General features: G+C 43.1%; 1 protein-coding gene and 1 non-coding gene across 3 annotated transcripts; both read left to right on the top strand.

Annotated features, from left to right (window-relative positions):
• The first annotated feature begins 58,206 nt into the window (after window positions 1-58,206).
• On the top strand, window positions 58,207-141,835 carry ERCC6 (ERCC excision repair 6, chromatin remodeling factor). Of its 2 annotated transcripts, XM_048857140.2 has the most exons (20): window positions 58,207-59,066; window positions 70,665-70,785; window positions 73,171-73,279; window positions 76,083-76,827; window positions 89,882-90,010; window positions 95,753-95,911; window positions 105,345-105,480; window positions 117,846-118,016; window positions 118,592-118,768; window positions 120,332-120,448; window positions 122,863-122,958; window positions 125,641-125,859; window positions 128,872-128,982; window positions 131,467-131,586; window positions 132,936-133,030; window positions 135,605-135,750; window positions 135,847-136,566; window positions 137,161-137,362; window positions 138,654-138,732; window positions 139,226-141,835. In XM_048857140.2, exons 1-20 carry the CDS (start codon window positions 58,222-58,224, stop codon window positions 139,655-139,657), a joined length of 4,929 nt encoding a protein of 1,642 aa, XP_048713097.2. In that variant the 5' UTR covers window positions 58,207-58,221; the 3' UTR covers window positions 139,658-141,835. The 2 variants fall into 2 exon arrangements, with proteins under 2 accessions (XP_048713097.2, XP_074986838.1); XM_075130737.1 differs by lacking the exons at window positions 70,665-70,785; window positions 73,171-73,279; window positions 76,083-76,827.
• On the top strand, window positions 116,084-116,187 carry LOC125640710 (U6 spliceosomal RNA). Its single transcript, XR_007357862.1, has one exon. It is a non-coding gene; the product is annotated as a U6 spliceosomal RNA (small nuclear RNA).
• Window positions 141,836-144,179: the final 2,344 nt, after the last annotated feature.

Below are 144,179 nucleotides of genomic sequence, written 5' to 3'. Positions count from 1 at the left end.
TTATTAGCGCATAAGCTTTCGTGAGCTACCATGTCAAGGTTCCTTTCCCACTCTGAACTCTAGGGTACAGATGTGGGGACCTGCATGAAAGACCCCTTAAGTTTATTCTTACCAGCTTAGGTCAAAAACTTCCTCAAGGTACAAACTTTGCTTTGTCCTTGAACCCTATGCTGCCACCACCAAGTGTGTTAAAGAACAGGGAAAGAGCCCACTTGGAGACGTCTTCCCCCCAAAATATCCCCCCAAGCCCTATACCCCCTTTCCTGGGGAAGGCTTGATAAAAATCCTCACCAATTTGCATTGGTGAACACAGACCCAAATCCTTGGATCTTAAGAACAATGAAAAAGCAATCAGGATCTTTTCTATGTTGTGTCTCTGAATGCATTTGGAGCCTGTGAGTGTTCAAGTATAATTATTAATCACATTTGTTATGGGAGTGCCTATTGCACTACACAAACACAGAATAGTAGACAGTCCCTGCCTTAAAGACCTTACCATCTAAATAGATGAGACATACACAGGGTAAGGGGAAATGTGTGTAATGTACAAGCAGAGTGTTAGAAACCTGCAACTATGGCAGTTATTATTTGTAACTATTCAAAATCATTCCCTTCTGCTTGTTGTTGTTGTTGTTAACTTTCTTCAGCAGTTTTAGTGCTGGTAAAAAAGTACCAGATTGGTGGCTTTGGACAGCAAAGTCTTCTGTTCATTCACAGAACAGATAGAGCACAGATTACTTGGCCCTGATCCTGCAGATTGGGCCCCAGGGGTGGCTGCTGCATCCACATGCAGATCTGTAGAAGTCAATGGGGACACAAGGTCCACCCACAGACACTAACTTGCAAATCAGGCCTTCCTGTGTTTTCTGTCGAGCACCCAGAATGCTTCTGGCTGCAATTAAATAATAATAAATAGTCATTAATAACAGCAGCTCAAACTCCACCCCTGCCCCACCCCCTCCCAACCCAATTCCAACCCCTTCCCCAAAGTCCCCGCCCCAATTCCGTCCTCTCCCTACCCCATTCCGACTCCTTCCCCAAATCCCCGCCCCAGCCCCGCCTCTTCCCCGCCTCCTTCCCTGAGCACGCCACGTTCCCACTCCTACCTCTCCCTCCTGGAGCTTGCTACGCCGCCAAACAGCTGGGAGGTAGGTGGAGGAACGGGGACATGGCGCGCTCAGGGGAGGAGGTGGAGGTGAGGTGGGGTCGGGAGGTGGGGAGGGTAGCTTGTCTGCCAGTGGGTGCAAAGCAGCCACTAAATTTTCCCCATGGGTGCTCCCTGGAGCACCCACGAAGTCAGCGCTTATGCCCATGACCATGGGTCCCCACCCTCTGCTCCTTCCCTTCTCCTCAAGGCCCCGCCCCCTGGCCTGGCTGGAAGCCAGGCTGTGGTAAGAGCTTCCCAGAGAGCTCAGGCCACTGTGTGGAGCTCCTGATCCACCTTCCCTGGGGGGACAGGGACACAGGCTGGGGGCTGCTCTTGGCCCTCCCGGCCCCCCACCCAGGTCAGGTGGATGGTTTGGGGCTCCCCACAGCTGCCTGGGCCTTCCTAGGCAGCTCATAGAACAGCCTAGGGTGACCCCCATACATCCAGTTTGGGCCAGGACAGTCCCCTTTTTAAGCCCTGCCCAGGACATCCTGACTTTTTTGGCAAAACTGAGCATTTGTCCCATTTGCTCTTGCCAACTGATCTTCCCTTTCGGGGGCCCAGCATTGCAAAGGAAGTTGCTTATGTGCAAAATAATCTATGTATCTGGCTGTTTAAGTCACGCCCATTGGGCAGCAGAGCTAAGAGATACAGATGGATATTGTCTGAAAGTTGACATTTTGACGGAAAGTGTGTGGGGGGGAAATTTCCGCTAAGTTTTACACTTACTTTCCCTCCTCCCCCCACATTTCAAACAGCTCTAACGGCAAAGAAGACAAGAGGGCTTCCCGGGGGCTTGATCCTGGCTAAGGCAACACTCCTTTTGAGATCTGCTGTACAGGTTCAGGGCTTACAAGAGGAAGGATGTAGCTGCAAACATTTTAAGGGCTGGATGCTACACATGATATTCCCACTCAAGAGTCAAGCTGTGATGGGATGTACTTGCCCTGCACTGAAGGTGAAGGGGCTAAGCCAGCACTCTTGGCAGCAGAAGCCACGCCCCCTCACCACTGCTGGGCATGCTCCAGGTGGAGCAGTAGTATAAAAGGGAGTACCTCAGCTCAGTCTGGGATAACTGCTGGAGAAGAAGGATGTACACTGCAGGTTCCAGCTTGGGAGCAGGTGAAACCCCAGACTGCAGGAGCCAGAGGCGACGAGACACAGGCAGATGCCCAGATACCTGCAGATGCCCAAGGGAGATCAGGAACACAAGGAGCATCACAGGCTGAGGAACCCGGAGACCCCGAAGATGCCCAGACAACAGCCACAGGCAACACAGTAGAAAGTAGCCCGGGGGGGACTAGCCGTCATCCCAACTGAGACAGAGGGTAGTCAGGTGGTCTCAAGCATGGGTCTGCCATACTTTTACCCCGCCCCCGATGGGTGATGGGGTGTACTTGCCCCATGAAACAAGGTCAAAGACGTGGCCAGAAACAAGCCCATCCCTCTGAGGACTGTGTGTCCAATGGGTGCAAAACATAATCACTTTGGTAGCATTTCACACCCACTGTGCACTGGTGTAAATGATGATACACAATAGAGGAAATGCAGACTCAGGTCATCAGGCTCCCGGAGTGATGGAAGTCAGGGATGGTAATGGCCCACTAGGCCATTTAACCCATCCCAGAGGGTCAACGGAGGATGATCAAGTCTCTAGGGAAACCCTTCCACAGCTGAAGAGATGTCACCATAGAGAAAGGTTTATATTCAGCTCTTTCCTTCTTTCTTCATCTCTGGCCCACTGCTCATTTCTGTTGTGCTCTCCTTTTAATCTGAGGAATCATTTATTATTTGGCAGAGGGGGAAATGGCACATGGGGATTACTCTGCAAGACATAACAGCAGAACATGAATCAACTGGTAAAGTTTAGAGACCTTTGTAATCAGTCACCAGGAGTCCAGGACTTTATAAATTCCCCACTAATTGTTAAATTGCCATTAATCACGCTGCACACCCTGATAGCTCACGGCAACAGGCTTCTTCCCCAGCCCAGGGAAAAGATTTTGCATTAAGTGATAGTGTCAGTGGCTTTCCTGAGTAATTTCCTGCATTCTTACATCACCAGGAACCTGTAAGACGGCTGCATTACAGTTCAAGCAGCATAATCAGCATCAGATGTGAAACCCAGGCAGGTTCATGGGCTTAAAATGGAGACTATGTCATTTTGAAGATACTCCTCTAATGTCAGCTAATCAGCTCCAATAAAGAGGCTGTGCTCAGTTCATCAGGCTCAGAAGGGTCCTTACCTTGCAAAATCACAGGTAACAGATTGACTTGTGTGACACCAGACAGGTCTAGGCTGTAGGAAAGGGGGACCCTCACATGCTTAGAAAGTTTGGCTTTAGAATGCATCCCATCAAAGCTGCTGGAATGCTTAATGAAAGCTTTGCCGGGTTCTCTTCTACCTGCAGTATCCTCCTCCCAAACATTCATCCCCACTGAGTCCCATCACCAATGCCAGCCATCTGGTCCCAGAACTATTTTTTTCAGTCCTCTTCAAAATCAGTTCCCCCAGCCAGTCCCTCTGCAATGGTAGGACAGATTTACAGTGGGCAAGGAGGGTTGCTCCACATTAAACCAGTGAACCCAATGGATAGCAAAGCTATCGGGTGCATTTCTGAGCAGACCCTGTGCAGAAGAGGCAGGAAGGCCACAGCAATGCTGCTCTTTTAAGAAGTTCAGGCGTGCAGAAGTGAGGCAGGTGAGAATCTGTTTCTTTGGCTAAAGGAATGGACACGATCCAGTATCAGTCTTATTGTCCTCTCCCCAGAGCAGTCATCATTTTTAGGTGGCTTTTTGTTAGTTTCCCTTTTGAGGTCTGATGTACATAGTTATTTTTCAGAACAGATGGAGAAATTAAAGTCTGTCTGTCTGTCTGCCTGATGTTTCACTTTTGAACATGGCAAGAGAAAATGTTCTACTGCTCCCCTGCCTCTGGGGCAAACAAGGACGAACTTTGGAACAGCAAGAGTTTGCAAGCTCCCAGCGTTGTGCTTTTCTGGGCCCCCCTCTTCAGTGAATCTATCACAGCCCCCCGATCATTAAGTGCCACTTGAAGGGTTGGAGTTATTAGCCTCTGTGCAAATTGTGTGCTCACAAATGAAAACCACTTGTGTGGGGGAGGGCTTGTACAGCTGCAGGGTGTGACATCATTTCTGTTCACGGCGACTAGCGTTTGCCACCTGCAAACTGAGACTCTACGATTAAAGCAGGGGAGCTGCAGGTCCCATCTGAGAATCAGCTGCAGACTGGGGCTGGTTCCTTGGCTCCTTAGCTGTGAGGTCTGCCCTGCCTAGAGTGCTTGGAAGAGGAGAATCCACGAATGGGCGCTACAATGGAGTCTTTGTCTGGAGAGGGAATGGAGCTACGGGTTGGATCCAAAATTCTGAATCACCCACCTTCCTCCATCTGGGGAACAGCCCTCTCACGTTATTCAAACAGCTCGGGGCAGCACTTCACCTGTTTTATGCAGATGAAACTACACTGAAAGCAATGGAGCTACATAGGTGTAAAACTTGTACAGCAGCAGAGAATCAGAGCCTTCTTCAGCAGAGGGAAACAGCATGAAATGTGTAACTCCAACTTCTAAGTGATTCCCACACTGGGTTTCAGGTTTTTTTATTCCAAAGCCAGAAGGGAGCACTGCAATGATCTGGTCTGACCTCTTGTATAACACAGGCCAGAGAACGTCCCTGGATTAATTGCTGTTTGAACCAGAGTTTTGCACCAGGTTTTTTGTGGCATGGTCGAGGTGGTTTATTTTATCAGAATCTTTCTGCTCCACCCTAATTAAAAGCACTTCGTGCCTGGTCCAAAGTGCTATTACATCACAATAGAAAGATTCCCGTTTACTACAATGAGCTTTGGGTGAGACCTGTGGTGAAAGCACATTGCTGGTTTGACTCCAGCCGCACAAACAGTTTGGAGACTGTTACTTCCAGAAATTTTTTACTTCCTTGGAAAATTTCCTAAAAGAATCTTTTATTGGTTTTCCCCTCTTAGTGCATCTCACAGATGTCTGCTTTGATATAGAGCTAACCATTTTTTAACCTTCCTAATACAGTAACGTACCCTTGAATAAACACAGTAAACTGCTATCCGGGGGAGAGCTTGCTAAAAAATTAGCTTGCTGAAGAGAGTAAATCAGTGTTTCCTTTCCTCCTGGTTACGATACAATCCAGAAGTGCAGGATGGGATTGCTTTGCTGGGGGATCCCATCATCATTCATGGAGTCCAGGTGCTTTCTGAGCACCAGGGGGCATTGAATCATCAGCGCAGAACTCTGCAGGATCCGAGCCTTTCCGTGCACAGATAAATGGAAGATCCAGGCTGTTGGCCCCTTTCCCCATCAAACACCCACTTAATGAAACGGTTAGGACCAAGTCCGGCTCGGGCAAGAGAAATCATGGCCAGTGAAGTTTATGCATAGATGGATTTTGGCTTCATCCGAAGTTACTGCCTTTACTTGGATGCAAATTCATTTTGCATTCAGAAAATATTTTCGACAAGGCCATTTCCTTTCTCCCCTCCGGGGTTATTTTTTTTTTTTGCACATTCCTTCGGGAAACATTGTAACGAGCTGCTGGGTGTGCACATATGTGTGTGTGCATGCTACTGTCCTTTATTAGATGGAATCAGCCCTGCTCAACTACGAACAGCTGCTGGAAATTCTCCTTCGGCCTACGTAGCAAGGACTAGGCTTTCGGAGCAAGAGACGAGGAGTTCTGTCCCCCGCTGTTTCTGTGAAGTATCAATTGGCTTACTGCAGAGCAGAGTGACAGCTGTGAGGTTCCTAGGCTGCCACAGTTATGACTGAACATATTCAAAAGGTAATAAAGGGTATTGCTTGTTAGGCAAAGCTGGGCCTAAACTGCACCTACCCTCTCAATCAAAAGCATAGTTGGTTTAAAATGTAGCAGAAATGTTATACAGTTCAACCATGGAAGTATCACATGAGACCAAATAAAGGTGAACCAGGAAGGGAACATATTCCAGATGATTAAGGCAGAATGCCACAGGATTATCCTTCCACTCCATGAGCACGCTGGTACTGATGTTTAGCACTGTCTGCCCCCTGGTGTTCAAGCAATGCACAGCAAAGGAAATCAACAACTTGCAAGAATGACTGAGTTGGGAATAGCCCCTAGGTATCCTGAGTACCAGTTCAGTGCCTTATCCATTAGACAGGGCTGCCCCTCATACTATAGGCAGAGTTGATAGCAGTGCACCCCATGTACCTAACAGGGAGATATGTGTGTGTCATCTGCAAACTTTATCAGTGACGGTTTTCTCTTTTCTTTCAGGTCATCAATAAAATAGTTAAATAGTGTAGGGCCAAGAAGGAATCCCCATTGGATCCCACTCACTCGATGACAATTCCCCATTTACAATCACATTTTGAGACCTGTCCATGAGACTTTTTTTTAATGTGTGCCATGTTAATTTTATATTGTTCACGGTTTTTTAAATCAAAATGTCAAGCGGTACCAAGTCAAACACCTTACAGAAGTCTAAATATATTGCATCAGTGTAAGAGACTTTGGTGGGGCAGTATGGCCTAGTCATTGCAGCTGGTCAGATATAATGGAATCGAGGGAAGGCCAGGAGGCAGGGATTTCCCTAGACACATACCCCCCCCCCCCGGGGGTGTGTGTGTGTGTACATCCCTCTGAATTTCCCCAACCTCCCTTCCCTGTTACAAAACAGTGTTGCCAATGTCGTTGGTTGGAAATTTGAATTGAAATCGAGAAATTAATACACACTTTAAAAGCATACACAGTATATGAGAAAATACTTGTACCTGAGAAAGCATAATGGGTTTGAAAAGTATGAATAAAGACTAGCTTCCTCATACAGCTGTATTTATGACAATGTCGGCCCATTTGTTTCGGCTATATTGGCCTACCTAATAATTTTAAATTATTATTCGTAAGCAAGGTGTGAATGAGCTCTCCCCTGCCAGCAGCTCATGATGAACCAGTGGTGGGTGGAAAGGCTTCAGGACCAGACAGTATTTACATGAACACACCTACTCTGCCTAGGTATTCAGCAGATGGAGCTGTGCTGCCCAAGTGATCAATTTTGGCTGGTGTTGAGTTACAAATTACTTTAGTACTGAATGCGGGGGTCATGAAATGTTGTTATCCTTATTGTATGAGTAAAGGGCAGCAGAACTGTGCTTAGCCTGACTGAATGAGAGGGTCTCCCTCAGTGCTTAATTTGTGCCAGGGCTTTCCAGGGCTGAGCCCCAGCACCTCTAGGCTTGGCAGCTCATAGCCCTGAGACCTCTGGGCTTGTCACATCAGTTATGAAACTAACAAACCTGCTTGAGCCCCGACACCTCTTTCATTACAAATTAAGCCCTGGTCACCCTCAACTGAACTGCAGTCCCTAAGCAGGAGGTTTGGATGCCAGATCCTAGTGAAGAGAGAGCGGGTGGGGCACAGGTGTTTTGCTTGGTGGTGTGGGCTCTGCCTAAGAGTCACAGGCACTATCTGACCTGCCCCTCTCGCCTGTTTAGAAATAGAGCTGATTAGGCTCCAAAGAGAGTCTTTTGGTTTAAGTGACCACTAGAGCTGAAATCACTGTTAATCAGATCTAAGTGCCTGCTGTGGGACCGTTTCTGTAGACAAGACAGCCCAGCCTGCACTCACTGTGAGGTTCCCCTGCTGAGAGCTGAAATCACTGATTGCTGGGCTCAAGAGACCAACTCGCAGAGGTCACAGTGGCAGGTGGCAGCAGAAGGTGACAGTGCAGGGCCATTGGGGACGGAGTGGTAGAGTGAACAGTGGCATAACAAACAGCAGCCGGAACATTTGGTTGTCGGATTATGTTTTAGTGACTTCACTCCAGAATGCTAGATTTGTGACTGGGAAACTTATATAAATACACGTTTCCTAATAGGCCAAGTTTTTTTAAATACATTATTTGCCAAGGTCATTATCTCACATCATTGCTATCTCGAGAGGTCATTATCTTGGGGAGTTTCTGTACTAAACTTTTTTATTATTATAATTAATTTGTATGTAAGAACAGCCATATTGGGTCAGACCAATGGTCCATTGACCCCAGTATCCTGTCTTCCGACAGTAGCTATTCCAGGTGCTTCAGATGGAATGAACAGAACAGGGAATCATCGAGTGATCCATCCCCTGTCATCCAGCCCAGCTTCTGGTGAACAGAGGCTAGGGACACTCAGAGCATGGGGTTGCATCTCTGCCCATCCTGGCTAATAGCCATTGAAGGACCTAACCTCCATGAACTTACCTAGTTCTTTTTTGAACCCTGTTATAATTTTGGCCTTCACAACATCCCTGGCAAAAAGTTCCATAGGTTGACTGTGCATTGTATGAAGAAATACTTCCTTTTCTTTGTTTTAAACTTGCTGCCTATTAATTTCATGGGATGACTTCTGGTTCTTGTATTAAGTGAAGGAGTAAATAACACTTCCTTATTCATTTTCGCCACAGTCAAGATTTGATAAGCCTTTATCATATTCCCCCTTAGTCATCTCTTTTCCAAGCTGAAAAGTCCCAGTCTTTTTAATCTCGCCTCATATGGAATCTGTTCCATTCCTCTAATCATTTGTGTTGCCTTTCTATGCACCTTTTCCAATTTCAATATAGCTTTTTTGAGATGGGATGACCAGAACTGCACACAGTATTCAAGATGTGGGCATATCATGGATTTATATCGGGGTGGGCAAACTTTTTGGCCTGACGGCCACATCTGGGTGTGGAAATTGTATGGCAGCCATGAATGCTCACGAAATTGGGGGTTGGGGCGCGGGAGGGGTTGAGGGCTCTGGCTGGGTGTGGGCTTTGTGATGGGTCTAGAAATGAGGACCTCGCTGGTAGCCTCCTGGTGGTGATTAGAAATGTCAGCTGCCTCAGGCACCACACCCCCAGATTCTAGTCCAACATATCATTACAATCAACCCTATTATCTTTATCAACCAAACTTTTTTTAAAAAAATCAGATTGCAAATTAGTTTGACAGGATCTATTTTCCATAAACCCGTATTGATTTGCATTAATTACTGTATATATTCGTTCATAAGCCAAATATTTTTAGTAAAAAGGGAAGCACCAGAGAAGGGGGTCGGCTTATGAGTGGTTTCAGAGGAACAGCCGTGTTAGTCTGTATTCGCAAAAAGAAAAGGAGTACTTGTGGCACCTTAGAGACTAACCAATTTATTTGAGCATGAGCTTTCGTGAGCCACAGCTCACTTCATCAGATGTTTACTGTGGAAACTGCAGCAGACTTTATATACACACAGTGGGTATACAGCGGGAGAGGTGGGACACAGCCCCTCCCCGCAACAGAGGGAGCGAGGAGAGGCAGCTCAGCCAGCAGAGCCAGAAGGGAAGAGGTGGGGCCAGAGTCTCTCTGCTTCTGGCCACGCTGCTCTCCCCCCAGCCTCTGAAGCAGCTGCAGCTCCAGGGTTGGCAGGCTGCAGCCGCGCCTCTTGGCCCCACGCACCAGAGCAGGCTGTGGCCGTGCCGCCTGGCCCAGCCTGCTGGAACAAGCTACGGCCGTGCCACCCGGTCTTGCCTGCCAGAGCAGGCTGCAGCCGCGCTGCCTAACCTGCTGGAGCAGCTCCGGCCAGGCCAGAGACATCCTCCCCTGGCCCTCCCCAGATAAGATGGGAAGGGATGGGATGGGGAGAGTGTGGGAGTCCCAGGCTAGGGGTGGGGTCATGTGAGAGATGGTCACAGGGGTTACTCCCCTGACCCCCAGCTTCTCTCCCACCCAAAATTTCCCCACCAGTTGCTGTCCCGGCCCGTCAGGGTAAGCAGCTGGCGGGCCGGGACACTTTGTTTACTTAAATTTACCTCCGTGCCTGTGGACGCTCGAGGTAAACAAACCATCTCAGCCACCAGTGGCTTATCCTGATGGCCCGGGAGCCAAAGTTTGCCAACCCCTGAATTATAGGGTCGGCTTATGAATGGGTCATAAAAATTTTCCATTTTTACTTATCCATCTTGGGGGCAGGGGTCGGCTTATAAATGAACCGGCTTATGATTGAGTATATATGGTACATTACCCTCTTTTAATTCTTTATTAATTGAGTCTCATATCAGCTTCTCCATTATCATGCCCAGGATTAATGTCAGGCCTATAACTACCTGGGTCATCCAGTTTATCCTTTGTAAAAATTGGCACAACAGTAGCTTTCTTCCTATCTTCTGGAACTTCTCCAAGGCTCCAAGACTTATTGAAAATTAACACTAATGGTCCAGCAAACTTCTCAGTCAGCTTTTTTAAAACTCTTGGATGAAAGTTCTCTGGACCTGCTGATTTAAAAATGTCGAACTTTAGTAGCTGCTTTAATATCTTGCTGAGATACTAGTGGAATGGAAAAAGCATTATCAGATGATATGACCACATCTTCTAATTTTCCCCAAATACAGCACAGAAATATTTATTGAACACTTCTGCCTCTTCTGCATTATTATTATTATTATTATTAATAATTCTACCTTTTCCATCTAGCAATGGACCAATACCATTGTCAGAATTCTTTTGGTTCAATATAACATAAAAATTCCTTATTGTCCTACTAGCCATAGATTTCTCCTTGTGTCCCTTTGCATCCCCTGTCATTTTTTTTACAATTCCTAACTTCTGATTTATATTCATTGGACACTCAGGAAATGAGGAACACACAATTAGTGACCCCCTGTGTATAGTTTGCTTTAAGTGACTTGCCCAGCTTCACATAGGGACTCTGTGGCAGAGGCAGGGATAAAATCCAGTTCTTCAGAGGAGCAATCAATTACCTTAACCATAAGACCATCCTTTCTCTCTCTGCTATCCCCTGCTTCGTTCACTGCACTCCTCCCAACTTCTGCCACGAATGAGGCAGGGGTCTCGCGGACAATAGCCTCCCTCGCTACACAAGCCTGATCCATCCCCAGAGCAGCTCCAGCCTGGAAAATGAATGGGGCGGGAGATCGGGGGAAATAAAAGTATATGACCATGTCATTGGAGACTGCATTATAATGCAAGCACACAAGGGACCTGAATTAAAGTTGAACGGGCAACCTTAATTCTGGCATTTCATAACATTTGAGTGCTTGAGTTTGTAATCTTAATAATGTTCTTTTAACGTCGTTTGGTGTGTGTAATTGAAGTATATATCCCCAGAACAGGCACCAACGACTCTCTCAGTGAACCCAGAGCATCTAACCCTGAGACAAAGAGCAAACAGATGGTACCCAATGGGAATGTAAGCCTCCCCACACCACCACTGTGTATCACCTTTGATCTGGAAGGACCCCAAGTCCAGTCTCAGTGCAGGACTTCTGAGCTGAGTGGCAACAAAGGGGCCACTCAGTGCCAGGTGTGGGGTGTTTTTTTTAATGTGGATGCCAGTCTAGTGAATAGAAGGCTAAGACACCAGACAGCTGGCAGATGGTAACTTTTGGTCCAGGCTGACCTGGCTGGATACAAACCTCCACCTTAGAACTGAATGACTAAATAGTAACCTCCCGGGCTACCCAGGCTCCTGAGGAACTGAAATACTGAGGCATTTTCTGCATCCTTGTGGTGGTTTTTTTGTTTGTTTTTTTCTTTCTAGAAGGATGTTTACACATGTGCTGCCTGCCAGAGCTGGTGATTTAGTGCAGATTCAGAGGCTTCTGTTGAACCAAACATGGCATGAACTTGAGTGGCAGATTGCAACAGCATGGTGGTTTTGAATGTGAATAATGACTCATTGAGTAGATGCAAAGTGCATCAATTAATCTTACTTAAAAGGGGTCTGGCTCACCTGCCCCAAATGTTTGTCTACAATATTTATTTCTGTTACACCAGGAATAATAGCAATGTCAAGCATCTGGGGCGTCACATGCTGTATGTGCAAACTCCATCCCATTCTCCTCTCCCCTAACGTTACTTCTCTTCCAATCACAACTGAAAGCTGGCATGTTACGACAGATCGGACAATGTTTTTCCTAAGTGTTTGGTTGAATGAGAAAAATCCGTGCTGGTTTATTTATCCTTGGATCAGAGGGAATGGTTATTTCAAACTGTTTCAAATTGCTCTAGTCCCCTCTGTACACTGTAGAGAAAAGAAATAAACACCGTGAGCATGGATCTGATCTAATGCTGGTTTTACAACAGTCTAACTGTACAATACTTGACTTAGAACCAGGCCCTTTCTAAACCAAAGAGTATTATTAGTGGGGCTGGTTGAAATATTCTGAAGGAAACATTTTCCTGTTGGAAAATGGGGTATTATTGAAACTGACACTTTCTGTGGGGAATGATTGATTTCAGCAGATGTTTCCAGCAGGAAAATTCAAATGGAAATGTTTCATTTTGGGTCAGCATTAATCTCTGCATCCAACTGGGCTGCTGCAGTGTCTCATAGGAGTTGTAAATACATCTCCCACATGATCCATTCTCTCCTATAGGTCCTGCTCCCCAGCCAGACTACATCTCCCATAATGCACCGTGGTCTCTCCCTGTGGCCAAGGTGTGTCATCTGAGAGAAAAAAACAAAATGTCACAATATTAAATTTCCTATAGGACAGTAATTCCTTTTTTTGACCAGCTGTAAGTATCAGCCCGTTTGTATCTCTTTCCCTAGCTTCCTGGTGTTAGCGCAATGTTTGATGTTATGGTGAATAACCCCCGAAGATTTATAAAGCACAGACTGAAACAAAGCAAATAACCTTTGGGCTTAAACAGCTCAGAGTTCTAAAGGCAGAACCCAGAAGGGAAATGAAACAACTGCATCAAATCGGCCATTCAGATTATTAATGTGAGTCTTTAAAAGGGTCTATTCTGTATAAATTTTGCCCCACGTTGACCCTTCTTGATGCCAGGATGGGGAGCCGCAGACCCGACATACAAGGCAAGTCAATGCAGATGAAGGGGCTACTGGACACAGTGGCCTCAGTGGCTGCCTGGAGGAGTGGGGCACCCCCAGGCTGTGGCTCTCATGCCATTCCAACAGGCTGGAAAGTAACCATAGAGATGCACCTCAACCCTAGCATGCATCCCTCTGTTGGGGAATGGAATCTGTCTCCATAGCCCAGCGGGTTGTTCTGGGCTTGAGAATTATTTTCACCCTCTCTCTGTGTAATCCGTAACCATGTTTTGGAACTGAAATTAGTCCCCGTACGAAATGTGTCAATGATTCTGTGCATGTTCATTAAGCTTTGCAGCCCCCTGGGTTGTAGGTCAGTATCGGTCACAGTGAGGGGTTTTATCCAAGACAGTAGATGAGTCAAGAACCGTGCATGTGTACAAGGAACCCAGGAGCCCTACCTCCCCTATCCTCTGCTGTAATCACTAAGGGCCATTTCAGGTCCATTAGCCACACCCTGTGTGCAGAGAAGGTTCACTGGGCAGCTGTATCCCAGCCCCCAGGTCCTCCCTGGTATGCAGAGAGAGCTCCCACACTTAGAACTAGCTGACATTTTTCACACTAATTTTTTTTTGTCCAAAAAAGGGCCTTTTCCCCCCAAACAAGAAAATTACACATGCACGTACATATAGTTTTGGGGCAGTTCTCAATGGAAACAAACATGTTTTTGCTTTTCATTTCCCCCTGCCCCTTTTTCAGTAGCAACATAGAAACAAGGAGGGCGGGGGAGGAAAAAACCAACATGAACAACATTTCAAAAACTTTCTATTTTTTTAATTGAGATTTTTTTTTCCCTCCAAAAACATTGGTGACGTGTGAATTTTATTGTTGTTTTTCCAACCCCCCCGCCACACACACACACACACACACCCCTTCATAGGAGGCAGCATGTTCCCACCATGCAGCCTACCAGCAGAGCACAGGCTGATCTGCTCACTTCGTGCAGCACACTGTCCACCTTGGGTCACCATGTTCCACACAGGGAACTCTGAGGGAGCCACTGCTCTTCTCCCCTTTACAGAAGGGATGGTAATTCTACTTGGTTCTTATCCAGGTTGCGCTGGGGGGTGGGAAGCTCCTCACTCCTTCCTTCCTAAGTCCTGATCCTACCAATGACTTCAATCGAGCCCTTACCATGCACCCGTGTGTGGGCTCAGCAGAACCTGGCCCTGTGCTATTATGAATGGTTCCAACTTCATGTCATTCCTAGGGCTTCTCTTGACAGATTTGCGTTTCCTTTCTTACGTGATTAGAATGCACTCACTCCTTTAACACTGAGTGAGCCATGGCTGGTTTTTGTTTGAATAAGGATTTTGTTCTGGCTAAAACAAGCCAAATGGCAATGATCAGATTACCCTGGATTTGTAGGATTTGATCTGGACTGTAATCTGACGCTAAATGGCTTAGAGAGCTGGAGGAAAGGAAGCCCTGTTCAGCCACTGGTGTTTTAATAAAGCTGCTACAATCTATAACTCATCCAAGTAATTGGTGGATAAATTCCCCTACCTTAGCCAAGAAACCCAAGCCAATCCCACCTGAATACTAAAATCATGAAGATAAAACAATGTTTGGAGCCTGCTTGTGGCAATAAATGTCTGCCATGTGTTTATATAGTCTCCACACTAGCAAAGCCCACAGAGACCAAAAATTGCTGGCACAAACAGCTGTAGGGCTAGCATGAGGTACACAGCAGGTAGCTACTGCATCGCCCTCCATGGAGAGAGGAAGCCAAAGAACATATGAGGTCCTCAACACGGCAGTGTTTAAAGAGAATCAGGCCAACTCCTGACTTACACGGGTATAACTCCCCTGAAATCAATAGTTACACCACTATACAATGAGGTCAAGAGGTCAGACTCAGAAAGAGGCTATAAGTGGTTACACTCACCACCGTAGCACTGCTTGGCAGGAGGCTGGGGTGTTGAAGAGGTCTTCCCGTCTAGCACTCCATGTTGGTCACCTCTTTGGCCCTGCGATGGGCTGATTCCATCATGACTCAGCTCTCTGGCTAAGTTCTGTCTAGTCCGGACCCCTTCTGGGGTGACAAAAGTACAAAACGTCCCAACACAAGCGATGTCTCCTCTTGAGCTATTCCTCAGCCCATCCTTTAGGTTCAATATCCAGCCCCATCCTGAGCTCAGTATTCCTTATGTTGGGCTTGTATGCCCCTTCTTCAGGGCTGCTTGGGGAACCCAGGCCCACCTTCTGCTCTGGATTCTGACCCAGGAATGCTGCATTGAGCGGCTAGGTCTGCTCCTTCAGACATGCTGCTCTTTCCCTGGGCCACGTCCTACCTCCCAGCCCTGTGTGCTTCTTCCCTGCCACCTGTGCTTAACTCAGCCTCTCATCTGGTTCCTAGGTCTCTGGCTTCTCCTTAGGTCCTCCCAGCTCCTTTCTCTGCTGGAACATTAACCCCTCAAGATTGCCTCTCTGTGCCTTGTCCCCTTTCCAGTGATTGATTTGTCTGTGTGGCCGTCTTTAGCATACCTTCCCCAGGTCTTTCGCAGAGAGAGAGGGAGCTCCCTACCTCCTCTCTCCTGGGTCCTCTTCTAATTGAGCTCTCCACTCTGTTCCTGTGTCTTCTTTGATCTTTCCCCCACGACTCTCCCCAGGTTTTCCTGGGGCACAGCGGGATGAGTAAAGTCACAAAGAGCAGCAGTGAATGCTCAAGAAGTGGCAGGAGAGATGTAGGGCCGTGAAAAGGCCTTGTGGTTCCATCAGCACAACTGGAGCTGTGGTTTCCTCTTGGTAAGGACCTAATATCTAGGAAAGAGCTTGCTGTTATTACTAGTGGTGGCCCCCAACCAAACGGCCAGCTCTCAGCACCTCCCAGCATTTGGACTTGCTCAGTTCTGGATTCAAGCATGGCTGGTGTCTGTCTCCGTCATGGGCTGGGCTGTGACCCTAGATCTGATAAGCCATAAACATCAGGGAAATCGGGATGTGGGTCCCAACTTCACATCTCGGTCCCCTCACCAATTGTTGATAAATTGAACTAATAAGGTGTCCACAGGGTTAAGAGGCTGGTTTGCTACCAGCAAAGCTCGGGCTGTTCCTCAGATTGATACAGCGACTGCCCACTGCTCCTTGGTGTGGAACAGGGAATATGGACCAGGCATAAGGGTGGACAAGTCGCTTTGGGCAACATTCAGCACCATGCTGCTCCCGTGAACTTTCATGTTCTAGAACCATACTTGCTTCCTAATACATGTATCCAGTTATCGTGGTATCAGGCACGAGAGTCCATTGGAGATATATTGGTAAACAGATAAAATGCCTGATAAAGGTAACAATCAACACAATCCATCTGATTTATGGTGAATGTGCTGTTATGACTCATTACAAGTCAGTCACCTGTTTTACTGTAACTATAGACCTCGCGAGAGCATTCTCCCTTCCCTTCTGTGTCTGTGATTTGCAATTTGCAATTGCTGCTATACTACAGCCAGACTTCAGGCTCTGTCAAAGCTACCTATCTAGTCATGGGGCCCATCACCTTCGCATGGATTAAAAAAACCAGGAATGGAGCCATATACCACAATAGGCAGAGACACTATGACTTTTTTCAATATCTAACCATAGATCAAGAAAAAACTGAGCCAGCCCGTGTCTGTCTGGGAACCCCAGGATGGCTGCTGAAAGGCTCTGTTGCAACGGGTTAAGACGACACCGTTCAACAATCATCTTAGCTTTTGTCCTCACATGCTCTTCAAAATCATGCCGATCTTTATAGCCAGCTGCATACACTGACTGCCTTTGCACTCTGTGAACGTGGATTTGATGCGCTCGCTCTCTCTCTAATACAAATGGTGTTGAGAAAAAAAAGAAGAAAACCACTCAAGGAGCCCTGATCACTTCCTCATCAGGCTACAGCTCTGGCCTCTGTACATCTGGTTTGCACTTGCTTTCACTTTGATTCACTTCATGTTAAGCCTGCTGGTTATTAACTGGAACAAATTGCACTCATGTTCCTTTCAGCTCCGTAATCGGGGGGAGATTTCATACCCATAAAGACACATTAGATCGGCGCAATAACACTTTTAGGGGATGAGGAAGTAGTCAGAGACTCCTGCCAGCTTTAACACTTTGGATACTGACGCAGTATGTGGAGAGTTTCCCTGAGCTAAAGGGGGAAGTTGTGCCATGTGCCTAAGATACAGTCGCTCAGCTCCAGAAACTATCACTGTCCTCAGCAAACAGCTTACAGGGGAGCTTTCTATCACAGCTCCCTTGCTTTGCATTACACACGTCCCTTTGATGGGGATTAAAAAAGCAAAGGACGGACGTGAAAACTCACAGCGCCCTTGATTAAAAGTAAAACAAGAAACAGAAGGGAAATGAGTCTGGAAATGTAACATTTGCAGCTATAATATAATGTAATTATCATTAATTAATAATATGCCCCCTACCATGATGTAGCACCTGCCATGTAAGGAGCTCCAAGTGCTTTACGGACATAAGAAAATTAATGCCCGCAATGCTCTGGTGAGATAGACAGGTGCCTACATTCTGTGGTGACGGACGTCTGCCTAAGACCAGAGGTGAGCAAACTACGGCCTGCGGGGGGCCCACGGGACCCTCCTGCCCGGCCCCTGAGCTCCTGGCCCGGGAGGCTAGCCCCTGGCCCCTCCCCCGCTGTCCTCCCTTCCTCACAGCTCGCCGTGCCGCCAGCGCAACGCTCTGGGCAACAGGGCAGCGCAGTTGCAGAGCCGCGGCCTGACCTGGTGCTCTGGGCAGCGCGGGAAGGTGGAAGGGGGGGTTGGATAGAGGGCAGGGGAGCTGGGGGTGGTGGGCAGGGAATGGGGGTGTGGATAGGGGGAGGGGTGACCAGAGGGCAGGGAACAGGGGGTTGGATGGGGCAGGGGTCCCGGGGAGGTGCAGTCAGGAATGAGAGGGGGGGTTGGATGGGGCGGCAGGGGTCAGTCAGGGGCAGGGGTTCTGGGGGCGGTCAGGGGACAGGGATCCAGGGGTGGTGGATGGGGTAGGAGTCCCGGAGGGGCTGTCAGGGGATGGGGGGGTTGGATGGGGCAGGAGTCCTGGGGGAGCCATCAAGGGGCAAGAAGCGGGGGGAGGGAGGGCATCGGATAGGAGGCAGGGGCCAGGCCATGCCTGGCTGTTTGGGGAGACACAGCCTCCCCTAACCGGCCCGCCATACAATTTTGGAAACCCGATGTGGCCCTCAGGCCAAAAAGTTTGCCCGCCCCTGGCCTAAGACAGATAGATACTAATTAATTTATATATTTGGAAACTGAGGCACACTTTCAGGCCCTTCCCCTGCACTGCTAAAGCCAATCAGAACTTTGCAATTGACATCAAGGAGCATAGGATCAAGCCTAAAGTGGCCAGTTGAGGATCCTCCTTCTTCAGGGGAAGCCCCCAATGGCGGGGGGAGGGATAGCTCAGTGGTTTGAGCATTGGCCTGCTAAACCCAGGGTTGTGAGTTCAATCCTTGAGGGGACCATTTAGGGATCTGGGGCAAAAATTGGGGATTGGTCCTGCTTTGAGCAGGGGGTTGGACTAGATGACCTCCTGAGGTCCCTTCCAACCCTGATATTCTATGATTCTATATGGCCAACATAGCTTGTTCTAATCTCCCTCGGCACACCGGGCATGTTAGGGGTGTGGCCGGGGCCAGTAGGGCACGGATAGGGTGGGTAAAAGAGGTATGGCCAAGGAGCAGTACTGCTCTGGCAATTCCCAGCTACTAGGACAGCCTCATGGTACCCTGTACAACCAGGTCCAACTTAAGCAGTCCTTTTCATTTGTAAAGTTTAAATGATATTGTGTCAGACACCCAGAAAATGAGGTACCTAAGCTACCAGAGAGGGTCTAATATTTTATCAGGCATCCTGTGGCTCTGGGGTGCTTTATAACTACATATCTATTATTGCTATAACATACTCCAACCCAATTATTTATTAATTACATTGGTTTAAATAATTTTCAATGTGGTGTAACACCGTCAGATCACATGGCACTTTCAAACCTAGCTTACGCACCCAGCCAGGGTGAAATCAGCCCTTATAGAAGTAAATGGGAATTTAGCCATTGACTTCCATGGGGCCAGGATTTCACCTAGAGTCTACAAGCAGGAGCAGATAACAATACTATCTTCCCTTCACCTAGGGCCTGAGCCAAATCCCACGGAAGTCATGGATTGTCTTGCATCCCAAAGCCCTACATTTTGGGGATCCCTTCACCCACCACAGAAATTCAACCACATGTGGGACAAAATGCCACCGCTGTTAAATAATGCCCAGCAACATTACCCATGCACTTTAGGACAGGAAGTGAAGAGGAATCTCATATTCAGTTGAATCTGCAGGGGGGATATTCAGCAGGCAGGCTTCAGTTACCCAGGCTGAACGTAGGATAGCACAGTAGAACACCCCTTCTTTTGTGAAAAGTGCCATGAGCTCTTTAGTGACAACAGGTGGGCAAGACCTGGGTTTTAAAAAGTGACACCTCCAGTGGCACAGCTAGCATGTTGCTGGGCGCTGGTTCACTGCTGCCCCCTACTGAGTCACTGGAATAAATTTGACAAACGTTAGGCAGCTGGTGTGCAGAAACCACTACCTATCATGGTAACCAGTATTGTCTAATTGTTTTCTTGTACTCCTCCTGTCAGTCTGTCCGTAGCCACCTGTTGTCGCTTGTCTTCTTCTTAGTTTGTAATCTCTTTGGAGCTGGGACCGTCTTTGTGTCCCAGGTATGTACAACACCTGGCACAATGAGGTCTAGATCCATGATAGGGATTCCTAGGCACTATGGCAATACAAATTAATATCTTTATTTATTATGAATCACTTACAGCAGCATCTGGGTTTCCTTTCAAGGGCTATTGTCTATGACCAGTGTCATTGCTGCAAAGATCTCTGACAGTATCAATCAAAAGTAGTATGCATAAGAGCGTAATTACAAATTTCTTCAAATGCTGCCTAAGCACGAGATTTCAATGGATTTCAATTGTATGGAAAGTCTGAAGAGTCTTGTCATTGCATTATGTGACAAAAAGACAGTTGCTGAATTTCCGAAAGGACCCATCATTCAATTAAGTTTAAATACTTTTTCATTTCACAGTATTTGCAAATTCTCCGAAAATTCATTCTATGCCCAAAGAGTCAGTGCTATATGTTTGGAGAGGATACACTGTATTTTTCTCACATAAAGCAGGGATCCAGCCTTTCTGATAAATGCTAAATGAAACTCTGCCTTAAATAAGGAGCCACAACCAGCACGTCCACAATAAAATTGCAGGCCAATATACCTTCAGGAGAGCCATTAGACAAAGTGACCTCAGATACAAAAGCCATGATGGTGAACTTTTTTTGTTGCTTTGATTTACTGTGTGACTGGGTTAATTTGGTACTACTCAATTGTTTAATGCTGCCGGTAAGATGAGTGGGTGTGTTATTCGTACATAATGTTTTAATGCTGCTGGGTTGTCGTTACTGTGTTGTTGTAACAGTAACTCATTGGCAAGGCAGGAGTTGTGGGTTTGTTTGTGTGTATATATATATATATATATGATAAAATATGAACTGCCCAGCCATTTAGGTCTGCCCTTCTTTGAATAACTTCTTTAGCAGTGCACATAATCTCAATGGAGAAGTTAGACAACTTTTTAGGGTTGCCAACCCTCCAGGATTGGCCTGGAGTCTCCAGGAATTAAAATTAAAGATTAATATTTAATTAAAGATTATGTCATGTGATTAAATCTCCAGGAATACATCCAACCAAAATTGGCAACTCTGTTTACCAAGTGCCAAGCAATGACTTGCTTGAAAGGTAGCTAAGAAATTAACAAACTCTGATGTAAAAGCAGTTAGAGGATGCCACCTAGTGGCCAAGAGACAAGATGGGTGAAGTGATGCCTTTTATTGAATCAGCTTCTGTTGGTGAGAGACAGAATCTTTTGAGCCACACAGAGCTCTTCTCCAGGTCTGAGAAAAGAACTCACATTTTGTTGTGACAGTGGATGGTGGAACAGATTGTTTAGCATAAGTAGCTGGTCCCTTATAATATATGCTATTGAAGGTAGAGTGGCCTGTTAACACCTTTGCAGTCATATGACAAAAAGAGGGGCTCAAATAAATTGGTTAGTCTCTAAGGTGCCACAAGTACTCCTTTTCTTTTTGCGAATACAGACTAACACGGCTGTTCCTCTGAAACATGTTACAGAATGTTGTAATAAGCCATAAATCCAGTGTCTACCTGGCATTTTGCTGCAATGCTGCAAGTTCCTTTCCCAGACCTGGAGAAGAGCTCTGTGTAGTTTGAAAGCTTGTCTCTCTCACCAACGGAAGTTGGTCCAATAAAAGATATTACCTCCCCCACCTTGTCTCTCTAATATCCTGCGACCGACACGGCTACAACTAGACTGCATACAACCTGGTGGCTAAGGCGGTTCGTATGTTTCCACCAGCCCATTTTGTATGTACACTGGCATGTGTATAACCCAGCCTGCCACCTGTGTGTCCCTGACTCCCAGTCCCATTGCTTCATTCTGCCAGTTCACCTATTTATCTAGATCCACATTGTGCCTGACCCTCATGCAAGACTGCAAGGGGTGGGAGGGCACACAGGAGCTTTCCTCAGTTTACACCCTTTGTGCAGGGACCAGCCCCCATCTGATGCACTTCAGAAGAGCTGGCTAGCTACCCAGGAGACAGCAGGCTTTCCAGTCCTAAGGGGTGCAGCGTCACCTTTTCTGTGCACTCGGGGGAGCTTCTTTGACTTAATGGTGCGATCTGACTCTGCAGCTTCTGAATCTGTGTTCAGCAGGCCCTGGGTTCCCCAGCCCCTAAATTAGACAAAGGTCAAGAAGTTAAGCCTGGGACTCACATGGCCCAAATTCAATCCTGTACTCTGCCACAGTCACCCTGTGTGACCTAGGGTAAGGCCACTCCGTGCCTCAGTTTCCCCATGTGCTGGGGATAACAGCACCTCAGGGACAGCGTGAGGAGCTCGGGCACTATGGTGATGGAGGCCAGAGAAGTACTCCAGACAGATGAACCTGCCCAGCACAGGAGGCGCATCTGGACTCTGGAGTGGAAAATTTCAGAGCCAAACATTTCCAAATTTGGATACCTAAAGTTAGGCCCCTTCCACAAACCTAAATTCAGGTGGCTAATTTTAGGCACCCATGTCTGACAGCAGTGGCCTCTATCTCCTATTTCTAATGAAGCTACACCCAAATCCCTCAGGAGCTCTTGTACTGGACCTGGCTGAAAACTTTGACAATTTCAAGTTTTGGGGGGGAATTTTCAAGTATAATCTCACTCCCCCCGCGCCACCCCCCCCCCCCGCTCTAACTTTTGTTTCACAAACCCTCCATGGAAGAAACAACTGAAACTGAGAGGCTGAAACTTAGAGAGGCTGGCCCGGGGTGTACCCAGTGGAGCCGGGAGTCTCGATGGACACACACTGAAACACCAACTTGCTGCCTGCAATAATTCCTCGGGATTAAGATAAAGGTGGAGAGGTGCCTGTTCTGTTTTCTCAGGAAACAAGTCCATGAGGAACTGAAATGAAAACTAGGGTGGGTTATAAGAGAGACAGGATGGTCCTGGGACAAAGGCAGGGGTGTAGGATGCAGGAGAGAGGAGTTCAGTTTCCAGCTCTGATGTGATGTCCTGGTTAGCCTGGGTCAAATCACTTAGTCTCTGTAATTCAGTTCCCCACCTGTAAACAGGGATAACAATTCCCTTCTCAGAGGAGCACTTCCCTGGGGTACCCTATGGGGTTAGTTCAGTGAGTCATCCTCAGAGTCTTCTCCATCTGTAATACACTGACCTACTGCATGAGATCACTGCCATCTAGTGGCTGGTTCCAGCCCCTATGGAGCCTGCTACTTAATGCCAGTCACACTTTTAGCTCCACTGGTCCAAGCCTGTGCTGACTGCTTGGGAACTGGAACGTCAGAATTTCCCCCCCCCAAAACAGAAATTCTGGAGAAAAAAAGTCAATCCAAACCATAAAGCTCAAAAATTCTCATGAGCTGTTCCAAAACATTTCAACTGGGCATTGTCAAAATGCTTCATTTTGTTTAGACTGTGAAATCTAATATACCTACCACTAAGTCTAAACAAAGTGAATCAAAGTGGTTTATGCAGTGGTGTTGTAGCTGTGCTAGAGTCACAGGTTATTAGAGAGATAAGGCGGGTGAGGTAATCTCTTTTATTGGATCACCTTCTGTTGGGGGGAGAGAGACATTTTCAAGCTACACAGAGCTCTTCTCTGGGTCTGGGAAACATACTCAGAGGGCCCCAGACCTGAAGAAGAGCTCTGTGTAGCTCGACAGCTTGTCTCTCTCTCACCAACACAAGCTGGGCCAATAAAAGACATTAGCTCACCCATCTTGTCTCTCAAAATGTTTTGACATCATTGCAACCAAACACTGACTTTTGCCTGTTGTAAACTGTGTTGAAATGTGCACGACCCCACAAAACATTGCAATTGTAGGGCAGCTGCATTTTTCGACAGAAAAGCGTTCTTTCGAAAACTGTTTGTCCAGATCTGCCTTCTGGCATAGGTTCAATCCCTGCTGATGACCCACGGTGGGGACTGATAGAAAGAGGAGGCCCCTATTGGAATTTGAAATCCTGATGCTTGGGATGAACATCCCTGTACAGGGTGAGTGTGTTGTTTTCCCCCCTTCTAGTGGTTGTTCACCATAGAGGATAACAGCCTCTTACTGCTGGCTGCTATTGGAATTATTCTGCTCGCTAAGCTCACATGGAAAAGATGTGAGCAGTGGTGATGGTAGAGGTCCTGGGTTCTAGCCCAGCTCATGACCCATGGCAAGGTGAAATTACAGAGTAGTAATTAATGTAGGGCTGTTTGTCAGTGCTGGTTGATCAGGGAGGCTATGTACTCCTCTACCCCAGTGCATGGGATCGTGTTTCCCCCTATAGCTGTTCACAGTAACTATAGACCCTGCTACTCAACTCATAGCTAAAGGAATTCTCCTTTCATTCAGGAAGAAGAGGTCTGTGCTGAAGGTCCAGAGTTGGATCCATGCTGAGCCACTGCAGTGGAGAGGTCATTACACATATGCAAATCCCAGGAAAACAATCTGGCCCATATTTCTGGCCTGGTTATTTCTCTCTATGGCACAATGTGGCATTTGATATAAGCAGAAACTGACTAGAGCACAGGGGAAAGAGAGCTCTCTAAAGCTGGGTGTGCCTTGTGAAAAATAAGCAATGACCAACTCTAACATCACAGGGGGCTGGATAAACCTTTTCAATTCAAATGAACCCAAAACTTAAAACAAAATTCAGTGAAAACTCCCAGAGATCACATTGGCTTATGTTAAAACTGGCCAAGACTGTACTGCAAATTCACATAGTGAGAAGTAAAGTTGGACCAGAAATCTGGATCCAAAGAACTTTTGGAGTTTGGATGGAGCCAGATACCTAATCAATGCATTGTGACTGGTCCCTCTTTCCCTATAGGGGGCCAAAGCTAAATCCTGACCAGACCTAAACACCGCTGAACTTTGGGAGAAACCCAGATCTGGATGCTGATCAGAACTTGCCAGCTTGGACCCAGCTCTAACTTTGATTGCGACCACTTCCAAGTTTTATTTCAGAGACCCAGATTCTCCAGAATGGTCTGTCCATTTTAGCAAGCCTCCTGACAAACCTGATCTGTGACAGAAGGTGAAACCAAGTGGATTTCCCACAACTCTCCTCCTGATCTCTGCTCACACTTCCCCAGAATGCAGCAAGAAATATGGCAGGTTGAGGACTTAAACGAGTGCCGGTTAAGCTGCTGCCAGGGCTCAATAAATCATTGTCAGGCAGCTTTGCTTCAAGTCTCTGCTGTGGAGAAGAAATGGTGAGACAAAATTAAATCAAAGGAGAAGGGAGCTGACAAATAATCCAATGCAATTAGGAGAAAGATAAATCAGCCTGTTGTTTAATTCAGAAGAGGGGTAGGGAGGAATCTCAGGCAGACAGGGGCCTCAGACAGGGTCTGTGTGCTAAGTGGGGTCCTTGTGGGACATAACTGACAAAAAGGTCCCCAGGTCACAGAATCCTGAGCACAAATTGGAAAACAATAGAGCTGGGGCACTGTGAGTGACAGAGAGGTGACGGTGCTGAGAACTAGGGGAGCCTGGATGGTAGGAAAGAGCCTGACTCAGGGAAGCAGGAGAGATCAGTTAGCAAACATGGCAAGAGGCTGGGTGAAGTGTAATTGTTCCCAAGAAGGGCAACTGGTTTCCAAGTGTTATGACAGCTGCACAGCTGAGGATGTTTGTGCTATGAGACAACGGATGGCTGTGTGGAAAAGGGAGTGAGGGAGAGGAGCGAATCCTAAACCTTACTTGTACAGATGCAGCGGGCAAACAGTTAGGTACCATGGCACTTTCTCTGCACTGGGGCCCAAGAAGCAGATAATGCATCTTTGAGGACAGTGCCCCGTCCCCTTAAAGGAGGAGACCATGGTGGTAACCCTCAACGTGGCCCAGCAAAAGAGGGGGATGACGGGGTGTTGGGGTTCAGCCGGTAGGTTCATTCACAGCATGGATCCATGCGATAGGCATTGCAGAGCTTGTGGGCCCAGATTAGAGAATATTAATTTTAATTTTTAAAGACATGTTAGTTTTCTTCATGGTGTCACTGGCAGGCAGAGTTAAGGTGGTTTGGGTACTTCAACTGTTGTGATACATGAAGGCGGGGGGAATAGCTCCCTTTGATGGACACCAAGAGTAAAGCAAGCAGAGAACAGACACCAAGAGGGATTTTATAGCTAACTGATTGGCTGGGTGTCCATCAAAGGGAGCTATCCCCTTCATGTATCACAGTTGTACATTTCCATTCAACAGCACATTGGGATGTCTTAAGTGTAACCTTAAATCTGAATTTGCAGGTGTGTAGTGTTGTTTGTGTGAGAATTACAACATTCTTGTAATGACTTTAACCCTTACATTACTGATTCAAATATTAAGGTTGAGAGTGCTTAACCTAATCTTTTGCTAGGACTACGGGGGGGATAAGGGGGGCGCAGAAAACCTACTATTTAAAGTTGCCCATAACTATCCATTATAAACACTTATGAGTTCCCACTAAAAGATGCCAAAGCCCCTACTATCACTGCCCTCTGTGGCTGCGTGCTTGCCTGGGCATCAGTGTTTGACAAGCTCCCAGGGCACTGCTGCCTCATCTGCCCTGCGCAACCAGAAACCCAGCCTGCCATGCTGGCCCACAACACCAACCCTCAGAACTCTTCTGTAGCCTGCTACTGCAACGATTTCTATCTGCACTTGGGTGCCACCTACTGGTCAGCGATAGATGTTGCATAGATCATTTTCCCCCATGTTTCAGAGTAACAGCCGTGTTAGTCTGTATCCGCAAAAAGAAAAGGATCACTTGTGGCACCTTAGAGACTAACCAATTTATCTGAGCATAAGCTTTCGTGAGCTACAGCTCACTTCTCAAGAAAGCTTATGCTCAAATAAATTGGTTAGTTTCTAAGGTGCCACAAGTACTCCTTTTCTTTTTCCCCCCCATGTGTGCATTATAGTATTGGAGTATGTGTGTATCTATTTATTTGTTACCAGACATCAGCCGTAGATACAGGGTGGAGGCTTTTGATGGTTACTATGTGATGTAGGACTGTAACAGGGTCCACAACCCACCCCTCTTCCTGGGGCCTGCTTGCTGCCCCCAATAAGGCTTAGAGAGGCTTCAGGGTTGTGCAGCACCCATGTCTTTATTTACCTACAGTTATCCCACCACCAGTGTCTATCTATATACAAGCCTTGCAGGATTAGTCACCTCCTTTACAGGCAGCGTCAACCTTCAGCTAGGAGGCCTCCAGTTCCCTGCCCTACCTTCTGGCTCCCTCCCAGCCTTTATAGCCCTTGGCTTGTCAGGCCAGCAGGTGTTGCCAGTCCTCAAACCAGCATCAGGCCTTTTCCATCAGCCCCAATCTGTTTCCCCTGATTGGAGCTGACTGGACAGGGACTAATTAGGTGCTTTTGCACCAGAACCCTGCTACAAGGACAAAGTAGGCTTTTCCATTCTATATCATTCTGCCTCATGCTTGGTCACATTCTGTCTGTGTTGGTTCATTTCCTAGTACACATTGGGGTGCCAGGTACGCTGCTTAGACTATCAGGGCTGGGGCAGATGAGGATTGGACCTTGGCAGGAAGGATTATTGCTCTTAGCCCTGGGAGAGCATGACACCTGTCAGACTCCTCACTAGTTTAGAAGGACAGCATTTTACACACACACACCGATTGCAGCCTCAAACACCAGCCTCCTTGCTTCACTGTTTAATCATCCATAAGAACAGACATACTGGGTCAGACCAATGGTCCATCTAGTCCAGGATCCTGTCTTCTGAGAGCAGCTATGCCAGGTGCTTTAGAGGGAATGAACAGAATAGGGGAATCACCAAGTAATCCATCTTCTGTCATCCAGTCTCAGCTTCTGGCAGTCAGAGTCTAAGGACACTCAGAGCATGGGGTTGCATCCCTGACCATCTAGGCTAAAAGCCATTGATGAACTTATCTAGTTCTTTTTTGAACCCCAGGATAGTCTTGGCCTTTATAACACTGGATCACCCTTGTCTACATGTTTGTTGACCCCCCTCAAAGAATTCTAATAGATTGGTGAGGCATGATTTCCCTTTACAAAAGCCATGTTGACTTTGCCAACAAATCGTGTTCATCTATGTGTCTGATAATTCTGTTTCCTAGTTTCAAGCAGTTTGCCTGGTACTGAAGTTAGGCTTACCAGCCTGTCACTGCTAGGATCGCCTCTGGAACATTTAAAAACTGGCATCACATTAGCTATCCTCCAGTCATCTGGTAAAGAAGCTCATTTAAATGGCATACCACAGTTAGTAGTTCCACAATTTCATGTCTGAGTTCCTTCAGAACTCTTGGGTGAATACAATCTGGTCCTGGAGACTTATTCCTGTTTAATTTATCAGTTTGTTCCACAACCTGCTCTGTTGACACCTCCTCAATCCAGAACAGTTCCTCAGATTTGTCACCTAAAAAGAAGGGCTCAGGTGTGGGAACCTTCCTCACATCCTCTGCAGTGAAGGATGCAAAGAATTCATTTAGCTTCTCAGCAATGCCCTTATCTTCCTCAAGTGCTCCTTTAGCACCTCAGTCATCCGATGGCCCCACTGATTGTTTAGCAGGCTTCCTGCTTCTGATGTACAGTAAAACCCCACTTATCCAGTCTAATCGGGACAGGGACCAGATCAGTTCATCAAAACTCCAGATAAAGTGGAGAATGGGAAAATGGAATGCTGCAGTGCCATCTAGTGGCCACAGGAGATATCTCCCGCTCCTGGCCCTGGAGTCCTGGTTGTTCGGTAAAAGTGGAGAGACGGTTAAGGGAGGGTTGAATAAACGGGGTTCTACTGTACATAAAAAAAAATACTGCTATTAGTTTTTGTGTCTTTTGCTAGCTGTTCTTCAAATTCTTTTTTGGCCTGCCTGATTATACTTTTACACTTGACTTGCCAGAATTTATGTTCCTTTCTATTTTCCTCCATAGGATTGCCATTTGTTTTCAAAAGATGCCTTTCTGCCTCTAACCCCTTCTTTTGCTTTGTTGTTTAGGCCTGATGGCACTTTTTTTTTTTTTTTTTGGCCCTTACTGTGTTTTTTTAATTTGAGAGCATGCATTTAATTTGAGCCTCTATTATGGCATTTTTTAAAAGTTTCCATGCAGCTTGCAGGCATTTCACTTTTGTCACTGTACCTTTTAATTGCTGTTTAACTATCTTCCTCATTTTTGTGTAGCTCCCCTTTCTACAATTAAATGCTGCTGTGGGGGGCTTCTTTGGTGCCCACCCCCCCAAAAAAAAGTTAGATTTAATTATATTATGGTCACTATTACCAACCGGTTCACCTATATTCACCTCTTGGACTAGAATCCGTGCTCCTCTTAGGACTAAATCAAGAATTGCCTCTTCCCTTGTGGGTTCCAGGACTAGCTGCTCCAAGCAGCCGTCATTAATGGTGTCTAGAAACTTTATCTCTGCTTCCCCTCCTGAGGTGATGTGTTCCAAGACAGTATGGGGATAGATGAAATCCACCATTATTATTGAGTTTTCTATTTTTATAGCCTCTGTAATCTCCCTGAACATTTCACAGTTACAGCCACCATCTTGGTCAGTAGTGTATTCCTTCTGCTATTTTCTTATTATTCAAGCATGGAATTTCTAGCCATAGAGATTCTATGGTACAGTTTCATTCATTTAAGATTTTTACTGTATTTGACTCTATCTGAAAGAAAGCATATAATGCCACTCCCCCACCAGGACAACCTAGGCAATGAGCTGGGTTTTAACACCATTGCTGCACCTGGTTTGGAAGAGCAAAACCCCTGTTCTACCCGAGCATCTTTCACAGTGCTATGTTAGTGTAACCTACTGGTCAATGGTGAGAGAGGCCCCAAGTCTGATACAGGTCACAGCTACAGAGCCAGGCTCTTTAGCTCAAGCTGTAGCGACTCTTGCTTTTCACTGTGGAGGCCCTCGGTTCAAGTCCTACTGTGCAAAATGGCAGCTGTCACCCAAATGCTAAAGCTCAGAGAGGTCTTGAAGGCCCAGGCCTGTACTGGAGGCAGTGCAGAACCACACCTCCACAAAAGAAGCTCTGAGTAGGGTTGTCCTTAAGGCTCAATAGTTCCAAGTCACATGGGGGAAAGTGTATAAATTGCAGCATTCCTTAAACCCTGCTTTCTCTTCCCTGATTCAGAGGGGCCTGGGGGAGAATGGCCCCTGTGTACTCTGAAAGCAGGGACTGGGTTGTGGATGGAAAGCTCCTTGTTTCTGCCCTCCCCCACAAAAAAACCCCACCTGAACAAGAGCCAGGTAGTACTGTTCCTCACACACGCCCCTGTCTTGAAGGCATATACCTTTAAGACACTCAAGTAGGATAATAGGTACAGAAAGAGAGAAATATGGCCATATTGCACCACACACACACACACACAGAGTAAAGTTATAGAAATGCTCCACAAATATAGAGTGAAGGCATTTTATAACTAACTGCAGTAACTGCAAACAGCAGATCCCGGCAGCACTAGAATGGGAGAGGATGGGTATTTTCTTATACGGGGAATACACAGAAGGATGTGAGACATTGGAGAAGGAGGTGATGCATTACATCTAGTGCAGGATGGAAACCAAGTGAAGCTAAAACTGGGTTGGCCAGACGACTGCCCTGGTTAGGCTCAAGGGTATCAGCCCCAGACTAATAAGTGCAGCAGGTTGAGATTTTTCGAACAGAAAATATTTCTATTGAAAAAGCAATTTTGTCCAAAAAAAGTGTTTCACAAAGACAGCTTGATTTCAGCTAAATTTTTTCCCAGTGGAAAAACCTGAAACTGGGGTTGGGGGGGGGGGCACACGACACAACAAAAACAGCAAAAAACGTCTGTTTTGTTCCATTTTTAATTGCAGTGGGTGGGTTTCTTTGGGTTTTGAAAACTCATTACATTTTGGTCAGCTTCCCCCTTTCCTCCTTCTGCTCCTCCCACCCCATTTTTCCAGTGGGGAGGAAGGAGGGGACATAAGGGGAAAATCTGCCACATACTCCAAGGTGTGTTGAGGGTTATAAAAAAAAGGGAAGGTAGTGTCACCTCCCCTAAAGGTGATAGCTCAGAAAGGAGACACGTGGGGCCAGGTGGCTCCTCCCCTGGAAGAACTAAGAAGGAAAGTGATGCATCATTCCCCTGGCATCAACATTGCTATCTTGGGAGTGCCTCTGCTTGAAGGACTGGGAGCAAAGTAGGGAATGGTGCTGCAGATCTGTAAAGCCTTTTTCACATGCAGCTCCTGCAACGCCCCTCTGTGATGGACTGCAGCACTCCTTCCTTCTGCATGGAAGGGGGGAACTTTGTGCACATACACAAAGCCCTCCTCACATAGACCTCCAGGAGACAATCCAGTCCATAGCTCTGTTTCAGTCCATCTCTGTGCTTTAAGGCATTTCATCATCTGGAGTACAGCGCAATTCGTCTCACACGTTGTCAGGCAAAATCACAAGGCCCTTCACTTTATTTATTTAAGTATTTATTTATTTGTACTCCTACTACGTTAATTGTGAGCTTGCCCCAGTAAGGACTAAGTGAATCTCAGTATTTGGCCCTTCCACAACAGGGCGTGTGCACAGCTAGGGTGAAATAGCGACCGCATTGAAGTCAGTAGGGGTTCCGTCGTCAATTTTGGTGGGGCCAGGATTTCACTCTTGGACTTCTCAGTAAAAGAAAGAAAGAAAAAAAAGGAGCCCTCCCCTCACCCCCATATATACCCCCTCTCTTTCTGACACTGGCAGTTTCAAAGACTAATGTGTGCTTTGCATGAAAGTGGAGGAAGCAGAACTTCTCCTTTTCCTGTGATAGCAAAATTTGACATGCAACAACCTTGTCTATTTCAGGTTTTATGATGTCAAAGATGACTCATGAGATAGACTCTGGTGTTACTGATTAATCTTACTTGTGCACATGTCATTATTTCTCCCTTACGACTTGCCAAGAGCATTTTATTTTTGCTACACTAGGAACAAAATCTTCAGCAGGTCTCATGAGCATTACAAATTGCAAACTCTGTCTCTTTGGCCCCCTGCATTAATTTTCTTCAAATGACACCAAGGGGCCAATATGTTAAGTTTACACTATTGCTTTGACAAAATTTTAGCTTTTATTTATAACCATTTGTGTAAAAAGCAGCAATCTGGGCTTAAATAGACCTGTTGTGGAGGGAATTGCTCTGCCATGCTTGTTCCAAAATTGCTTTCGCTTTCTATACTTGCTGAGGTTTGTGTTTTTGCTGCTGTGTGAATTGTGTCTGTGATGCCTACCTTTTTTCTTACATGTTGGGTTAGGGGGCGGCAGACTATAATGCTATATTTATGCTGATGCCGTTCTCTTTTCCCCCCATCCAAGAGAATTTCTTTATAGACACAATTAGTTATTGATCCTATTTGTGATCAGGCTTGCTTCACTTATGCGTTACTCCAATCTTTTACTGGTGCAAATGGCATAAAATTGGAGTAACAGTGGTGAATCAGGCCCATTGTTTAAACAAAGTCTGCAATGTTCAAGTGGTACATAAATATCTCCATTGTGTCACATGGGCCCAGTCTCTTGTCATCATAAGAGAATGTACATCATGGGTTTGGGTCTTATAGTCACATACAAGCCTTAACTGTATTTAGGGGACCACTGAGACAAGGTGTGGAATGCTCAGAGCCAGGACATTATCTGGACATGAGAAAATAAAGGGAGAAGCAGCATGTTATACCAAGTTAATCAAAATTAGAGAAGGCAAAGCCCTATTTGCTCATTTTATACTGATCATCTTGGATGATGGATAAGATTACTCCCTAGAGCAGTGGTTCTCAACCTGCGGCTCACAGGCCGCTTGCGGCCCAATCAGCGCAGAGCTGCGGCCCATGTGACATCCTCAGGGCCATATAGTATTGGATGTGGCCCACATAACACATTGTGGGCCACATATGAAGCCCACAGTGGTAAATAGGTCAAGAACCACTGCCCTAGAATGTATTCTCCAATGCTTGGGTCTCGTATAATTGTACACGACCCAACAAAGGAGAGTCTGCATTTCCCTTGGCCGATAACAATATATAATTCTTGTGGTCAAGAAGTTTCTTGACCTTCAGTCTAAATTTTTTGTTTTACTTAATGTTGTCCTCATAGTCCTGGTAAAGAACTGGGGTCACCACAACATTTCTCCTCAAATAAGTCAGTACACCATCCCCTTCCCTATCTTTGCCTGTGAATTCAGGGGACCCTCGGGTCACCCGGAAATCTAATGTGTGATTCCAAGTGTATGCACAGGATTACTCTGGCCAAGCAAAGAAAAAAATCCTGAAGAAGTTGTGCATGGATCTCTTATAGACTAAGTGTATGTGCATTAAAAAATCCTGGCAGCAGTGAGGTGCTGTGCTATAAGCAGTCATTGGGGATGGGAGAGACATGTGCCAGACAACTGAAGGAAATGTTAGAGATATATTTTAAATATACCATTGATTTTCCTACCAATGGGATAGAACATGGAATCCCCACAATCTGCCTCTGAGGAAAGCACAACAGCCCCTTCTGCACATCCTGTTCTAATAGAATAGACAGTGGCTCTGACCTGTTACCAAGTTAACGCTACACCTCTGGGTTGGTCATTGGTATCAGGGACAGAACGCTGGACCTCTGCATCTTAGATGCACATCCCTCTGCTAGTTGAGGTAGAACACCCAGCTCTGTATCAGGCTCCTCTATGTGGCCCAGCCACCAGCAGCAGGGGAAAAGCACCACACAGTGGTAATCAGAGTATCTCTGAATTGTGTAACCTATGTTTGTATAGTCCCAGATAGTCTCTTGCTTCCTTTTAAAGAACATAGCTAAATGGAGCAGACTAACTTATCTGCATGAGGAATTGTAAGGGTATATTTTTAAATGTCTTCATAGGCTTTTCTATGGCACTCATTACTGTAGGATCCAAGGAGCTCATAAAAATTAATAATGTGCCCCAAACATCCCTGTGGAATGGGAAAGAGCATTATACCAGTACTTCGGGGAAACTGGGGCATCAAAGAACTCACCCAAGGTCATTCAGTGAAGCACAGACCTGAACAGAACACAGATTTCCTGAGTTTGTCTAGAGTGCTTGACCCACAAGACCATCCTGCCTGTATCTTTATATAGAAGCTTATATTTAATCGCCTACACTAGCCTTAGCTCCATTTTTGAGCTAAGAAGGGCGCTTAGGGCAATCCATATTCCCTTTGGGCCACAACTCTGCTCCCAACGAAACAAAACTAATGGCCATAATTTAATCCCATTACTCCAGGCTATAAGCATTGGACTACTCCCTGAGAGCCTGCTCAGTCCCTGGATTTGCAGTTGTTGGTTATTTGGAAATCCCATGCACACAGTTATGAATACATGCAGAAGAAGGAGTGGACTGAGGCCCTGATGATCTTACACTGTAGATGGTAGCATCACCGTGCTCTTAAACTCTTTTGGAGAAATGTCTGTGTTGTTCCAACTTACTGCGGTCCCCCAGAACTCTCCCTACCATGTAGCAAAGATGGACTGTGAATGACTCCATGGTGCTCCCTCTGGCCCATCCAGGCATCAGTCACCCAGCAGCTGGTTTCTGACGGCAAGTCATCATCTCTTGTGAAGTCTGAGGTACAGTGCTTTAGCCATCAGCCAAGAGATCCTTCAGTCCTACCCCTTCCAGGGTGCGATGGTCCAAAAGACACCAGGAACAGAACACCACAACTCACATGGTTGTCTGCTTAACCTTCAGTGGGACCTTGCCCTTCTGTTCAGGGCTTGTCTCTACGTAGTCCATATTTCAGCCAGCCCCACAGGGTCTGGTTGTCCCTTCTAGCAGGAGACTCGTCTGACTGACAAGCCGGCTCTGTCTCTGAGCTGCAGACAGGCTTCTCTCACATCAGGAGAAGCAGTGTTCCGCTTTCCTTCCTGGGATTCCCTGCACTGGGCTAGGTCTCCTTTAAACTTCCATCTCCATGTCTGTGACTGGTAGCAGGGCAGGGACAGTTGGGGCCACAGGCTCTCATTAACCCTCCAGTTGCCAATGTGAGATCTGTCCACCCTATCACATAGACATGCTCCAAGCCACTTCAACTCCTTCTCCCTATAGTCCAGACCAGTCACACCAGAATGGAAAACCCACCTTCTCTATCCATAATTAGGTGGCTCCTAGAATTTGAGAAACTTTTACCAGCCTCTGAAGTGTTATCTCCACTTAGCTACGCACTCTTTGTATATGGACCAGTTTCTAAACAAATTTAGGGCCTAGTCTTGCTCCAGTGAAGTCCATGGAAGGTTTCTCATGGACTTCAATGAGAGCAGGCCAAGCCCAACATGACTGATTCACAGGAGTACCATTAAAGCCAAGTGATGCTTTGTCAGGCTGAACTTGAAATCAAGGGATCTATTATCACATGGGATTCACTCTGAAGAGAAGGTTTAGTCTAAGGGACCAATTTTGCTCCTATCTAGATGTGTAAATTTAAACTAATTTCAGTGACTACACTGGAGTTACTTCAGATTTTCACTGACGTAACTGGGAGCAGAGTGAGGCCCAAGGTTTATTGAAACTGAGTACTGAACCCTTTAATTAAAACCAGCTCATGAAGCCATGAATCAGAATAGGCTTTCCCATTTGTACTTGATTAGTTAATTATGAATGTATCAAAGTCCAAGAAGTCACATAAATTGGGATAATTTACATGAGAAATAACCCTAACTAATTAGTTCTAATTGATAGTTATTTTTCCTGGATAACTAAAGCCTCTCTGTTATAGAGCAAGCCAGAAATTCTAGGCCGCTTTGGTAAACTGCCTATAGGTTCTTATCAATTATATCTCACAGAACAGCCCACAACTTCCCATATGTAAATTCACAGCCCTTCAAACAGGCTCAAAACTAGGGCTGGTAGGGAAATGTTTAAAAAAATAATAATTTTTTTTCTTCAATATTTGGAGGGGTTGCAACAAAACCCGCAAAAATGTAATATGAAAATGGAAACAAGATGTTGAAATTTCCTCAAAAAGGCCATTTTCTCATGGAGACATTTTGATAGAAATTTTGTAGGCAGTTCTATTCAAAATGCCAAAGCATTATGCATTTGATGAAAGTTTTAGGCCCATGTCTGACTTTTAACTATTATTTTGCACAGCACTATGTGGTTTCTGTATTGTTGTAGCCATTTATTTTACTAGAATAAAGTATTTTTAGGTTTGAAAAACCTGGACTAGTGCTGTGCAATTTATTCTCAACATTTAAAATGCTCAACAGTGAAGAATTTTCACCTTTCCTTGTAGATTCTAAACTGGTCCCATCTTAGTGATTTTGTGTTGGGGGAAAATGTAACCTCTTTTTCCCTAATAGAATGGGGCCTCTTGATAAGTGTATTCTTTTTCTTGCCACAGACGTGTGACTATCTGCAAAAGGAAATTGTGGGAATATTCACCAAAAAAAATTGCAATTTTATCCCACCAGATGGCAAGAATCAATATGATGGGGGCTAATTTAACAATATGATGGGGGCTAATTTAGCTACAACTAATCAGGAAAAAGATTTTGGAGTCATTGTGGATAGCTCTCTGAAGACGCCCACGCAGTGTGCAGTGGCAGTCAAAAAAGCAAACAGGATGTTAGGAATCATTAAAAAAGGGATAGAGAATAAGATGAAGAATATCTTATTGCCCTTATATAAATCCATGGTACGCCCACATCTTGAATACTGCGTACAGATGTGGTCCCCTCATCTCAAACAAGATATACTGGCATTAGAAAAGGAATGATTAGGGGTTTGGAACGGGTCCCATATGAGGAGAGATTAAAGAGGCTAGGACTTTTCAGCTTGGAAAAGAGGAGACTAAGGGGGGGATATGATAGAGGTATATAAAATCATGAGTGGTGCGAAGAAAGTGAACAAGGAAAAGTTATTTACTTGTTCCCATAATATAAGAACTAGGGTCCACCAAATGAAATTAATGGGCAGCAGGTTTAAAACAAATAAAAGGAAGTTCTTCTTCACACAGCGCACAGTCAACCTGTGGAACTCCTTGCCTGAGGAGGTTGTGAAGGCTAGGACTATAACAGGGTTTAAAAGAGAACTAGATACATTCATGGAGGTTAAGTCCATTAATGGCTATTAGCCAGGATGGGTAAGGAATGGTGTCCCTAGCCTCTGTTTGTCAGAAGGTGGAGCTGGATGGCAGGAGAGAGATCACTTGATCATTACCTGTTAGGTTCACTCCCTCTGGGGCACCTGGCATCTGGACAGGACACCGGGCTCGATGGACCTTTGGTCTGACCCAGTATGGCCGCTCTTATGTTCTTATTAGCATCTCTTGAGAAAAGTTCTGTTCCTAGCAAAGTCCACTCATCCTTTCATATAGATTTTTAAGACCATTTAAAGGACCATTATGTTTAGGCTCCAAAGGATTCAATTATCGGTAAATGTCGATTTCACCATACATACAAGCCAACCAAAAAAAAAAAAGAGAGAGATTTCCACTGATAATTGAAGTTTACAGATAGGCAAAGAAAAAATGCTGGCTGAGAACTTAGAGTCAAAATCCAGAGATTTACACTTTTTAATTAGGCTTGTTACAAATGGACAAGCCAATGAATAGTAAAAACAAGTATGGTTTGTTAATGTAAGTATATTACCACATGTGAGGCTGACAATTTGCATTTAAAAAGCCATAAAGCTTTAACTTTGAAGCTCAATGTCTACTGTCATTAAATAATTGTCTGACACCCCCAACATAATTCCCCGCAACTGTGAACATTTACATTGATACAAATCTTTTTTTTAAAAAAATCAGTGTCCATCAAAATTATAAGAAACAGAAATAGAATTCTGCCAAACCAAGTCACCTTTCCAATACATTGAGGGCCAAGCAGTTTACTCTGTGGGTATGCTGGAGATCTTAGGGAGCTAGCCAACCAATCCAAAATCGACAGAACTTTTTAGGGTAAGTCAGTTCACTCAGGCGGATTTAGAAGTTACAGAGAGAGAGCAATTTACAAAGCAAAATAGGCATTTACCTTGCAGAGAACCCTCAGCTCCGCTCCCTCAGCCTGGTCAAATCTTCACCAAAAACAGCCTGAATTTAGACCACGGCCTCTAGTGGAAGCTTACTGGAGGCATTAAACCTTATAGACCATCTGACATGTAGGGTCAGGTTCATCCCTGGTGCAACTGTCTTTATGTAGTTTCAGAGTGGTAGCCATGGTAGTCTGTATCTTGATGTGGGCGGCCTCAGCCCATAGATCAGCTTGGCTTATTGTGCCATGGAGGGGTTACTTCAGGGCACGATTAGGTCATCAGTGAAGTCAGCAGCCAGGACACTTACTGTGCCCCAGATCCTGTTTCATCCTTCACTGTCAGAGATCGATTAACACAGGGGCTTTAGGGGCTGCAGCCAGGGCCTAGGGCTAAGGGGGACCCTGCAAAAAAAATACATAATTTTATACAATTCAGTGGTCACCAACCCATTGATCGCAATCGACTGGTCTATCCTGGAGCCTCTGCCAGTCAATTGGGATCTCCAGGCTTCTAAAATCTAATAGCCCCAGGCCCACAGGAGAGATAATCTGGCCCTGTTCACTGGGCTCAGAGCAGCAGAGGGAGCAGGAAAAAGTCCAGAGATGAGTGGGAGCAGGAGAGGAGCCACAGAAAGGACCGCATAGGGGCAAGGGGAGCAAGGAATCCAGGTTACACCAGAAAGAGAAGAGCTAGGAAAGTGGCCATAGAGAAATAAAGCGGAGGACAGTCACCTCTTATTTATAAAGCTGCTATATCAGGCCCATCCTATAATCTGAGATTGTCTGTCTGGTTGCTTTAGGTGACCTGACCTTCCTACCTCATGCATCTCAGGTCATCAAAGCAAAATAATGCTGCCACGATCAACTTCCAGACTCATGATTCAACCATGCACCACCCCGCAACCTCAGCCAAAACATCAGGTTCAGATAAGGGTCAGGCTGTGGTTTCAAGTCCAAACCAGGGCTGAAGTTTAGTTCTGATTCAACAGCACTGAAATATAACAAGCCATGCTTGCAAGACTGCAGCCACATCTGCACCACAATCAGAAAACAGGCCCCTTCTTGATTTGGATCCAACCAAAACCAAAATGTAAAAGGGTGTGGCACTGAGGGTCTGATTTTAACTCCTGTTTAATTAAAATAAAAATAAGTTTGTGTCTTTACTCTGAACATAAGAGTGGGCATACTGGGTGAGACCAAAGGTCCACCTAGCCCAGTATCCGGTCCTCCAACAGTGGCCAATGCCAGGTGCCCCAGAGGGAATGTACAGAACAGGTAATCATCAAGTGATCCATCCCTTGTTGCCCATTCCCAGCTTCTGGCAAACAGAGACTAGGGACACCATCCCTGCCCGTCCTGGCTAATAGCCATTGATGGACCTATCCTTCATGAATTTATCTAGTTCTTTTTAGAACCCTGCTATAGTCTTGGCCTTCACAACATCCTCCAGCACAGAGTTCCACAGGTTCACTGTGTGTTGTGTGAAGAAATACTTCCTTCTCTTTTAAACCTGCTGCCTATTAATTTCATTTGCTGACCCCTAGTTCTTGTGTTATGAGAAGGAATAAATAACACTTCCTGATTTACTTTCTCTACACCAGTCATGATTTTATAGACCTCTATCAGATCATACTCTGGTTCACAAAAACCCCAATTTAAAAAAAAAATAAATAAAAATCCACTCCCAAACTGCAGAAGTTCAGCTGAGGGCCTCTGTTTTTGCAGCTCTGGCACTTCTGCTAAGACGTCTCCTACTTTGTGACATTTTAATTATTCAGAGCACCAGGGCTCTGCAAGTGGAACATGCTGTGTATTCTCCATTCACTCATTCATTAGTTTTAATTAAACCCTTTAATTTTATTTATGCTGTCACGGACTGATTAACAATTTGCCAGCACGAACCAGGAAGTCTTAAACAGCACCTTGAGAAATCTTCCTTGCTTTAAACAGAGAGGGATGTGCTGTAATAACCGCAGATATGCAGGAATACAGCTCAAAATGCTGAAGGAACCGCACCAGCAGCTTCCCCAATGCAATTTTCTTTTAACAACACATGTTTCAAAAGCCTTAGATGAGAGTCAGGCATGATGAGGCATCCCAGGGACGCAACAGAATTAAACTGCAGACAGACACCGGGAAAGTTCTTTCATGAGAAGGAGAATATGACTGAGTGGGAACAGTCTGATGCATAAGGGACAGCAGGGAAAGTCCCATGTTAGCCAAGGTACCTTGGGACATTTCCAGTCTTGCCAAAAGGACTGGGCACTGTCTATAGCACATTAGGGGCTAAGTCAGATAGGAGTCTCAGTGACTCTGAACAGTAATTTAGACATTAGATCTTTCTTCCTAATTTCTTGTAATACCTTCCAGATTTCTGTGCAAGTTTGCATAATTTACACTTTAGTCATAGTGTCTCTCCAGGTTTTTATCAGGCCCCAGTACAGCAGTTTCAGAACAGTTAGGCTCCTCACTCTGGCGACAGCTTTCCCACTCAGCTCACTCCGATACACCCCTTGTGGCACACAGGGAGCCCCCTTCCCCCAGGGAACCTCCAACTCACTTCTTAAACTATTTTATGGCCCTTTTGCGCCTCCCAGGAATAGCCTATTTACAGCAATGGCACACTAGTTTCATGTGTGTGATTGGGGGAAAGAAGAAGTTGTTAAACCACTGACCTGTCACCTCTTTGACCCTAGGTTCTACTCAGACAGAGGTCACAAAGAAAATCAGTTTAAGGTGTCAGTCAGTCATGAACTAAGACATCCCAAGTCTATTGTTCAGCAGAGCTTTCAGAATCTGCTCACAGAAGAACTCAGCGGCGAGCTATTTACAGGGAGTGAATTACCTCCAGTCCCACTCAAAAAGATCTCCCAGGAGAGGACAGCTGGGACAAAGCAGAGCAGCTCAGACTGAATCTTCCTGTCTCATCATTAAGGTTCAGTTTCTGTCCATCCAGGTGCAGTTTGAAACACAAATGAGGCCTCCAAAACATGCTCCAGTAAAAACAAAGGCTTTAAAGAGAAAATAGTGTTTCCTTCTCTTCCAAGACAGGACCATTTAAAACTGGAATCTATTTCAGCGGCTTTTGATTTCTTTTGGACAATCGCAGCCTCTGGTGTTAAAGCAGACAGGTGGCAGATATCCAGCTAACAGAGCCAGGCCTATCTTTTTGGAAGTGAGAAGCTTTGGGTATGTCTACTCTGCAATTAAAAACTCACAGCTGGCACATGCCAGCTGATTCATGGCTCGGGCTAAGAGGTGATTTAATTGCAGCATCGATGTTCTGGCTCAGACTGAAGCCTCGGCTCTAAGATCCTGTGAAATGGGAGGGTCCCGAATCCCAGAGGTCAGGCTGCAGCCTGAGCCCAAATATCTACACTGCGATGAAACAGCCCCCAAGCTTGAGTCAGCTGGCATGGGCCAGCCACAGGTTTTTAACTGCAGTGTAGACATACGCATTGATTCCTTGATTTACATTGTTCCTTTCCTAGCAAGCGGGAATTCATGTTATATAGACTAGAACTTCTGGGCTTTACACTATGCGGTTGATCTAAGTCAGACTCACATGTGGTCCCCTGGTTCTGTGGGTATCAAACCACAAGCAACATTTTACTTTACTTTTTCATTGCTGAGCATTAAACCAAATATGAGGCCCAACCTTGCAAGCCACTGTGAGCCCCCAAGCAGCTCTCAGGAGGCACTCGGCACCTGGTAGGATAGAAAAGCACATGGCAAAATGGAGTCAACTTCCTCCCTTCTGTACAGAATGGTCCATTTCCAAAGCAATGGAAAGAAATGTAACAAACTATCTTGATTGTGACTAATCTTCTGAGACAGGAGTTTCAGTTTCCTGGATTTGTGAGCTGTTTTCCATTATCACATTCTGTAGAATCTTAATGTAAAATCTCAAAATTAAAATTAATAATTAGAGGTTGTACACACCAAAGAGGCTGAAGGATTTTAGGATGGTATAAGGATTAAGGCTCCAATTCAGAAAGTCATCCCTCTTCAAGACAATGCTTAAGCAGGTGTTGAGCTTTGAAATCAGTAGGACCTAAGCATGTAGCTTCAAGAACATGCTTAAGTACTTTCCTGCTTATAAGTTACATGCTCAATTGCTTTCCTGAATTGTACTCATCGGAAGGAGCAACAGGATGAAAATGAGTGGGATGCTTAAGTAATTTACTTTAAAAAAAACCAAAAAAACTATGAAGCCAAGTGGTGGAAGATTAAACAACCTTTTTGTGCTTCCATCCCCATGTCCAGAAAATCCCTAAGGTTTGTGAGGAGGGGAGACGTTGGCTGACGGGTAGGTGGTACTCCTGCCGCCTCTCCTCACCCAGTTCAGCTGGTTCCTTCTCTTGCTGCTGGACTGAGGGCAGGTCTACAGTAGAAGCAATACAGGTCTACAGTAGGCTGCACTGTTGCAGCTGCACCACTGTACCGCGTCTGGTGAAGACGCTCTATGCCCACAGGAGAGCACTCTTCCATCAGCTGAAGCTATGTTGGCAGGAGAGCATGTCGGGCGGTGTGGCCAGCGCTTAGGTCATGGAATCTTGCCTCACTCAATGGGCTGTCTTTCACATCCATGAGTGACCTAAATTAGATCGACTTAAGTGGTAGTGTAGACCTGCCCTGAGATGCCTGATTTTCTGCCCTGAGATGCCTGAGATGCCCTGAGATTTCCATGCCTGAGATGCTTTGTTTCTCTAGTTTCCAAGTAGCACACTTTGAGTAACAGACAACTGTATATGCAAGGATCATTTGAATGCAGCCACTCTGGAGGGGAACAAAGTAACTCACTGCAACACTACAGCTTAAGTAAAAAATTATCCTATTTCAAATTTGAAGTGCAGAAAGAATTTAGGTGGGCACAGTTTCTTGTAGCTGGAATTTGACAATGCCTGTTCTCACCTCTCTGGTCATCAGTTTGAACTCTACTGCCCTGCCCCCAGGTGTCCAACCATGAACCCCACCCCTTAAATTCCTTGGGAATTTTGAAAGTCCCCTTCCTGTTTGCTCAGTGATGCATGCAATGGTCTTAGGGCATCTTTCCAGGTGGCCATGCCTGCTCCACGCACCAGGTGATCCCTCGGTTGGAGCAATGCCAAGCTGCTGGACCTCATCAGCATTTGGGGAGAGGCAGCTGTCCAGTTCCAGCTGCGCTCCAGCCATAGGAATTATGATACCTATGGACAGATTTCATGATGCATGACAGAATGGGGCCATGACCAGGACACACTGCAGTGCAGGGTCAAAGTGAAGGATCTGCGGAATGCCTACCACAAGTTTGCGGGAGGCAAACTGCCAGTCTGGTGCTGCGCCCATGGGCTGCCGGTTCTACGAAGAGCTGGACGTGATACTCGGTGGTGACCCCATCTCCACTGCGAAGGCCACTGTGGATACTTCTGTGGCTTATGTGCCAGTCGAGAGTGGACCAAGCCAGGAGGAGGAAATCTTGGATGAGGATGTAGAGGGGGACCCAGAGGCAGAGGATGACTCGGAGGTCAGAGATGCATACAGCCAGGAGCTCTTCTTTACCCCTTTATCCAGTCACAGCGGTCAGAACTTGGCAAAGCACATACAGGAGAGGAGGCCCCTGGTAAGTGGCTTTAATTTTGGGAATCACTGAAGCGAGTTGTTGGGGACAGGAGGGTTGCAGGAAGCAGGCTTGTGTCTGTATGATGCGCGTACCACCACATACCTAGTCTGAGCGGCGGAAGAGGGTGTTGATTGACTCTCTCACTTCACGGGAATCTGCCTCAGAGATCTCCACAAAACTCTCATGGAGATACTGGACAATCCGCTGCCGCAGGTTCAGTAATGATTGTAAGGCCCCGCACTAGCTATTAGCACTGCAAACCGAGCAGCTGCGTGCCTGCCCTCCTCTGCAGCCGCTATCGCAAAACCCTTTCCCATGTGCCCCCCAGACACCACCAACACACTCTTATCAACCTCCTAGCTCCAGTCTGTACCCACTGCATTCCACTCCTGCCCCATCACAGTCCAGCGCTGTGGACTCCCAGTACCCACTGCACTCAACACCCGTCCCTCTGCAGTTTAGTCCTGCTGAAGTACAGTATCCACTGCATTGTACTCCAAAGGACAAGGTTGCATATGCTACCTGGACATACACAAACCTTTAACAGTCCCGGGACCCCACCTCCTCCTGGGACCCTCCATTCCCCCATCCCCCACAGTGCTAATGTGGTTTTTTGTTTGTCTCTCTCCTCTGGTGGTTGTTTTTTAATAAAAGAATTGTTTTGGTTTGAAAGCAATCTTTATTTTATTAATTGAAAGCAAACAGAGCCCTGCAAAGCAACAGGCAATTTTCTTAAACCTTCATAGTACATCGTCTGCAAATCACAATCACCTCCTAGCATAACAAGCTCTGCACTCCCGAGCATAGCAACAAATATTAGTTTCAGCTTCAAATTGCTGCCTCAAGGATCCCTGATCCTTATAGCCCCGCACTGTGCCCCTTTAATAGCCCTGGTCTCTGGCTGTTCTAGTCCAGCCTCCAGGTGCTGAGCCTCAGCAGTCCAGCTCTGAGTGAAGCTTTCACCCTTCCCTTCACAAATATTATGACGCGTACAGCATGCGGCTATAAGCATAGGAATATTGTCATCGGCCAGGTCCAGCCTTCCATATAGGCAGCACCAGCGGGCCTTAAAACAGCCAAAAGCACACTCAACAGTCATTCTGCACTTGCTCAGCCTGTTGTTGAACCACTCCTTGCTACTGTCAAGGATCCCCGTCTATGGCTTCATAAGCCACGGCATTAAGGAATTGGCAGGGTCTCCCAGGATCACAATGGGCATTTTGACTTCCCCTACAGTAATCTTCTGGTCTGGGAAGAAAGTCCCTGCTTGCAGCTTCCTGAATAGGCCAGTGTTCCAAAAGATGTGTGTGTCATGCACCTTTCAGGACCAGTCTGCGTTAGTGTCCATGAAATACCCACAGTGATCCACAAGCGCCTGGAGAACCATAAAGAAATACCCCTTCTGATTAATGTACTTGTTGGCTAGGTAGTCTGGTGTCAGAATTGGAACATGTGTGCCATCTATTGCCCCTCCGCAGTTAGGGAAACCCATTTGTGCAAAGCCATCCACAATGTCACACACATTGCCAGAATCACGGTCTTTCGGAGCCGGATATGATTAATAACCTTGGATGCTTCCATCAACACGAGTCCAAAGGTCGACTTTCCCACTCTGAACAGGTCAGCGGCCAATCGGTAGCAGTCTGGAGTAGCCAGCTTCAACAGTGCAATCGCCACACGCTTCTCCAATGACAGGGCAGCTCTCATTCTCGTGTCCTTGTGCCACAGGGCTGAGGCGAGCTCATCACACAGTCCCATGAATGTGGCTTTCCTCATCTGAAAGTTCTGCAGCCACTGCTCGTCATCTCAGACATGCATGATGATGTGATCCCACTACTCAGTGTTTGTTTCCCAAGCCCAAAAGCAGCATTCCACTGTGGACAGCACCTACTCCTCTTACCTTTGTAATTTAAGGAATAACTCCACTGCCACTTGTGATGTGTTAGTGAGAGTGAGCAGCATATTGGTCAACAGTGCGGGATCCATTCCTGCAGACCTAAGAGGCAGAGCGCTCAGCATACAAACTGTTGAAAGATGGCACCAAATGCGGACAGAAGCACAGGGATTGCTGGGATGCGAAGCAATGCATCGCAGGGCATTGGGACAGGACCCAGGATGCCCTGAAACGCCCTCCGCCTTTCAACAACTCTTAGGGACAGAAGAGGAAGAGATGCTCTGTGGGATAGCTGCCCAGAGTGCACCGCTCCAAATACCAATGCAAATGCCGCAAGCGTGAACATGCTATTGCACAGTCAGCTGACAGTGTGAACACACAACAGCAGCTTCCCTTCAGAGCTCTCTGAGCGGTGATGTAACTGCCGGCGATGTAACTCTACCAGTGTAGACATACCCTCACTTGCATGCAGGATTCAATTCAAATGTGGAACTTTCCAGAAAATCTGGGATACTTAAAGCTCAGTACACAGTAACATGGCCTAGAAGCTCATTCACTGGACTATGATTCAAGACACTGGACTCTATTCCTGGTTCTGCCACTGGCCTGCCAAGTGACCCTGAGTAAGTCACTGCACCTCTGTGCCTCAGTTTCCCCATCTGAAATGTGGGGATAATGATGCTTCATAAAGAGTTTTGAGATCTACTGATGGAGTGTCATAAGCCCTGGGATGTTTTCTGTTAGCATTGTGACAGATTTAAGTTCATTCAGGATATTGTCATTCAATAAAAGTTAACCATAACTCAATAAGGTTTGTACCTTTGCGGTACATTGTATTAGAATGCAAATCTTTATGCATTATCCTGACATTGCATAGAACATCTTTAGCAGTAAGACAAGATTAATGCAACCTCAGGAATGCCAGAGGAACAATGTGTGTGAAGTGGATTTTGTAGGAAATACATTGCAGTGACGGGAACACAAGTTCTCCCCTCCCAAGCCAACCTTTTGAAGATTCTGTCCTGAAGGTATCATAAATATAAAGGGAAGGGTAAACCCCTTTAAAATCCCTCCTAGCCAGAGGAAAAAATCCTCTCACCTGTAAAGGGTTAAGAAGCTAAAGGTAACCTCGCTGGCACCTGACCAAAATGACCAATGAGGAGACAAGATACTTTCAAAAGCTGGGTGGAGGGGGAGAAACAAAGGGTCTCTGTCTGTCTGTCTGTTGCTTTTGCTGGGGATAGACCAGGAATGGAGTCTTAGAACTTTAGTAAGTAATCTAGCTAGGTATGTGTTAGATTATGATTTCTTTAAATGGCTGAGAAAAGAACTGTGCTGAATAGAATGACTATTCCTGTCTGTGTGTCTTTTTTGTAACTTAAGGTTTTGCCTAGAGGGATTCTCTATGTTTTGAATCTAATTACCCTGTAAGGTATCTACCATCCTGATTTTACAGAGGGGATTTCTTTACTTCTATTAAAAGTCTTCTTGTAAGAGAACTGAATGCTTTTTCATTGTTCTCAGATCGAAGGGTTTGGGTCTGTGGTCACCCATGCAAATTGGTGTCCCTTATTCGTCTTTCCGTGGAATTGAGTGACCGATCCTGGCTTGGCACCGCTGGAATCGAGAGATGCAAGGAGGGTAAGAAGCACCCACACCTGATCTCCTATCTTTAGTGTACACATATTTTGAAATAGAGCTCTATACTTTGTTTTCTTTCTTTGGGATTGTGGCTTCAGTTTTGTAACTTGTTTGTGTGTGTAACATCTCTACATTTAAATAAGTAGGCACTAGCAATTTTGTAACCACATGATTAGAATCTAGCTTAATAAATTTTGGTAACCATTTGTGCATAAGCCTGACTTGTTTTCTCTGGTTTACTGTAAAGCAGCCAACACCATTAAAGAACCTCAGCTGTTTTGGCTCTAAAGCCTGGCCATTAGGTGAGAGTACTAAGAGCCTAGCGTTGAGTTGTGCCGCCTCCACGGGGCAAACTCTGGGGCACCTGTCAGTCAATCCTGGCTGCCCGCTGCGAAGGAGCTCTGAGCTCTAGCAGTTAAAGTCACGGGTGGTTAGGACCTTGGGGCATCCGTCAGCCTAGCCCGGGCTGCCCGCCGCGAAGGGACAGTGCATCCTAGCGGTTAAAGTCACGGATGGTATAAACGGGCATAGCTGGCACCTCACCAAACATCCTTGGCTGTCGGCTAACACAGACGTGTCCAAACTACGTTTCCCGGTAAACCCAGTTAGAGTTTGGTGGTGGCAGTGGAGATCCATGGACAAGGGATAAAATTAATTTGTACCTTGGGGAAGTTTTAACCTAAGCTGGTGAAAGTAAGGTTAGGAGGTTTTCATGCAGGTCCCCACATCTGTACCTTAGAGTTCAGAGTGGGGTAGGAACCTTGACAGGGTGTGACCCATTCTATACTAATAATCTGCTGCTGGAAACTCCAGATCAAAGAGGCCTCATCTGTATGAAGAGGATGGGCTAAATTTGTCATTGGTGTGCTTGTTCTGAGTAGAAGCCGTGATGAAAAGGGATCATCTGGATAATGCTTAATCCTGCCTGTGTGCGCAGGACTGGACTAGATGATCTATCGAGGTCCAATCCAGTCCTACATTTTATGATTCTATGAACTTGTAACCACAAAGAAACACCTAGCGTGGGGTGATTAAAGACTGCTCTTGCCAGAGCCCATCCAGAGTGGGGATGAACTCTGGTAAGCTTATTAGCATGCACGTAGGGGTTTTTATTTGTTTATAACATGTTTTCTCTGTAATGTTTTTTACCTTAAGAATAAAATAGGCTTGCTTGGACAGAACTGCGTGGTAACTCACATCTGTAGCTGTCACTCCGATCAGTCTCTGAAGAGAGCACAAACACAGTGAAGGCAGGGAACTGTTCATCCTGGACATACCCCGGACAGTGGGGAATAAGACGCAAGTCTCCACCCAAGAGAGGCAATGGCTGGGGAGCTGGAAGCCAAGAGTGGGTGCTCCTGCTGAACCACTGAGGGGAAATACACATGCAGTTGCCCTGAACTGTGACAAACGTACAGTCCTGTAGATATATAGGATATGTAATATAGCCAAGTTAATGTGGGGAAAATCTTAGCTTCTCAAATTTGCTCACATCTAAATCCTTGGTCTTCCACGCTTAATGTTGCATTAGCACTAGATTTTTGCTTTTAATTTCTAAGCTGTATTGTGGCAGGGAAAACAATTTTCTATTCCTCAGCAATATCTGGAGTAAGACGTGCTGTTGCCTACCAGCTATACAAATTGTCACATAATTAGCATCTCTCTCAGATTGATTACCCTGGCATGGCTCTGAGAGCTACTTGCCACTCGACTTCCTGGTACAGAGAAATAAAGAAGCTTTATTTCTGTGGATAGAATTCCCATTTCTGCCAATGGTGCCAACATTTATGCCCTCTTGAGAAGTAATGCATCAGCCTAAACAATTTTTCTATTTTCATCATAACTCTCTAGTTCTGGTATTTTGTTTTAAAAGTATCACTGTGACTCCGGGGGTAGCACTCCCACTGCTGGGCCAGGAGCCTGCCAGGACTATAATAAGCTCAGACCTACTTCTGATACTGCAAGGATGATGAAAGCTGGAGATGCTATACTTCCTTAGACTAAAATTCCTTCTGCCCAGCTCTGGTAGGCCTTCCAGGCTGAAGATCCTTAAAGGGACTGTTGGGTACTCAGCACTTCTCAAAAGTTAGGGCACTTATTTAGATGTCTAAATATGGATTTAAGACCCTAACTTTAGGATCCTGTTTTTTTAAAGCTAGAGAAAAGGCTAGAGGAAAAGACACAGATTTTTAAGAATGAGGGTAGTTAACCACTGGAACGATTCACCAAGGGAAGTGGTGGGTTCTCCGTCACTTGAGATCTTTAAGTCAAAATGAGAGCTCTTTCTAAAGAGAGAGGCTCTAGCTCAACCACAAGGTATGGGCTCGATGCAAGAACTCAGAAATTCTCTAGCCTGTGCTATGCAGGAGGTCAGACTAGATGATCTAATGGTTCCTTCTGGCTTTAAATAATGAATAAATGAAAATCTTTGCCCAAGCTCTTTGGGACACGGAGTGTCTTTAGATATTTAGTAAAGTGCTGCATCCACTGAGAGTGCTATATAAATAATAACTGTTCCTTAGGCAGAGGATTGTTACTATCTCAAAGCCACCTCAACATGTGTGGGGAGTCCCTGGGTTGCTCATTTCAGAAGTGTAGTAGAACGGGGGCCATTTTCTTAGGGCATGATTCCATAGTATTCATGGGTGGGACCCCTTTGGAATCAGTGGAAACTCAGGTGCAGAATAACTGCAGGACTCAATACATAGAGACAGATTCCTAGTAATAGACCAGGAGTACTTGTGGCACCTTAGAGACTAACCAATTTATTTGAGCATGAGCTTTCGTGAGCTACAGCTCACTTCATCAGATGCATGCTGTAACTCACGAAAGCTCATGCTCAAATAAATTGGTTAGTCTCTAAGGTGCCACAAGTACTCCTTTTCTTTTTGCGAATACAGACTAACACGGCTGTTCCTCTGAAACTAGTAATAGACCAAGTCCTAAGGTCCTCATTTGGCCTTTACTCTGTCAAAATTCTTACTAAAGTCAATGGGGATTGGGTCTCAGTAAAAACCAAGCAAGGAATTCAGGATTTGGCTTAATGTAAATAGAACAGCGCAACCAGGCCACAGCTAATAATTCTCACCCACTTCCAGAATACCAACAGCCAATGGCACACATGCCTGAAACAAGTCACGTTGCTAGAGGTAAGATCCCAGGAGTGGGAAATACCTCTTTTTTGCCCCTCACACCTTATCCTCAGTCTCAGGGCTTGGTTACACTTGCGAGTTAGAGCGCAATAAAGGAGCCCCGGGCACACTAGCTCACTCCCCGTCCACACTGGCAAGGCACGTAGAGCGCTCTGACTCCACAGCTAGAGCGCTCCTGGTACTCCACCTCAGCGAGTGGAATAACGTTTGCTGCGCCTTAGCTACAATGCCCAGGCGTCAGTGTGAACGAGGTGTTGCATTACTATGCTCTGATCAGCCTCCGGAAATGTCCCATAATCCCCTTAAATCAAGTGGCCACTCTTGTTGTTTTTGAATCGCTGTAGGAATGCAGATATGCCCTTTCAGAGCTCTGTTTCTGACAGCCGGCTGCTTATCTGCTCCGAGACAAAGCAACCATTACTGTGGAGTGCTGTGTGTGAGAGAGAGGCGGGGGGAGAAAGCGGGGTCTGCTGCTGTCTGAACTTACAAGACAGCATGCTGACATGCTCTCAGCCCCCCAAAAACCCACTCTCTCTCCCTCCACATAGACACAACACACTCCCTGTCTCACTCCACCCCCCCCCCACCCCATTTGAAAAGCACATTGCAGTCACTTGCATGCTGGGATAGCTGCCCATAATGCACCACTCCCAATGCTGCTGCAAGTGCTGCAAATGTGGCCATGCTAGTGCGCTTGAAGTTGTCAGTGTGGACAGACTGCAGCGCTTTCCCTACTGCACTCTATGAAGGCTGGTTTAGCTCTACATCTGCAGGTAGCCATGCCCTCAGTTTTAAGGACAATATTTTATTGTACAAAACAGAATAGAGAGGTTGCTGTCCCTTTAAGTCTTGTCACTGACAGGGAAGTCTAGTATCAGCCTTTTCATTAAGGATTTCAAAGGCAAAGCATCAAGTTGCTCCTTTCCAAGTTGTTTTCCTATTTGAGCTTCCTCCTAGACCTCTGTTTGTGCAGTGCCTCTGTCATAAACATACAGCTAAGGGTAGCATAAAATCCCTCTTTAGCCTGTAAAGGGTTAATTCCTCTTTTAGCTGTAAAGGGTTAAGAAGCTCAGATAACTTGGTTGGCACTTGACCACAAGGACCAATAAGGGGAGAAGATACTTTCAGATCTGTGGGGGAAGGTTTTTTGTCTGTGTCTCTCGGAGCCAGCCAGGAAACAGGGCAGGGAAAAATACATCTCCCTAAGCTATATCTGAACTAAGCATCTAGTATTGCAGAAATAGTAAGTAATAGGAAAGAAATGAGTTAGGTTATCTTTTGTTTTAGCTTGTGAATTTTCCCTGTGCTAAGAGGGAGGTTTATCTCTGTTTTTGTAACTTTAAGTTTTGCCTAGAAAGGAAATCCTCTGTGTTTTTGAGTTTTTTGTTATTCTGTAAAGTACTTACCATCCTGATTTTACAGAGGTGATTTTTTTACCTTTTCTTTAATTAAAGTTCTGTTTCTTTTTAAGAACATGACTGATTTCTCCATTATCCTAAGACCCAGGAGTTTGGGTCAGTGATCACTTTGTAACCAATTGGTTAGGATATTATTCTCAAGCCTCCCCAGGAAAGGGGGTGTAAGGGCTTGGGGGGATATTTTGGGGGAATAGGAACTCCAAGTGGTCCTGTCCCTGATTCTTTGTTAAATCACTTGGTGGTGGCAGCGTACCCTCCAAGGGCAAAGAGTTTGTGCCTTGGGGAAGTTTTAACCTAAGCTGTTAGAAATAACCTTAGGGGGTCTTTCATGCGGGTCCCCACATCTGTACCCTAGAGTTCAGAGTGGGGAGGGAACCCTGACAGCTTCCACAGCCATCCATGAACAGCTGAGCTCCGAGCAGTTGCTTTAGACACTCTGCCAGTAATCCCACATGGAAGAGGGAATGGGAGGAAGCTCCCAGAATTTAATTTCCCGGTATCATTAGTTCAGATCAAAGAGCATAATTACTCTCTCAAAAGCTGCCTGGGTCACCTCCAGCAAGGATGAAGTGTCATCTTTAATGCACACAGATTAGGGCAAACCACGGGGAGAGCACTACAACTACGTTGAAAAGACAACAATAAAAGACACAAACAAAATCCACCCTGTCCAGAAAACTAATCTTTTTCTGGTTTAATAAACTAAACACATTGCAGGCAGCCTTGCCAACTAGCCATAAAGGTACTGACAGTGAAGAGAGGGACACTATTTCCCTTCACTTTCTAGTCTCCAGCAATAGAATACTGATAGTTACACCCAAGTAACACCACCACTGGCTCCAAAGAAATTGCACGAATGGCACTGTAACAGGGTCAGCCATCTCCTAAGCATCTCCTCACAGCCTGGGGATGTCTGCAGCACCTGCCTCAGTTTCCTCTTCTGCTCAGCGCCCCTTAAAAGCAGCCTACACAGTCCAAATACTTAAAACATTCCCCTTGCTGGGGTCCAGTTAATCAAAACTTACCCAGAGTCTTTCAGAAACAGAACACAAGCAATAGCAAATACTCACCAACAACCACACACCACACAACAGAACCACTAACCCAGGAACCTATCCTTGCAACAAAGCCCGTTGCCAACTGTGCCCACAGAGCTATTCAGGGGACACCATCACAGGGCCTAATCACATCAGCCACACTATCAGAGGCTCGTTCACCTGCACATCCACCAATGTGATATATGCCATCATGTGCCAGCAATGCCCCTCTGCCATGTACATTGGTTAAACTGGACAGTCTCTACGTAAAAGAATAAATGGACACAAATCAGATGTCAAGAATTATAACATTCATAAACCAGTTGGAGAACACTTCAATCTCTCTGGTCACGCAATTACAGACATGAAGGTCGCTATCTTACAACAAAAAAACTTCAAAACCAGACTCCAGCGAGAAACTGCTGAATTGGAATTCATTTGCAAATTGGATACTATTAACTTAGGCTTAAATAGAGACTGGGAGTGGCTAAGTCATTATGCAAGGTAACCTATTTCCCCTTGTTTTTTCCTACCCCCCCCCCCCTCAGACGTTCTGGTTAAACTTGGATTTATGCTGGAAATGGCCCACCTTGATTATCATACACATTGTAAGGAGAGTGGTCAGTTTGGATGAGCTATTACCAGCAGGAGAGTGAGTTTGTAGGGGGGAGGGGGGAGGGAGGGGGTGAGAAGACCTGGATTTGTGCTGGAAATGGCCCACCTTGATTTTCATACACATTGTAAGGAAAGTGGTCACTTTGGATAAGCTATTACCAGCAGGAGAGTGAGTTTGGGGGGGGGGGGGGGGGCAGAGGGTGAGAAAACCTGGATTTGTGCTGGAAATGGCCCAACTTGATTATCATACACATTGTAAGGAGAGTGATCACTTTAGATAAGCTATTACCAGCAGGAGAGTGGGGTGGGAGGAGGTATTGTTTCATGGTCTCTGTGTATATAATGTCTTCTGCAGTTTCCACAGTATGCAGCCGATGAAGTGAGCTGTAGCTCACGAAAGCTTATGCTCAAATAAATTGGTTAGTCTCTGAGGTGCCACAAGTACTCCTTTTCTTTTTGCGAATACAGACTAACACGGCTGTTACTCTGAAACAAGCAATAGAGTTTCCACCCCACTGCCAAGCTGGGCACAGCCACTTCTCCTTGAAGATTTCTCTTCCCTTCGGAGTTCACCTACTCTCCTCTCTTCCCCTCCCACTGCTGGGCTCAGTTCACTTCCTTGCCACAGGAGCTGGTCTTTCTCCTTGCAGCACACACCTGCAGTTGCTTCCTCAGCACAGTTGTATCTTCTCAGACTTCTGTCCTATGTGGCACTCCTAGCCCCGCTTAGGTGAAGTTCAGCTCCCTTTCCTAAGGGACTGTCCTTTCCTCCCTTCTCTCTTCCCTCGCTGTCTGGTGCAAATTAATCACATGGTCTCATTACTTCATTATTACCCACCTGGGGAGGTAAGTGGCTCTTGTCACAAGTGGGCTTAGGTCCCATTTCCCCTTAATGGGGCCAGCCACCCTACGATGTTCACCAAGAGCAGAATTTGGCGCTAATGCCTCTACATCTTTAGATCTGGGGGTGGTGTGTGTGTGAAGGATATCAGTCTACCCCATGAAAATAACCACACTGGGGATGCAGCTTCAAACGGATTCTGTTGTACACCATAGACAATAACTAACAGTATTTCTACAGTCTCTGAAATGTGCAGTCCATGATTGTGGCATGCTCTGGAAGCATGTTTAAATGATGATTAGGTTCCGACTCCCAGGTATTTACAAGACAGAACCATTTAACACTGCTGAGGATAACGATGTTGTAAATTCACCCCTGGATAAGGCTGGGGTTTTTGTACTGCAGGTGGCTCACCTGTGAACAAGCTTTGGGTGGCAGGGGTCCTTCTTTTTATAATCTATCTACAATACACTTCAGTGGTGCTACAGTGATTGCTGCCTGCCTTAGTAGTAATAATATTTAATGTGGGACCATGGCCCCTTACTGGTGGACTGACATCTGGCCATCTTTCCAATGGGAAGCCCTCCATTAACTCATTTTCTTCTCAAGCTTGGGAAGGAAGGAACTTTTTATTTGAAAGTGCCTCTTTTGGCAACTCGTAAAGCTCTGTATGTTTTTTTCCACGACAGTCTTTGCTTATAGTTTTGCTCCTCATTAATCAGCTTCTGGAAAACAGAGACTGCCCCTCTGTGCAGCTGTTTAGCTTTGACAACAGCTTCATGTTGCTCTGTCCTTAAATGCTCCCTGGTCACGCTCTTTCTCACTTGGCACAAAGGCTGTGTGCTCCATACTTTAGATTTGTTGTAGCAATTATTACAAAGTTTCATTCCTTGTACTTAGAAGATGGCAACATAGGCTACTAATGCAAATATCTTTTGCTCACTGGCTAGGATGAAGGTGCTTACTTTTAACCTATCTTTTGAGCAAGAAAGACAGGCAAGAGTACATCACACAGATGCTATACACCCTGCCCTGGTACCTCAGCCAATTTTGGCTATATCTCAAGTTGCTAATCTTTACGGCCATTAAAGGGCTAGAAGCTAGGCAGTGTTGAGACTCCTGAGGAGCAGGGGGAAGAGTGTTTTCTGCACCGTTGCTTGTTGATCGGAATAAGTTCAATCCTCATCATTTTCAGAGCTAGTCACAAAAGCCTTCCCCCAATGAGAGTTAAAGAAAACTAAGTATCATTTCTCAAGGCCAGGTGACTATGAGGAGGAGATGGGAGAAGATAAAAATATCTCTAAGTAACAGTAGCTGGTCCTTGATGAAGAAATGCACTGAAACTCTTAACTTTATGTCTGGTGCAGAAAGGCCACAGTAGTGGGCATGTTAGAAATATCACAAATTAGGCAAAAGAATCATACCAATGTTTTAAATGCTTGGGGCACCACTAGAGCTCACTTAAGCTACTCTCTTGTTAACTGCACCCCTGTGGGTCCTTCGGTCGTGCCACAGAGATGACATTGAAAAGAGCTGTCAGGTAAATTGCACTGGAGAGATTGTTGCAATCTGTATATTCCCAAGGCTGAGTTGGGGGCTGCAAGAGTGAGGATGTGGGGCATACATAGCCTCACATCGGCAAGAGAGCTGGGGGAGCAGAAAGAAGCTGCTCTCGGATGGGATGAAGTGGAGAAAGGTTTGACAGCTGACTGCCCTGTTAGAACTTCATTTGTGGAGACAGGGTGAGAAGCATGAAGATGAAAGACGTTATCCTTGGCTAGCATGAATAGGAAGACAGAGGATTAGTAGGCAGTCAGTTGCTTGAACTCTGCTATCCACCTACCACACATCTCTCTCATAATGAACAAAATGTTCTGTATGCAGCCTGTCCAATCAGTAAAGTGATTTGGGATAAAGCGTGCACTATAAATGTGTCCTCTTTATTAGAGATAATTTCTTCCTGTTTCTGTGGCACTTCACTGAAGCAAACTGTGGAACAGACAGGCCCAGTGACAGCAATTCCAGGCTTCAGCAGAACAGTCAATGGGCCCCCATGCACGCACAAGCTGTGCCCGCACGGATGCGGTCCAGCTGACATTTGGGTGGTGCTGCACCTGCGCTGGCTGGTGCCCAGCAAGCTGCCGGTGTGGTCAGGGCTTCCACATGCCCACCCAGTAGGGTTGCCAACTGTCTAATCATGGAAACCCAAATACCGTTGCCTGCCCTTTCCCCGCCCCTTCCCTGAGACCATGCCTCTGTCCCGTTCCTTCTCCGAGGCCCTGCCCTCTGCCCACTCCATCCCCCCTCCTTCTGTCGCTTGCTCTCTCCCACCCTCACTCACTTTCACTAGGCTGGGGCAAGGGGTTGGGGTGAGGGAGGGGGTGCAGGATGTAGGCTCTGGGATGCAGTTTGGGTGCGGGAGTGGGTGCGGGGTGCAGGCTCTGGGAGGGAGTTTGGGTGAGGGGTGTGGACTCTATGCTGCGGCATGGGGTTGGGGTGAAGGAGGGAGTCAGGGGTGGCTCCCAAAAGCGACCGGCGCACCCCTCTGGCAGGAGCTCCTAGGCGGGGACCCAAGGGGTCTCCGTGCGCCACTGCCCGCAGGCACCGCCCCTGCAGTTCCCATTGGCTGCAGTTCCTGGCCAATGGGAGTTGTGTAGTTGGTGTTCGGAGTGGCGGTGGCATGCGGAGACCCCTCTCTCCAGGGGCTGCAGGGACGTGCCGACCACTTCCGGGAGTGGTGCGGAGCAAGGGCAGGCAGGAAGCTTGCCTTAGCCCGGCTGCGCTGCTGGCAGCGGTGACCAGGGGCCCCTGAGCCATTGCCCCCTTTGCCCCCCCCCACCCATTGGCGGGCCTGGGAACAGGTGAACTATTGTTACCTTGTTATATTTACTTTATTTTCCATTATCCTCACGGGTCAATAAAATGGTTTAAAATAACCCATTTTTTAAAATCTGCAACTTGTCTCAAAACACCCACACATTTTCCGCTAGAAAAGAGATGACTACAAAACCACGTGCAGCACTGCAGAGAAAAGTCTGTTCTACAAGGGAACAACTCTACGGTCTAAACTGGCCTGAAATACACAAACTCCCTAGAGTCAAAGTTTCAAAACCACCTATCTAAGATGGCCTCATCACTGCAGTATCTGAGCAACTCCCAGTCTTTACTGTATTTATCCTCACAACATCCCTGCAGTAGAGCAGCACTATTATCCCCATTGTACAGGTGGGGAACAGGAGCACAGTCAGACGAAGGGATTTGCCCTAGGTCACAGAGGGAGTCTGTGGCAGAGGTGGGAGCTAAAACAGATTTGCCAAGTCCCAGGCTATTGGGAAGTCCTTCTTCTCCTCAACCCTTTATCTTTCTGAAATAGACACTCTGAGGATATCTCTATACTAGAAATGCTACAGTGGCACAGCAGCAGCTGAGGCATCCACAGTTTCTACAGCGATGGAAGGGGTTCGTCAGTTGCTGTAGTAAATCCACCTCCCCAAGAGGCAGTAGCTAGGTCGATGGAAGAATTCTTCTGTTGACCAAGGAGTGTCAACACCAGGGTGGAGTCCAGCTTAAGTACATTGCACAGGGCATGACGTTTTTTTCATAGTGCTGATCGATGTAGGTAAGCTGATCTAACTTTCTAGTGTAGACCCAACCTGCTGAGTTCCATGCATGGTGTCTCTGTCTCAAATAACCCTTAGAAGCAATTCTGCCAGTGCTTCAAGTGGCCAGAAAAGATCCTGTGGCACTTTTTACAAGAGCAAGCTTTTGCCCTAGGGTTCTTGCCCTACAATTCCCTCCCCTCCTGCAGCGTGCTCTGTTCGTGCCACGGTGGCTCCATATATAACATGATGTGGCGCACTCTGGGCGGCCCCAAAAAGGAGCAATACGAGGTGTTTATTTAAATATGTTTATATGTAAAACGGCTTTATAGGACTGAAATGGAAACAAAACATTTCCACTGCCCTGCAGCTCATTTTTGGAGGGGACGGAAAATCCACCTTCCGCCCAGCTGTACATGCTGGGGTACCCGCTGGGGCTGGAGGAAGGAGCAGACGCCCAGAGCTTAAACGTGCCCATGAGGGACATCATCCTCCTAAGTTTCAGAGTAACAGCCGTGTTAGTCTGTATTCGCAAAAAGAACAGGAGTACTTGTGGCACCTTAGAGACTAACCAATTTATTTGAGCATGAGCTTTCGTGAGCTACAGCTCACTTCAGTGGCTGCATACTGTGGAAACTGTAGAAGATCTTTTTATATACACACAAAGCATGAAACAATACCTCCTCCCACCCCACTCTCCTGCTGGTAATAGCTTATCTAAAGTGACCACTCTCCTTACAATGTGTATGATAATCAAGTTGGGCCATTTCCAGCACAAATGCAGTCAGCCAGGAGAAGACGCATGCGCAGCCCTACCCCTCTCTCCAGGAGAGCCCAAGGAAGGCAGCGCATGCGCTCTTGTCTCCTGCTCAGGCGAGTGGGAGGGGGGAGCACGAGGTCGTGGCGGACCGGCGCGCTCTCTATGCGCCGGGTGCGTGCATGGGAACGGTTGTTTCTACGCATGCGCTACCTGCGCAGCGTGCCGTCCGGGTCGCGGCGAGTTCCTCGCGCTGAGTTGAGTCTCGGCGCTCGGGGCCGGCGGAGCTGGGGGCGGGGCGGACACCCCGGGCTCGGCTGCCTCCGCCTTCCGGGGTCGCCCTGTCGCTGCGGCGCGGCTCCCCAGCGTGGGCTGGCTTGGCGCCCTGCCTGCGAGAGCCCGGCCCGCCCGGGCCCATCGCTCCGCCCGCCCGCCCGGGCCCTGCTCGCGCCGAGGATGCCCACGGAGACAGGCCGCCCGCCGGGCGGGTCCCACGAGCGGGGCCCTGGGGCCGCTGCGAGCGATCCGGGTCCGAGCAGCGCGGGGGAAGCGGGGACTGCCCAGGGGACGGGCCCGTGCGACGGCGACCTGGGGGGCAGCCCTGGAGCTCCGGCCTCCGAGAATGGCCCCTGCGGCTCCTCCGGGCTTCCCGCGCGGGAGCCCCCCCGCACGGGACAGCCGCTGTTACGCATTGACAGGCAGCAGATCCCGTCCGTGGCGCCCAGTGCCCAGGTTGCGGAGCTGAAAGGTCTGGGGGTCGACGTGTACGACCAGGATGTGCTGGAGCAAGGAGTCCTCCAGCAGGTAGACAATGCGATCAGTGACGCGAACAGGGCCACGAAATTAGCCAGTGCAGAGGCAGAATACCAATCGGTGCTGGACGATTTAAGGTAAGTTTGTGTGCAGTCTCTTACTACTTTTAAACTCATGTGGTACCTAGTAATAAAAGTTAGTTGAATCATAGAAGTAAGAGATGGAAATGATTATGTATCACTCACTTCACCATCACATCTCAAAACAGTTGATTAGTTGAATCCTTATTACCATTATACAGGTGGAGAACGTGAAGCACATACAGGTATGTGTTAAATGACTTACCTGAGGTTATCTAGCTAATCAGTGGCAGAGTAAGGGAATAGAACCAAGGTTTACCTGATTGTCCACTAGCCCATACGGCCTCCCACCAAGTCATCTTATCCCTCTTCTGACCAGCCAGTGCAGAATTATCCCACGCAATATATTGCAAGGTGTATTGTAAATCTAAGTGGAGTTATGCCTGGAGAAGTGACCCGGTAAAAATAGCACCATGTAATGTGCTTCCTATGATCCCATAACTGGTGGATCACAGAACAAAGTATCTTGTCCCAAGCTCTTGTAACAATATTCAGGAAATCCGCCCTATAAAAACCGAAAGCTAAAGTTGGCATGTAGACAGTAAGGTCTAGAGGAATGGGACTAAGGTTTTTTATACAGTAGCACTTTTGTCTGTAAATCTTTTGTCGGTCAGGAGTGTGGGGGGGAAAAATACTAACCCTGACCAATATAAGTTTCACCGACAAAAGCACCATAGTAGACAGCACTGTGTCAGCAGGAGATGCTCTCCCACCGACATTGTTACTGCCAGTCTTTGGAGATGGTTTAATTATACTGGCAGGAGAGATCTTTCCCGTCAGCATAGAGAGGCTACACAGGAGACCTTACAGTGGCGCAGCTACAGCAGTACAGCTGTGCCACTGTAAGGTCTGTAGTGTAGACATAGCCTATGAGACATGAACTCCTGAACTTTAATCCTAGCTCTGCTTCACAGTGTCCAACGCAACCACTGAGTTGCTACGTGATCTTGGGCATCTCATTCAACCTCTTCATTCTTTAGTTTCTCTGTTTTTTGCATTATTGTTATTTTACAGTGCCCAAGAATTGTTTTTTTACAGTGCATCACAATATGTATAAGACAGCTCTCAAAGAACTTAGAAAACTTTATGCACCTGACTAATCCTTTTGACATCAGTGAATCTACTCACACATGAAGTTAAGAGGATAAATAAGAGTTGTCTGAAATTAGGCCTTAATCTTTCAGTGATGGAGCAAAAGGTGGTAGTGGGTACATGGGGGGGTTGACACAGGAAGAGTGGGGCAAAATCAATACGATAATGCATTTACTCTTTCAAGGCTGGTGCACAGCATGGGGAATAAACTTTTCATATAATCATAGAAATGTAGGGCTGCAAGGAATTTGTGAGGTCATCTAGTCCAGCCCTCTGTGCCGCAGGACCTAGTATACCAACACCATCCCTGACAGGTGTTTGCTTAAACTGTTCTTAAAAACTCCAGTGATGGGGATTCCACAACCTCCCTTGGAAGCCTATTCTAGTGCTTAACTTTCCTCATAGTTGGAAAATTTTTCCCAATGTCTAACCATAATCTCCCTTGCTGCAGATTAAGCCCGTTACTTCATGTTCTACCTTCAGTGGACCTGGAGAACCATTGATCATTGTCTTTATAACAGTCCTTAACATATTTGAAGACTATCGGGTCGTGTCTTCCCGCCCCCCCCGCCCCCCCCCCGTCTTCTTTTCTCATGACTAAACATGCCCACTTTTTTTACTCATTCCTCATAGGTCACGTTTTTTCAAACCTTTTATCATTTTTATTGCTCTCCTCAAGACTCTCTCCAATTTGTTCACGTTCCTTAAAGTGTGGTGGTGCCCAAAACTGGACACAGTACTCCAGCTGAAGCCTCACTAATGCTGAGTAGAGCAGGACAGTAACCGTCTCCCATAACACCCCAGAATGTTAGCCTTTTTTCAGTTGTATCACATTGATGACTCATTCAATTTGTGAGCCACTATTTTTTCTTAGTTGCATGTGTGTGTCACAGAAGAAATGGTCTTTAACAGTGATTTAAATGAGGGAAGGTGAGTAGTCTTTTCAGACTAGTTAACAAAGAGTGTTTTATGTGTATGAAGCTGCTTGCAAGACAGTGTGGAGATGGTTGTGGACAAAGTAAGCAAATGGGACATGAAGTCTGGTATCATTGGCAGACTGGATGGGACAGGGACAATGAGAAAAGAGATGCATGTAAGCAAGGGGATAGAGTTGGTCAGAGTCCTGGAGAGTCAAAAAATAAGTGTTAAACTTGGTGTGGTGGTGGAAGGGAGTGAGTGAAAGATTCAGATAGTGAGATAACAGGATTAGAATGACAGAACCCAAGGATAATCTTAGTAGCTGCATTTTTGCATGGACTAGACGGGGGTGATGCAGATGTCAGGGAGGTCCGATAGGATGAGGCTCTTGTGACCAAAATGGGAGGTGATAAGGGCGTAAAGGAGAGTTCTAGTTGTGTAGACAGAGAAAAAGGGGGGATTTAAGTGATGTTACAAAGGAAGCAGCAGCAGCAAGATTTGGAGATGGCCTAGTAGATGTATGGGGCTATGGATAGGAAAGAGTCAAAGATGATGTGGGTTACAGACCTCAGTTATAGAGTGGATGATGGTGTGTTCAACAGTAACAGAAGAGGGAGTGGATAGAGTTTTGGAAAAAAGACAAAGTTCAGTTGTGACCATGTTACTTTTTTAAGTCAAAAGTGATAGAAAAGATGCCCAGGAGGAGATGTCAAAGAAAGAGGATGAAGTGAGTGACCGGATGGCTTCAGACAAGTCAGGAGTAAGAGGCAGATGTTTGTGTTGTCAGCATTGATGTCAGAGCTACAGTAGTTGAAGCTATGTGATCAGATGAGATCACACAAAGAGAAAGGTGTAGAAGGAGAAGAGGAAGTGGCCAAGGTTATATAGTTCTGTAGGACTCTAGAAATGGGAGAGGGAAGCAGGAAGATGTGTAAGGAGACCCTGAAGGAATGGCCAAAAAAGGAGGAGAAGAACTAGGGGAAAGGACAGTCACAAAATCAATAGAAGGACAACATGAGAAGGGAAGGGGTGATCTAAAGTGTTTAGAAACAGCAGAGAGGTCAGGGATGGTGAGGAAGGAGTAAAAGCCCTGAGACCTGGTGAGGAATAGATCATAACTCAGTGGAGCAGCGGAGGGTGGAATCTAGATTAGGGTAGGTTTCAGCAGCCGTGTTAGTCTGTATTCGCAAAAAGAAAAGGAGTACTCGTGGCACCTTAGAGACTAACCAATTTATTTGAGCATAAGCTTTCATGAGCTACAGCTCACTTCATCGGATGCATAAAGTGGAAAATGCAGTGAGGCTTGAATAGAGACTGGGAATGGCTAAGTCATTATGCAAGGTAACCTATGTCCCCTTGTTTTTTCCTACCCCTCTCCCCTCCCCCCACTGTTCCTCAGACGTTCTTGTTAAACCCTGGGATTTGTGCTGGAAATGGCCCACCTTGATTATCATACACATTGTAAGGAGAGTGATCACTTTAGATAAGCTATTACCAGCAGGAGAGTGGGGTGGGGGGAGAGAAAACCTTTTCAAGTGATCAACACCCATTTTTTCATGGTCTGTGTGTATAAAAAATCCTCATTTTCCACTTTATGCATCCGATGAAATGAGCTGTAGCTCACGAAAGCTTATGCTCAAATAAATTGGTTAGTCTCTAAGGTGCCACAGGTACTCCTTTAGATTAGGGTGATATGTTCCAAGGTCAAAAGGGATCGTTGTGATCATCTAGTCTGACCTCTGAATAACGTAACACATATAACTATAATGTATAACTTCCCCAAAATAATAAGTAAGAGGGGAGTGGGGATGGGTTTGGAGGAGATGACTTCAAAGTAATGATTTTTAACTGCTTTCTTGATGATTTTGGAGCTGAAGGGGAAGGGAGATGTGGTTGAAGATGTGTTGGTTTTGAGAATAGGAAAGACTATTGCTGTGTTTAGCCATTATCCTCATTTTACAGATGAACATCTCACAGTCACAGGGGTTGTGACTATTTTACATTTACGTAGTGCTTTTGAGATGCAAAGCTAGGCATCAGGATGATATATTTATTCTACCATTAGAACTTGCAAATGTGCCAGAGGCCAATACAGGACCCCCACATAAGGGTGGACATAAGAGAGGCATATTTAGTGGGAGGAGACATCCATGAAGATGTTTTCACTAGTACGTTCCACCCCAAACCTAATTAATAACAGAAAATGTTAAAAAGGTGGAAAAAGCATGGCTTTGCACAATGCATTTGCTGCACATACTGTGGATGGCAACGGCGAATTATGATTCTCCTTTAAAAACACATTGTAGCACTTATTTCATTCAACAGAGACCACTTTGCAAGAGTAAATGTGAATTTATCCAGTGTGTATGTCCTCAAATAATGACAGGTTTCAGAGTAGCAGCCATGTTAGTCTGTATTCGCAAAAAGAAAAGGAGTACTTGTGGCACCTTAGGGTATGTCTACACTACGGAATAAGGTCGAATTTATAGAAGTCGGTTTTTTAGAAATCGGTTTTATAAATTCGAGTGTGTGTGTCCCCACAGAAAATGCTCTAAGTGCATTAAGTGCATTAACTCGGCGGAGCGCTTCCACAGTACCGAGGCAAGCGTCGACTTCCGGAGCGTTGCACTGTGGGTAGCTATCCCACAGTTCCCGCAGTCTCCGCTGCCCATTGGAATTCTGGGTTGAGATCCCAATGCCTGATGGGGCTAAAACATTGTCGCGGGTGGTTCTGGGTACATATCGTCAGCCTCCCGTTCCCTCCCTCCCCCCGTGAAAGCAAGGGCAGACAATCATTTCGCGCCTTTTTTCCTGAGTTACCTGTGCAGACGCCATACCATGGCAAGCATGGAGCCCGCTCAGGTAACCGTCACCCTATGTCTCCTGGGTGCTGGCAGACGCGGTACGGCATTGCTACACAGTAGCAGCAACCCCTTGCCTTGTGGCAGCAGACGGTACAGTACGACTGGTAGCCGTCATCGTCATGTCTGAGGTGCTCCTGGTCGCCTCTGTGAGGTCGATCAGGAGCGCCTGGGCAGACATGGGCACAGGGACTAAATTTGGAGTGACTTGACCAGGTCATTCTCTTTAGTCCTGCAGTCAGTCCTATTGAACCGTCTTATGGTGAGCGGGCAGGCGATACGGACTGCTAGCAGTCGTGCTGTACCATCTTCTGCCGAGCAGTCATGAGATGTGGATGGCATGCAGTCCGTCTGCTGCCAGCCAAAGATGTAAAAGATAGATGGAGTGGGTCAAAACAAGAAATAGACCAGATTTGTTTTGTACTCATTTGCTTCCCCCCCCTCCCCTGTCTAGGGGACTCATTCTTCTAGATCACACTGCAGTCAAGGTGCAGCGAGGTAAATCTAGCCATGTATCAATCAGAGGCCAGGCTAACCTCCTTGCTCCAATAAGGACAATAACTTAGGTGCACCATTTCTTATTGGAACCCTCTGTGAAGTCCTGCCTGAAATACTCCTTGATGTAAAGCCACCCCCTTTGTTGATTTTAGCTCCCTGAAGCCAACCCTGTAAGCGCCCCTCCCAGCGTCAGAGCAATGGCAAACAATCGGGCATCTGAGAGTGCTGTCCAGAGCAGTCACAATGGAGCGCTCTGATGGGGCTAAAACATTGTCGCGGGTGGTTCTGGGTACGTGTCGTCAGGCCCCCGTTCCCTCCCTCCCTCCGTGAAAGCAAGGGCAGACAATCATTTCGCGCCTTTTTTCCTGAGTTACCTGTGCAGACGCCATACCACAGCAAGCATGGAGCCCGCTCAGGTAACCGTCACCCTATGTCTCCTGGGTGCTGGCAGACGCGGTACGGCTTTGCTGCACAGTAGCAGCAACCCCTTGCCTTCTGGCAGCAGACGGTGCAATACGATTGGTAGTCGTCCTCATCGTGTCCGAGGTGCTCCTGGCCGCGTCGGCTGGGAGCGCCTGGGCAGACATGGGCGCAGGGACTAAATTTGGAGTGACTTGACCAGGTCATTCTCTTTAGTCCTGCAGTCAGTCCTATTGAACCGTCTTATGGTGAGCAGGCAGGCGATACGGACTGCTAGCAGTCGTACTGTACCATCTTCTGCCAGGCAGGCAAGAGATGAGGATTGCTAGCAGTCGTATTGCACCATCTTCTGCCAGGCAGGCAAGAGATGGGGATGGCTAGCAGGCGTACTGTACCATCTTCTGCCGAGCAGCCATGAGATGTGGATGGCATGCAGTCCTTCTGCACCGTCTGCTGCCAGCCAAAGATGTAAAAGATAGATGGAGTGGGTCAAAACAAGAAATAGACCAGATTTGTTTTGTACTCATTTGCCTCCTCCCCTGTCTAGGGGACTCATTCCTCTAGGTCACACTGCAGTCACTCACAGAGAAGGTGCAGCGAGGTAAATCTAGCCATGTATCAATCAGAGGCCAGGCTAACCTCCTTGTTCCAATAACAACGATAACTTAGGTGCACCATTTCTTATTGGAACCCTCCGTGCAGTCCTGCCTGAAATACTCCTTGATGTACAGGCACCCCCTTTGTTGATTTTAGCTTCCTGAAGCCAACCCTGTAAGCCGTGTCGTCAGTCGCCCCTCCCTCCGTCAGAGCAACGGCAGACAATCGTTCCGCGCCTTTTTTCTGTGCGGACGCCATACCACGGCAAGCATGGAGCCCGCTCAGCTCACTTTGGCAATTAGGAGCACATTAACCACCACACGCATTATTCAGCAGTATATGCAGCACCAGAACATGGCAACGCGATACCGGGCGAGGAGGCGACGTCAGCGCGGTCCCGTGAGTGATCAGGACATGGACACAGATTTCTCTGAAAGCATGGGCCCTGACAATGCATGCATCATGGTGCTAATGGGGCAGGTTCATGCTGTGGAACGCCGATTCTGGGCTCGGGAAACAAGCACAGACTGGTGGGACCGCATAGTGTTGCAGGTCTGGGACGATTCCCAGTGGCTACGAAACTTTCGCATGCGTAAGGGCACTTTCATGGAACTTTGTGACTTGCTTTCCCCTGTCCTGAAGCGCATGAATACCAAGATGAGAGCAGCCCTCACAGTTGAGAAGCGAGTGGCGATAGCCCTGTGGAAGCTTGCAACGCCAGACAGCTACCGGTCAGTTGGGAATCAATTTGGAGTGGGCAAATCTACTGTGGGGGCTGCTGTGATGCAAGTAGCCCACGCAATCAAAGATCTGCTGATATCAAGGGTAGTGACCCTGGGAAATGTGCAGGTCATAGTGGATGGCTTTGCTGCAATGGGATTCCCTAACTGTGGTGGGGCTATAGATGGAACCCATATCCCTATCTTGGCACCAGAGCACCAAGCCGCCGAGTACATAAACCGCAAGGGGTACTTTTCGATAGTGCTGCAAGCTCTGGTGGATCACAAGGGACGTTTCACCAACATCAACGTGGGATGGCCGGGAAAGGTGCATGATGCTCGCATCTTCAGGAACTCTGGTCTGTTTCAAAAGCTGCAGGAAGGGACTTTATTCCCAGACCAGAAAATAACTGTTGGGGATGTTGAAATGCCTATATGTATCCTTGGGGACCCAGCCTACCCCTTAATGCCATGGCTCATGAAGCCGTACACAGGCAGCCTGGACAGTGGTCAGGAGCTGTTCAACTACAGGCTGAGCAAGTGCAGAATGGTGGTAGAATGTGCATTTGGACGTTTAAAGGCGCGCTGGCGCAGTTTATTGACTCGCTTAGACCTCAGCGAAACCAATATTCCCACTGTTATTACTGCTTGCTGTGTGCTCCACAATATCTGTGAGAGTAAGGGGGAGACGTTTATGGCGGGGTGGGAGGTTGAGGCAAATCGCCTGGCTGCTGGTTACGCGCAGCCAGACACCAGGGCGGTTAGAAGAGCACAGGAGGGCGCGGTACGCATCAGAGAAGCTTTGAAAAACAGTTTTATGACTGGCCAGGCTACGGTGTGAAAGTTCTGTTTGTTTCTCCTTGATGAACCCCCCCACCCCTTGGTTCACTCTACTTCCCTGTAAGCTAACCACCCTCCCCTCCTCCCTTTAATCATTGCTTGCAGAGCCAATAAAGTCATTGCTGCTTCACAGTCATGCATTCGTTATTCATTCATCACACAAATAGGGGGATGACTACCAAGGTATCCCAGGAGGGGTGGTGGAGGAGGGAAGGAAAATGCCACACAGCACTTTAAGCACAGCACTTTAAAAGTTTACAACTTTAAAATTTATTGAATGACAGCCTTCTTTTTTTTGGGCAATCCTCTGTGGGGGAGTGGCTGGTTGGCCGGAGGCCTCCCCACCGCGTTCTTGGGCGTCTGGGTGTGGAGGCTATGGAACTTGGGGAGGAGGGCGGTTGGTTACAGAGGGGCTGCAGTGGCAGTCTGTGCTCCAGCTGCCTTTGCTGCAGCTCAACCATACACTGGAGCATACTGGTTTGGTCCTGCAGCAGCCTCAGCATTGAATCCTGCCTCCTCTCATCACGCTGCCGCCACCTTTGAGCTTCAGCCCTGTCTTCAGCCCGCCACTTACTCTCTTCAGCCCTCCACCTCTCCTCCCGGTCATTTTGTGCTTTCCTGCACTCTGACATTATTTGCCTCCACGCATTCGTCTGTGCTCTGTCAGTGTGGGAGGACAGCATGAGCTCGGAGAACATTTCATCGCGAGTGCGTTTTTTTTTCTTTCTAAGCTTCACTAGCCTCTGGGAAGGAGAAGATCCTGTGATCATTGAAACACATGCAGCTGGTGGAGAAAAAAAAAGGGACAGCGGTATTTAAAAAGACACATTTTATAAAACAGTGGCTACACTCTTTCAGGGTAAACCTTGCTGTTAACATTACATACATAGCACATGTGCTTTCGTTACAAGGTCGCATTTTGCCTCCTCCCACCGCGTGATTTTGGTTGAATGCCAGCAAACATACACTGCAATGCTTTGTTCTACAGTGATTCCCCAGTACGTGTTGCTGGCCTGGAGTGGTAAAGTGTCCTACCATGAAGGACGAAATAAGGCTGCCCTCCCCAGAAACCTTTTGCAAAGGCAGAACCGCAAATGCCAGGGCAAAGTAATCCTTTCACATGCTTGCTTTTAAACCATGTATAGCATTTTAAAAGGTACACTCACCAGAGGTCCCTTCTCCGCCTGCTGAGTCCAGGAGGCAGCCTTGGGTGGGTTCGGGGGGTACTGGCTCCAGGTCTAGGGTGAGAAACAGTTCCTGGCTGTCGGGAAAACCGGTTTCTCCGCTTGCTTGCTGTGAGCTATCTACAACCTCCTCATCATCATCTTCTTCGTCCCCAAAACCTACTTCTGTATTGCCTCCATCTCCATTGAAGGAGTCAAACAACACGGCTGGGGTAGTGGTGGCTGAACCCCCTAAAATGGCATGCAGCTCATCATAGAAGCGGCATGTTTGGGGCTCTGACCCAGAGCGGCTGTTCGCCTCTCTGGTTTTCTGGTAGGCTTGCCTCAGCTCCTTCAGTTTCACGCGGCACTGCTTCGGGTCCCTGTTATGGCCTCTGTCCTTCATGCCCTGGGAGATTTTCAGAAAGGTTTTGGCATTTCGAAAACTGGAACGGAGTTCTGATAGCACGGATTCCTCTCCCCAAACAGCGATCAGATCCCGTACCTCCCGTTCAGTCCATGCTGGAGCTCTTTTGCGATTCTGAGACTCCATCATGGTCACCTCTGCTGATGAGCTCTGCATGGTCACCTGCAGCTTGCCACGCTGGCCAAACAGGAAATGAGATTCAAAAGTTCGCGGTTCTTTTCCTGTCTACCTGGCCAGTGCATCTGAGTTGAGAGCGCTGTCCAGAGCGGTCAGAATGGAGCACTCTGGGATAGCTCCCGGAGGCCAATACCATCGAATTGTGTCCACAGTACCCCAAATTCGAGCCGGCAACGTCGATTTAAGCGCTAATCCACTTGTCAGGGGTGGAGTAAGGAAATCGATTTTAAGAGCCCTTTAAGTCGAAATAAAGGGCTTCATTGTGTGGACGGGTGCAGGTTTAAATCGATTTAACGCTGCTAAATTCGACCTAAAGTCCTAGTGTAGACCAGGGCTAAGAGACTAACCAGTTTATTTGAGCATAAGCTTTTGTGAGCTACAGCTCACTTCATCGGATGCATTAATGCTGTAGCTCACGAAAGCTTATGCTCAAATAAATTTGTTAGTCTCTAAGGTGCCACAAGTACTCCTTTTCTTTTTATGTCCTCGAAGCTCTTCTGGCCCCTTGCTATTTAGCTAATAGGGCCTCGAACAGTGTGAGACTTGTTCTTCATCTCTGTTTGCACATTTGTTCATGTAATTTCTGGTTACATTCCAAAGAGACCTCTGTTTGTTGCATCAGCGTCTAATGGTTTGATTTCTGTTTGGCCTAATATTAGCATCTAAAAATATCACTCGGTCTTGCATTGTTATATAAATGAGCTAGCTGGCAGACTAGTCATTCAGCAAGTTATAGAAAAGTGTGAAAATAGGGATAGGTAGAGAGAGAAGCTTGCTTCTTTAATGTATATTTAAAAATCCACTCTCTCCACCATTATTTGTTTGGGCTGGTATGCTTTCCTTTGCATTTCTGATTATTAGTTTGAATGATAATGTATTATCACATGCTGCAGTTGGTCCAATGTGACATCACATGTATTGATGTTGTACACAATGGAGAAAAGAAGAACTCAGTATCTTATATTCAAAAAACGTTAGTTTTACCTCTTATCTGTAGCTAATCAGTACAGTAGGCTCTTTGTGCCATCATTTCTATTGATGAGACAGTCCAGCCCGTCCCCTCCCGTTTCCCCCCTCCCCGCCAATTTTAAGAGATCATGCAACAGTCATTAAATGGTGACACTTTTTGGTTACTATCCACCTAGGCTTTACGTGAGGCAGTGGCAGGTTATATATAAGAATTTGAATAAATATAGTGGCCTAGGCATGAAAGGTTCAGTACTACTGTACCTTCTTAAAATTATTTTACAGCACAATACAAAAATAATTTTATCTGTTAAATTAAAGAGACACTAAGGTTAAAATAAGATTTAAAATAAATGCCATACCAATGTATTTTCTAACTATAGATTATTAAAACAGATTTAAAAAAGAAACCCAACTCTTTCACCGCTTATACTTATTTCTTGCACTTCTCTTACCTTGGATAATAAAAGTAGATTGCCCAGTTTCACTTCCTGGTAGTGCCCTGCACGGGACTATTCTCTAATCCCACTCCTGTTATGTCAGCAGGTCCTGCAGGACCCGTGGGATCCCAATCCCACTGCAGGGCTCTACTTCCTGGTAGTTGTTCATTAGCAGAGTTGTAATTATTGAGTTCCAAATACTGCAGTGCGTTGTTTGTATTTGAACAGAACTGTTTAACATTTTTAAAAAATCATAAAAACATTTTTACAAATGCTTGATTCATTTTAAAAACTAGCCTTTGTAAAATTCAAAGGCCAAGAAAATCAGCATACTTATTTAGAAATCCAACTTTAGCCTTTTGTTTGTTAAAATCTTGGCTATAATTTTTAGATTTAAACTCTGAGTTGAAAATGTCATGTACTTACTCTTCTCATTATTACAACTGAGTACTAAATGAACATCTTTGTATTTTTCAGGTCCTGTATGACATCTTTGAAACAGATCAATACAATTATAGAGCAACTTACTCCTCAAGCTGTCAGTAGCAAAGATATAAACAGAAAACTAGACTCTGTAAAACGACAAAAGTATAACAAGGTGACTGAAAAAAATTAACTTGTGCTTTGGATTGCTTAAGGCGCTGATCCTGTGTCAGGTTTCACACTTGAGGATCCTGATAAAGGGTCAGAGTCTAAACTTGCAGTTCCTTCACGATTTCAACAGTTTTTTGTTTTTTGTTTTTTTGTTTTTTTTACCAAAGGTTATAAGAACTTAATCCAAAGCCTCTGAAGTCAGTGGGAGTTGTTCCATTGACTTGGGCTTTGGATCAGTCTCTAAAATAATAGTTCTAGAGCTCGTTTGGATAAATGATTGTAATTAAATTCCTGCAGGGCCTCATGGTGGTGTTTCAGAGTGTTAGCAATGTTATGTGATTTTTTTTCTCCGCACTTGTGTCCATGTTATCTGAAAATGAATTAATGAACAACCAGTTGCAGGATAATAGCTAACTTGAATGAGGTGTTCTTTATTAGCCATTTCTAAAACTGCTGAAGTCTTAGACCAAAGGTTCTCAAACTTTATTGCACCATGACCCCCTTCTGACAACAAAATTACTACTGGACCTCAGGAGGGAGGACTGAAGCCTGAGCCCACCCAAACCCCACCACCCTGAGGCGGGGGAGGCAAACCAAAGCCCCACCTCCACAGGCCAGGGAGCCAAAGCCGAAGCCCAAGGGCTTCAGCCCCAGGCAGGGGGCCTGTGAGCTGAGCCCTGCCGCCTAGGGCTGAAGCCTTTGGGCTTGGGCTTGGGCTTGGGCTTTGGCTCCAGGCCCAGCAAGTCTTAAGGCAGCCCTGGTGACCCCATTAAAATGCGGTCACGATCCACTTCGGGGTCACGACCCACAGTTTGAGAACCGCTGTCTTAGACTAAATCACTGTATAGAAAACTTTGTTTTTATGAGCAACTTTGTTTTTATGAGTAGTCTTATTGATCTTAAGACATTAGTCAAATGAGTGAAGTTACGTGTGTGATGTTTACAGATTCAGGCCCTAAATTACAAGTTGCACCCTATTTGTGTTGTAATTTGTGCAATTTCAGTTTTTTTAATAATACTTCGCCTTTTTGAGTAGTTAAAAAAAATCCTTAGTAGGTGAAAGCCAAATTTTTTTTGATAGTGAGACAAATGTTCGTTGCCTTATAAACAGCTAAGAAGTGAAATTATCTCCTGGATAGCTTAGTGCTGACATGTGGCAAGTGCTTTATAAGATGGGTATTATGACAGCAGGGATGTCAGTGCTTGTGTAAGTATCTTTTATAACTGCACACAGGTGCGCTGGAGGATTTTCAGCAAATGACACTCAAGGAAACAGCTCATTGAGGGTAGTTTTACTAAATTTAAAAAAATTAAAACTTGATCCTCAAATCATGCGCCTCTAAGGGGATCAGAAAAGATTTAGAAAGAATGAAGTTTATAAGTAATAAAAACTTGTACTGCTTCGTGTGTTTAATAATTTGATCAGTTTATTTATAAATCAGGAAATTCATAGATTCCAAATCCAGAAGGGACCATTATGATTATCTAGTCTGATGACCTGTATAACACAGTCCATAACCTTCTTGGTCACCTTAGGAATCGTAACTTTGCCACATTATAACACTTACGAGGACAATAAAAGTGGATAAAAGATTATGAAAAAAGTGTAAATGGTGGTGAGCTACGATTGTTACAGGACCCATAATATTTGAATTCCCTCACTCTTGTATGATTACAAGCACTGTGGTGTTAGTTTTTTGCAAATAAATTAGTTGTCTTCTCTTGAGCTCCCTTGGTGTAATAATACCTGTTTATGCATGAAGAAGAACATTGACTGACTGGTTTTGAGTTCTTTCAGTCTCTTTGTGGCAACACATCTCAAAACAAATGTGTTGAAGAGAAGGTTTGTACTTAATTTTATGATTGTAATTAGCATATATGAAAGTGAAGGATTGGCACTGACTGAGCTCAAATATATGCTTAGTGCAAATTTCATAAGCTATATATGGGGCTTTTCTTCACTGGATCCTAGGCCCAAGTTTAAAAAATGCATACCCAAGTGTATGTGAAAGTATCTGATGCACATAAGATTTGTTTGTGTGCACAACCTTAACTTGTGCATGCCCATCTGGTGTTTGCATGTATATGCTGTGCATGTACACCTGAATTAGTGCACTTTTAGAAATTTGTGCCCCAGTCATGATGAACTATGCCAAACTGGGGGTGTGGGTGTGGATGTGTTATGTAGAGAAGTATCCACCAGGTGCTGGGATGACGCCTTCCGCATGCATTTTTATCACATAGAACCATATCAAAATTTGAACTTGTTTCAGATGCAAAATGCTAACCTGCTACTTAACATATTAATAACAGCTTGAACCTTGTTGTTTGTAAGAAAAGCAAGTCAGCTACCAAGAGTTTTAAATTTTGTACACTATTGTCATTCAAGGAGCAACAGTTAAAAAAGATCAAAGCAAAACAAAAGCGTCTCCAAGCAGTTCTTGGTGGAGCAGAGACTCTCATTGGAACAAATGATGTTGAATTTCAGGATGATGAAGGTGAGGGAAAATGCCATTGCAAATCTTTTTCTGAGTTTCTGTCATTTCTGTGTAATGCCTTTTGTTGTTTGAAACTCATTGCCAAGATCTTTACCAGTGAACATGAGTAAATAAATTTCAGTGGTTTGTTTTCAAAGAGTGATTTTAGGAACACTTAATTCTCTGCACCTGCAGAATTGCAGATCTCAGAGTATCCATATGGGGATTTTTAAAGACTGAAAGTAGATCTGTGCTTAGTTCAGTAGGGAAAGCTAATGCACATTAGAGTATTGGGCTTAATAAATTGGAAATCTTAACATTTTTCACAGCTAATGTGATAAAGCTAACGTAATGATTGAATTACATTTCATAATCAGCCATCAATCAGTACTCACAAAACTGGTTTTTCATATCTTGGTAGGAAACACTTTTTAGAAATTAAAAAATGTTTACGTTATATGAGCTGTACAGTGTGAAAACAGCAGTTTCTTACGGAATACCCTGATAATTGTCTCAATGTATCCAAGATCAAATCTAACTGAGCATGTGTTGTTGTTTTTTTCTTACTTCCCTCTGCAAACCCAGCATGAGTTCTTAGTCAAGCTGGTATCTTTCTGTTTTGTACGTCATCACTAATAATCAAAATTCTGAAGGCCAAAATAGGTACCCATTGATATCTGTGCAACCCCATTAGAGTTCAGTGAGTTTGTACAGGGGTAGCGCATTGAGATTTATAATACTTTTCTGACACATGACTTGAATAGGTTCCTGCTCTCACACTCACAGCTGTGTTGGATCTGCAGGTCATGAAGGAGTAAAAAGCAGTAAAGGCTTATTTTTGACAGTAAAAGTGGTAGATTTGAGTTGGAATAGATCTATGGAATAAAAATGTGCCACTTCTGATGGTCACTTTTGTGAATAGAAATACACCATAAGATCCTTCCTTTTATGCTCTGTGCACTAAAACTCAGGCATTTGGTACGAGGAAATGTAGCTTAGTCATGACGAGGTCTTTACGTCTAGTGTATGTTCTTATTTCTGAAAGCTTACAGTTATGTAATCTGGTAAAGTAATGAGTTTACGGAAGTAGCTACATATGTGATTACTGAATCCTTGTCTTCTGTAAATAAATATTTCGAAGGAAATAGTGTTCTGATGCTATGGTCATTAGCTTATAAATACCTAGATATAACATGCAAACATATAAAAAAGTTAACATAAAGCTGTAGCAGGGTATAGTTGATCTTGAAGAGCAATCGTATCTGTTCAAAGAACATTAAACTCAAGTTACTTGCACACCTGCTCATCACACTCAGGATGTGTAGCGGAAGAACCATAGTAATTTAAATAAATGCATTTTTTTAAAATTACGCATTAATTTTAAATTAGGTTCCCCTTGAGTGGGATAAGTAAGTGTGCAATTGAATCATTTTGGAATATGGTACAACCGTAAAAAAAAATTGACTACACAAATTAACTAAGTTCTATATTTGGCATTTACTAACACGGGTCCTGATACAGAAATGTAGTTAGGTACATTTGTAATCTCACTGAATTAAGTGGGACTACTCATGCTTAAAGTTAAGCACAAGCTTAACTACTATGCTGGTTCAATGCCAAAGGCCCCAGTCCTACAATCTGGTCCAGGTGTACCCTTAAGTACCTTACAGGATTGGAACTGTAATTTCTGTCCTTCTGGTGGGAAGGCTGAGGAAGAGGAACAGTTGTATTGTGGAGATATTAATTGTAGTCTCATCAAGAAACATTAATAAAAAGGAATCTGAAGGAAATGAGCTTGTGGATGCAGTGTGAGTATCTGGCAAGGACATGAATTGGACACTGAATCGAAGAAATGGAGTTAAGAGATACCAGCATCTTGTTAACCACTCAGTTTTTAAAACATGAGTTAAAAGTGGTTTCAGATACTGCATCAGTCACTTAGTGTACCTGCCAACTTTTTGTTATGCATCATGTTGTGAATGTATATACATATAGACCAGTGTGTATGGTGTATGAACATTTCAATAATTTTTGTGCACAGTTTTGTTTTGTGTTCTGTGTAGTTACTATTTTTTTTAAGTCATAATCAGAAGGTAGATGGCAGTGATCTATAGTACATGTTTGGTAGGGTATTTGATAAGGTAAGAAACTTTGAGTGTATAATCAGCCTTGTGTCCCTTCTCTGATGTATGGTGTGAAGAAATGCCAAGAGTGCAAGTTTAAGAGTATAGCCATTAAATTATTAATTGTAGTGTTGGAAGATCAAGTTAAAGTGGTCTGTGGGAATTTCAGTTTTTTGACTTGTGGAAAGTCAGTATGTCAGAGAGGACGTTAGTGGTACTGAGTGTTGTGATGGCAGTGGGTTAATGCTTGGAGATCGATGATGTGGATATTGACTTAAGTTCTGATTATCTTTGCAGATATGCTTCATGTCAGAAATGGCTGCATTTCAGTGGTGGGTGAAGTGATTGCATTGTGTGTGTAGTTTGGAGATAACATTTTACATGTACAGTATACATTTTTTATCTGTCCCTTTTGGCCTTCTATTTCATTCTCTTCCTTTTTGGAATGCTTTTTTCTTTTTCCCTCCAGTTTAGTTTGTCTGGTTTCTCTAACCATTGAATTAGTTGGATGTAATTTTGGTTTATTCTGTACGGTGTATGAGGAAGGGTGCTAGTTTCAGGATTGATGCTTTATATATTATTAAAACAAATAAATTTAAAGGTTAAAACAAACCTGCTTATCTGATTGAACTGTAGAATATTACTTAGAGCACATAAATGAGTCTGCAGATCAGATATGAATGTTCTGAGTCTCTTTGCAGAGCCTGGTCCATCGTCTCTTGGCAGTATGCTCATGCCAGTCCAGGAAACAGAATGGGAGGAACTCATTCGTACTGGTCAGATGACCCCTTTTGGAACAAAGGTCCCTCAGAAGATAGAAAAGAAGCCGCGCAGGTTAATGCTAAATGAAGCATCTGATTTTGAGAAATATTTGGCAGATCAAGCTAAGCTGTCATCTGAAAGGAAAAGGTCAGCCCTTAAGAAGGGACCAAAGAATAAAGCACAGGCCAAGAACATTCAGTGTGAAACTCCCACATTAGTCATAAAGGGAAAGGGGGGCAAAACGAGAACCCTGTCAAAAACAGACAAGCGCCTGAAAAAGCACATGAAGAAACTTCAGAACCATGCTCTTCAGATCCAATTTAAGATAGGAATGCCAAAGGAAAAGAGGCGTCCTGAGGTCAAGGAGAAGCTGAGAGGTGAACCAGGAGATGAAAGTGAAGAGTCAGAATGTGTGCCTGATGAGGAGCTTTTTAATCCAGAGGAGGAGGAGGAACAGGAGGAGGCGGCGGCATTTTTTCATGCTGAGGATCATTCTGATTACGAACTGAAGACTTTGCCAGGAGGAAGAAAACATTCAGGGAAGAGAAACCTTAAGGAAGAAGCTGAGGAGGATGAAGACTTCTTCCCAAGCTCTGAGGAAGAGGAAGAGAACACAGTAGGAAATCGTAGAGTAAAGAGATGCAGAGATGATGGAGATGAAGATTACTATAAACAAAGGCTAAGGTTAGTCCAAGAAGGCTTTATATTAGTAACTTTTATAGATGATATCACATACACAGGCAGTGGCTGAAATATACCTCCAAGAATTCAGCTGAAGGGATGGGGTTGTAAAATTAAACATAGACTGAGCCAAAAAAATAATATCCACATGCAGACTTCTAAAAGGCTGTTACGATATTGGGACTATTCTATAATAAGTACCTCAGTGTCTGCTATTAAAGAGCCTGCTTTGTGAAATAAACAATTTCTACTTCACTGTTTTTCAGTGTGGCCAAAAATCAATACATGAAAAATAAGGCAGTTTGGGGGATTGTGTGGTATTACTACATAATAATTCTGTTGACTTCTGTAGCACTTTTTAAAGGATTTTGTATGCTTTACAGAGATGTGCAAGTATCATTCCTCCTATTGTACAGATAAGAATACTCAAGTACGTAACTTGTAACTTGCCCAATGTCTTGCGCACACAATCACTGATAGACCTGAGAATAAAAGCTAGGAGTTCTGAGTCTTAGTCTTCGGCTATAACCCATTGATTGTGCTGCCCAAGAGGAAATAACTATCGAATTAGTGGTAGTTTTGTACAGTAGTATTTTTATATAGCCTGTTGAGTGTTTGGAGGCCTTTCAACAGGAAGTTTTGATGTCTGTAGCTGAGTGCCCATTCGCACTAAATGAAAATTAGTTTTAGACCCTGTTTTTCTTTGTGCAGCCTCTGAGTGTGAATATGCAGTGCCCATATTGAACAATTCCAGTTACAGGTGAATAACCTTAATTTTTTATGTATGGGTATTCCTCATGTCAAATCCATGTGCTTTTTTACCTCACACTGTTTAAATAAATATGCAAATATATTACAATATATGATCAGTATTGGTCATTGAAATTTTGATTTTTGTGCTTAAAGATGCTGTTATCATGGTCATAAGGGTGCCTGTGTTTTAAAATGGTACCCGCTTACTCAACATACCTGCTCCTTGTGTATATTCAGGATCTTTCTTACCTGCTTGCTTCAGTGACTAAAATATATTTTAGCCCTGTTAAATCAGCACAAGTTTGAGATAGGAAACTGGATTCTCTTCTGGCTCATGTATCAACACCAGAATTGTTATGGAAATGCTGGTTGTGATGCTGTAGTAAGGTTGAGTTGAATTTTGCACATTAAGCAGGATTCAACCATATTGTTACGTCAGAAGAACAGAGTATCCTTTCCAGACTTACAGCACTTGCTCTTTGAGTACAGAATGAATTTTCTGAGAATTTACAAGTAAATTGTTCAGTTAGTTTGAGTTAAAATTAATTAAATTGATCCTTTAAGAAATGTAGCACCCTATGTCAGATCACCATTTTTGGACCTGAGTAATCTTAATCATAGAATTGTAGGACTGAAAGAGACCTTGAGAGGTCTTCTAGTTCAGTCCCCCGCACTCAAGGCACGAGTAAGTATTATCTAGACCAGTGCTACTCAAAGCGGTGTGTCCGCGAGTCATCGACTGCCGGTCTGCGCGCACATTGGGGAAAAAAAATTGCCGGTCCCCCACATCAGATAGCTTGAGAAGCACTGATCTAGACCAACCCTGATAGGTGATTGTCTAACTGCTCTTAAAAACGCCCATTGATGGGATTCCACAAATTCCCCAGGCAATTTATTCCCGTGCTTAACTACTCTGATAGGAAGTTTTTCCTAATGTCCAACCTAAACCTCCCTTGCAGCAATTTAAGCCCATTGCTTCTCTTCCTAGCCTCAGAAGTTAACGAGAACAATTTTTCTCCCTCCCCCTTGTAACAACCTTTTATGTACTTGAAAACTATTATCATATCCCCCCTCAGTTTTCTCTTCTCTAAACAAAACAAACCCAATTCTTTCAAACTTTCTTCATTGATCATGTTTTCTAGCCCTTTAGTCATTTTTGTTGCTCTTCTCTGAACTTTCTCCAATTTGTCCATGTCTTTCCTGAAATGTGGCGACCAGAACTAGATACAATACTCCTATTGAGGCTGTATCAACCCGTATCTCGTGTCTTGCTTACAATACTCCTGCTAATACATCCCGGAATGATGTTTGCTTTTATTGCGGTAGTGTTATACTGTTGACTCAATTTAGCTTGTGATCCACTATGACCCCCAGATCCTTTCCTCTGTACTCCTTCCTAGTCATTTCTCATTTTGTATGTATGTGACTGACTGACTTCCTTCCTAAGTGGAGTACTTTGCATTTGTCCTTACTGAATTTCATCCTATTTACTTCAGACCATTTCTCCAGTTTGTCCAGGTCATTCTGAATTTTAATTCTACCCTCCAGTTTGCAACCCCTCTCAGTTTGGTATTGTCCACAAACTTTATAAGTGTACTCTCTATGCCATTATCAAAATCATTGGTGAAAATATTGAACAGAACTGTACCAAGACCGATCCCTGCAGGACCCCACTCGTTATGCCCTTCCAGCTTGACTGTGAACCACTGTTAACTACTTTCATAGAACGGTTTTCCAACCAGTTATGCACCCACCTTATAGTAGCTCCATCTAGGTTGTATTTCCCTAGTTTGTTTATAAGATTGTGCAAGACAGTATCAAAAGCCTTACTAAAGTCAAGATATACCACATCTACTGCTTCCCCCATCCACAAGGCTGTCGAAGAAAGCTATTAGATTGGTTTGACACAATTTGTTCTTGACAAATTCACGTTGACTTACTTATCACCTTATTATCTTCTAGGTGTTTGCAAATTGATTGCTTAGTTATTTGCTCCATTATCTTTCAGAGTACTGAAGTTAAACTGACTGGTCTGTAATTCCCTGGGTTGTGCTTATTCTCATTTTTATAGACTGGTGCACTGTATTTTCCCTTTTCCAGTCCTCTGGAATCTCTCCCGTCTTCCACAGCTTTTCGAAGATAATCGCTAATGGCTCAGATATCTCCTCAATCATCTCCTTGAGTATTTAATCAGACCCTGGTGATTTGAAGGCATCTAATTTGTCTACAAAAAGAAAAGGAGTACTTGTGGCACCTTGGAGACTAACAAATTTATTTGAGCATAAGCTTTCGTGATGAAGTGGGCTGTAGCTCACAAAAGCTTATGTTCAGATAAATTTGTTAGTCTCTAAGGTGCCACAAGTACTCCTTTTCTTTTTGCTGATACAGACTATCACGGCTGCTACTCTGAAACCTAACTTGTCTATGTAATTTTTAATTTGTTCTTTCCCTGCTTTAGTCTCATATTCCAGCTCATTTTCACTGGTGTTCACTATGTTAAACATCCAATTGCTACAAAAAATTTTGGTGAAAACTGAAACAAAAGTCATTTAGCACTACTGCCATTTCCACATTTTCTGTTCTTGTTTTCCCCCATCATCAAGTAACAGGCCTACTCTGTCTTTAGTCTTCCTCTTGCTTCTAATGTGTTCGTAGAATGTTTTCTTTTTATCCTTTCTGTCTCTAGCTAGTTTAATATCGTTGTTTGCCTTGGCCTTTCCAATTTTATCCCTACATGCTTCTGTTTGTTTATATTTATCCTTTTGTAATTCGACCTACTTTCCACTTTTTGTAGGACTCTCTTTTGAGTTTCAGATCATTGAAGATCTCCTGGTTAAGCCAGGGTGGTCTCTTGCTGTACCTCCTGTCTTTCCTACATAGCAGGATAGTTTGCTTTTGTGCCCTTAAAAATGGCTCTTGAAAAATTGCCAGCTCTCATTAACTGTTTTTCTCCTTAGACTTGATTCCCATCGGATCTTACCTACGAACTCCTTGAATTTGCTAAAAATGCCTTCTTGAAATCCATTATCTTTACTGTGCTTTGTTCCCTTTTGCCATTCCTTAGAATCATAAACTTTCATTTCATTATCACTTTCACCCAAGCTGCCTTCCACTTTCAAATTCTCAACCAGTTCCTCCGTATTTGTCAAAATCAAATCCAGAACAGCCTCTCCTGTAATAGATTTCTCCACCGTCTGAAATAAAAAATGTCTTCAATACATTCCACGAACTTGTTGGATAATCTGTGCCCTGCTGTGTTATATTCCCAACGGATGTCTGGGTAGTTGACGCCCCCCCCATCACCACCAAGTTTTGTGCTTTGGCTGATTTTGTTAGTTGTTTAAAAAAAAAGCCTCACCTACCTCTTCTTCCTGGTTAGGTGGTCTCTAGTAAGTAATGGAATAAGACAAATGTTTCAACCTTCCCATAGACTTGACTCATTGAAATCTTGTGTATTGGCTACTTTGAAGCCTTTTTTTTTAATAAAGATTAATTGTAATTTTTGCTATTATTTTTCTTAATTGAAAGTTTCTTCTGCTACAGAGAATTCCACTATGAATTGCCCTCTTTGAGAATGATGGCCATCTCCCATTGTTCTCAAAGGAAGTGAGGCTAAAAATGCCCTTAGTAAAGATATCCTCTTTAAATTGACCACTATGAAGGACATAGGACTGATCTGTAATTTATGAATATAGTATGTGACCTGATTATTTAGATAGATCAAAGCACACCACATAACCTTTAGTATCACGTCGCAGGGTTAACCCTGTGCTCTAGCCTGCTGCCAACTACGCCACAGCTTGCTGTGCACTAACTCTGTATTGACATACCCTTGCTCTCTCTAGAGATGTGGGGGAGAGGCAGTTGTCAGGGACTGTATGTGAGGAACTGGATGACACAAAATCAGGCCTTGCAGCAAGGTTCTGAAGTAGTTGGGCCTTCCAAGGAGATGGTAAGCATCAGGTGAGATAGACACCTATTTAGACTGTTTTATTGTTTTACTCTTCTGCTTTTCTATGTTCTTACTGTTAAGATTAAACAGTACTTTAAGAAAGCTGCTTGGTCACTCTGTTGAATGCTGGTCACAGCTCCGGAAGGGAAGACTTGCAGGTGTTGAGTCCAGTTGGACTTGCTGAGAAATTGTAGTTAGTACACAGAAAGCTTTAGCCCAGGACTCTAGGAGCGAGAGAATCATGAGATTCCAATCCAGGGAGGTAAAGGTTGAGGGCCTGTCATCAGAGGTGGTGCACTCAGAGTTCAGAGAAGGTGTCAGGAGGTGCAGCTAGCCCTGTAACCTTGACAGCCACTGCCTCTATTCAATCCTAATAGAAGTGAAGCCTAGCTGTCCTTACAGAAGATGTTGGTCCCAGATAACATAGGTGAAAATGGTTATTAACTCAAGTTCCAGTTGCAGAATCCTTACTGGTGGGGATGTCTTGGCTAGAAAGAATTTGGTTTTACTTTCAGATTGCAGATTGAGAGAGCAGAGCTGGAGTTGATAAGACAATAGGCATGGAATCACATGATGTCACTTTTCAAAGTAAAATCACGTTAGTTATGTAATTCTTCTGTATGGGGACGTCATTGAGGGATTAATCTGGCCCTATGGACATTGCGCAAAGACAGGCTTTTTTGTAGGCTGTGCTAAAGTATTAATAAATGTATTAATTGGTAAAATATTTACTACTTTCTTGAATGAAGCTGTACTCTTCCATTAAATTAGATCAATATTAAATCATTTTTAATTCAGTGTTTTCATCAAGAGTAATTTATTTTGATTGAAAGTTTTAATATGGTTCACAGTTTAAATTCATTCAAACAGATTTTTTAATAATGTTAAGATTGTGACAATTTATCCTTAGCAAAGTCATATCATAGACTACATTTCTTTCAGTTGCTAAAGTTACAATAAAAGCTTAAATGAATTTTAGAAATATCAATAACTGTAATTGCCACCAAAACACTCCATCTCTTAAAAATTTCATAGCTACAGTTATTGTGGCTGTTAAACTGCAGCTGTCCACATTGACGTTTTTACGTTGATACCCCCAGGTAATCTTCATTATGGGAAATGCTACTAGAAAATAAAATGCAATGAATTAAGGAGCATATTAAGAATGCCTCGTAAATGAGAGCAAATAACATTTCTGTCTAGTTCCATGTCAGCTTTTAGTTTTGGATACAAATGACTGGATGAAATTTCAGTAAATTTTATCCCTGAGAAAGGAGGGGGAAATCCTTTAGGATTACTTAACAGAGCAGTAGTTTAGGGCTAGATGCTGAGTAAAGTGCTTTACTTTTTAAGGCAGAAAACAAGTCTTAAACATAAAACTTTTTGAGGAGTGGGAGTTGAAGGGTTTGTCCTGCATCAGGGTGAAAGAATTGTGGTGTTGAAGTCTGATAATTAGCCAGGTGTTGTACTGCTATGACCTTCTAGACCAAGAGACCATTTCAAAGGGGAAGTTTGTGTTCTTGCAATAAACAGGCCAAGTATGTGATAGTTCTGGGGTCTTTCTTTTCTTCAAAAGGTTACTTTGAGGAAGCAGGAGGCCTAATTCTATGAAGCAAGATGTAATCAGTAGCAAGGAAGAGAGGAAATGTAGTTACAGAATTGAGCATGCATCCCTCTGTGACTTTAAGTGTATTATCTTGTGTAAAAAAAATGGCTTAGTTCGTATGATCATGTTCACTTCTAGTGGCTATAATTGGAGACTAGAACAGCTTGCAACCTACATCCACGCCAATTTATTTTACAATAGCACCCAGAGCCCCCAGTCAGGGTTTGGGGCCTGTTATGCAGACACATAGGGAAGCATTATCCCAGCCTGAGGCGGTTAAAATCTAATTTTTAAGACAAGGCACAAGAAGTAAGAGTAACAAACAATAAGAGAGGATAAGGATAAGAGGCTGCTAATATGTATAACCTCCCAGTTCTGAATCAGCTCTAACAGGTAGGTTTGGGTTTTTTTTAAAGTAAAAATATAAATGTGTCGTCATTGCCCACTGACCCTCATTCTAATAATTATTGGCTAAAGAGTTTGTCAGTTTCTATAGTAGAGTCCCATAGTTCTGGTGCTGAAGATCCTGGGTTCGATCCCTGCTAACAGACAGGGTGTCTTTATGTTGTCGCAGTTCATTACACTTAAACTACAGCTCTCATAAGGCAGAGATGCCTAAAGTTAGGCCTATGGAGTCCTAAAATACTGCCTCCTTTTCCTTGTAACTGTAGAGTGAAGATAAAGCTGATTAACTTGAAGATTTAATTGCTCGTGATTAGAAATTGCATGTTTTGCTGATTTCCTTTATTTAAGTTCAGATGATACAAATACAAATAAATATTAGTACTGTGCATTTTTATTTGTAAAGTTTATATACATTTATATACAAAACTTGTTGGATCTGTCAGACTCTTAGCAAGTAAACATCTTTGGGTTTTCTTGTATCGTATTGTATTGTATCCAGCCCGAACCCAAACATCTACTCAGCAATGTTTAGCCCTGCAAGCCCAAGCCCTGTGAACCCGAGTCAGCTGACCTGGGCCAGTGGTGGCCATGTCTTGGGGCTTTTATCCCCATGTAGATGTACCCATGGGCAGCTATTCAGGGTTGGAAAGGTTTCCCTTTTCTACACCTCCCGACCAAAGTGTGACTGACAGAGTCCCCTGAGTTCATGGAAGTGCAAATGGCTATTGGCCCCAAAGAATTCAGTCAAAAATGTCAAGACATGAAAACTGAATTGCTTTTTTCCCTGGCCAGGCCAGCATTTACATACCATCTCTCTCCTACCTAGGGAGATTCAGTGATTCAAACGCTTCATAATTTCAGAGGTGTAAATTAAAAAAAGAAAATGCTGAAACAGTACCTTTCCTTGAAGACCTTCTCTTAGACAGAGCATCCTGACTGCTCTTTAAAATGACAACGCCAACATGCAAATGAAGATGTATTCCGGTTCATTCTCTGAATACACCTTTCATTCCAAGCTCAAGTGCGTAATTGTCTGCATCAGTCTTAATTTACTCTCTGAGGTTTGTGCTACTAACTGCATGTATTTCATCTGCGAGGATGAACGTACCAATTAAATCCACTCATAGACATAAAAAGTCAGATCAGAAAAGTAACACCAAATGGCTCAGTTTAGCAGATTGGAATAATCGGTAAGGGATTCTTAGCTGTCTAAAATAGAGAACATATTGTGCTATGGAAGTGTAAACTATATTAAACACTCAGCTTGATTCCTGAATATATGTTTTTTAAATCATATTGTGCTCATTACTGTGCTTCTGTTGTGGAATTTCTTTCTTGGGTATTGAAATAAATGGAATATGAGTTTGCTATCTAAATTCACTCCGATATTAAGAATGATTTAACTGCATGATGGATGGTTTTTCCACTACTTTTGCAGACTGAGGCTGCTTCTGGGTCAGTGATCATTGATAACATGAAAAATGAAGAGATTTCTCAAGGTTGCTGAGAATTTCAAGCAGCATGTTATATGATACATTAACATCTGTATTTCTTTTATTGCTCAGTTATCCTAGTAAGGCCTGACCTGGGGTTAGTAAGGAATTTCCCCACCCCATATACTACATTGTACAATTGATTAGGTACGCTGAACTGCTTCTGGCTTGCACTAAACCATCAGATATTTGTCACTGCTGAGGGAAGGATACTGAACTGTATGGCCTGTCTGAACTACTGTGGCAAACCTTATATTTCTATCCTTTCATTACAACTAAAACAAGTTGCTGCAAAACTTCATTATTTACTTTTAAAGTATCATGGACTATTGTATCTCAAATGTTCCTTAATACAATGCCTTAGCATTATGTTCACAGGGTTTCTTAATACATATGGTAACCTAATACCAAGCTTTGGAAAATGTTGATAATATTGGAGAGAGTCACAAATTGCAGCCATTTCATGTAAACTTGGTACTAATGAAAGGTACGATGACCTGTGGAGGAGATTTAGCACCAAATTCTTTTAATACTAGTTTCTTGTAGTGTAACACTTGAATAAAATAGCAGATATAAAGTTTGCAAAAGAGAAACATTCCCAAAGAAAAATAAACTGCATAATGCACCAACTCAGACTGTGGACATAAAATTATTTGGTACCTAGAAAGTTAGCAGACTTAACCAATATAGTCCAGGCCTCTTTTTACGAAATACGTTTGTGCAATCTGAGATGTCTGGCTTCCAAACATTCCATGGCCAAACACTGGAAGCACTGAGCACCTGCAGCTTTCAGTGACTTCAATTGGATGTAGTATCCTTATGGCTGGCTGTTCCTTGATCACTTTCTCCAATATGCATGCGAGGGTGCTATATTTATTCCCAGAGGAGAATAAACTTTCATTACTTATTAGTGGTGATTCATATTGGACGGATAAAATCAGAGATTGGGTCCTTCCTTATACAAATTACTGCCCAGTTTGCCAACTACATGATACATTGCAGTCAGTATTGTGGCAGTGTAAGGTATTTAGTATGATTATAACCATGTTTCCTTCTCTGTTTGACTTTTCTTGGTAATATTTTTTTCTGGCCCATGTCTCCCTCCCCACAGGTCCCTTCCAGTCCTACATTCTATGATTTGTCAGCATTTATCAAATTTTACCATCGATTAACCATTAATTTGGGGGTTATTGCATAAACCGTGACTGGTAGCTCATCACTGTAGAAGGGAACAGAAAACCCCCGAATATATTCACTGTGTGTGTATGAAATGCAGCATTTCCTCAGCATTTTTAGACAGGGTGAGGGAAAGTACATGTGCTAGTGGCCGTAGAAAATACCTAAACGAGTCAGAGTGCATCTGTCATATGTGCATGACTATCTAAAGGAGTGCAGGGAAAGAATGTTACTTACTTAAAAAAAATTACTTCTTCTGTGTCTTGCTTTTTAAACTAATCAGGGGTTTAAAGATTTTATTTCATGGAATGTGGCCCAATGAGACAGTTTAGGAGCTTGCTTATAAATATTTGTAACCCACTTAATTTTTTGTTAGAAAATTCTGTTAGTATGAAGACCTCAGCTATTCATTTCCCCCATATTCTCATTTTTTCTGCATCTACCTCTTCATTTCTTATTTAATGTCTGTCTCTTCTTCATAAGTTTTGTTCTTACAGGCTTATAGCCTCTATACAGTGGAACCAAAGTGCTTTACTAATGGAACTGGCCTCCCTGAAACTGACCAGCGTCATGTGGAACTGGTCAGTTTCACAATCCAGCCATCTCTGTAGGTAATTAATTGATGCATAGATGGCAGTAGTCATCCACGGTGTTGCTCTGCATAGTCGAAGTTACAGGTTTATTGCTGAGTTCCCTAGAAATAGGCTGTAAGGGAATCCTGGGATGGTAACAGTTTTCTAGTTGGAAAACTACCACAGAGCAATGTCTTTGTTCCTTAATTCAGACTTTTTAAAGTTTATTTGAGAGTGTAGTGATTGTCTGGTTTCACCCACATAGGTTCTATTAGGGCTCTTGAATGAACTGTTGCAGAAAAATAAGACAAAAACACCACATCACCTGTAGGTGAACACTTCTCACAAAGTGATCGCTCTATAGCTGACTTCTCAGTCCTCATCCTCAAAGGAAACCTGCACCGCACTTTCAAAAGACAAACCATGGAGCTTAAATTCATAACTTTGCTAGACTAAAAATCATGGACTGAATAGAAACACTGGAGTTATGGCTTATTAGAACAATCTATAACCCCTGGCAACCTGCCCCCCTCTTGCTTTCCACCCTATGACTGGAGGGGTGTTAACACGCCACTTCACCTTGAGTGGTCCCTTGAAATATGTGTTAACTACTTATGCTAAACAATCTTTTCCACCTTGTATTTAGCTGTGAGACTCTGAGACCAGGTCTACACTATAGACCTATATCGGTATTACTACATCACTCGGGGGTGTGAAAAATCCCTACCCCTGAGCAGCATAGTTATACCAACATAACCCTTGTCAGTGTGGGCAGTGCTGTGTCAATGGGAGAGCTGCTTCTGTTGGCACAGATACCGTCTTTGGGAGGTGAATTAACTAAGCCAACCACAGAAGCTCTCCTGTTAACATAGCAGCGTCTTCACTAAAGCGCTGCAGTGGTGCAGCTGCACCACTGTACATGTAGACAAAACCCTAAGTTTCCCAGACCTAAAGAAGAGCTCTTTGGAAGCTTGAAAGCTTGTGTGTCTCACCAGCAGAAGTTGGTCCAATAAAAGATATTACCTCACCCACTTTGTCACACTTACGCTTGAGATGCAATACACTTTGCATAATACTGAATAATAAGATGCTTAAGAGAAAAATTAAGCGTTATAGTGAAGAAAGGAAGGATGAATTTCAGAAGAGGTGTGTAAATATTCTTCAGATTATCAATAGCTCTTTAATCCATCACCCTGTTGTAATGAAATTGAAAATAAACAAACCCTGTTAATCCATTATTTTGCAATAATTTTTTTCTGCTGTTACAGCTGTCTAGTCAACAGAGGGAGCCTGAGCTAACTAAATATTCACGTGTTACTATTCCCACTAGTAAACCTTAAGAGCTCAAATGTTAGTTGCGGGGAGAAATTGCACTGTTTGTTCAGCTGTAATGTTCATACATCATAGAAAGTAGAGAGTTAAAGATCTATTGGGTCCCATCTTGTCCATCCCCTATTGTGCCATTGTAGAATTTTTCTAGAGTATATTCTCCAGTGCTTTCTCCAGTCTAGAGTTAAATGATTCAAGAGCTGAGGCATCCAGCACTTCACTGGGGAGACTGTTCCACAACATAATAGCTATCACTGTTAAGAAGCTTATCCTAGTATTCAGCCTAAATTTTCCTTAGCTCATTTTCATCCTTTTGCTACTATTTACAACCTTTTGGACCATCCTAAACAATTCATCTCTCTGCTTGTTTGCTTACATTTCTCAAATACTTGTAGGCTGCTATTGTATCCACCTTCTCCCCTGAAGTCATCATTTAGCTCTACATATTTGGTTATTTGAATCTATCCCTCCACCTCATAATAGTTTTTGCAGTGAGGTGTATAGTTTCCTGTGTGATATATACTTAAGATGGGCAGTAGAGTATTTGCATGTGTCAAAGGGAAAAACTGCAGATTCATTGGGAAGGGGGGACAGATTTTCAGCAGACACAGACTTTCCTGCTAACCAGTTTTCAAAAGGCTATAAGGAAATACTCATCTCATTATCTGGTTCTTACAGTATGGGGTAACCTTTTATTAACTGAAATATTGATGACTGCTTTTGTGTCGTGCCTCCAGAGCAGCAGCATGATAGCACATTTTCCATCTGTCCTATAACTATACCACCTCATGTGAAAAATCTCTGAATGCGCAAGCTTAGTACAGTTAGATCTGATAGCACTTGGATGGGAGGCTTTCCACGACAGCCTAAAAGCTACATGAAGTGGTGTTAGTTTTTCAGTACTCTTCCTACTCAGTCAATATTGAATCAGTTTCTCCCAGCCTGGAGATTGGGGAACACTGTGCTATTAGAAGTGAATATTTTGAATAAGACAAAACCCCAAGATGCTAACTACTTTGGGTATTAAAGATCTTTTCTCACTTATAAGAGAAGTGAGAACCCCAGTGACTTCTCCAAGTTCCGGCTTGGATAATTACACTGCCTATCTGAAATCTCTCTGTAATTTCAAATGACTATGATCATTTTCTGCCTTAAACTGTAAGTGTTGAACAGCTAAAGGGTGGATAGCTTATAAGGGGAAGTGGGCTTTTTCTGGGTAAAAGGAGCTATGTAAATAATATTTTGCGTAAAACTTTCAAAAGCACATCAGAGCCCAAGTCACTTTTAAAAATGAATCTTAAGTGCTTAAATCCTGTTGACTTTCACTGAGATTTAGGCTTCTAAATTACTCAGGCTCTTTTGAAAATGTTATCCTTAGATATATGGAAAGAATGCAGTCAAAGTTTATAGAAAAGTGTAATTAAACACGTCAGTAACATTGAAGACAATAGTGAAATGCATGTACACATGGAGACAATTAAGATGTCCACGTGCAACTTTTGGTATTTCCTAACTTTTGTGCGCTTAACCATGTAATCTCAACATTCTCTTAGATGGATTTTTATTTAATTCTGTTCAGAGATTTCATGGTATAGTTTGTATGAAAGACACGATACAAAAGCTGTGTTTTCTTTTGGGGGCAGAAACACTAAAGAAGTTTTTCCATTTTCTAATTTAACTTGGGTTTTCCACTTGCTGCATAGATCAACTTAATTTCATATTGTATTTTGTGACCACAGTAATTGAATGGCGAATCTTAATGTCTTTATAGGAGATGGCATAAACAACAATTGAAGGACAAAGAGGAACGTCGAATGGCAGAAGAAGATTCTGATGAAAGTGACGCTGAATTTGATGAGGGTTTCAGAGTACCAGGTTTTCTCTTCAGAAAGCTTTTTAAGTAGGTATCATATACTTTTAAAATATTGTATAGACTGTTCATGCAAATAAATAGTTATTAGCTGTCATTTCCAAGTACCCTATCCTGTACTCAGATGAGTAATCCCTGTGGCTTCTATTAAAAAAATAGATGGATAATAAATGATTAAGTGACTATTGAGAATATCTATATATCAGCTAATCTAGTGGTAAAAGAAAGATTTAAGAACTGCTTTTCATTGTAAAGAACACTCTGTTCTTGGCAATGCTAATGTTTAACTGGGGTATGGAGTGGAAGGAAACTATTGTTTTTAACTTGAAGATTAGCATACAGTGGCTGCAGCTGCTTTAGTTGTGGTGCATAAAAATTAGGAAAATGTGCACTTGTGTGATGGAAAGAGAGAGAGTTTAAATACTTGGCAAAAACTGTGGGCAAGTCTCATCTTGAGAACTGTTTTATAACTTATGTTAGTTTTATTTAAACCTTGCTATTTAAACTTAGACGAGAAAAAATGCTCAGACATGTTGAGGTTGAAGTCCTGTACCCTACTTGGGGTGTAGAACTGCTGTAGGATTAATAGTACCCTCTGTATGTTAGAACATTTTGTCCAGTCTGATTTTTAAATAATTATTTCATCTTTCGTTTCTTTGATACCATAATGTTGAATGTAAATGCTGAGGGACACTTACAAATCATTCAGCATGGGCTCTTCTGAATAAGCCAATTACAAAAGGCAATGCAAATAAGACAGCTGATGAGTCAGCTCATTACATAACTTCCCTCTGACATTCATGCAATATTGATTTGAGTGTAGCTGTGGCTGGTGGTGTCCGCACAGTAGGAAGACCATCTCCTCTCTGGAAAGATTAACCTTAAATCCTAGTAATTAGATCTATAGATGGCTATGCTTTGTAATAGACATTGCATGGTATTCATTTAATCAGGAACAGTTAGTTTTATAACCTCAAAGAAATTACTACTTTTGTCCCACAGTTCCTCAGAATTAAAGAGCGGCTGCTACTCTGAAATCTGAGCTCTGAAAGAGTAATTGAAGAAATATCAGTTTGACAAGACCCTGATCAGCCAATGTATCGTCTCCAATTGTTTATACAAAGATAATGCAGAAATCCTCCTAAAACCAGATCCAACTGAGGCAGGCAGCTAAAAATTAATCTTAGAGATATAAGCCTCACTAATGAAGGGTATCCCTGCAAGCATGAGTCAGTTGGCAAAACTTCCTAAGTGGTTAAAAAGATCAATTGAGTTGAATGATTTGTCTGACTTTGAAGTTAAATGTTCAAGTCTCCAATGTATGAAGGCTCTCAGTCAATAGGCATTAAACTTTGAGTTCTGACCAAATTTGAGTACAAAGATGGCTGAATATTGACCTAAGGAAGCCTACAGTCGTAAACTCTACATGATACTTTCTGACACTGTTTAATCGAATCTAAAACACATTTGTTCCGATTGGTAGTAATATCAGATCTTTTAACTTTTTTTCACTAAACTGTTTAAGCAATATAATGCTTCCTCACTGTCTATTCCTGTCTGCTCTTCAGAAAGTGTAGTTAGATCAACTGTGTTCCTACTGCTTAATATAGTGATGGAACCAGGTTTCAGGAATGCCAGTATAAGAACAAAACAAAAACTGGTGAGCAGGATTGATTTTAATAAAGGTTAAGATTTTGGCATGGATATTTTTATTAAAAGTCTCGGACAGGATGCAGGCAATAAACAAAATCACGGAAATGTACACATGGCCAGCATTAGGGAGTAGCAAGCAGGGCAATTGCCCATGGCCCCATGCCACAGGGGGCCCTCTGAAGCTATATTATGGGTGATGGGGCTCTGGCTGAAGCCCTGGGGGATGGGGTTCGGGCTTCGGCTGAAGCCCCGAGCCCTGCCGCCCGGCACTGAATTAGTGGAATTTTGAAGAAGTTGCGATGGTCTCGTAAAATCTCAGAATCCGTGACTGACTCATAGCCTTAATTGTAAGCTATGTGATGCAGTGTACTGGCCATTTGAGGCCCCCTGCTGGAGGCCTTATGGGCCTACCACACGCAGCCCCTGAAAAGGAGCAGTGAAGGTGGGTCCTCAAGGCATGCCTAGAAAGGCTGCAGGGAAGCAGCCAATTAGAGCACAGCGAGCTCAATTAAAAGGAGCAGCAGGGCCTGCTGCCTGAGCATATCTGTTCTTGGCTGGGACCAGGAGTGGGACGAAATCCTGGGAAATGGAGAAAGTCTCTGGCCAGCGAGGCTTGGGGGAGGACCTGCTCAAGCAGGGATAAGCTGGAAAAACTCTCCAGGCAAGGAGGGCTTGGAGAGACCCTGTGCAAGCAGGGAACAAGACAAATAGAACCTAAGGAGTGTAACCTAAGGTAAAGGATGAAAGTGATGGGACCAAGCGGCAAGCGGCCCAGGGAATAGCAGCAGCAACCAAGTAAATGAAAGCAATATGTGGCGGCTGTCTATAGAGTCCCTCGGCTGGGACCCAGGGTAGTAGGGCAGGCCTAGGTCCCCCCACTAGCCACTGTGGAAGTGGCCTAAGCCCCAAGAAGGGGTTAATACTCTGTACTAAAAGCCCGAGAAAGGGGCTCGAATTTAAACAGGCCTAGAGATGGGGCTGAAGATCCCAGAAAGGGACAACCATTCATTGAACTTTGTTACCCTGGAAGGAGACTGAAGTTAAGAAGTAACCTGGCTGGAGAGCTGACCCACCATAAAACTGCAAAAAGAAAAGGAGTGCCTGTGGCACCTTAGAGAGTAACAAATTTATTTGCGCATTAGCTTTCGTGAGCTACAGCTCACTTCATTGGATGCATTCAGTGGAAAATACAGTGGGGAGATTTATATACACAGAGAACATGAAACAATGGGTGTTACCATACACACTGTAACAAGAGTGATCAGGTAAGGTGAGCTTTTACCAGCAGGAGAGCGCTGGGGGGGGGGGGGGGGAGGGGGGGAGAGAGACCTTTCGTAGTGATAATCAAGGTGGGCCATTTCCAGCAGTTGACAAGAACATGTGAGGAACAGTAGGGGGGGAAATAAACATGGGGAAATAGTTTTACTTTGTGTAATGACCCATCCACTCCCAGTCTTTATTCAAGCCTAAGTTAATTGTATCCAGTTTGCAAATTAATTCCAATTCAGCAGTCTCTCCTTGGAGTCTGTTTTTGAAGGTTTTTTGTTGAAGAATTGCAACTTTTAGGTCTATAATCGAGTGACCAGAGAGATTGAAGTGTTCTCCGACTGGTTTTTGAATGTTATAATTCCTGATGTCCGATTTGTGTCCATTTATTCTTTTACGTAGACATTGTCCAGTTTGACCAATGTACATGGCAGAGGGGCATTGCTGGCACATGATGGCATATATCACATTGGTAGATGTGCAGGTGAACGAGCCTCTGATAGTGTGGCTGATGTGATTAGGCCCTATGATGGTGTCCCCTGAATAGATATGTGGACACAGTTGGCAACGGGCTTTGTTGCAAGGATAGGTTAGGGGGATAAAGTTGAATAAAGACTAGGAGTGGATGGGTCATTACACAAAGTAAAACTATTTCCCCATGAAGAAAAGGAGTACTTGTGGCACCTTAAAGACTAACCAATTTATTTGAGCATAAGCTGTCGTGAGCTACAGCTCACTTCATCGAAGCTGTAGCTCACGAAAGCTTATGCTCAAATAAATTGGTTAGTACTCCTTTTCTTTTTGTGAATACAGACTAACAGGGCTGTTACTCTGAAACCTATTTCCCCATGTTTATTCCCCCCCTCCACCCCCCACTGTTCCTCAGATGTTTTTGTCAACTGCTGGAAATGGCCTACCTTGATCATCACTACAAAAGGTTTTTTCCCCCCAGCTCTCTGGCTCTCGGGCTGATAATAGCTCACCTTAAGTGATCACTCTCGTTACACTGTGTATGGTAACACCCATTGTTTCATGTTCTCTATGTATATAAATCTCCCCACTGTATTTTCCACTGAATGCATCCGATGAAGTGAGCTGTAGCTCACGAAAGCTTATGCTCAAATAAATTTGTTAGTCTCTAAGGTGCCACAAGTACTCCTTTTCTTCATGCAGATTAATAGTTTACCTCCTTAATGATGAGTAACATTCCAGGTATGCTTGGGAAACAGCTGTTATGCTAATTGGTCTTAATTGAAAACTGCTGTTAAGAACTACTTCTGATCTAAAATCAGTGAAAGGGGCAAAGGTATTTGATTCTTTGAATCGACATTCCTTGGTAGTGTTTGCATTTCAATACTCTTAAATGGCTGTCGTTATCTCATTAAGGTGTCAGACCATAATACCTCTGCTATTGCTTTTGGGGAGGTCCCTAACTCCAGTTATAACTAGTAATTCTGCAAACCTTTCTTTCTTCATTTTTAGCTTTTTCCTTCCTGAAAAATGTTGGGTCCATTCACGCTACAAATGTTATGTTTAGGGGGATCCTTTTGTAATACATTTGGGGCATCATGCTATAATGTGATCCCTCAAGTGATAACATTTGTGGTGTTAGATGATTCTTTGATCTTCTCAAATCCTTTTTTTCATTCTTATCTCATTTAGCTTTCCATCTAAATACCTAAGTTAAGAAACACATCCCAAATGTGTGTAATGATCAGTAAAACCATAGTAGTCGTTTACAAGGAGTTTGTAGACATGAGTGTTAGTAGGCCAGAGTGTTCCTAAATATTCTTCACTCAAGGAAGGAAAACCGAATTACAAAAGAAAGTGTAAGAGAGTACACTGTATGAACTGTCCCCATTCTGTCAGTAGCTACACCTCTATACTCAACCTCTGCTCCACTCAATATGCATGTTGGAGATACACAAATGCTTCAACCGCCTTGGTATTTCCCTTTAAATGACTTACATTTTTAAGTCTATCTTGCTTCATTTTTTTTCACCTTGTCCTTTCAGTTTAAATTGCATCTGTTTTAATTAGTATAATTCCTGCTTGCACTATTACATATTATTATAAAAAAGCATGTCCTAAAATCAGTCTCGATCTGGCCTCCCAAATCCGACCTTCTTGATTTTTCATTTTACATTCTTTTGTTAATCTGTGTTTAGATTGGGGTGTATTCTACATGACTGTTCATTCTGTTTCCAGTCTTTCACTTTGAATTGTAAGTGCACTGGTATCCTCTAGTAACATATTGCTACATCCTACTCTCTGAGACAGATCTTTGTTTCTTTGCCTTCCAAAATATTTTTGACATCTGTCAGCTTTTTCCTTATTTAAAGAGACTGAATTCTGTTAAATTAATTTCTGGTTGTATATAAAGTAAACAAGCTTTAACAAACCTAACCCCTCTTGTAGTGAAGCATAAATCCCATGCATCACCAATTACAAACCTAACCTTCCAATTAAGTCTAAATGGTGTATCTTACTAGACCCCTACCTGTTAAAGTTCCCCTTTCTGAAAGGATAATAAAAATGTGGATGTTAGAGCAGCTTCCCAAGTTACTTCTAAGAGTATTTTTTAAAATACATGAAATAAAATACCCTGTAATTACCATGTCTATCAGTTTAATTAGAAATGCTTTAGCATTGCATAAAGAATGAATTTGTCACATATAATGTCTAAGTGCATCAAAAATGCATGACCTTGTAAATACAGCACTTATGTAAAACACACATGCAGCATGTTACTGTAACTAGTATTAGAACCTTGCCAAATGATTATTTCATGAGTACTTTCTGTTATGATCTGTATTATCAAACATTTGCCATGTTTTTTCCTTGTTGTTGTAGGTACCAGCAGACAGGTGTTAGGTGGCTCTGGGAATTGCACTGCCAGCAGGCAGGAGGAATTCTGGGAGATGAGATGGGATTGGGCAAGACCATCCAGATAATTGCCTTCTTGGCAGGTCTGAGCTACAGCAAGATCAGGACTCGTGGTTCAAATTACAGGCAAGTGCTCCTCTGCAGACTGTCAGTCTGTGGAGCTCAATTAATATTTCATCAGATGTATTGCTGGTGGAGGAGGGTCCTGTGAATTATTAATGACATTTCAATTACATTATTCCTTTAATTCTTTTAGTGGGGGACATCAAAGGAAATTTTTTACGAGACAATGGAGCTGTAGGGCAGGAAAAATTAAACATGTAACACTTTTAATGAATTCCAGGCATTGATGCTTCATGTTGCAGATGAGCCACACTAGATATTTTGGGTCAATACAATGTCTAAGGTTAGCTTACACAAATGGATTGTTTACAAACTCAATTACGTTAATATCAATAGTTTACACAATATGGAATTTTAAATTAGATGTAATACCTTTAGTTCCATTTATTAAATTTTACATTAAAATATTTGTTCTGGCAAGACACCAGGTGAATGCTTTACAGGAAGTAACAAGCATATTCAGGATGAAAGTCAGAGCTTCTCGTGGGTAATGGAACATCCTTGCAGAATCTTTTTAAAGACCAGAACAGATAAATCTACATCTGTTTCTTCTTCTGAAAGCCATTCTTTAGGTTGACCAGACTTCCATATCACACCCCTTATTACTCCTTCCATGTATTGCTGAGTAGTACCTAAAGAAGGAATTTATTCTTATCTGTGGATGAGACAGATTACCAGAAGAAGATTCTTCTAAATCCTGGAATACCAAGTGCATGCATGATAGTACTAATACTTTGTAGTTCTATAGCACCTTCTAACTTAGGATCTCAAATTACTAAATAGATTTACGAAGAGTAGAAAATAGGTAATGAAAAGCGATTTTCAAACTGAATTAAATCTTTGCATAATGAATACTTAGCACGGACATAAATGCTGTTAAAATGACTTACAAAATATAGCATCTTTCTAGAACGATTTTACCCCCAAGTAGCTTTACTAGCTGGGAAGAGGACACAAGTATAAAGGACATTGCTTCCTTCCCCAGCCTTGAGGTGGGAAAATAACTGATTTTTTTGGTTCACTGGGATTTCCAAAAAATTCCCTACAACCAGAACTGAAGCCAAAAATTGTGGTAAATTTCAGAGAATCAAAAGTCAATTTTAAGTTAAACGAAGCATGTCATTTGACCTGAACCACTTTGTTTCTGGCCTTTTAAAAAGTCTAGATTCACAAAGCGGGAGGAGATGATGATGGTGGTGTCCGTGCCTTCCTTTATAACTTTTAGCCCAGTGTTTAGAGCACTCACTTGAGATATGGGAGACTCTGGTTCAAATTCCCCATCTGCCTGATGTGGAACAAGGATTTGAGCTTGGGTCTCCTACCTCACAGCAGAGTACCCTAATCTCTGGGCTGTAGAGTGATCTGGGCAGACATCTTCTCAGTCTCTCCCATTGAAGCTATTCTACTAGGTGAGCATTCTAGCCACCAGGCTATAGTCACTTTTTCTCTCTCTCCCCTCCCTTCCTCTTTGCCCCCACCCCCTAGTGGCTACTCAAGTATTTTATACAGAGTTGAACAGCTTCAAGAGGAGAGATTGAGAGAGACCTGCCCCAGAGAGAGGAACTTTGCCATCAGGTTATACAATTGGCAGAGCCCTGTAGTTTATTTTCCTGTGCCCTTCCAGACAATATCAGTGAACATGTTAAATTCTGTTGAGATAGGAGTGCTTCTGTTTCAGTACAGGTGGCAATTTTCTAATATCATATCAACAAAAGTATGTTTACCTAATTGTCTTTAGTGCTGTCTAGTTCATGCCCCAATTTCTTTTTGAAGACGGTTTGCTTTTGCTGAGCAGGAAATACTGATATCTTCAGCTAATACTTGGAGTGCTCAAGGTGCTATCACATTTCAGATGTTGTAGAGATGATCTGACCAGAATTTTCTCTTTGGCCTTGGTAGTTGGCGGCAGTGGTAGATCTGAAAATACCGTAGTAGCATAATTACTGAAATATCTGCATGGGTTTACTAGCAAAGCATGCTACTAGGCGTCAGGAAACACCCTGCTACACACACAGCCCCGTGCCTCAAATTCTAATCCCAGCCATGCCACTTACTCACGGTCTCTCCTTGAGTAATTACTTAAACTTTGTAGCCCACAGTAATTTTTCAAAATGTTTTAAACAGTTGCTAATAGTAGTTCAGCTGCAGTAGGGTTAACAACTCGGGGAGTACGAGTGTAGTCAAGTAGCAGCCTTGCTTGTCCTACTTTCTTCTTATTTCATATTACAGTCATTAGTGAGCATAGTGTGTCACAGGAAAATAAAAAGACAAAGTACACACTGAAGCTTAGTTGACATTATTAGTTGGCTGAAGCTATAGAGAGTGTGGGAATGGTGACAGAAGTCGGGGGGAGATACTGCCTTTCTCAAGAAGAGCAAGATATAAAAGGTACCATGACAGTATGGGTTACTTGTTAGTGATGTCCTTTTATTAAAAAGGTAATTACGTCTGTTTCATTTCATTGCGGGAACTGGAGTTGATAGGCTTTGCAAAAATGAGTTTTGAGGAGAACTTTGAATGAGGACAAGGTGAAGGTTAGATCTGGGAAACATAAGCAAGTTTTCCTTCCCCCTTGTTAGAGTAATCGATTCCAAGGCCAGGAGGGATCACTGTGATGATCTAGTCTGACCTCCTCTGTAACACAGGCAATAGAACATCCCCAAAATAATTCCTAGAGCAGATCTATAGAGAAACATCCAGTCTTGATTTTTAAAATTGCTAATGATGGCGAATCCACCATGACACTTGATAAATTGTACCAATGGTTAATTAGTCTCACTGTTTAAAAATTTGCATTTAATTTCCAGTCTGAATGTGTCTGGCTTCAACTTTCAGCCATTGAATGGTGTTATACCGTTCTCTGATCAGTTGAAGAGCCCATTATCAAATTTTGTTCCCCATGGTAGGTACTTATAGACAATGATCAAGTCAACCCTTAACTTTCTCTTTGTTAAGCTACATAGTTAGAACTCCTTGAGTTTGTCACTATCAGGTGTGTTTTCTAATATTTAAATCATTCTTGTGGCTTTTCTCTGAACCCTCTCCAATTTATCAGCATCCTTCTTGAATTGTGGACGCCAGAACTGGAGACAGTATACCAGCAGTGGTCACACCAGTGTCAAATACAGAGGTAAAATACCCTCTCTACTCCTCAGGATTCCACTGTTTATTCATCCAAGGATTTTATTAGCCCATCTGGCCACAGCATTGCACTGGAAGCTCATGTTCAGCTGATTATCCATCATCACCCACAAATCTTTTTCAGAGTCGCTGTGGCCCAGAATAGAGTCCCCTATCCTGTAAGTATGAAGTATGTACTTGGCATGACGGATTTGACAGAGAGATCAGGTTTCAATAAAGACAGTAATGGCTGGACCAATGTTCCTGGTAAATGTGGCCCCTACATGAGTCGCCTCTATAAACCCTTGAGGCCCCATGGCAACAAGCAAGACAGATTCACCATATCCAGGTGACAAGCTCCCTCTGAGATGCACTATTTGGGGGAAGTCTATAGAGCATTTACAATGTAGAAAGTACTTTCAGATATCTGATTCCAGTCATGGGATGGGAAGTCCACAGAGAGGGACATTGCAATGAGGGCACTAGAAGCCAAATTTTCCAAATTGGGTGTCTTAGGTTATGCCCTAAATAGAAGTTTCCTCATTTTCAGAGGTGCAGAGCAACCCCAGCTTCCACAAAGTAAAGATTCAGGAGCCTAACTATAGACACCAAGGGTTGACAATGCTGGCATAAGTCTCTTCAGGAATCCACACTTCATATAAATGGCCTGGAGATGAGTGTAGCATTTTGTGCTGTTTGTGATGTTTGGGGTTTTGAAGATCTACAGTGAAATCTTGGCCCCATTGAAATCAGTGGGAGTTTTGCCATTGACATCAATGGGACCAGGATTTTACCCCTTAGTATCTCAAGAGGTGCATCTGATCCAGATTGACTGAACGCTGATGAGAATACGATAGGGGAGAAGGGCGTCTCACTTCCTTTGTTGGAAAGCCCTGCAGGGTGGAATTGGAAACTGTCCCTAAAAGATACTTCTGCATGTCACTTATTTGATAAGGATGGGCAAAACTATTTTGCAGACAGACTGAGCTTACCCTAATACACCATCATGAGTGGTCCTGGATAAAAGGCTGGGAAAGTATCTTTGGCACATCTGCTAATTTACTACATAAGAAATCAGACTCAGAGACTCAAACCATAGTGGCCATAAATGTCTTCCTTTGTCTGTGTACTTGGACCGTCGCATAAGCCATACCGTCCCTCTGCCTCCCTACTTCTTCTGGCCTAGTAGTGATTGACTGACACAGAATTAGTTCTTACTTGGCAGTTGCTGATCGCATCAAAATGAGGACCTCGGCATGCATGAGCAGACAAACATGTTCCTTCTCTGCATAATACCCTAGAATATTATAAGCATGGCTCCTGATAGGGTAGACATTGAAGAGGTTGCTGTTTCTGAGCAGGTGTCCAAGTGATTCTAGCTTCCCAGAAGGCATCTTTTGACATATAATTTCAACTGGAAAAGGTTTGTGAACTGCAGTGAAAAGACCTAGTTGTGGATCATTTTATTTATCTCCCAAACAACTGCTTACCAACCTTCTTTGCCCTTCTCACTCTTGGTTACAGATCCTATCCATCAGAGTATATTTGGCTGCTGTTTCATTTGCTGCAGGTAGATACATTCCTGCTCTGTTTTCTGTGCAGATTTTGGCAAAACTTCACAAATGCTTTGTTAAAAGGACCCTTGTCCTTCATCTGGAGTGTACTGAGGTCCTTAGAACATCCTCCAGATTTTTCTCTCACTTCAGTCAGATGCATTAAGTCAAACTGTCTCCAAGAGAAGCATGTCCAAATGGTCAGCTAGTTGGCTGGCTGCATTTTTTGTTGCTTTTCCTCGGCAGGCCTGCTAAGGCATAATTATATTAATCACATGGGTCTTGAATATCATTTTGATGCATTTCACTTTCTCTCTGAGGCTGTGTCTACAGTTTGAGGAGATGTAATTCCCAGCTCGAGAATACATATTCTCACTAGTTTTGATTGAGCTAGTGTGTTAAAAATAGAGTGTGGCTCTGGTGTCAGGAGGGGTTGGCCATCCAAGTATGTGTTAGACAGGTATTTACTCAAGAATCATAGCGGTTTACAGTGCCATGGTTACACTATTGTATTCCCTTGACATGGGAATTACACCTCCAGCTCAAAGTCTAGACAACCTTAGAGGCAGGAGGGCCTGCTGTACCCTTTCAGCTGGAGCACCCACTGCCTGCCAGTGAAGAAAGTGTAAACAACGAGGAGTCCTTGTAGCACCTTAGAGATTAACAAATTTATTTGGGCATAAGTTTTCGTGGGCTTATGCCCAAATAAATTTTTTTGTCTCTAAGGTGCCACAAGGACTCCTTGTTGGTTTTGGTGATACAGACTAACATGGCTACCACTCTGAAGAAAATGAGTAACTTTGCAAGTCTGGTAATTCACTGGGAGGTGGATTCAAGAGTTAGAAATCTATTATAATTAAAACCCTCTGAGATTTACAGGTCAATATTTTTCCTTTTTTTCTCTCTGACCTCCTCAGGTAGCTAGAATGGATTTTCTCTAAACCTCCGAAACAATTCATCTCAATTGAAACCAAGCATGAGAAACTAGCTGCTGTGGTAATTTTGAGAGTGATAATCCACTGAATATGAATATTTAAAGGCAAAGTTCCTTCTCAATACTGTCTGTAGTGTCCTAACAGCACTGAAGATTTTCAGTAGTTTTATATTAACTAGGTATCTGATAACTACTTTGGCTTGTATTACAAGTCTCGCTTTTTATGTTGCAGTTGAACAAATCAGAAGATGGTAGGATTTCATTAGATCATTGATGAGCAGTCTAATTTCTGTTAGAAGTTTACAAAACAGAATGCCACATTGAGCCTAGGGAAACAAAAAGCCAGCCCTGAAATTTGGGGCTAGACATGAAAACCTGCCTGTCTTCAGTAGGAATCCTTTGAGTGCTGCAGCCAGTGCTAATAATAAGCAGCAGACTCAAATCAGTTAACCATCAATATTCATATCCTGTGATCCATAATGAAAGAGTATGGTATATTGGATTATTGCTCAGATCTCTCATTAATATCGTATTATGGGGAAAAGGCTTCAATAAAAGAAGTTTATGGAGGAGTATGGTATAACATGCTTTTGGCACTTAATTGATCTTTAACTATTCACAGTAAATAGGTCCAATGGCCTGTGTTGGGATGCTAGATGGGGTGGGATCTGAGTTACTACAGAAAATTCTTTCCTGGGTATCTGGCTAGTGAATCTTGCCCATATGCTCAGGGTTTAGCTGATCGCCATATTTGGTGTTGGGAAGGAATTTTCCTCCAGGGCAGATTGGAAAAGGCCCTGGAGGTTTTTCGCCTTCCTCTGTAGCATGGGGCACGGGTCACTTGCTGGAGGATTCTCTGCTCCTTGAAGTCTTTAAACCACGATTTGAGGACTTCAATAGCTCAGACATAGGTGAGAGGTTTTTCGCAGGAGTGGGTGGGTGAGATTCTGTGGCCTGCGTTGTGCAGGAGGTCGAACTAGATGATCATAATGGTCCCTTCTGACCTTAATATCTATGAATGTGTGGTATGTTAACCCAAGAACTAAATCAATTGTGAATGAAAGTGCCCACAAAAACATCGTATCTCTTGATGTTGGCCTTTTGAGAGCCAAAGAACGAGCCAGGTTGCGCTTCTCTCCCTCTCTCTTCATTGGAAGCTCTTTGTGAGTTCTGATTCAGTTTGTTTCCATAGTTTTAGCTCTTTTTGTTTTTAAACTGTGTTTAAACGCTCTTGAAATTGGGTGAAACTTGCTTGGGTTTGGGTTATATCAGACCTCCAAACTTTGCCCAGGTTTGTGAACCCGGTGAACAAACCTGAACTGATTTTTTTTTTTTTTTTTTTAAATGAACCCCCTGAGTTCTAGGGAGGGATTCACAGTTTCAACTCATTGTTTTACATGTTTTTGATCAGAAGCTTTTCCACCAGTGTGTTACTTTGAAATGAACTTCCAGGGAAGGGTGGGTGGGTCACAAACACCTGTGAAGTGGAACAGATTACAAAACTGATCAACCCCCCTGCAAACCAAAAGTGGCAAACTTTACACCGCTGGGGAGATTTTTGGTTTGGAGTTTTGAGTGTGTAGCACTGGCAGAGAGGATTTATGCCAATGCTACCCAAGTGCTGTACCTTGTTTTCTGAATCCATTTTAAATACTACTTCAGCTGCACAAGTCGAGCTGTCTGTTTCAGTTGTCAAACATGCTATTTGGGCCTGTCCACGCTGGCTGGCTAAACACTTACCCCATGTGGTTTTAAAGAAACTGCTGAAGTACAAGTGTACAGGGGACAAAGGATTAGCAGTATCCGACAGGGATTACGAGAGTGATAGAAATGTCAGAGAATTATACTAATTAGGGATTATTCTAAACTAGTTGAGACTGGTTGTTTATAATGAGGAGCCTGTGTTGTTCTGCTGTTTATGAGTAAACATTTGAATAGCCTGTCGCTTTGTTAACTTGGCATGGAGCTTTTCAGATTTAAGCAAAAAAAAAAAAAGAAAAAGAAAAGGCCATGGTCCCTGCCTGAAAAGTTTACAGTCTGAAGAAGGATGGTCCAGTGGTTAGGGCAGTAGATTAAGATGTGGGAGGCCTGGGTTCAAGTCTCAACTCTGCTACAAACTTCCTGTGTGACCTTGGGCAAGTAATTTAATCTCTCTGTGCTGCCATTCCCCATCTTTACAATGGGGAGGATCTCTTGTCATTCTGGAAACCGATACGTTAAATAACCGGAATCCTTCATAAAATGTCCCCAGTCTCTGAAATGCTGTTATCCTTTGTGGCTGTTCTAGTTTGTTTCCTTCCTGGCCACTTACCAGTAATCTAGAGGTGTTTAGTGACTTGTCTTTAGTCTCTCACAGATAATACCTCTTGAAATGCACATGATTTTCCACCACAGTTTTGCAAGACTTGAAAACACAGACGTATGTGATTGTGGTAAAGATGACTTATTTATTCATGTTGATGTTTCAAGGTAGAGAATATTTGAACAGTAAAACAGTATCATTTTGTGTTGAGATTTTTCCTCCTGTTGCATCTTCTCTGTGATAGTCTATCAGTGTTTCTACCTGGACTAACCCTGTTGTGTGTGTCTCATTTAAAAAAAAAAAGAGAGAGAAAGTATTTTCCTTCTGAAGAGCAGGATAGCTATGAATTCAACTATAGCTTCTTGGAGTTTGTTCCTAACAGTATGCTCTTCCTCAGAGAGAGAGAGAGAGAAGGGGGTTAGATGTGAACAAAAGAATTGAGAGCCAGGGAAGTTTTAATCCCAGCTCTGACACTGACTTCCTCTGTAGATTTCAGCAGATTGTTTTGCCTGTCTGCCTCAGTATCCCCACTTCTAAAAATGGTGTTTGATATTGCCTCATAGGGTGTTGAAGTAGTAGCTTATAAAGAGCTTGAATATGAAATGTGCTCTAATTGTGTGTCTTTAATAATAAGGATACAAGACAGAGCCCAAAAATAGTCAGAACGCTGGGTATTTTTGGTTTTAAAGCTGTATATTCTGTATTACCAACGTAATGCAAAATGTTAGTGTATAATGATGTGGGCAAACAGTTTTTTCACAAAAAGATCACTTTCATATCTGACCTCTCAGTCCTTTTTCTGAAAGGAAACCTGCATAACACCTTAAAAGACGAGCCTGGGAGCTTAAATTCATAACTGTGCTAGACACTAAAAATCATGTATGCAATAGAGATACTTTTTATGTCTCATTACACCAATCTGTAACCCTCTAACCCTCCTTTGCCCTATGACTGACCACTTCGTCTTGAATGGTGTCTTGCAACATGTGTTAACTCCTTATCTGTTCCACCTTGTATTTAGCAGTGACACTGTTTACCTTCCCAGACCTGAAGAAGAGTTCCCTGGAGCTTGAAAGGTTGTCTCTTTCACTAACAGAAGTTGGTGCAATAAAAGACCTTACCTCACCCACATTATGTATAATAAGATACTTGAGAGAATGTAAGCCCCCATTTGTTTTTAGCCAGCATGCAAGTAACAAAGCTGTTGGCAGTTGATAATTTCGGTTCTTTTAAAGAGACTTTGTGCATCCTAAATCTGATTTGTGTTACCACAGTGCCCTTTTACTATTTGTTTGGAGCTTTTCTATTTCTGTATTTATATTGATAAATGCATCCATTAACTGTTCAACTGTTGTAACTGTACCCTTTACCCCTTTCATCAGATGCTTTAAAAAAAAAATGCCAATCAATGTCCTAGCTCGCGTATTCTGCTTGAACTATTGAGTGTCTGTTGGTTATTTTAATGGGTCATTTAATATAGCGTATTTATTTCACATTAATGTTTTCTTCCTGAATGTTTTATTTTAGGTTTAAAGGTTTGGGCCCAACGGTGATTGTGTGTCCAGCCACAGTGATGCATCAGTGGGTGAAAGAATTCCATAGTTGGTGGCCTCCCTTTAGAGTTGCAGTTCTACATGAAACTGGCTCTTACACCAACAAAAAGGTAACATTTGAAAAGTGTGTGTGTTATCTCAGTACATAGGGTTGTATATCCATTATTCCTGAAGATTTGTGTGTATGCTTGACTTTTCAGGGTTTTTTAATTGTTTTATCCTTTAAAATATTCTCAGTGATGTGCATAGATTCTCTGGGAAACCCAGCGAAAAAAAGTGATGACTAAACAGTATTGTAACCAAGAAGTGTGTATTGGTCTCAACATTAATGCATGCTGCCATAGTAAGTAGTGCTATTCTGCTGCTCTCGCATAGAATTTATTGTTCACCATGCCATAGCTGACAATATTCCAACATAGTAAAAACCATCCCAGACCCCTTCCAATGTGCCCTGGGGGAAGGGAATCCTTCTTGACCCCCATGTCTGAGGATTAGTTTAACCATGTGCATGTGAGCAAAAATTCCCATACCATGTCATCTAACCCTGTTTACACCCTATTGTGTTGGTGATGTCCATGTAATATTCAACACGTCTTTCTTGAATCTTGTCACATTGGATTCTTCTACCTCCAGAGGCAAAAAATTCCAAACACGGCTCATGCTCTGATGGAGGGAGAGAGTTGTCCTTGCATCAGTTTAACCTAAACTTTTGTCATCTTAGTTTAATTTCCAGGAGTCCACATTTTCCTTTTGCTCTCTTCTAAATCAATGCAGTCCTTTCTAGGTACTTTTGCAGTGTAATGCAAGTCCACATGGTGAGCACAAATAAATTCCTCCTCTTCAAATTTTTGAGTCTGAAGACTCAATCCAGAAAGGTGCTGAGTATCTTCAACTCCCTCTCAGTTAAGTGTAGTCTTGATCATTTAAGTAACTCTTTTTTCTGTACATTTCCATAGAGGTAAGGTGCTCTCAAGTAAGTGCTCACCACTGTGCAAGGCCATGGTGTAATTGTTTCCTTTGTCTTGTATATAATTAGGAAACAGTGTATGAAATTATTAGCCTTCTTTTCTGCAGCTGATCAATGTATCTAAGAACCTATTTATGTACAGACTAGTGGTACTGGTGAATTCTTCCATCGTGCTATCTTGCATCAGAAGAGCCTTGATCCAGTCTTTAATTCATTCCAGCTACACACACACAGGCACACTTCCACTTATTTTTATTTATTTGGTCATTATCTCAGTTTAAATCAATGAGTCCCACTTCCTTGGAGCAGTGACAGTGTATCTTTTTTCTCAGACAGTGTGTCTGCTACTCTTTCACTTCTGGAGTAACCTTTAATTTTATAAAGTTTTATTCCATTTCTCAAACTGATTAAATCCATTTCACATGAAGTTTCAATATTTGGTACTTGTCAGAAAGAAAATGAGAGGAAAATTTAGATTTGTTTTCGGCTTCAGTTTCAGGTGCTTAAATGAGTTTTCAGAATTCAGTAGACCATTTTTAAATTTCTCTTTAAATATTTACTGAATTGTAATATTATTACAATGGTATGGCTCTTAATTGCATTTGATTAAGTATATTATGAAATAATCGATATAGTTACAGTACACAGCAAAAAGTGAACAGCACACTGAGAAATGTGCTAATAGCTTCCTGTTGCTTAATTAACTCGGTGTGTCTTCATTCAAGCCCTAAAAGTCTACTGACCACAATAATATCTTGCATGTTTTTCTAAATTAAATTGTACATACTTATTTTACTGTTTTTGTTAATTAATGAACCTGTCTAACTTGCACAGAATTTTCACAAGCAGGGGGAGAGGTACACTGAAGACTTCAGGGCTCCCCGCTCTGTCCCACCATCTGAATAATCAAATATCCTCTGCTAATGTCTCTTAAAATATTATTTGTGTTAGCATAGCACCTGGAACCTTACTTATGGACCAGCACCCCATTGTGGTAGGTGCTATACAAACAGAAAACAAAAAGGTGCTCCCTGCTTCAAGCAACTTACAGTCTTAAGTATAAGACAAGAAACAACAGATGGATACAGACAGACTGGGGTCGGGGGAATTACAAGTAAACACAATAATGATTAGCAGGATAGGCTGTGGGCTCTGCACATCAAAAACAATAATGGCACTCAACACCTTGGAGCCCTGAAAGAGAATGTCTTACTCCAGGGTGCCAAGGAAAATCCGCATGGTCTAAAACTCATATACATTTCTCATGGCTATATGCCATAATTTTTCCTACTTACTCCATAGCCAAAAAAGGATCAGTTTGTGTGTCTGATTAAATTAAATCCCTTCGTAAAATCCAATGAAGTGAGCTGTAGCTCATGAAAGCTTATGCTCAAATAAATTGGTTAGTCTCTAAGATGCCACAAGTACTTCTTTTCTTTTTGCGAATACAGACTAACACGGCTATTACTCTGAAACCTGTGACCTACATGTAGTTTGCTGTTCATCTTTTCAGATTGTATAGTATTTTGATTCAGGGATCGTGCTGCCCCTTTGTGCTGCCAATACTGAGTTCAGTAAATAAATATGAAAATTGTGATTAAGTAAGCAAAACTGCTTTTCTCTCAAGATGAAATTAAAGTGATAAAAAGTAAAATCAGAATCCACCTGTTCTCTCAGTACAACCTAGATGAGTTTGTTTCTTAATTGACAGTTCTAGGACTGGCTTATTAATATAGCAGTATATCATAATGCGTTACCATGTGACACATGAGTTTTGAGCTTGATACTTTTGCTTTTCAGGCAAACAGGATCTGGGAGCCCTGCAGTGGTAGCATACTCTGCCCCTGATCGGGAGGGAGCAGTGGTGGGCAACCTGCAGGTCATGGGCCGCACACAGCTCGTCAGGGTAATCCACTGGTGGGTTGCCAGACCATTTGCTTACTTTTGCACAGCTGCCCGCAGTTCCCAGTGGCTATGGTTCACCGTTCACGGCCAATGGGAGCTGCGGGAAGCGGTGGCTAGGCCTGCAGAGTGATTCATGGCTCCTCTGAATTAACCAGAGGTTACAGGAAAAGTGTTAACAAGTTCCAGGGGAAGCTGCAGACAGCTGCCGTTGGCCAGAAGAACATTCACAACAGTAGTCTTGTAAGAGGAGCTCTGGGATGCATGAGAGGGGCAAATGACTCCCAAGAAGCCAAGAGTATTCAGCTCCTACAGTTGATGAATAAAATTTAGCTATATGGCAAAAAAAAAATTGAGTAGGAATTGACTTGGCCCTTTGGACATGGTAGTAACTGCATAGTATACTGAAGAAGCAACAGGACAAGAGTTTTATAAATCTTCAAATGAACCTTGAATTCTTTAACTAGAAGTTGAGAAAATACCTAGGTCCACCGTACTATTATTCTTGTACTACCTGGCATCCTGGGATCTCCAAGCGTTTTACAAACATTAACCCTCCCAAAAATTGTATTCACTTTACATCTAGGTATACTGTGCCTCTGAAGCTGTGATTCCCCCTCTCCCCTTCCTCCCCCCAAGTTGCACTTTGCACATTATCGAAATGTAACCATGACTGTTTTCCTGTGAACTAGTACTGGGCAATGCGTTAAGGTTTATTTAGTCCAGTGACACTGGAGCCACCAGTTCCAATGAGTAGATGTGGAAGCTCTCCAGTCTCTGAGAATTGTGAAATGTCAAACTCTTTCCTGTTTCACTCAAGAAAATAGCAGACTTTCTGTGACCTGAGTTTTTTTTAAATATACTTGTCCCTTAGTTTTATTCTCAACATCTCTGTCATAATTGCTGAACCTCAGTACTACTCTGATGTGACTTCTGTGCCAGGTGGTGCTCCATGTGCTGCTTTTAACTACTGTCCGTCTTCTGGTCTTATTGCTTTCTTAGGTATAAAAATGTCAAAGGTTCTGAATTGCATAAACCTATAGGGAGATTGTCTAATGGAGACTGGATATAAAATGACTGAAACCTTTTTGTAGTGCCAATTACCCACCTCGAAGTCGGCAGAATGGTTAGGCATCTCTCCTGGTGCCTAACCAAATTTGCTTGTCTTTCTCACCAGAACTATGATTGCGCTGCATGACAGCTATAAGCCACATTATGGTGTGCATTAATAGATTATTGGTCCATGCCTGAGGTGCATTACCTTTTGCACTATTGGGGTGCTTTTCAAATAGCTATTAATGGCACAATCCTAAAGTGGTTTTGGATTATTAGGACCACTTTTCCTTACTTTTAGTTACCATGAGCCTAAATGGGCTTTCAGCAACATTACCAGCCACTTTCAATTTTCAGGGGAAAAAGAAACTAAACTGGATTTAAGATTTCAAAATATATATCAGTGACTTTGCCTTGCAAGAAAGTTGAGAATTAAATTGTTTTTTAATCAAAAGAACACTGTTGTTTTGCTGAAAAGAAAAGAAAAGAAATCATCCGTTACTGTTAACATTCAGAAAAGCTAAACACTTGAAAGCAACGTGATATACAGTTACGGTCACCCACACCACCTTAACTCTGCTCCAGCCCCAGCAGAAACTCTGAGACCATTTGGCTGAAATATAAAACTGAGGTCTTTCCATTTACAATCATTGACGATACCATGGTCATTTTGTGACGATAAAGGGTGATAACCCTGGAGTCCAAGTAAAAGTCAAATTTGGATAGTTACATCCTCCTTGCTGAATTCAACCTGCAGTTTGAACTAGATATAGTATTCCTGCCCTAGCCTGCTATGGAATGTTGTGTGCTATGGTATCTCATCCTAGAAAGAGCTTCATTTCAATGATCAGTGAAGTGATTCCTGGATGTGTAGAGTGCTTTGAAATTTTTCAGGATGAAAAAGTCTGAAGAAATAAGCCCCGTATTGCATGTCATAAATAACGTTCCACTTATGGTGTAGAATAAGGCCTTTGTATAGGCGAGAATAACATAAAATACTGGTCTCATTAACTCTGTCTCTTGTCAGCTCAGGCTCTTATGATACTTTACAGCCCTGTAGAACCATAGAAATGAAGAGCTAGAAGGGCCCTCAAGAGGTCATCAAGTCCAGCCCCCTGCGCTGAGGCAGAACCACGTAAACCTAGACCGTCCCTAAAAGATGTTTGTCCAGCCTATTCTTAAAAACCTCCAATGATGGGGGGATTCCAAAACCTCCTTTGGAAGCCTTTTCCAGTGTTTAACTACCCTTGCTGTTAGAGAGTTTTTCCCAGTATCTAATCTAAATCTTCCTTGCTGCAGATTTAAGCCTGTTACTTTTTGTCTTTCCTTTAGAGGACACTGAGAACAATTGATCACCATCCTCTTTATAACAGCCCTTAACATATTTGGAGACTGTTATCAGGTCTCTTCTCAGTCTTCTTTTCTCAAAGGCTAAACAAGCCCAGTTTCTTCAACATTTCCTCATAGGTCAGGTTTTCTAAACTTTTTATCATTTTTGTTGCTCTCCTCTGGACTCTTTCCAGTGTATCCACATCTTTTCTAAAGCATTGCACCCAGAATTAGACACAGTACTTTAGCTGAAGCTTCATTAGCGCTGAGTAGAGTAGGAGAGTTACCTTCTGTGTCTTAAACATTGGACTCCGGTTAATACCGCCCAGAATGATATTAGCCTTTTTTTGCAACTGCATCACATTGTTGACTCCTGTTCAATTTATGATCCATTATAAACCCAGATCCTTTTCAGCAGTACTGCCACCTAGCCAGCTGTTCCCCATTTTGTAGTTATGTTTGATTTTTCCTTCCTAAGTGAAATACTTTACACTAGTCTTTATTGAATTTCATCTTGTTGAATTCAGACCAGTTCTCGAATTTGTCAAGGTCATCCTGAATTCTAATCCTGTCCTCCAAAGTGCTTGCAACACCTCTCAGCTTGGTGTCATCTGCAGATTTTATAAGCAGACTCTGCACTCCATTATCCAAGTCACTAATGCAAATCTTGACTATTACCAGACCTAGGACTGATCCCCTGTGGGGCCCCACTGGGTGCGCCCTCCCATGTTCACAGCAAGCCCATTGATAACTATTCTGAGTATAGTCTTTCAACTAATTATGCACCCACCTTATAGTTTTCATCTAGACTGCAAATCATGTGGAACTGTATCAAAAGCCTTACTAAAGTCAAGATATATCACATTTACTGCTCTTCCCCCTATGCAATAGGCCAGTAACCCTCCAGCTGGGTACTGCTTATGACCCTATTATCCTCTAGATGCTTTCAGACTTGTTTAATAATTTGTTCCAATATCTTTCCAGGTACTGAAATTAGGCTGATGGCTCTATAATTTCCTAAGTTTTTTCTTTGTTCTCCTTTTTAAAGATATCAATATATGAGCTAAATCCTAATGTCAATGAACATTCTCGCATGGAACTTTGGGGGCAAAATGAGCCAAGTCATGTGCAAGACTTAACAAACAATGCAAGAGCAAGTTCAGTTAACTAAGCAAATCACTAAAATGTACAAACAAGAGATCTTGCAGCACAAAGATTCTTACTACATGACCAAAAAAACTATAAAGTCAAAATGGTCCAATTCAGATCACTCCAATCATCAAACTTTAAAAACTGCGCAACAGACATTTCCTGTTGAGAATTTTTATGTGGCATGACAAGATGAGAATTTGAAGTTCAGAAAGAAAAAAAAAAAAGCTGTTAGTGCTGGTGACTAAGTTTTGAACTGTACCAATCAGTCTTGTAAATCTGCTGTATTCCTCTCACCCAGGGATAATATATGTTTTTGAAGCTATGGGAGGTTAACTTGTTTTTTCTTTACCACCACCACCATTATAAAAGTGGAGCATAAAGCTTTCCAGTAGTGCACTTCATCACTGGGAAAAGAAGAGGGTTGGAAAGACCTTCCTCACCCAACAAAATTTTGAGGGTATGTCTACACTACACTCAGTAATTACTGCGGTGATGCATGTCCACACTACCCTTCTTGGGTCAGTCGTGCATATTCTCATCAGGAGCGCTTCCACCAACCTAAGAGGGGCAGTGTGGGGAGCTGTTAGAGCCTGGTATCTCAGCTCTGCTAGCAGCTCCCTGCCAGAAGCCCAGCTGCCTCCCAGGCTCCAAACAGAGTGCCCCGTTCTCCGCTGGGAGCCAGGGGAAGCTGCCTAGGGCTTCTCACTTCCCCATTCCCCCCTGGGAGTCAGGGTAGGGAGGGGAAGCCTCCCACAGCTCTCGGCCCTGGGGAACGGGGTCCAACTGCCCCAGCTCCCGATGGGGAGCGGGTGCGTAGAAGGGTGCCCGAGCTTCTCGCCTGGGCTCCCAGCTGGGAGCGGGGAGCACCTGGGCTCTAGCTGCCTAGCTTTCTTGTCAGTTTCATGGCACCTGCTGTGAAATTGACAAGACAGCAATCAGCCGATGTAAATAACGAAGTATCTACACAGACACTGTCTTGCGCTAACTACACCGACATAAGCCCTATGCCTCTTGTGGAGGTGGAGTAGGGCACTTACATCGGCAGAAGCAAGGCTGTAGTGTAGACGTTGACATAATTAGGTCGACATAAGCTACTTTACATAAACATAATTGTGTAATGTAGACCAGACGTGAGTAACTAGAGCACCCGCGCGCAGGTTGAAGCACAGCCTGTTGTTAAAGTTGCAGAGTCATCTGATGAAGTGAGCTGTAGCTCACGAAAGCTCATGCTCAAATAAATTGGTTAGTCTCTAAGGTGCCACAAGTACTCCTTTTCTTTTTGCGAATACAGACTAACACGGCTGTTCCTCTGAAAAGAGTCATCTTTGTATGTCTAGTCAGTTTGAGGCAGTTGAAGAGCAGAATAGCCCAGTGATAAGTGCACAGGAGCATGGCTATATGTCCTCCAAGACAGAAAGGCAGGCAGATTCTGACATGACAATTTACCATGCAGTGCCAGACTTTGAAATCAAAGTACTGCTAATGTGTCTCTGCAGTGTACCCATAAGCAATTTTTGCTCTATTTATAAATAAATATTTGTTCAGAAAACAAAACAAACCAAAGGCACCTTGCACTGCAAAGGAAAAAGACACAATCCATAGAAATGGTTAACTGCAGTATAGTTTCACTCTTAAATTGTCTCTTCAAAAAAGAAATACCTTTCTTTCCACCAGGCTCAATATTTACTGGTGTGATTGTTCATGGTCTGGTTTTGTTCAGATTTTTTTTTATTCACATACATAGGTTGTATCACAGCAAAACCATGCAATATAACACTTAAATATTCAGCAGGAAGGAAGAATGTGTTTAGTTAGAGGTGTTTCTCTGGTGATCATAATCAGAAATAGGACATGGCCCAAAAAAACGGGTTGCTGCTTGTCAGAATGCTGCCCTGTAGTGGACACTAGACCAATCTGAATTGGGGGGCCCTGGACAATCAGTATTTCACCCTGATTTAGGAAAAAAAGATCATTGTTTCAAGTCTGAAGGCAGAAAATACTTTTCTGAATAAAAATGCAAGATTTTTTTTAAAAAGGTTTTCATTTTGTCATTGTTTCTTGACGCTGTCTCTCTTAATACCAGAACTCAGAATTTCAAGCCTAATTAACCACTGCTTAACCCTTAGGCATTGGATGAATTTGTCCCCATTAAGCAAAACTTATTCTAATGCTGTCCCAGTTAGTGCATGGCAATGACTGCTGCTTATCATTAGTCTAAATCGGTTCCCTGAGACATCCCAGTAAAGCAAACATTGCTATTAAGTACATCTTAATTTAAGCAAAATAGAGAGTATTGTGAGCAGATTGCAAACTAAAGACTAAAAATACACCAGCTGATAAAGTAGCATGAATTCTGAAATGCTACAGTATCAGAACAGAATACATAAAAATTTAACACTGAAATCTGTGAAAACCCTCTTCCTTTTAAATTATGTTAAGAGCTGTAACTTACACCATACACCCTCTCAAGTATCCACTAGATACGTTGAAATGATAGGTAATAAATGTTGTAGTATGCATTGTTAAAATTGTGTTTGCTGTGTTTTTCTTCTTTGTCAGCACAAATCATTGTTTATTAAAGATTTAGCTTGAAGGAAATTTTAATTAATTACAGGTTCAGTAAATCCTGACTAGGAATCTGCTGTGCTGTGTTTAGTGAATGGCCTTCATGTGCCTATGTTTCACTCCTGTTCTCTCTGCTATCTGACAATGTGATTTATGGCTGTTGTTTTTCTACCAGTCCACTGTTTGCCCTCTAGGAGGGATTGGTCTCCTGAGCCTCCATAATAACAGCAGCACTTTCACAAAACATCTTTTAATGACAACAGTGTAGCATTCTGTAAGTCAGGCTAATTGCAGACATACCCTATTAATTGCAAAAACTAGGAGAGGTTACATATTTTACAAGCTTTTAATTTGAAATCGCCCGAGATGATTTGTCTTAAGTGTTTGGGTAGAGATTTCTACAATATTCTGCGATAGGCCATTACTGAGCATCTAGAACACACAGTTACAGAATACTAGGAATGAATCAGGTGAAGTTAAGTTGTGTGTGTGAATCTACGTAGGAATACTACTGCTTCTGTAATACAGAATATTATAAAAAGAGTTCATGTTATGTGAATAAAGGAGCTAATTTCTACTTTTATTTTAACAGTTGCATATGTTACAATATGTCGGTAGATAATGTTCAAAGAGTAGAAAATCTAAAGCAGGTTGAACTGGAAGAGGTTGTGGGGGCGGGTTATGTCATGTCTTCAGCTATATAGGGATCAGTTATAATTTTTTTTATTTATTTATTTTACAGAAAGTGATTTGTGGCTTATCAGATGTTCATCTGAATCATTGGGGGGGAAAGCAGTGTGTTTTTTAAAAAATGAAGTAAAATTCTGATTTTTAAAAAGCACACCTTTGTTTATAAGCTCAAAGTCTGCTACATACATAATCTTTTTTGTTACGTACCAAGTTGGCAAACATTTTCATGTTTTCTCCTTGGGAATTTAAAAGATCAGAAGACACCCTGGCTGTCATCTTTTTTTCTTTTCTGTTTTTGTGCTGGTGTCCAAAACTTGCTTCTATTAATGTCGTTGGGAAACCTCGCATTGATTTGACTATTGTAGGATCAAGTCCCAGGTCAGCAGTGAATGTGCACCGCTCTTAGAATAGCGTTGACTAGTGTGACAAAGTTCCTCCTCTACCTTAGTTGGTCTTGTGCTTACTGGCAGATTTGCTCGCCTCGGAGATTCACGGCAGCCCTCAGTTTCGCTGTTTTCGTGAACCCACAGTCTAGGTCAACTCCTCCTGTGTCTGATCGGGAGTTGGGAGGTTTGGGGGGAACCCGGGCCCATCCTCGACTCCAGGTTCCAGCCCAGGGCCCTGTGGGTTGCAGCTGTCTAGAGTGCCTCCTGGAACAGCTGTGACAGCTACAACTCCCTGTGCTACTTCCCCATGGCCTCCTCCCAACATCTTCTTTATCCTCACCATAGGACCTTCCTCCTGGTGTCTGATAATGCTTGTACTCCTCAGTTCTCCAGCAGTACGCCTTCTCACTCTCAGCTCCTAGTGCCTCTTGCTCCCAGCTCCTCACACGCACACCACAAACTGAAGTGAGCTGCTTTTTTAAACCCAGGTGCCCTGATTAGCCTGCCTTAATTGATTCTAGCAGCTTCTTGATTGGCTGCAAGTGTTCTAAATCAGCCTGTCTGCCTTAATTGTTTCCAGAAAGTTCCTGATTGTTCTAGAACCTTCCCTGTTACCTTACCCAAGGAAAAGAGACCTACTTAACCTGGGGCTAATATATCTGCCTTTTATCACTCTCCTGAGCACATATACTAAAACTGGAACGATACAGAGAAGATTAGCATGGCCCCTGCGCAAGGATGACACGCAAATTCATGAAGCGTTGCATATTTAAAAAAAAAAAATCACTCTCCTGTAACCATCTGGCCCAACCCCGTCACGTATTCTCCACACACACACCCCGCTCAACACCACGGGATTGGGCAACTTGGGATGCAGGCAGTGTACCTGTGACAAGCCACCTGCATTGCCATGGTGGCATCCAGCCTGGTGTTGTATGGTGAATTGGAAAGTTTGTAGGGACAGGAACCATCTCGTCACCCTTGCGTTCTTCTCTTTATTTTGCTGCATCCACTGGAGGGATGCATGGTTGGTCACAAGGGTAAACCGTCATCCCAGAAGGTAATAACGTAGTGTTTCCGTGGCCCATTTCACAGCTAGGCACTCTTTCAACCACGGCATACTTCTGCTCTCTCAGGAGGAGTTTCCTGCTGAGGTAGATTATTGGGTGCCGTTTTTTCTGTCACATCTTTGGCAAGGGGAATCTGCCAGGATCCCTTTGTTAAATCAAAGGTGGTCAAAAATTGGGTATTGCCCAGGCAGTCAACTAACTCATCGATATGGGGTATGCATCGAATTTGGATATCTCATTCAGCCGGCGAAAGTCATTACAAAACCTAGTGGTGCCATTCGGTTTGGGCACCAACACAATCGGGCTTGACCACTGACTGTGGGACTCTTCCATGACTCCCAGCTCCAACATCCTTTTTACCTCTGCCTTGATCTCCTCCCTTTTTGCCACTGGGACCCGATAGGGCCTTAAAGTTACCTTTGCCCCAGGGTCTGTGATGATGTGGTGATATGTTTCGGTGCTCCGACCTGGTTTGGTTGAAAACACGTCCTGGTATCAGTTGATCTTTTCAGTTACCTTCTTCTTCTGGTTTCGTGTCAGATCAGTGGATATCCTGATCTGCTCCTGCATGTTATTTCCCTGGATCAGGGTCTCTTGGGCCACTACACACGCTTCTCGTTGGTGCCAAGGCTTTCAGAGGTTAGTGTGATAAATTTGTTCTTGTTTCCGGCATACTGGCTGCCACACTTTGTACGTTACTTCCCCCATGGGTTCAACCACCTCATAGGGCCCCTGCCATTGGGTCAAAAGCTTGCTTTCTGCCGTGGGTACCAACACCATCACCCAACCCCCCGGTTGGAGCTGTCGGACTTTTTTCTGGCGATTGTAATGGGTTCCCTGGGCCTCCTGCGCCTTTTCCAAATGTTCCCATACAATAGGGGTGACCCGGGCTATCTGTTCTCGCATTTGCAACGCATGGTCAATTATATTTCTCCCCTCAATGGGTTTCTTGTCCCAGATTTCTTTTGCGATATTTAGTGTGCCACGGGGCTGGCGTCCGTATAATAACTCAAAGGGGGAAAACCCAGTTGAGGCCTGAGGTACCTCCCGGATTGCAAACACAAGGTAGGATAGTAGGGTGTCCCAATCCTTCTCGTCCTGACTTACCACTTTCCTTATCATTGGAATTACTTAGGATTTGCACCATTGTATCTAAACAGAATTTTTTCCTTCATATGTATTTGTTAGCTCTTTTGTAATGAGGTAGTACTGGTCTTGGCATAGTTATTTTATTTACAAAGAATACTTAGTTATTTCAGCTGCTTTTTAACACAACCAGGATCACACACACACACAGTTCAGCTGGTCTTAATTTGACATCTTAATGCTGAATTAATGACAACAAATCATTCTGTTTACAGGTGAAACTAATTCGTGAGATGGTAGCATGCCATGGCATTCTAATCACCTCCTATTCATACATTCGATTGATGCAGGATAATATCAACAGCTATGACTGGCATTATGTGATTTTAGACGAGGGTCATAAAATCCGGAATCCAAATGCCGCAGTAACACTTGCGTGCAAACAGGTACTGTACCAGAAAACAAACCAAATATCTTCATTTGTAAAAATAATAATAATAATAAAAAAAATATTTGAAAAAATTAAGCTCAGAATCTGATAGTAACCATGGATTGCTTAATCATAAAGGCATAGATTTAAATCTGAGCAAAGAATAAAGGCATATGTCATGACACTGTCTTTTAAAATCTTGCTTGGATACTTAATTTATTTGGCATTTTTAAAATTGTTTACAACAGTCACTAAAAATCAATAGTGTTATCATAATAGGATAAATTCAAAGTTTATTAGAATTTGCTGTAAATTAGTGTTAAATGTGGGTTTGAATCGTATATATCCAAAACAGATGGTTACATTCATTTTATTTTGTGGCGTATTAATGCTAAGTCCTGTTTGAGCTATCATTTTTGTAGACAGCATTTCACAAGAAGCTTATAGCATATTTTCTTTGAAATAAATATATATTTTAAAATGTGACAACTCATTGATGTGAAATTGGATAGTCTCTGCGGTAGGAATATGTATTACAAGCCAACTCATGAAAATGTCTTACTACTAAGTTGTTTTGTTTTATATTAATAGTTCCGCACTCCCCATCGAATCATCTTGTCTGGCTCCCCTATGCAGAATAACCTAAAGGAGCTCTGGTCCCTCTTTGACTTTGTATTCCCAGGGAAATTGGGAACACTGCCTGTCTTCATGGAGCAATTCTCTGTTCCAATAACCATGGGAGGATATTCCAATGCCTCTCCCGTGCAGGTAAAGATACAGCAAAATATTTTTACTAATTGATGATCATTAATTTGAAGGAAATGGTTGCTGTGTTGTTTCAAAACTCACTTCAAAATGTATATTATATTGGGTGTCCTATGCCCTAATCGAGTAAACACATTTACATACATTATATGTACATACATTATATATACATTACTGTCTGGGTTTCAAACATTAGCAAAATGCTGTAATATTTGAATTTCAGACACCGTAGAGAAATGTTTAAATCCATACTGAAAACAGTTTTCATTTAAAAACAAACTATTTCCATCCTATTAATAGCAGGTTTTGTGAAAGTATTTTTAAACTAAATCTGATTTTGGAGCATAAACTGCCTAGGATTATTCTTTCAAACACGAGTATATCTGTTCATCTTTGCAGTGGTTGCAGTTATCGCAAGTATTTTATTTAGCTGACTTTTAAACATTTACCTGCATTGCATTTATTAAATTAGTTATTAGATTAATTGTTTGTAAAGTTATCTGAAGATTAAAAGTTCTATATAAATGCTTAGAATATAAATTATTTCTACTCTAACATTCCTGGTAATGTTTTATGCCCACATTTTTTTTATAATTTTATATTCATTCTGAGTTTAAGTGCTTCCCTTGTCTGAGGCTTGGTAATTTACTAAATTGAATGGCCAGTTTGATTTTTATGTATCAATAATTTATTATATTCTTTGTTTTGCTTTAAGAGAATTGAGGGTATATTTAGCCATTATGTACAGTTAATACCCATCTCACACATCCATTACCCATTACAGAACCATATGCTCCATTTAAGGCCAGAATGACCTTTAGTTTCTGTGATCATAGGGATTTTCTTATACCGATTTTTTTTTAATAGTCTCAAGTGGGCACTAATCTTCACTTATTGTCTGCTACCCACCATTGCTTCAGGCTTCGTTTTGATCTTCAGTCTGTATATGAGCAGTTCTCTGTGTGGTTTTTGGTTTATGCAAGATTACACATACGGATTCATTGATAAAAGGGGCTTGCCTAGGGGGAAGTGTGTCTTACTACTCAATACATCTATAATTTCTGGTCTCCTTTCAGTGGAATAAATTTCACCAAATTAAGCCTAAATAAACGAATGGTATCTGATATGAGAGAGTCTATTTATTAAATATTATTGTTGGCTAACATGAATTAATTACAAATCACATTATATTGAATACTAAACAAAAATTAGTGTAACTTCATATATCACAGAATCATAGAATATCAGGGTTGGAAGGGACCTCAGGAGGTCATCTAGTCCAACCCCCTTGCTCAAAGCAGGACCCATCCCCAATTTTTGCTCCAGATCCCTAAACAGCCCCCTCAAGGATTGAACTCACAACCCTGGGTTTAGCAGGCCAATGCTCTAACCACTGAGCTATCCCATATATCCATTAAAGGGTAGAAAATATAAATAATGTGTCTGCTTGTGCCATCTAGTTTTTTTACTTTTTCCTACTCCTAGTTAATGAATCTCATTTAAATAAAAACAAAAAACCCTCTACATTAAGAACTCTCTTAAATGCTGTTTTTTTCCCTTCTAAAGGTAAAAACTGCCTACAAGTGTGCATGTGTTTTACGGGACACCATAAATCCCTACTTGCTGCGGAGAATGAAGGCTGATGTGAAAATGAGCTTGTCACTGCCAGATAAAAATGAACAGGTTTGTTTAAAATATATACAGTGTTTGATCCTTTGCCTCCTGAAGTCCATAGCAAAACTTCAGTTGACTTTGTTGAGAGCAAGTGTGAAAAAAGAACATAGAGAAGTTAAAGCTACACATTTTTAGTTCTCAGTAGTGGCATAAGACTTATGTGCTGGGGAAGTCAAAGTGTGTCTAGCAGCTTGAATATCTACTGAGGTATTTTATTTTGTAGGTATTTATAAATCACCTGATTATCATATCATCTGGGCACAGATGTCTGATGGACTTCTGTAATGTGGAAAGTATCTGTACAGTTTACCACCTCCTCTATGATTCAGCATGCAATGCTTCATCTCACCTTGTATTCTCCGCACAGCTATGCATCCATGTTAAAGCAAAGGGCATGTAAGGTGCATTCTAGTCTATTTCATGCCAGTTGGTTTCAGCCCTTGGGCTCCTGGAGAGTGATCAGTGCAGCCCTCAAATGGCCAAACTTGTGCATCCTAAGAACAATGCCTGTAGGGTACCTCTTGTGGTATGTTCATTATCAGAGTTATCATTAAAAAATGTTGTTCCTGCTGTTATAAGGTTCATTTGGCCAGCAAATAATTACCGGGGAAATATGGCGTGTGCAATAGTAGTTCAGCTTGCAAACTTGCTTCCATTCTGACCCCCTGTTTGCACATGCTAAGAACCTTCCAAAATTTTCCCTTTTTGGACTGAAATTTTCCATGCTTGTTCTGTGCCTGAAGGTGAATATTTTTTGGAAGGGTCTTGAGCTAAATTCCTTCAGCCATTCTTGAGTTAATGAAAGGTTTGTGGTTTTTTAACAAAAAAGATATCTGTGACTCCCAGGAACCACTGTTTCTAGTATGGGTTAGGGTTTACTTCCTCCCTGCATCAGGCTTTGTTTCTCTACCGGATCCCTTTTTCTTCCTTCTCCCCTTCTTACCCCTCACAACTGCTCCTTGATATGCTCCTCCCTTCAATTTCTACCACCATTAGGCATCTGAGACAAGTAGTCATACTAGTGATTCCACATTGGGAAAGTGTTATGGGGTGGGCAGTGAGTTAACAGGGGAGATCATTGTGTCTGCTGTGAAGTCTCATGCTCTCTGTTCAGCCAAACTCTGGAACGTGGTTTCAGTACACTTTAAAGAACGTAGGCTGCTTCCCCCTAAAGAACACATTCCTAAGTGAATTAAAATCATTTGATTTTTCTTGTCAGTCACAGAGCTGTACAAGAGTTTGACTTACAGCATAATGTTTGTTGCCTTGCAGGATGTGAGCGAGTGATTTTGTTCCATTTTAGCCCATCAATCTACGTGAAATATCATTACATGGTCACATTCAAAGATTAATGACAGATTCATAGATACTAAGGTCAGAAGGGACCATTATGATCATCTAGTCCGACCTGCACAAGGCAGGCCACAGAATCTCACCCACCCACTCCTGCGAAAAACCTCTCACCTATGTCTGAACTATTGAAGTTCTCAACTCGTGGTTTAAAGACTTCAAGGAGCAGAGAATCCTCCAGCAAGTGACCCGTGCCCCATGCTACAGAGGAAGGCGAAAAACCTCCAGGGCCTCTTCCAGTCTGCCATATTTGGGGTCAGGAAGGAATTTTCCTCCAGGGCAATCAGCTAAACCCCGAGCATATGGGCAAGATTCACCAGCCAGATACCCAGGAAAGAATTTTCTGTAGTAACTCAGATCCCACCCCATCTAGCATCCCATCACAGGCCATTGGACCTATTTACCATGAATATTTAAAGGTCAATTAATTACCAAAATCCCATTATACCATCTCCTCCATAAACTTATTGAGTTTAATTTTAAAGCCAGGTAGGTCTTTTGCCCCCACTGCTTCCCTTGGAAGGCTATTCCAAAACTTCACTCCTCTGATGGTTAGAAACCTTTGTCTAATTTCAAGTCTAAACTTCCCAATGACCAGAACAGATTACATGTGCTAACCTATTGTTTACCCAGGAGGTCATAAGGGGATTGCAGATTTTAAGGGACATAACAGATACACTGTACAAAGTGCTTCCAATACTTAGTATTCTATAAATTCTACTTTAGAAAGCCCTTGCATTAAGGGAACGTTAAGATTGCAGTTAAGCAATGAAGTCAGGAAATAGGAAAGTGAAGCTTGCATAAATAAATGCAGTTGGAGGAAATTATAAGCAACTGAGAAGGGCACAGAATGGATGCTGAAACTCATCCCTAACTATCGCATTGCCCCCTACAGATACTGTACCTTTTTCTAAATGTTTTAACTTCTGGTGGGCTCTTGTTCTTAATTTTGCACTTTTGGTGGATCAGGAGTTCCTCGGTGAAGCTTTATTCTTTTTGTTGTTGTTGTTGTGTATTTCATATCTCATGAAGTTGATTGGTAACTGGATAAGTGCCCAATTTTTTTTTTTTAGGTTCTGTTTTGCCGTTTGACAGAAGAACAACGGCAAGTCTACCAAAACTTCATTGACTCCAAAGAAGTTTACCAGATTCTCAGTGGAGAAATGCAGGTTGGCATTAATTAAGGTAGATGATGACATGTTTAAAGGTAGCCATCTGGATAAAGATGCTGCCTGCCCTTCAGCATTTTTCTAGCTACACTCTGAGCAGGATCTTAGAGGGGAAACAAAAGCACCTCTATACTCAAGATGTCCCAGAGCCCGTTACATAGTAATGAATTAGAGGCTAGTGGTAGAGTGACTGAGGAAGACATAATGTGTTGAACAATAGCATGCACGCACAACTGGATATTGGAACCAGTTTTAGTGAATGAGGGAATGCGGGACAAGGAGTGGGTTACCGTTTCTAAAAATCACTGGGATCTTCATCTTCCACCCAAATAGCAATCACAGTTAAAAGGACTTCTTAACTTCGCAGCTTTTGCCTTAGTACATGCCCTGAAGTGTCGGACCCTCTGTTCTAGAAGTGAAAATGCTGCCTATAATGCATAGTGGTATCTACAGAAGGAATGTAGCCTATAGATTATACTTCATAATTTTTTTAATGTATGAATGATGATGAATATCTACTATGAATGACCATGGATTGTTATTGGGCCAGAGAATGAGAGAGACCGACACTCTCTGTGGCCTGGGAGTTTGTGCAATTACCTAGGATGTGGGAGGTCCAGCTTCAAATCCTTGTTGTAGTAAGACTTTAATTACTTTATCAAAAGTGAAACCGTTTAAGAGAGATCCAAGTCCAAATCCCTTCTCTACATCTGTAAGATGGCAGAGTTGAACGTACATCTCCGACATCCCAGGTGAATGCACTATCCTGTGAGCTAAAGCTCATACGAAGGGCTTCTGTTTTGGGGGATTTATTAATTTCATTTTTCCAGGTTTATTTTTAAAAAAATTTCAGTTCTCTGTAAATCTCCAAAAATTGGGGGGGGGGGGGGGTTGGGGCTTTCTCTTTGTTTATTCAGTAACAAGTAATATCTACACAGCAGTGCTCTTTAGAAATCACTCACACACATGCACGTGTGTGTGTGTATATATGTGTGTGTGTGTATATATATATATATATATATATAATATAGTCTGCCTTACTGCTCAGTATAGACAAGCCCCTAGGTACAATGAACTGGTCCCGGTGGTTTTCCTTTGTTTTGTTTGTTTTTTGCCTGTAGCAGGGGTGTTTTATCAGTTAAAACCAAAAATCAGAAGCCCTATTTATAAGGGAGGGACCACCACCTCTGTCTCTTCTGACCATTTTATGAGTCCTTTGATTACTTTTGTCAAAATGCCTGAAAGTGTAAATGAAATTTTTTAGGTAGAAGCAAAACGTTTTATTTTGATATTTTACTGAAACATTTAGACTTCTTTAGCTTGGTTGGAAGTATTTAACAAATGTGATACAAATTCATGAATAGTTTCAACCTGAAACTGAATTTTACTGCAAATATACTATTTAATCTGAAAAATTTCTCTGAGCTCTAATTAGACAATGTGTTCCTTCTGGCTAGTTGCCTTATTTTGTAGGGATGCTAGTGAGGGCAGCTATTTCAAATTGCAGCTTTTGTTATATTGAGTAGTAGGTTTAAGAATGTGTATAACAGAAGTATTCATAAGTTGGTTTTTACCAACATCGTATCTTTATATACGATCTTTATATATAGTTGTCCTTCACTGTCTAAATGTTTGCACATTGATGTCATTGGGCCTTTAACAGATCGGTTTGGTGCTCTGACTCACTCAACTGTACAGTGCTGGGGCAGTTGCTTTTGCAACTACAGTTTTCTGAGTGTGGAGAGAAGGGATTATACTTATGGTATTTTAAATGTCCAATGAATAATTGAAAAGAATCCATCTAATGCAGTGATGTAAACAGTGGTCGTTATCATCACCCTACACACGTTCTGTTGAAACATGTTGAGACAACCCACGCTTAAGTAAGTGTGGATTCTAGAGGTTGTACTTGCCAACATAGGAAACTTTCTTTTCATCTTCAAATTATCTTCCAGCATTTGTGCATTTTTGTCTCGAATAGATTTTCATGATCTGGTTTGTCGCAATTTTGCTATTTTCAGGACAAAAAAAGGAAAATTGTGACCATCTTCCTGAAAATACAGCATCACTTACGAATTTGCACAACTTTTGGGGGAGAGAAATTCATTTTATGATTAAAGAAAAATGAACCAATTCAATAATAAGTGTAACTTTTTCCCTGGGTTCTTTTTTTATTTTTATTTTTATTTTTAATTTTTTCACTCTTGGCTTAGTTAATGTAAACAAATCCGTTAGGACCCAACCTATGCACAGAAACAATTTGTACTTGTTTTACAAGTCCAGCTGCATGTATAGCAGCCTTTAGCAGGTGTTATATTTTGAATATCTTTGCTGGAAGACCATGTAATGTGCAGCTGGATGGAACTTCTTGGCTTCTGAAGTGCTAGAAAAACTCTGACTAATATGGATTACATGAATGCAGAAACTGTTAGAATTTTTGTAACATTAGCACCAAAATGGGTTCTCAAATAACACAGTATTTCATTGGCCACTGTATTATATCAACTGTATACCACCTTTTACTGAAATGGGAACAAATGTGTACTAGTGTAAAAACCAGAGCACCAGTGTTCACCTGCTCCATGACTATCAGTTAGGTCTATTATTATCTCCTCTTAAATGTAACCCATGGTAGAATGAAAAATTTGCAAGAAAAGGACAATTCTCTCCTGTATTCTGTAGGTTTTCTCTGGACTTGTAGCCTTGAGAAAAATATGCAACCATCCTGACCTCTTTTCTGGTGGTCCCAAGATTTTGAAAGGTGTGCCAGATGATGAGTTAGAAGAAGCAGATCAATTTGGATACTGGAAACGTTCTGGAAAAATGATAGTGGTAGAGTCCTTACTGAAAATATGGCACAAGCAGGGTCACAGAGTGCTGCTCTTTACCCAGTCGAGACAGGTAAGAACAAACAAACTTATTACAGTTATGTAGTAACTGCAATAAAAAAAACCCCACCTCCACCAAATTAGATGTGTGCGTGATCTAAAAAGACCTATACCTAGAAACTAGGTTATTTTGTGGATTCCTCAAAAAAAACAAAATTCCAAAGTGGGAAATTTTTGTTTCTTAGATGTTGAATAACTGGAGGGCAGACTCTATATACTTCAGTTCCATAAACTTTATTAGCATGATAAGGTATACCAAGTATTGCCCAAGTAAAATATGTCCAGCCAAATATTGCTGTCACTTACGCCAGTGAAAATGAAAACAAGTCCTTTTGAAACCAATGGAGTAACTCTGGATTTACACTGGTGTAACTAGGAGTGGAGTTTGGCACTGTAGTACAGTACAAATAACTGTCTATGATAGGGCTTCACAGTGCCCTGGGCCATGAGTCTATTTCTGATTCAGTGACAGTTGGTTACACATCATTAGGTATTCCTGCCATGTCTTTAATTCTCTCAGAATTGTACTGAGGTTTTTTTTTGCTGTTCAAGGGGAGTTCTTACAATTTGGAAATTTGAAGTAGTATCTTTCTTGCACTTCATAGTTTGGTCGGAGGAGTAAATGCAAATTTCAGCTTCCATTTCTGCTATCACTTCTTTTATAAAGTTGTTCCTTGGCTTGACACTGTATATTTTTTTAATGAGATCACAAGTTTGATTGATAAAAGTAATAGTGTTGACATAATATACTTAGACTTCTGTAAGGCATTTGGCTTGGTACCACATGACGTTTTGATAAATTGCTAGAACTATATAAAATTACCGTGGAACACATAAAATGGATTAAAAACTGACTAACTGATAGGTCTCAAAATGTAAGTATAAATGGGGAATCATCATTGAACACTGTGTTTCCACTGGAGTCCTCTAGGCATTGGTTTTTGGACCTATGCTATTTAACATTTTTTTTCAATGACTAGGACGAAAACATAAAATCATCACTGATAAAGTTTGGAGGGGACCAAAAAAAAAATTGGGAGAATGGTAAATAATGAAGAGGACAGGTCACTGATTCAGAGCAATCTAGATCGCTTGATAAACTGGCTGTAAACAAACCGCATTCATTTAAATACAGCTAAATGTAAATGTAGACCTGTAGGAATAAAGAATGTAGGGCATACTCTATCCTGGGAAGTAGTGACTCTGAAAAAGATTTGGAGGTCATGATGGATAAACAGCTGCACATGAGCTCCCAGTGTGATTCTGGCCAAAAGAGCTACTGCAATCCTGGGGTGCAGGAATCTTAAGTACGAGTAACGAGGTGTTTTTTTTAACCTCTGTATTGTGCTGCTGGAAAACAGTCTCCTGTTTTGGGTCCAGAATTCAAGAAGGATCTTGACAAATTGGAGATGGATCAGAGAAGAGCCAAGAGAATAATTAAAAGATTAGAAAACGTGTGTTATAGCAGTAGACTTAAAGAGCTCAATCTGTTTAGCTTAACAAAGAGTTTACGGGGTGACTTGATTACATTCTGTAATTGGGGAACAAATATTTAATAATGGGCTCCTCAATATATTAGAGAAAGGTATAACATGGACCAATGGCTGGAAGTTAAAGTTGGACAAATTCAGACTGGAAATAGGGCATACATTTATAACAGTGAGAGTAATTAACCATTACAACAATTTACCATGGGTCGTGGTGGATTTTCCATCACTGATCATTTTTAAATCAAGATCAGATGTTTTTCTAAAAGATCTGCTGTTGGTATTATTTTGGAGAAGTTCTGTGGTCAGGCAGGTCAGGGGGTCATACTAGATGATCTTAATGGTCTCTTCTGGCTGTGGAATCTATGAATCCCCAGTAACAAAGAATGGTATAAATTACCTTGTAAAGATGCTTTGTTATGACCTGAGTGTTTTTCTGATTTTTCTTGTCCTGTTCTCCTTACTGAATGTTCCAAAGGCAAAGGCTACTGTCCTGCTTCTCTCTTGGGTGATGTGATGTAATGTTAGCATCTCTCCCTCCTGTGTCTGTTAGTGTATTAGTGTGTCCATTTTAGATCTATGTTGTTGTGGAAATGAAAACATAGTTTAAAATAAAAAAAATCTCTAGCCTTAACTTTGGATGCTAATGAATGCTATGGTCCCTACTATTCTTGTACTTTCCAAAAACTGGGTTCCTTAAGAGGAAGGAGTAATGTTTGAATTGTATATCTTATTAAAGCATCTGCAGCATGGCTGTTTTCTGTGGCACATTTGTAAATCTTCAGCCATGTACAGTATACGTCACTACCTTCTTAGGGGCAGAGGGGACAAAAGAGGTCCACCCAGATGACCAACAGTTTTTCCAAGCGAGGTGGGAAGTTGAGCCTCATCAGCATCTCCTCTCCTCTCCTGGGTCAAAAAAGTCACTTGGAAGCTTCTCCATGTGACATGGCCGGCTAGGGGAGAACCATTCTCTGGCATGCTCCCCCTGCAGAGTAGCAAAAATAGGCTGAAAAGAATTGTGTGTGTGTTTAATGCTGACAGTTCAGTTTTCTGTCCTCCACTACATGGCTGCCTGGCAGCTTTGGTAACCTTTATGTGAAGTGTCTGCTATAGGCACTTGTACAGGCAGAGCCCATAAAACTGTTCCATCCCACAGGTTCAAAGTGTATATGTGGTCTTCCCTTCTTCTCTGTTTCACAGATGCATGACTTCACTTTGACTCTGCGGGTTCCCTGGAGTGTTCCACACTCCTCCCTGGTAATTGGTCTTTTGAAGCCATGCCCCTTGCTCCACTCTGTCAGGGCAAACACCCTCCTTCCCGACAAGATCATACATCACATATGTTTCACAGCTTAGTATAATTCATGAATTTTCTGTTCTTTAGCCTTCATAAGTCCCCACGATTCCCACGCAGGAGTGCATGATCTATCTCTTCAGTTGCAATTGCTGTTAATACGAGAAATAGTTTTGACTTGATCAGATAGTCAGTTAGTCTTCATACCTGGATTTCATTCAAATCCTTTCCATCACAATAGATGCTGAAGATCCTTGAAGTATTTCTGAGAGACAGAAACTATTCCTACCTCAAGATGGATGGTACCACGACAATTGCATCCAGACAGCCACTTATAGCAAGATACAATGAGGTAAGAAATTGCAACCTGTCCATAAGTTCATGTTGATGATTAATGCCTGAGCTCAGTTCAGAGTAGACTACATTGGGCACTCACTCTGGTCAGTCTGGTCTAAGGAAGCATGCTTTGGGCATTTGAGTTGATTCAGAACTGCTTATCTTAGTGTGAAGGGAAAGAAATCACCATTTTCCCTCAAACTGAAGTTTGGTTCTCTGTTAAAACAAAGCCCAAGACTGAATAAGAAAGAGAACTTCATTATAAAAGAACAAATCAAGTTTAGATGGTTTAAAGTGTGATTATCGTCAGAAAAGTGAGTGAGCAAGCAAGGCAATGCACTCCAAGTATCTACTCCCCCTACATCTTTGTCATATCTGCTGACTTACTTGACAAAATCAAGCTTCTACACGTGTTAGCATAGCAGAGCCAATACACCCATGGAAAATCAAACTAGATTCTTTTCTGTCTCCTGCATTGCCAACAGAAGGGGTAGCTATGGTTTAATTATAGAATCGCTGTTACTTGGGATGAAGAGGCAGAGAGTACACAGCTCAGTCTTAAGATCCCAGGAGTTTGTAACACCAACATATGTCATTCTCCACTGAGGCAACCACTGCCATTATTAAGATGTCAGAATGCCTGCAAGAAATCAGCTCCTGAATGAAGAGCAGCTTGATCAAACTCAACCCAGGCAATATTGTAGTTGGAAGGGGGAAATGTTTCAAAGAACTAATTGTAACACTGTTTCTCCACATTCTACTGAAGGTGTATAGCCCCTATTTGTTAAAGTGAGATGAAGCCTCTGCATCTACTTTGACTCCTCACCTAAGTTCCTTGTAAGCTGAATGGCTGCGCAGCAGCCTGTTTAGCACCACGCAGGAACTTAGGGAACCCACCCAAGGACCTGCTGGGGGAGGGGCGCCTGGCCCCAGCCTAGCCCGGCCCTCAACCTGCCACGGCCGGGGCAGCGCCGCTGGCCCCAACTATGTCGCAGCCCAAACCTGCTGGGGCATCCCTACCCCTGCCCGAATCCAGCCACGGCTGGAGCAGCGCAGCCTGGCCTAAACCCAGCTGCGGCCAGGGCAGCGCGGCATAAACCCAGGCAGCCCAGCCCGGACCCAGACCCAGCCCAGACCTGTTGCGGCCGGGGCATCCCTCCCTGAACCTAGCCCCGGGCAGACCTGCGGGAGCCAGGGGAGGGGTGCCTATCCTGCAGCCCCAGCCCCGGAGCTATCGCAGCAGGGAGGGGCGCCTCTCCCCCACGCCCCAGGTGCTGCTGGGGGGAGTCCTCTCTCCCTGCCGTAACCCCAAATCACCCCAAACCCCTCATCTCTGGCCCCACCCCAGAGACCGCACCCCCAGCCAGAGCCCTCGCACCCCAACCCTCTGCCCCAGCCCTGAGCCCCCTCCCAAACTCTGAACCCCTCAGCCCTACCCTCATCACATGAATTTTGTTATGTGCACTGATGTGAAGGTGATGTGTCACACATCACTTCCATATTGGTGCACATAACAAAATTCATTCCGCACATGGGTGGGAAAAATTAGAGGGAACACTGCTCCTCACTAGGGGTATGTCTACACTTTGAGCTTGGGGGTGTGATTCCCAGCTCGAGGAGACATACTCACGCTGGTTCAATTAGAGCTAGCATGCTAAAAATAGAATAGAGCCATAGCAGCACAAGCGGCCAAAGGAGCCAGCCGCTCCGAGTATGTATCTAGTGACCAATGGGCATGTACTCAGTCCGAGTGTGACCATCTTTAGTAAACATTGCAAAGCCTTCCTTTCCTTTAAAAAAACAAAAATAAAAAAATAAGAGTCCACCATAGCAAGAATGGCGCTTGTAACACAGATACCCCCTTCCAGCTGCCCTCCCCCCCTGCAAAAAATGAATTAAAAGGCCTGAAACAAACCAACCGACAGTAAAGCCAACTGGAGGCTGCGATTTTTAACCTTGAAATGGGAAAAGTCCACTAAGGGCTTCAGTATTGCCCATCCATTTTACATGGAAGGTGCTCAGAGACAATGGTGATGAGTGATGTTATAACACCTTAAGACAGATAGGTAACTATCTGAAAAAATAATAATTTGACTTGTAAACTGGATCCAGAAGTCCTGGAGAGGGAATACTTTCTGCTTCCATAGCACCTTTCATTAGGAACATAGGAATTGCCAGACAGGATCAGCTTGATGAGCAATCTAATCCAGTATCCTTTCTCCAATAGGGACCAGCACCAGCCGCTTCAGAGGAAGGTGCAAGAAACCCTGTGGTGGGCAATTATGGAATAACTTGTCTGTTGTGATTGGGTTCTGGGTCTCTGGATTATTAATGGTGGTCTTCACTTCTATAGTAAATGTTGAAACTAAATTAACCCCCTTTTCTTTACATAAAAAAGTGCATAATACATCCAAGAGTATAATATGACAAGATCATCGCTACTTCAGACATTCTAACTGGGGTGTTTGCTAAATCCTATCTTGTGTTGCATGTATTACAGGATACATCCATCTTTGTTTTTCTTCTTACAACTCGAGTAGGTGGTATTGGCGTCAACCTGACAGGTGCTGACAGAGTTATCATCTATGATCCTGATTGGAATCCCAGTACAGACACACAGGTATTTTTGGCTCAGAATGTACCATTTAACGGCTAGGTTTAAAATAAAAATGAGGACTGAAAGAGGTAATCAAAGTTATTTTAAATAACTAGTGAGAGATCAGTGTTATGCTGCTTCTGTTTCAGTGTTGCAGGTGTTTGAAAGATTTCAGTGTTTTTCTCTGTAGCTTTCACAATCTCGCATGGCAGGGGAACTGCTATGTCCCTTTTTTCCCCTTAGAGATAAACTGCAGTACCTAATTAGAACACCTTAGAAATTTATTTAATAAGCAGAATGAATGAACGATAAATGTTCAAAACAGCACCGACTGCTGTCTGAATCTCTCTCTAGCTAGGAATGGTCTCTCAATAGAAGTTGCCATTATGCCATGTACACCTGAGGAAGTTCTCTTATCTAATGATACGCAGTAGGACTTTGGGAATTCTGGTCCCATTTCAATGCATGAAGCTGCAGGGACATTAGCATTGTTTTAAAAGGTAAATTCTATTTTTTATTAATCCGAACATGGTTTTTGGCCAAATATTAAAGTAGCCCACACATCCAAAAACTACTTTTGAAATTTCTCTGCTTTCTCATGTGTTCTGATGGGGGCTGCATTCCCTAAATTCATCCTTAAAAACATCCATGTCAGCATGGTAGTTTCCTATTTGATTGTAAATTAAGCCATGTAAAGCCATTAGCTGCTGAGATTATATTTTATACACTGCAACTTTCTTTTGGAAAGAGTTGGGCTTTGTGTAAAATAGCCACGTTTCTAAATAAAATTACTCTGCAGTCCTTTTGTTCTCAAAATGCATGTTCATATGGTGTGGGGGCAATGCATTCAGTCTCTCTTTAAATGCAAGTTGCCCATTGGAAAAAGGGGGGAAAATGTAGCTCCATTAGACCATCAGCACAGCCCTATGAAACTCCCTTCGCAGACAGTCTGGGTGACCCGAGTTGTTCTGTTTAGGGTATATTTTGTAAGACCTTCCAGTTTCAAGGTAACTCAAGGAGGAGGGAAAACCTGTTGGGATGCACATGCATAAAGTAGAGTTGATTTCTGAAATGGATCTTCCTTGGGGATAAGTTCATCCAAGGGAAACCGCGGTTAGATAATATGCTGGTTCCTTTCTTCTTGAAATTTTACATAGGCTTGTGGATATGGTTACTAGAGTCTTATCTCTCTAGGAAGCTGGTCCATATGGAATTGTTTTCATTTCCTATCAGTGTAGAAATGTGATCATTATAATCTCTTGAACTCTTTGTTAAATTTTCAAAGTAGATTTAAAATAGTATCAGTAGCTGCCTGTGAATACAACCCTTTGCTTCCAGAGGGTGGGTCTGCTAAACACATCTTTATGCTCTAGGCTCGAGAGCGTGCTTGGAGAATAGGCCAGAAGAAGCAGGTGACTGTTTACAGGCTCCTTACTGCAGGTACTATTGAAGAGAAGATTTACCACAGGTCAGTAGGACCAATATTCATTGATAACTGAACTGTGCTGGAGGAGGAAAGGTTGGAGTGACTTGTCCGTATCCTGCAAAAACGAAATCATGTCTGCAACCTTACTCAAGCGAGTAGCAATAATCGTAGTAATAATAATACCTAGCTCTTCCATAGCAGTTTTTATCTGTAGCTCTCATAGCAATTTAAAGGAGGTCGGTATGATTATCTCTACTTTATAGATAGGGAAACTGAGGAACCGAGGTGAATGACTTCCCCCAAGGTCACCCAGTAGGCCAATGGCAGAGCAAATAATAGAACGCAGAAGTCCTGAGTCCTAGTCCAGGACACATTGTGCTGGGCCACACCTACCCAATTAATTTCTATGGGATTATCCATGTAAGCAAAATTAAGCGCATGCTTAAATCATTCTTCATTTTTGCCCCTTATAGCAATCCCCTTGTATACTTAGTAAATCGTAACAAGTTACACCATTTAGTATTCTAAATAGGACTCTGCAAGTATTTTCTTATTCTGAACAAAGAGAATGCTGTAGAAAAATTGAAATGGACCTTTAGCGTAAGTACATAACCCACTGCTACTAAAAATAATCTAACAGATCTATTCCCTGTGTTGATTCAGTCGGATCAGATTACTTTCATTACCAAAGGAAGGCTACTGCTTTTTTTATTCCTCTTAGCTGTGCATAGCCATTGCAGCCATTAACATAATGAGCTGGAGTCCGCTAATTCTGATGCACTGTCAACAGAGTTGTGTACTGACACTGAGGAAGTAGAATGAGTACAAGTTTACAGAATGCAGTGGTACACCACACAAGTGTCGGCATAGAACCAATTTCAGTGTTATAAAATGAGTTTTAAATTATTTTCTTTTCCATTACCTGCCAAAACCTGATATTTACCTGGGAGTGCTACTGCAGGTATATAGTCTGAAATCATAAGATTTCTAGTATTATGCATGATATATGTGATACATGGTATAAAAAACAGAATAGCCACTCACCAGACTTTATAGTTTGCTTCTATCCCCAAATTATTAATTTTCCAAATATCAAAATGAATAAGTCCCCATGAAGAACTGGTAAATATTTAGAGGTATGTTTAAAATGCATCCATACCCCTTAAAACATATACACTTCTAAATCAAAGCTATTTTTTAGTTTGTTTCACCATTCAGTTATTGTAATCACTCCATTAATGTGAACTCCAAATGAATGTACTTAGGTACTTTGACGTCACTTGGATGTACATTTCTCTTTACAATGGGAACATCCTCTTTCAAAAGGCCGATAAATGAAAAGCTCTAAATAATCCAGTACCAGCACTTACGGAGAGCATTTGCTATTTGTTTCACCATACAGACACAAGGCTTCCGCTGCTAGTTGGCTCGCTTCCCACGGACAAACATTGGTTCAGTTTAACTAGCCCTGACCACACAAAGGAAGTGGGGTCTGATCTAAGGGTTAGAACAGCCATCAGAAATTCAGTTCTTTTCAGAGAGTTGTGATGGACTCACTCTGAGACTTGAGCAAGCAACTTTATTTCTCTTTGCCTCAGTTTCCCCCTCTGTGAAATGGCAGTAATACTGACCAATTTCATGGGGGGGGGGGGGTTGAAGCTTAATCAATTATTGTAAATGCCTTTGAAATCCTCTGATAGATAAGAATTATAAGAATTCTTATTACATTATGCTGTAGTTCAAAATCATGTTAATGTGACCTGTCTTTGAACACAGATTTTGCTAACAAGGCTCTAACACAGTTTCCCTGCACAGTGTTGACAAGGGCCTAACTAGGTTGAAAACAGTGGTGTGAACAAGGGGGAATGGTTTTGAGAACTATTTTGCAATCCTATTAGGCCGTGCCTATTGTGGATGGGAAAAGAGTATTAATAGCTTGCCATTGAATACTGTAGTACAAACGGAGCCTAACTGCAGGGCTGGACTAATGCTAAACAGAAGCCTACATCTACCAATACTGAATGGAGTGTTCTGGCAGCTTAGTTCCTCCAGACTCTGTTCCTCCCAGTCCCTCTGGATGGGCTCTTGGTATTCCTCCAGCCCTGTGGGGTAGTTCAGCCCACACCAGCATACAGTCGGGCTCTGTGCTGCTGCACTGCCTATGTGATTTGTGGCCTCTCTAACCAACATCGTACCATCTAAACTTCATCACTTTGACAATCTCGCCCTCTTCTTTCACAGAGCTTCCTGATGGTTGTGTGGTTTACATATGCAGCGTTTTCAGTTTTAATGTACAAAAAACCCTCTAGCTGTGAAGTTATTTACTACGTAGAATAAATGAAGTCTCATAGGACACTTCAGGATGGTGGGTACCTAGTGTGTTATGGGATTGCTGAAATGCAATAAATTCTTATGGTTAACAATTTAGTGGGTTGTTTAAAAGTTACTAACTCAGATTGTCTTTGTGAAACAAACATCATCTTCCCACCACTTAATTGTTCTGCAGGGTAAAATTCATGATGATAAAGTTTTCTGCTGGAGCACTGTCTTCAGTACTTAAACATCGCTAGACATTGTTTCATGCCAGCAGTACAATTTTATTTAATATTTTTCCAGACAAATCTTCAAACAGTTTTTAACAAACAGAGTGTTGAAAGACCCAAAACAAAGGCGCTTTTTCAAATCCAACGATCTTTACGAACTTTTCACTCTGACCAGCCCAGATGGGTCTCAAGGGACAGAAACTAGTGCTATTTTTGCAGGTACATGAAATCATTTTACCTAAACTGTGAAATCTAGATTTTGTACAAGAGACGATGCAAAATGTTTATTATTATTTAACTTCATACCTATATCAGGTACCGGTTCAGATGTTCAAGCCCCGAAACGCCAATTAAAACGGAAACTTAAAAAGCCAGCTGATGGTGCTTCCAAAGGTGATCTGCATTTTAAGGAGCACAACTCGCCTAAATATGACAAGCCATCACATTCTTCCTCGACATGCCAGTTGGTGAATTCTTCTTCTAAAACAATAGAGCCAGTTAGAGAAACCACAGGAAATTTGGAAACTTTCAACCAAAACAGTTCTGCGAAAGATGGTACACAAGCTACAAATGATAGAGATTCACTGATTAAAGATGAGGAGAAAAGTTTGAAAATGGCCGAGGGGTCTGTATTCCAAGCACTGTCAGGGAATGCATGGACTTCAGAGAACGTGGAATGTTCATTATTTGGTGAAATGCGTGAGGCACCTACTGTAAGTACTGAGAGCAGACATGGTCTCGTATGTGAGACAGAGAGCTCCCAGGGGAAACAGAATGATAACTTTGAAGATGAACATCTAGGTGGTAATCCTCACAAACGCACCTCAAAAACTAAACACAGTATGGATATGCTGACACTTGAGGGCCACAAGAGTAACCCTAAAAAGCCAAAACATCTCAAAGGTGCCAGATTTGAAGGGGAGCGTATCCCATATCTGGTGAAACAAAAGCAGTACAGAAAGGACAACCAAGAGGAGGAGGAAGAACAAAAGAAGAATGATGATTATGTCTTGGAGAGACTTTTCAAAAAATCAGGTAACCTTTTTATTCATTTGCACAACAGTGCCAGACTACGAAAAAGTATAGAAAAATCTACACAAGTGGGTTTCCATTATTGTAATTGCTAGCAGCCACAGTACAATAGGTGACTTTTAAACATTTTCTTTAATGTAAATGGTTTGTTGAATATATTTATGATTTAATCTTCATATAGTGAAAACAACCACAGGTCTTTTTGGCCAAAGGTAGTAAGTGGGACAGCAGTATGGTGGGGAACACTGGTGCGGAGGGAGGTAACTGAGTTTCACTTAACTGGGAGTTACACTGAAGATAAAGTTGCCCAGATGGATTTAGCCTACATCTAGCAATACAATGGAACCTTACTAATCTGCACTAACAACTGGGAGATCCAGTATGAACGAATGAATTTTGACCCCCAAACGGCAGTAGAAGTGGTTTATTATATTCGGTTCACTTGATATAATAGGAATCTCTGTTATAAATGGATGTATTGAAATGTTGACTGTTTCCACTGACAGTATAAAAATGAATTAAGGTTTTTTTTAAAAGCTCACTGCTTAATTCTTACACATTCTTTCCTCCTCCTGCCCGTTGTACATACTCTGCTAGGAGTACACAGTGTGATGAAGCATGATGCTATTATGGAGGCTTCCAATCCAGATTATGTGTTAGTGGAAGCAGAAGCAACCCGAGTGGCCCAGGATGCCCTGAAAGCCTTAAAGATCTCCCGACAGCGATGTTTAGGAGCAGCTTCTGGTGTGCCAACCTGGACAGGCAACAATGGTCTGACTGGTGCACCATCCGGACTAAAGTAAGATAGTACCCACATGACTTCTCCAGAGAGGGAGCATTTAACATAGTCTGCTTTTTGTGCTGGTTATTTGCTCTGGATTTACTTCAAAAACTATAAATGAGATACGGGGCTGATTACAGGAATTGTATTGAAATATTAGCCTTCGGATAAAATTTTTGGAAACACCTTACTTTTGAAGATGTGAGTTAAGCCCCTTAGGCACTTTTGAAAATGTTACCCCTGATCACATATAGTTGAGAAGAGATGATATAATTAGAATGAATGAAGGGTCCGTATTAACGAAAGTACCATTTTGGGGTTGTGATCGTTCAAACTAAGCCAGCTTCAAGCTGGATCAGTACCTGGATGGGAAACCTGCAAGGTGCTACAGATGCTGTGCTGTCCGAGTTACTGGATGAAATCCCTAGGTGTGCCTTGGCTAGCTCTGCACACCTCAGAAGGGGAACATGTGTGTACCTTTCCTAGGTACAGCTGGGGCAAATTGAGCAACCAGCACAAGTCAGAGCAGCCTTCTAGGGGCCATTCTGCCATTCAGGGATTCCTGGGGAGGCAGGGGGGGCAGTGCTCTCTGGACATGCCCTTCCCTCCTCTTCCTCCCCCACTCCCACACCAGAATACTTACTGCACTGCGGTGGGTGAGGGGTGCCAGGTACAAGTAACCTAGGGGCTGACTTTGTAACTAAATTTCCTGTGTCCTTTGCACCACTAGAATGGTACAGAATGGATGGAGTGGGTGCCAGGATCTGTCTCACCATCTTCCAATGGAACATAAAACCAAGGTCCTGAGCTCTCCTAGCCTGAAGGATCCTGTGTCACATTCCATGTTAGCCTGGGTGTCAGATCCTAGTGTGAATGTCAGATTATATGGTGCTATCTAAAACTTTCCTTGCAGTTTCAGTTGAATACAGTAAGTCTTCACTTCCTGTCTCAACCTCACGTGTGGTGTTGCCATGTTAAACTGCTGCTACATTTTACCCTAGAGGTGGGCGAAGTTGTAGACAACTTTGGAATGAAAGGCGAATATAAATGTAAATTGTCTTGTGTACTAGGTTACAGCTTCCTGTTGCTCTTGAGCCTCTGATAGTGACAATTGCATCCTGTATGTGAGAACCCCTTGGTCTGTAAATTCTAAGAAATTCTTATCGTTGATCGCTAAAGGGGCGATAAGATCCACAATACTTGGAGCAGGTTTTTACAACAGTAATTCAATCAAAGTATCCTACAAAGTGTGTCAGTGCATATTTAGGAGAGATATTGTAATAAATTACTTCTCTTGCATGTTTTTTAGGAGTAGGTTTGGTCAGAAAAGGAACCCTACTTTGCTTGTCCCAAATTCCTCCACTACATCTCTTGGAAAGAAATGCAAGGTAAAGCACAAGAACTAGTGCTACTGTATCTTTTCTATGAGTATCAGCTGATTTAGTTGAAACATTCTAGTTTAACTTTTGCTATTTAGGGTATATGTCTCATAAATAATTACCATACTCTGTACGTAACATTCCAAAGCTTTAGGCCTTGAATTACATACAGATTTGATCTTACATCTTGAAAAAGAATCATCAAATTCAGTTTAATCAGTTGCACCAGTCTTTCATTTCATCTTGCTGTGCTCACTCTGGTTCAAGAATAGAGATTTTTTTTTTTAGTTACCCAACAACTGAAATACGTAGTCAAGTTGTGAAGTTAGCGCACATTGACTCAAACATGTTTTAATTCGCATAATTAACTCCTGCAGTTTGTTGAGGTTGGTTTGGTTTGGTTTGGTTTTGTGTAAGCCTGAATGGCAGGCAAATTCACCAAGAATAGGTTCCATGGATCTCAAACTCCAACTTTTCCTATCGTGTCTGTGTTTATTTGCAGGATGCTGATATAATAAGGAAAGAGAAGGTAAAGAAAAATGTTTCCAGTGTACATTTTGATGGGAAAATCGAAGGAGGAGAATCATCATCCAGTGCACTAGATTCATCATCTTTGTTAGCGAAGATGAGGGCAAGAAACCACCTTATTTTACCACAGAGGATGGAGAATGAGGGTGCTGAGAATCTTCAGGCTTCTGCTCCACTCCCAACTTCGACAGAACATGACGAATTGCTAGTGGATGTACGAAACTTTATAGCATTTCAGGCTCATGTGGACGGAGAGGCGAGTACTCAGGAGATACTGCAGGAGTTCGAATCCAGGCTGTCAGCAGCACAGTCTTGTGTGTTCAGAGAACTTCTGAGAAATCTTTGTACTTTCCATAGAAGCCCAAATGGTGAAGGTGTCTGGAAACTAAAGCCAGAATTCTGTTGACCCTTTGATTAGGAGTACATCTGTGTGTGCTTGGCCAAAACTCTGCTCCATAAGACTTTCTATTCATCTTTTAAACTGGAAGGTTCTATTTAATTTTGTGTAAATATTTTAATTACTGACTTGTACTGTACCTGGTGCAGCACTTAAGTATGTCTCACTGGAGACATGACTGACCAACTTCCTATTTACGCTATTTATATATAAAAAGTGGCATCTACCTCACAACTGAAACAATACAAAATAACAGCACCTTTTCTTTTAAAGAAATCTTAATGTAGATGGGCTGCGGAGCAGGGGTAGTAACGTTTTATTGCAATAAGAGCCATGGATTTTGCCATGTCGTCAGATTTTTATCCGATTTCTGTGAAGTTCAGTCTTTGTCTAATTTTCTGTATGTTGTTTGACTGGTCATGAGGGTCAAACATTACACCAATGAACAGAAGCATTAATAATGAACAGTTTAGGTGGGTATAGAAAGGTAACTTGTACTGACGCAGTATCAAGAATCATTGTGAGAGACTTTCATCAGTGTTGAAAATTTGTTTGTACTGTTGCTGCTTTCCTTTTTGCCAGTAATTGATGTATGTCACTAAATACTTGGACAAAATTCTATTACCATGAAGGTGTAATTGCAAAAATAAAGAGCCAGGCAGAGCATCTGGATGTGTCAGCAGATTGGTAACAGGTTATAGAATACTTTTACCTTTAAATCACCAATTCAAATCCTGCCAAGTCCCAAAGCACTTGCCTGGTGTAATACTTACTACCATGAAGAGTCCCATTGAAACCAAGGTGATAGTAAGAAGTAAGTCGGTAGTGGGTGATTGGTAGTTGCCATCTGTGGCCTCTGTAACACCACGAAAAATCTCTCCAAAATTGGTGCTAATTGTGACCTGTTTTCAGTCTTGACCCAAGAACTGAACTAGCCGTGGAGAATGAACTGCCCTCACCCTGCTGTCCTGGTCCTTTCGGGTCAGGGCTGAGGCACATTTGTGGGTATATGGGGAAGATTTCCTTGTTGTACCTGTTCTGTGGATAAAAAGAAAACATCCATCTCCATCACTTCCAAACTTGCACTGAATGAACATAAATTTCCTTTAGAGGAAGAAAGAACTGGATTCACTGTAGTCAACCTGACTTCTGTTTCCACCACTGCCACCTTGAGTCTCTCTACAAGATAGATGCCAGTATGCTACAGAGAGAGATTTTAATGGAAAAGTGGTACAGCTTAATGCCAAAATGAGAGAACTGCATTTCTTTGCAGCACAGCTAAACCATTATTGTATAATTTAAACTAGGAATAACCAATTGTAGTCAGTGGCTCCCCTTATAGGGAGAAGGGCAAAGATGATAAGCTGCAGGTTTTTATTTGAGTTCATTAGTAATAAGCAATTTCCCTTAACTAACGATATTCAAGCTGCAAATACAAGCAAAACTTAAAGTTGAATGGTGAAGCAAGAATAAAGTGTTCTACTTTCCTGCTCCAGTGTGATTTAGAAAGACATCTCTTGAGTTTATTCCAAACAGGCTTTCCTCTGCTTGTGTATTAGCCTAGAAATACTGGGCTCTTGCTTCCCTCTCTTTGCTGAGAGATCCTTAGTGGGACTCCATTACCTGAATAGTGATGCCACACTATGCCATAACTTGAGTTACAGCAGTGCCTTCCCACACAAAGGAATGAGAGAGGCTGCTGAGTCCGACTGGCCAAGAACTGGCATCCCCTCCACACTCAGTTTGGAGGAGGGATTGCTGCAGTTCACGTTGCAGGCTATTATGACAGTCTCTAAACTTGCCAAGGATTTCCAGTGAAGAGAGGGAAACCAAAGAGCTGATATTTCTAATGCAGAAATATGTAGAAAATGTTGAGTCTGACTTCACGCACCTTGAAAGAACGGTAAAAGGGCAAAACCAAATATTTTTTTGCAGTTCCCTTTAAAGTTGTTTGTACAGATTTTGATTGAAACTGCAGGAATTAAGTGTTTATCTCTGGTGCTTAACAAAGAATTCGAATGCCCTGCATCACATACTGCTTTCATTCTTAAAGGCATATTTCCTATATTAGAGGGAGGAAAGTTTATAGCTCTCTCCTCTGATGTGTTCATGATGTAAAAGGAGCTGTACATGCTTTTATAATTCCTCAACTTTTATGAACTTAATAAAATGTCTAGTAAAAACAAACCTTTTCTAAGAGGCTTCCAGTTTTTTGGGGTTAAGTTATATAAGAGGCTTTTTGGTTGGTTAAAAGTGGGAAGACCCCCACTGGAAACCCCAGAAGAAATCATCGTGATCATCTATTGAGAGGTCCATCAGACCCTAGAATATCTTTGAGGATGTGAGTATGACTATAGTCTTAGTTGTTGCATGGGTTATTGCAGGGTTTCTATATGCATGGGTAAGTCTAACTTTACTTACAGTGTTAATAAAACTTGTAATACAGATAAGACTTTGTACTTATGATGGTGTCTGTAGTCACTGTCCTTGGACTTTGTGTGTTCCTAGAGTCTCCAAATTTGAGAAAACCACCAAAAATGATTTTCACTCAGTTGAGCTTGAAACTCTAGCAACAGGAGCTGAATACATGGTAGTTTAATACAAAGTTATTAAAATCAATTTAAATTAAAAAAGGCTTCAAGCGCCACTCTGGTTTGGAGCTGGAGGGGCGGATGTGTCAAACCTGAATGGTGCTGTGACCTTGCACACTGGGTTGCAACACCCAGTATGGGAAGTCAGACCTAGCCCCGTGGGACAGGAGCTGCTGCTGCTGCAGTGTGACCTTCTGATGAGACTGAGTTTTTCCTCTCTGCACCTCTTCTGTGAAATTGTCTAAAAATTTGCATGACAAAATAATAGCCTTACTCATAGGTAAGGCTATGAGTCTTTCGTGCATTCCATGACTTTCCGGGACTTCCACAGCTGCAGTGGCTGACCCCAGGGTCGCCTGAGCATCTGCGGCAGCCCCAGGCAACTAGTCCCGGTCACTACCCCAGAGCAGCAGCAGTGCCCTGGGGCCTCCCCACCCAGAGGAGCAGAGGCAGCAGTGGGGCCCTGGGCTGCCCTTGCCCTGAGCAGCGGGGGCAGGGCCATGAGCTACCCCCTACCCGGAGCAGTGGCGGTGGTGGGGCCACAGGCCACCCCCTCCGCCCCAGGAGCAGCAGCAACCACCGGAGCACCCCCCCTCGAGCAGCAGCATCTGCTGAAGCGCCTCCCCCAGCACCTAAGATTTAGTTAGGGGCAATTTTAGTAAAACTCATGGACAGGTTACTGGCCGTGACTTTTTGTTGGCCGTGACCTGTCCATGACTTTTACTAAAAATACCCGTGATTAAATCGTAGCCTTGCTCATAGATCACCTCCATTTGTCTGCTATAATCCCACGTCTACTTGGCCATGACTGGTTTTGACCAGTCTTAGCAGTAGTGGAATTCTTTGCATAAGGGGGGAAGATTTTTCAAAAGCATCTAGCAAGACTTGTGCTCCTCAACCCCTTTGGCACTTCTGAAAAATCTTCTGCTAAATCATTACAGCTACAAAGCTTGCTATGCGGTGGGCCAGATCCTCAGCTGGTGCAAATCAGCACTATTCTATTGAAGTTAATGGAGCTATGCCAGTTTACATTACCTGAGGATATGGCCCTTGGGGTCCACCATGTCAATTATTGGCATTCGCTCTTCCCAGAATATGCAATATAATCTCTTTAAGCAGGTGCATACTAAAATCCTAGACAAGTCCAACAATTTCTCCGATTTCCATGGGTATGTTTTGGATCTGAGACTGTAATTGTCCATTTCCCAACACAATAAATAATTAAGCAGTTGTGTTACTGACAGCTCTGGCTCATTAAATATTTGGGAAATGTCTTTTATGCCTGCTTCCGGTCGGGTTTTCTCTTGCTGATAAAATGCTTTTTACAGAGGATGATCTTGTTGGGGTTTTTTGGTCACCGGACTCCATATACTGTATAGCTTCTGTGATGTACTTTCAGAAACCTTGAGGAGAGGAGATATTGACCACTGTCCTCATTCTACTCTCCAATTCATAACACGATGGTTTTTGACTACTTCTGACACCAGTGTCTGGTGATTGCTGTATATGGATAACTGAGTCAGAAACTGCTCTTAGTTACATTGGTGTAAATCTGGATTAGGTCAGCTGAATCCATTTGTCCATATCTACCAACTAACTCAGCTTGATATTGAGTAAATATGGTCCCATATGCAACACTGCCAGAACCAGAAGAGGCACAGGGAGCTTCTTTATGGAGAGAGATTTTCTGGCTTTTTCTTGAGACTGAACATAAAGGAAACCCATTCCTTAAAGAGAGATGCTATCAAATGTCTGTGAGGAAATACCACAGAGGAATGCCTGTTGGTAGCACCATGTTGTGAACATTTTCCAACAGATTGAAAATGCAGAGCCTGAAAGCTGCAAGAAACAAAGGCAAGATACGATGCCGTAAGAAGAATATTGTGTATTTCTCAGTTGGATTCTCAGGAGAAATCTGCTGCCTCTTAAGGAAGCTTTCA

This window comes from Caretta caretta, chromosome 7, assembly GCF_965140235.1.
Source record: "Caretta caretta isolate rCarCar2 chromosome 7, rCarCar1.hap1, whole genome shotgun sequence".
NCBI lineage: Eukaryota > Metazoa > Chordata > Testudines > Cheloniidae > Caretta > Caretta caretta.
The sequence above is the reverse complement of the archived record's forward strand: the minus strand, read 5'-3'. Positions and strand labels throughout refer to the sequence as shown.

Excerpts from the sequence above, each read along its gene's own strand:
- ERCC6 (XM_048857140.2), top strand. The coding sequence starts at position 58,222 with ATGCGCAGCCCTACCCCTCTCTCCAGGAGAGCCCAAGGAAGGCAGCGC. Across the intron at positions 131,587-132,935 it reads ATCCCAGTACAGACACACAG|GCTCGAGAGCGTGCTTGGAG; the intron begins GTATTTTTGGCT and ends TTTATGCTCTAG. Across the intron at positions 136,567-137,160 it reads GAGACTTTTCAAAAAATCAG|GAGTACACAGTGTGATGAAG; the intron begins GTAACCTTTTTA and ends ATACTCTGCTAG.